Raw genomic sequence first — 129,834 nt, 5'->3', positions numbered from 1 at the left:
ATTTGCTTGTCAATTTTTACACTCATGTCTTTAAGTCTGTGGGGATTTTTCTTGGGATTGAATTGAATCTATGGATAAAATTGGGAGAGTTAACGCTTTAAAATATTCTTTCAATCCATGAACACAGTATATAACTCCTCTTTTTTCCTTCACTCTTTAATCTCTCCTAATAATATTTTATAGTTTTCTTGTACATCTTTTGTTATGTTTTATTCCTAGACAATGCTTTTTGGTATTACTGTTACTGGCACTGTTTTTTTGAAATTTTACTTTCAAATTGTTTGTCGTAGTATAAAGAAATACATTTGACTTTTGTATGCTGACCAGTGATATTGACCTGTATCTTAACTATTTTGGTCTTTCCCACTCACAGTTCATTGGCCACAACTCAGTCATATGGCCACACCTAAGTGCAAGGGAGGCTGGGAAATTGAGTTTATCTAAGTGCTCCGGAAGAAAGGGAAAGGAGTTTTAGGTAACATGGCAGATTATTCCATACGCTGCATTGAGATTTAACATCCACGTCACACTTCTGTCACTTCATTATGCTGCAAAGAATTCTAAAGCTTTCTAAATCTTAAGAGAGTATTTAGCTAATTTATTACTTGAGGAGTCTTTCAGAATGCTCTAGTTGGAAAAAGATTGCATTAATAGTTATACTCAATTACTGTGGATAATCACAAGACCCCAGATTGATCATAAACCACATGCAAAATATCTCCTTGAAATCACACGGCAGGATCCTGCTCCACCGTGGACATACAGGTCACCCAACCATGCTCATGTTTCCATGGCTTTAGGTGAGCACAGATATGAAGCACACACCACAGACCTCTGAATGAATTTACAGACCATAGTCCCCACCCCACCCCTCATTTGTATAACTGCCCGAGACTGAAGTCTCACATAAAGTTTCTTTACCTTTTGATGGACCTGATTCAAAGTTTTTGCTCTTATAATGTTGTGATCTCATGTTTGATTGCTGTTACCAGACACAAATGATTTACTATCTCAATTCATCAAATTTCCTTTTAAAATGGCACAACAATTAAGTCACTGAACTCTGATGGCTGGTGTTGGGTATTGTTGAGTCCTGATTGGTTGAATTTGAGGGTTTAGTCTGTCAATAATGAACAAAGATACAGTTAACTGCTTTTGTAGTGATCCAGTGCAGTTTTGTTTTATATTTTATACAGAGCGTAATTTTATTAGGTCAATGGATTCCAAAGTTAGGATGCTGCGAAACACAATGTGTCCCCCAGACGACACCTGGAAACGCATGCACATTTCCACTGCATATTTTGCACAGATTGTGCTTCTGCGAACAAAGGAGAAACGTGAATGCGAATAGAGCTTTGCCCCATTCTCACACAGGCCAGGATGGGGTTTGATGAAGTCCGCCAAGGTCTGAGGCTCAGGTTCAATCCTGCAAGGCTTTGAACCTCCGAGGAGCAGTCATAGGCCCATGAGTTCCCCTACAAAGGAGCCACATCTGGTTGTGCTCCATACCCCCAGCCCAAGTCAAGCACAGAGTGGGTGGGAGAGTAGGAAGGCTTTGTGGAAGGAGGGCCACAAAGGGGCACTTTTTCACCTCTAGAAACTTTAGTCTTACTTCTCTTCCCTGGTCTTCTCTCCCATTTTCTTAACAGGTGTCTAACTAAGAGTTTCCGAACAGAAGCTCTTCGCACCTCTCATGGCCCCTTTCCCACTCCTCACCCCGACCCACAGTCTCAGGGCTTTTTCCCCTAGATGGCGTTTCTATTTCATATTTTGTTTGCTTTGGTTCAATATATTTCTAAGTCCACCTCTGCCCCCATGTGCTGCTGAATCACATTGAGCTTTAAGTAGTGACTTAAATTAAAATTCTAAGGCCAGAAATAGGAGATGGAAGTGCAAAAGGCAGAGCAGCGTCCAAGGACCCCAGAAGAAATTCTTTGTGGCTTTCCTTCTCCTCCTCCACTGTGTTGACTGTAGTTCTTCTGGGCACGTTCTGGTCAGAGTGGCACGTTCCTAGTGTGTGTGTGTGTGTTGGGGAGTGTTTCGTTTTGTTTTTTCAGGAAAACCAGGTTGGAATAACAGAGAGAGTAGGTCTGGGACAATGGTCCCCTGATCTAGGTTTCACTGAGGCCACAAAGAACAAAGTTTATCTAAAATATATTACCTGACAAAAGTATTGGGTTAATAAGTTACTACTTCTCTAGAGTTCATAGAATTTTAGAACCAAATTAAGAATAGTACCTACTATGTGCCAGGTTTTTATTTTTTATTATTATTTATTTATTTTTTATCCTCACCTGAGGACAATTTTTTCATTGCTTTTAGAGAGAGAAAGGGAGGGAGAGAGGTAAGGATAGAGAGAGAAACATCAGTGTGACAGAGAAACATCAATTGGTTGCCTCATGTACACACCTGGTTCAGGGAATGTATGTGCCCACAGTGGGGCATTGAACCCACAGCCTAGCTATATGCCCTGACCAGGAACTGAATCCACAACCTTTTGGTTTCGGGACAACGCTCCAACCAACTGAGCCACACCAGCCAGGGCTGTGCCAGGTTTTTAAATCCTTGTAACAAAACTATGGGATAGATAGCTATCAAATTGAAGCTCGCCCATGTGCCAGAGCTGGTAAGGGTAAAGCTAGGAAAAAGGATAACTTTTCTAATCTAATCCAATGCTATTTGGTCATGGAGGTAATAGATCTGTAGGGCAAATTAGATCATTTCAGGAAGCAAGTATGGAATTTTAATTTAATACAGTTCTCTTAAAGGTTAAAAAAAAGGTCTAAGTTATTTTCTCTATATTCTGGCCAGTTGAGTAATTCCTCCCCAGAACCACTGGAAAAGCCAGCTTCCAGGGCTGAGGTGCGGACTTTAGGGCACAGGGAGAGTTTGGGACAGGGTTTGCCAGACAGGGTCTACTAACATTCCCAAAAGGCCCAGCAGGTGGCAGTGTTTCCCACACCAGCAGAGTCCACCAGGGTGTGTGCACAGAGGGCCCTGGAAGAGACCTGAAGACAAATTTGTGGGTGCAGAAAGATCATACCATTTACCTTTGTTGTACTTCAAAATCAAAAAAATGTGCCTTTTCCTACATTTTCTTTTTGAAACATTTTTACTAAAAACAAGGAGGGTAGGCTGTTGTAAAAATGGTACAAGGAAAAGGAGGTACCTCCCTTCTCCTCTGGTCACCAGCTGCCCCCTGCTACTCACACCCTCCTCTCTGTGATGCTCCCATGGACCCGTCCTTCCAAAAACACGCAGGGAAGATTCTTTCCAGTCCTCACCTTCACCCACTCTCCTAGCATCCCATCACTTACCTGCCTGTTCGCTGCCAGCTACGGTGCACCATAGCTGGTAGCACCAGCTCCAGCCATCCAGTTGTCGTTTCCAGCTGTGACTGTCCTAGAAGAACCAAGCACATTTCCTGGAGGAGACTGTGAGGGAGGCTGGCTGGCTGAGAAAACCCTGGTACCCAAAGGAGTCACTGAAGGTGACGGCTGTTTGCTCTGAGGAAGACTGTCAGGACTGGCAGAGCCTTTGCCAGGTCTGCCTGCACACCCAACAGGCAGCAACTGCAAGTTCAACTACAAGCTACAGTGAGAAATGTCTTCCCTCTCACTCACAGACTTCATATAAATATTTCTTCCCACCATCTGTCATGCAGCTTGAAGTCTCAGTATTGCAGATACACTTCTGATTTTTTAAATGGTCAAGTTTTCAAGAGCGTCCTACTAAAACTGTACCCGTAGTGGGAGGGACACTAAACTGGGGCGTTGATGTTTACACTGCGGGCGTGGAGAGGGGCTGCTTCAGGGACATGGGCGATGTGACAGTACCAGTAAACATGGTAAGAAACGTTTTGATCATTTTCCCAATGACAGTGTTAAACACTTTTATATGAACAAACTAAATTAATTTTTAAATTAATTAGAAAGCTAAACAGCCCCAGAAATTTTGTTTTAAAGTAACAGGCCACTTTAATGCCTCAGTTTTGATTGAAAGGACAGGCATCAGGCCAGCAGGAGATGCTAGGGAATTGGGGGAAATTTTTTAATTAAGTCTAGCCTTTCCCTGTATCAGCTAACTTTTATCAGGATTGTTAAATTCTTACTGTGTGCCATGTTGTGTGCTAGACACTTTGTATACATCATTTGAAGCTTCACAAAGTTAACTTGCCCAATGTCACTAAACTTAGAGGCAGTAGCCAGGATACAAACCAGAATTCAAGCCAGATTCAAGAACTTCCTGCCTTCTAACTGATCACACTGCGGTTCTGCCAGAGTAAAGCAACATCTCAAACCGTGAGGAAGTGACCGGAAGTGACCGTGAATCTCCGCGAGTCCCCGTAACATTTGCCCAGGTCGGTATTGAAAAGCAAGACAGCACTCCTATTATCTGTTTCCATGACTTCCTGGGTTCTCAAATGTGCCCATGTGAGAAATGCTAGACTCAGAAGGAGTTTCTGTTTCTGTCCCTATGATCAGGACTGGCATTCTGACTTGGGGACTTCCTCGCAATTTGATACACTGTTCAAAAGAAGGATTGGGCCAGCCTGTGGGACACAGAGTCATCACAGCTGAGCCCTGAGTCAGATTCCACATCCTTTTTTATTCCCAGCACATAGAACTGAGTATTTCTCACCTTGGTCCAAATCCACCTCCTCACAGCTCCCACCCCAACATGTATACACAGGTTTGGTGCCCACATTCTTCTCTTGCTGACAGGCACCCTAGCTGTCCTGTAGCCCCAGGGAGGGTAGGAGACAACATTAACCCTTCGGTCTTCAAGTGATGACAAAGGGAAGGTTGTGTGCTACAGAGAAGCAGCTTGTTTTTGCTCGCAGGCCTTGGAGATCAGGGCCAGCCCATGGCACAATTCCCAAATACCTTGAATGTATATTAAACTGGTGTGTCTTTCTTTCCGCTTAAATAATGATGGTCTGCAGCTCTCCACCCATCCAACAGTTTTCCATGCTTCGGGGAAAGGAAGAATCCAGTGAGAGCAACCAGGTCATTGTTCAGCTTTGGCTGCCAAACCATTGTGTTTTGGTTTTGGTTTTTTTTTTTTAATCCTTACCTGAGGATATTTCTTCTTGCTTTGAGAGAAAGAGAGAGAGAGAGATGTGAGAAACATCAACTTGGTTGCCTTCTCCTATGTGCCCCAACTGAGGGTCAAACCTGCAACCTAGGTATGTGCCCTGACTGGGAATTGATCCCACAGATTTTGGTCTATGGGACAATGCTCCAGCCAAGCCACACTGGCCAGGGCCCTTGTTCTTTTAATCTCTTTCAAGACAACAATAGTGAACAGTGGCCTCCAAAGTGAGGTATGACCAAGACAACATCCCAGAGTACAAGAAAAAATATGAACACTTCTATTTTCATTCTTATCTCATCTTTTAAATGTCTATTTTTGTATGTATGTTTTATAAATCATGTACTACATTAGTACAGTATTAAATGCATATAATTCTAAGACCTACATATACTATATGATGTATTGTACATGTATATCAAGTACATATGTACACATTTTTTTTTTACTGCTAGGAATGAATGATCCAAAATTTGAGACCATATATTTTGAAAGCCATACTTTATTTTAGGAGAGACTTGTCCCCCTAAATTTCAAAAGCTCCCTTTAACTATCAAAAGTATTGCTTACAACAATAAAATAAAATAAAATAAAATAAAATAAAATAAAATAAAATAAAATAAAAATACTGCTTTCAGTTCTCTATGTTGATTTTTACTACAAGTTGCAGGGAGAGAGAACAAGTACCCACTTGTCTAGAGAAACAGTAGACCACACTTCCAATGTAGAAAAGTGGGGGAGAGAAAAGGAAGAGAGGCAAATAGCTGGGGGAAGGGAATCCTGTTCCACTCCCCACTTGAGCTTGAAAGCCTGTTGGGTAAGTCTAGGAGACTCCCAGAGCAGTGAGGCTCTTCCTACCTTCCTCGGGCCCCTTAGGGAAGGTCCACATCCAACATGGGCCACCCAGGCTGAAGACAGAGTCCAGATGGGTGGGCTACAAGGCGGACTCACAGTCCCAGGAGGGCAGCCGTGGGAGGGCAGCCGCCAAGGGTCCCAGTCCTCCAAGGGGCTTGAGTAAGTACTAAGAACCAGGAGATTACACTGAGTTGAGGGAGAACGAGAGGACATAAAATGTGAGAACCAAATGACCAGAGACACTACCAATGCAGGAGCCAAAAGAGCCAGGTGAGACTAGCATCACCTGGGCGAGCACGTGGCAGGCACTGGACGTTCAGAAACCAGACCAAACCAGCACTCCCAGCGAAGACCGAGGAGCACGACTCTCAGACTCCCCACCCCCATGAAGACGTGTGCTCCCACCACTGCATACTATTTACTGTGGGCTGGATTGTGTCCTCCCAGAATTCATGTTGAATTCTTACCCCCTTATAAGATTTCTGCCCCCAATTTCAATGTGAGGAGAGAGGTTTTTCACACACCACCAAGCAGTTCTATGACAGCAGCTGGGTATCCTACATTTTAACTCAGTTCTGACACTGTCTACCCAGAGATAGTGTCAGATTCTCCAGGTTAGGGGCTCAGTCCTACAAAACTGCTCCCCTCCGCTTCAGATGCCACCTGCAAACCCGGGCTATCACCTGTGCTTCTGACCTGCCTGCTGTAGACCCGCAGGCCCAACACCTCCTTCTCAGGTTCCATTAATTTGCTAGAGCATCTCACAGAATCCAGAGAAACATTTTATTCACTAGATCACCCATTGATTATAAAAAGATATAACTCAGAACAACTTCCAACAGATGGAAGAGATGCACAGGCCGAGGTACGGGGAAAGGGCACAGAGCTCCCATGCCTCTCTGAGAGTGCCACTGTCCCTGAAAGCCACCAACCAGGAAGCTGCCTGAACCTGGTCTTTTGGGTTTTCATGGAAGCTTCATTACATAGGTGTGATTGACCAGATCATTGACCATTGGCGATTGATTCAACCTCTGGCTCCTCTCTCCTCCCCAGGGTTGGGGGATTAGAGGGATGGACAGAAAGTTCCAACCTTCTTATCACATGATTGGCTCTACTGGCAACTAGCCCCTATCCTTAGGTGGGGTCCAAAAGTCACCTCACTAACATAACATAAAACAACCTTCATAGCTGTTATCACTAGGGAAATTCCAAGGGTTTTAGGAGCTTTGCGCCAGAAATAAGACAAAGACCAAATATATTATTTTTTATTATCAAACACAATATTACATCCACATTACCTCAGAATGTGACCCTATTTGGAAATAGATTGCTGGGGATATAGTTAGTTAAAATGAGGTCATACTTAATAGGGTGAGCCCCTAGTCCATGTGACGTGTATCCTAATAAAAAGGGGAAATTTGGAGACAGAAGCACACAGGGAGAATGCCGTGTGAAGAGACACAGGGAGAAGATGACCTTCTACTAGCCAAGGAGCAAGGCTGGAACAGACCGTTCCCTCTCAGTCCCCGGAAGGAACAAACCCTGTTGACACCTTGACCTTGGACTACCAGCCTCCAGAACAGAGACAATAAATATCTGTTGTTTAAGCAACTCAGCTTGTGGTACTTTGTCACGGCAGCTCCAGCAAACTAATATGCCATCTCTGCTAAAGACTCAAGGTGCGTGGGGAGAAATCTGAAAGACTAGATCTTTATTCAAGAGGGGCTGGGGGAACCTGAAAGACACTGTTCCAAATCAAAGAAGGCGTTCTCTGGAGTTACTTTTCATAGACAAGTAGAAGTCCTCTGCCCCAACCAGAGGAAAAAGAGGCCTTAGAGGAAGATTAAAAAAAATAAAATACAAAGAACGTGGCCCTATTTTGCACATCTGAGTATAAAGAGTAAAGTTTCAGCCCAGCTCTACTTGGATCTCCCAGAGCGCGGCCCAGCCTGGCCTGCTCTCCCAGTGCGACCAGAGCCCACCCTCCTGGATATTTTTTACTATTTTGCTGATGTTGTAATGTTATAATAGATCCCAACTTCCTCACTCCTTGTTTTAGTCAAGGTAGCAGGACCTGTAGCCTCATAGAAATTTCATTTCTTTAATATGACCTTTTCTCCTTTCTTTCATTTCGGTTCAAACCGGCCTCATCCAGCACCCTGCTGCACCTGTCTCCTTCTCTCTTGCAGGACCCCTCTCTTAATCACCAAGCTCTCAGGTCAGTGAGGTTCTGAGCAGCATCAAATAATCTTAGAAGCAAAGCCTCTGGTCTGTGACCCCAGAGCAGAGTTTTGGTCAAACTAGACATAACATCTAGGCCGCAGCTGTGTTTCAGCTCCAGGCTCAGAAAAGCGGTGAAATGAGACAACGTGACGGAGCGGCACCATGGATGACAGTGGGACCAGATGCACTGATCAGCTAGTTACCCCTGCCCCAGCCCTGGCCAATGAGGGGAGAACATGACCCTGACCATGACCCTAACTCCCGTAGTCACCATGATTAATGATTTTTTCCTCTAGATAACCCATCCCCCGGAAGCCATCAGGGAGCCAGGTCTTTCAGTGCTAGCTAACCCGTTTCTGGGCATGGGCCACGTCCTAAAAATAAACCCTTACTTTCTTGCTGCAAGCTCCTGTTCCTGTCTCGTTGGGCTTTGATGCACGCAGGCAAACGGACCCCCTTAGTCTGCTAACATTCCTAAGTTGTGCGAGGGGCAGTGGTATGTATGCTCGAGCTGATTTTTATATGTTCACAAGAGCTGGCTGTTGAAATTTCAGGGATTTTGCAAACCAGTTCTTAAACACAGCTATCATTAAAAATTAAATGGTAAAAAAATTAAATGGTAAAAACTTACAATCCAATCAATTAAATATTTTTAAAAGTAATAAATACTCAAAAATCATCACTTCCTAATTATTTTAGCATTGTCTGTGCTTTTGAGGTTATTTATATATATTGCGACTGTACAGTGGAAATACTTTATAACTAATTGCTTCTCTTCCCAGTTCCATGCTTGGTGACGTCAGCTGGTAGCTGACTCCAGTAGAAATATTTACTGCATGGAAACTGGCAAAAGCTACACATCGGCACCCCCACCCCCGCCCCAAGGAGAACCAGTTGTTAGGCATTTACTGACACACCGTTTTGTGCTGACATGAGCCTTGGGCTGTTTATTCTGACAGAGTATTAGATCACCTGACAGGCTTGAGAAATAACTATTACCAGGTGTGCCCGTGTCTGATTTGGAATTTAAACCATCAAGGAAAAAGGAGGACAAATTCAGTCTTCCGCAGTTCCACAGAAGAGGGAGACACCCAATAAGAGTGACACCAGGAAGGCCACCACGTGTTCCCAGACCTGGGGCGGGACCCTAAACACGTAGCTACTGACCTCAATGTGTCTGCTCTCATTTGCCAACATTGAATAACAGTGCTGAACGGGAGCCTCTCGGCTGGCTTCACAATCCCTGTGGTTATCACGCGTCCTGAACTAGCTCTTATAGTCCTGCTTCCCTGCAGGAGACAATGAGGAAACTCGAAAGGGCCCCGGACCCCCAGGACCGGTCTCAGCACTACAATATACTCTGAAAACACTCCTCCTCCACCAGCTAATATGGTATTTCATCAGTCACAGAGCCGAGTCCTTGGACAGAATGCTCTCTTTGCACAGTAACAGGTGTAAAAATAGCAGGTGACCCCACTTCAGTGACAGGTGCCAGACAAAAGTGTTTCCAGGACCACAGCCCTGATAGCCAGCACTGATAGCCGGGCTTGGGGGCTGACCCCAGCCTGCACCCAGCTCCACCCCTCACCATCTCTCCATGTGGTCTTGGGCAGGCGAGGATCTTTCCAAGCCTCCATTTTCTCATCTGTAAAGAAGAAAAATGAGACGTGGTCAAAAGTTGAATGAGCAAAACATAAGAGACTTATGTATATATTTTTCAACATGACAATGTTAACCAGTGCAACAGAGGGAAAAACAGTAGTTTAATTGTAAAGAAATGGGAGGGGGCGTTGCAGGCGTGGTGATGTAATCTAAATCCTTGCAGGGACAGCAAAACAACACAAGTCAGGCCCCTTATTTAGAGATGAGGTAGCCCCCAGGGCAGCAACAGCAACAGCTAACGTATTTTCTTTTCTTTTTCAATTTTATTTATTTATTTTTAGAGAGAGGGGAAGGGAGGGAGGAAGAGAGGGAAAGAAACATCGATGTGAGAAACATGGATCAGGTGCCTCTCACACACCCCCAACTGGGAGCTTGGCTGGAAACCCAGGCATGTGCCCTGACTGGGAATTGAACTGGCGACCTTTTGGTTTTGGGGAAAATGCCCAGCCCACTGAGCACATCAGTCAGGACAATGTACTTTCCTTTAGAGTCTGGGACTCAAGGTGGGGAGAGATGTACCATATTTTTCAGACTATAAGATGCACCTAGGTTTTAGAGGAGGAAAACAGGGGAAAAAATTTTGAATAAAAAATTGTTGTCCTGCTCCTGCCTCCTGTGACCCTGCTCCACAGATAAGTTACATTTGGACTATAAGATGCACCCCCATTTCCTCCCAAATTTGGGGGGGAAAAGTGCATCTTACAGTCTGAAAAATACAGTAGCTGTTACCATATTTTGCCGTGTATAGGTGCACTTTTTGCCCAAATTTTTTAGGGAAAAATGAGGGCATGCATTATACATGGGTATAATGAGTACATACCATGGGTATAATAATGGGCATAATAATCCCATGTTTAAGGCACACAAAAACAGGGGTGCATTATACATGGTGAAATATGGTACTTCTCATTGCTGGATTTTCCAAATTTTTTTACTTTTTAATCCTGTTCATGTTACCTTGGTTCAATTTTTAAAGAAGAAAACAGCTGCGCATTATATTAGCTAGATCTGTAACCTCTTGAAAAAGTGAGTTGATTTCATTTATTCTCCTCTCTGAAGTTGAGTTTACATGCCTTGTGTGGGAACATTGGAAATTATTTATTTTTATAGTTCCTGGGTCTCTGTAAGTTTCTGTAGCCTTTTAAGTCTGTTGTATATATCTCTTGATTTATAATACGTTGGCAAATCATTCCAAGTAAAGCCTTCTTTTCTTGCAAAATTATGTAAAGAAACAGCAAGGGATGATTCAGAGTTTGAAGGAGTGCTTTCATGCTGAAGCTCTCCGCTGGGCGCCCTGAGCTGCTCTCGCCCTGGCTCGGCTGAGCCTGTTTCTGACTCAGAACTTGCCTGCTGCCAGCAAACCCACCTCCTGCCCCTGCCCTACCTCCAGGCCAAAGTGGAAATCGCAGACCATTAACTTCAGGTTCACAGACCTGTAATGGGTCTATGGATAGGCTTCAGAGGACCCACAAATTCCCAGAATTACTTTTGCAACCATGTGTTTTTCTGGGAAGTGTCCAGTCTTCAGATTTTCCATCTCCAGGACCCTGGAAGTGAAAAGGTTCAGCTGTTTGTAGGTCTCCAATGTTCCCAACAAAGCAAACTTAACTGGTGTTTATACCTACACATACTGCAGGGACTGTGATTGTCTACCCCTCGTTATGCTTCTAACACAGAGTGGTGCCTACGAGCTCCAACTCTGCACCAGCCCTGCCTCCCTCACTTCCCAGCCATTTGATATCAGGCGAACTACTTAACTTCTCTGTGCCCGTTTTTCCAATTATAAAATGGGGCAAATGAAGCACCTACTCCATTGGCTTGTTGTGAGGGTGAAACCAGTTAATACAGGTAGTGTGCTTAGAACAGAGCCTGGCACCAGGGCAGCTGGTGGTCTTAGGCCCTTCCTTCATGTAGACTTATAAGCGGTCACCTCCAACTGAATTGTGAGGGTATCTTCTGAGGTCTTGGGGATGCAGCTGAAGCACGTCCTGGGGGTCAGTGCAGTACCGTGGAGGGCCCTAAATGCATACACCACACACAGGTGGCAAACACAAGGCCTGTGGGCCGAATCTGGCCCTCCACCTTGTTTTATCCGGTGGTGGTGCCGAGCTCTCGCTTAACTGTTGAGGAGTAGTTACATGTATACAGTCCTAAAATTACATCAGCCCTTTGAAGGCAACCGTGAGGCTGATGTGGCCCCCAGCGGAAATGAGTGTGACACCTCTGCCATAGACGATACTGAAGGGATTCCATGGAGAAGAGCAGGACCTTCCAGGGGTTGAGTGTGGTGAGCTGCAGTGTGTGGTCACAGCAGCCCCTGCATTAAGCGCTCTCTCAGTGTCCTCCTGAGGCCCCTTTATCGGCCGGACCTAGAAGGACGTGCGTCATTCTCATCATTACTCCATCTAACCCAGTCCTCCTCTCCACTCACTTGGCCAACACGCACTCATCCTGGGAGACAGCCTGAGCCCCTCCTTCCATGTGAGACTATTGCCCTTCCTTTGGGACCCCTGTGCTCTGTGACCACACGCCCTGTGCTGAGCGAAACTTGTGCTTTGGCTCATTTCATCCTCGCAACAACTCTATAATGAATAGAAACAATTATCATCCCCCAGTGACAGATACGGGAACATAAACTGAGGAAAATGTTAAGACACTCTCTCTCTGACACCAGCACCCACACTTTCATCCCCTTCCAGAGACTTCCTCTCTGATTCTGTGCAGCTGGAGCGGTGCGTTTGGGGCCTTTAATTTGTTAAGTCTCCTGTGACCCTCTTGAAGACAGAGATCGTATTTTGTTCATTTCTGTATGTCAAACATCCATCACTGTGCCTGGCATAGAGTAGGTGCTCAATAAGTGGATGGAAGGATCGTGAATGCCGGCTCTGCAAAATTTTTGCCCTGGCTTTCCCCAGATTGCAACTTTTATAAAAGCTTCTAGCTTTGATCAGGTAATTTAAAAAAATAAAATACTCATTTTATTTCAAAAATGTTAAGTTTATAGATGCCTGGGAAAGTTTCACAGAGGTGTAGGATTATGGGCCATAGTTTCCTTCTTTGTACTTGTTTAGTATTTTTCCAAATATTTGACAAAAAATATATATATATTACTATTAAAATAACCTTAAAATACACACATAAAATACAGGAGCTAAGACTCAGTAGTTTGAAAAATCACTCAGAAACGTCTCATGTACAGCGCCAAACATCCATTAACCTTTCCAGGGAGCATGGGCCTTGCACTTCAGTGCCTGTGAGCTCCTCCCATTCTTTCCTTTCTCCACCCCCAGTTTCAGCAAACTGAGGTTCGACTGAAAGGTGTGGCCCCGGAGAGGCAGAAGTGTCCTTCCCTTTGTCTTGACTCAGAACCCTCCTCCCCTGAATTGATCCCTCAAGGCCAAATCCCAAAGCTGAAGGATGTAAATTCTGCTCTAACCTCATCATTGGGATCGAAGTGAGTGACTGCCTGGTGTGCCTGAAGCCGTTCCTTCCCATCTTCCACCAAGAAATGCGGGGTGATAAGCTAATTTTTACATGATTAATTAATTCCCTCAATAAACAAATCGATTTAGTGCCTACTGTGTGGCAAGCACGGAGAATATAGCAGTGAGCAGTACAGTGGAACCTCCTGCCCTCTGGAGCCTGTGTTCTCCTTCCACTGACAAAACCTTCGTGGGCCTCCTCCCAGCAGTGCCATTCCCACGCCTCTTGCTAGGAAGATAGTGGTGAAGAGCAAAGACACGCTCTTAGATTTATAGTCCCTATGAATGGGTATCCATAAAAAGCTCCTTTCACACTGGCACCCAAATACTCCCAGCTCCCAGGAAGGTGGGCAGCCCCAGGGCCCCAATCTCAGGCACAGTTCCCTCCTGGCAGCCTGCCACATGCTCACTGTTCCAGCATGCTAAGCTGCCTCCTCCTCCTCCCCCTCTGCCTCGTCCCTGGTTCTGACCAGGGGAAGAGCCTGGGCAGGCCTAGGACACTCCTGCCTTGCCTGGGCTGTTGTTAGCACAGGGATCAAGGAGAGTGAGTACTCCACGGGGGTGCAGCGTGCAGAAGCCAGGATTTGAGACAAGAGCTGTCTCCAGTTTGGCAGTGACTAGAACACCCCGGGTCAAGTGCAGGGAGATCCTGCAGAGGCTCTGAGATCAACCAGGAGCCAGAGGTCACAGAGCTCACCCTGTGAGTCCTTCCTGGTATTTTCCCTCCTCGAACAGATTTTGAAGAGAAAATCCATAGTAGCTGTAGAAAGGAGGGGAGATGGTAGAGTCTGTTACCTCAACTAAAATCTTGTAATTGGGTGATGAGGACTCCACACAGAATCCAGAGCGTAGGGCAAGTCAGCCCTTGGCTCTTTCCTTCCGGTTGTCTTTCTCCCCACATCGGCAAGACAAACAGCTGTCTGGCTGCCCGACCTTCTCACTCGACACAAGAGTCTGGACACTGACCTTCAGCCTCCTTCACTTGCTTTTTCTGGGGTCTCCCCACCCTCTCACCTTCCACCTCCACCAGCCTTGGGCACCCTGTAATGTTTCCCTCCTTTTTACCCCCTCCCCCTTCAGCTTCTGTAATTAGTAATCTTTACTTCAGTGACTATATATATTTGTGTATTAGGTGACTTGGGCATGAGGGAGCTGGGATTTAGGGGCTTCACCTTCAGGGGTCCTGATCATCTCTTGATTTAGGGGTAGGCCTGCAGCCTAACAGGATTCTCTTACTTGGTCAAAGCAGTTGAAGGAAAAAGTCTGGAAGAAGTTCAGAGGAAAAGGGGGACCACAGCATGGGTCCCTGCAAGTGCTGGGTTCCCTCTTATTTTTACACAGTATAGAGTACCTTTATCTTCTTCACTCCCCTTCCACCTAAATATCTCTACCTTGATTTTAAAGATTCAGTTCAAATAGCTCCTTTTCTAGGTCACTTTCCCCAAGCCCTCTAGTCCAAAGCGGCCTCCAGCTGCCCTTAGTTAGTAGAATAGTCACTGTATGAGCAACAGATTCAATCGTGTGTTGCCCTTGCATCTTCTCCTGGGTTGAGAGCCAGAGCTGTTCATTGCTGGCCACATGGGTCTGTGTGGAGAATACGTGTGAGTGCACAGTCCACAAGGCAAGCTCCCTGCGGGCGGAGAGCATACCCTGCCTCTGGGAACCTCCCTCACCCCCGGTGTCTGGACAGGTGTGGTTTGTGGTGAGTTTGTACTTCCTTGCTGACTGATGGCTGATTAAAGACAGAAAGTTGCTCCCTCATTTGATTTCACTCCTGATAAGGCAGGGAGGTAGCTGGAACTTTGGGGAGGGGCCCATATCCTGCCTATTCTTTGCCGCATGTGCTGTTTCAGCAAAAACTGAGGCTGAACACAAAGGGGTGGAAATTACAGGGAGCTCGGTGCTTTTCTAGGCCTGTGTTCCAAAGCAGTGATAAAACATCCAAGTACACTTCCATTCGTAGCTCAGAAACCACAATAGATGGAAGCAAGTGTGGGCAGAATTAGAGGCCAAGGTGAGAGAACAGTCATCCATCAGCCCCTGGAAAACCTCATCAAAGAAATCAGAACAGAGAATAAAGGCTCCCTAGGTTTGTTTTGGCTGAAAGGATGGGGGCTTATGTCCTGGCTCCTACAAGTACAAGAGACTTGGCGCTGGCTTGGACCATCCCAATAGCAGTGAACCCAGTAATTATGTGCTGTGGGCAGGGCCAGCCTGGTTTCTCCGTGCCACATCCATTTCCTGCGGCGGGTGGCAGGTCTATAGGCACAGTGGTGCCAAGTTTTTTCAGCTCTCTTCTTAGTGTGGGGAAGTTAGATTAAGGCCAAAGAGCATGGTTTGAAAACACAAAATGAGCCTCTGTGAAGATCATTTGAGCAAGATGGACAAGGTTTCAGCCAGAACGGCTAGTTCTTTATGCACAGAAGCCAAGCCATGGGACAGGCTCTGGTAGCAGAACCGGTCTAGGAGAAAACGGATCTCCTGGATGCATAGGCACCAGAGGCAAGAAGAGGGTGAGGAGGCACATGCTCCAATCTGGGCCAGCGAGTGGTTTCGCCAGTTAAGCTATCTTTCCCAAGGACTTCAATTATGCTATCTTTCCCAAGGCATCCAAGGATTTCTGAGCACTGTGAGAGGTTTGGGGTCCTGGTCCCTGCCCTCTCTCTTGGTGCTGGCATCAAGACATGGTCCCTTTCCCTTTGCTCCACCAAGTCAAATAGTCATTGGGTGGCTTCACGTATCAGGAGGCACCCAGGAGGAAATGATGGTCCCCCTCATTTTGGATCTCAGGGTTGGAGATGGCAGCTTTGGTAGTGTCCTCCAAAACAAGGGTCCTTCCCGGTGTTTTACACCCCATGGAGCAACAGTGCAGGGTGTATGGGGCCCTGACCCTCTGCAGAAGAGGCTGAATATACAAGACTAGGAAGCGAAAACAATCTTCTTCTTTCAGGTCCCCTTGTCCCCTCTGCTAAATGTGTGTGTGTGTGTGTGTGTGTGTGTGAGGGAGAGAGAGAGAGAGAGAGAGATTCTATATAACATTCTGATGGAATCCTCCCGTTTCTGAACTTTGGGAAAGAAATGTGTGGTTAGACACACCCTCTCTGGATCCAAGGAGGAACTTCCTAAATGCTAGGTGTGTGCTAAAAACAAAGAGACGCTCTGAGCTGAACTGTGGGACAGGCCCCGACAGGCAAGTGTCTCCAACTCCCAGGCTGGTGAACACCTGGGGAAGACACAGGGTAGAAACCACCATTCTCAAGGGGGTAAAGAAGGAAAGAGATAAACTTGGTTTCTGTGTTCATCTGGAGGTTATAGTTCCAGGAGTGTAAACTCAAGTAATTACTTCCTGGGCGGACTCGAGAAGCAGTACTTAGGAAACGTGTGCCAGCACGGCCTTGGCCCTGTCTATGTGCCAGGCTCTGCATTAGGTGCTTTATGTGCATTATCCCTAACATTTAATTACTTACAGTGACTCCATGAGGTTGTTAGTATTATTACCCCACTTTTTTAGACAAGGAGATAGAGGCTCAGAGAGGTTAAGTAACTTGCTTAATGTCACACAGCTCATCTGTGTGACTGAGCCTCCCTGACCGGATCTATAACATATGGACCCACAGAGCCCGGTAACTCCCTCCTCTTCCCTCTCCCTGCTACCATGCAGCTCTTGGAGCCGTGCCCCAGTAATACTACCTCTGCTCTTCATTATATCCTTACCTGCATCCACAGCTGGTCATACTGGTGCTTCGGAAAGTGTAAACACCAGAACACAAAAAATGTGAGGGATTTTCTCGAGGCACCAGGTGAGGAGGCAGCACTGTGTGGAGCAAAGGGCACTGGCCTGGGGGTTAGAAGGTCTGAGCCCTAGGTTAAGATCTTTCATCAACAGCCTAAACCATGAGTAAGTCATTTAACCTCTCCGGGTCTATTAGTTCCTCTGTCCAGGCACTGGCACGCCTCCAGCAACCACTTCCCCGTTTGGTTATAAGGCCTCCCTCAGGGGTCCTTGTGGGGACTAGTTGGGACCATGTACTTCAACATGAAGCCTTTAGACTCAACAGCATTCAGTTGCCAGAGTAGACAGCCTGGATGGAATCCCAGCTCTGCCACTTGCTGGTTGTGGGACCCTGAATAATTTACTTGTATTTAACTTGCTATGCCTCAGTCTCTTCTCTGCAGAATGGACCTACCTCATGGGGTTGCTGTAAGGTTTAAAGAGTTAATGCCTGGGGCAGAATAAGCAGTATATAAGTGTTGTGATTACTAGTAATAATATGTGATCTATACATCCCCATACCTTGGCTTGGATTTTCCTCTTTTCTAAGGCCCATTCCAGCTGTCTCACCCATGAGGATGGGATGAATTTCACATAGTCCTCTGGCTTTCTTCAGAGATTTGTGACAGAGCACGCACATGGTTGGTGCTCTTATTTGAAGGTGTTTAAGCCCAGAGCCGGTAAGACAGCTGACTCCTGCTCATTGAAGGGAGAGCCTCCCAGCTCTTGTTTCACTGCTATCAACATGACCCAAATCTGTAGAGAACTTTTATAAAAATGTATTTGAGCCAAAGAGAGGATATGCCTGGAAGCACAAGTCTGATCTCAACGGACTGAGAAAAATGCTTCCTAGAATGGTAGTTTGCAGCTTTTCTGCCTTTGGAATTCAAGAGGGAATGTGGGGTGGTTACACAAGGGTGGAAGAGAGCAATCCAGGGACTGGATTACAGGATAGTTAGCAAGATTACATGCTCCCAGCCTGGCTGGTGTTGGCTCAGTGGATTGAGTGCTGGCCTGTGAACTGAAATGTCGCTGGTTTGAGCTTTGATTCCCATGGGGCCGGAACCCTAGTTGAGCATGTGTGAGAGGCATTTCCCTCCCTTCCCCTCTCTCTGAAAATAAATAAATGAAATCTTAAAAAAAAAAAAAAAGATTGCATGCTCTCTTGAGAGTGGTTTCCGTGGAGAGGTCTGTAAAGAGGTGTTTCAAAATGTGTTAAGCTAGATGCACAGAAACAACGGGCAGAGCTTGCTTAAGGCAAAGACAGGCCTTTTACTAAAGAAGTTCTAGGCCTGGCGTGTGATTACCCACCAGGAACTGCCAGTTAGGAATTTGTGATCAAATTACCCAGTGAGGTTACTTTCTGTAGGATCCCGTTTTCATCCCCATGGCACAGTGACTGCATCACAGGCTAGGTGCTCCCCCAGGAACACTCAACCCCAGTATGGTGTCTGGAGTAAAACCCCACTTGAGCAGGTATTCACTTCGTGATTCGGAACCCTGGGCGGAGCCAGGACTTCAGGGAGAAGAGAGAATCAGAGGAAGATGCTCCCCAGATATTACCCTTCTGCTCTTCAATTTAGAGACTGATAAGAGCACAGTGTTCTTGCTCCTTTGTTTTATTTTATTTTATTTTTATTTTTTTTACATTTTATTTATTTATTTTTAGAGAGAGGGAACAGAAGAGAGAAAGAGAGGGAGAGAAACACGGATCAGTTGCCTCTCACACACACCCCAACCAGGGACCAGGCCCACAACCCAGGCACAGGCCCCACCTGGGCATTGAACTGGTCACCCTTTGCCCTGCAGAACGACACCAAACCAGCTGAGCCACACCAGTCAGGGCGCTCAAGTATTTTAATAAAATTGCCCCAATGGCACATTGCCTTATAGCCTGCAAACAAACCTCACAAATTCAGACCAATGTGACTTTGTAAAACATCAGCATTTTAGACTATTTCAGTTAATTCAAAATATTTTCTAATTTCCCTTGTGATCTCTACTTTGATCCATGTGCTGTTTTTAAAATTTTTTATTCATTGATTTAAAAACTATTTTATTTATTTATTTTTAGAGAGCGTGGAAGGGAGGGAGAAGGAGAGGGGGAGAAACATCGATGTGAGAGAGAAACATCGATGAGTTGCCTCTCACACTCACCCGCACTGGGGGTGAGCCTGCGACCCAGGCAGGTGCCCTGACCAGGAATCGAGCCAGCAACTTTTCAGTTTATGGGATGACACCAAACCTTCTGAGCCACAGCAGCCAGGGCTCCATCCTTTTACTTTCAATCTATCTGTGTTTTTATATTTAAAGTTTTTTTTAATAGGCAGTATATATTTGGGTTTAGCTTTCTTTTTCAATCTGATAATCTCTGCCTTTTACTAGGAGCAGTTCAGAGTTTTTAAATTTAATGTAAGCATCGGTGCGTTGGATTTAAACCTACCATCTTGTTTGTTGTTTCCATTTGTCACACCTTTGTTCCTTTTTTCTCTTTTCCTGTCTTCTTTTGAATTAATTTAGTATTTTTTTATTATTCCATTTTACCTCCACTTAATTTTTTTTTATCCTCATGGGAAGGCATGCTCATTGATTTTAGAGAGAGGGGAAGGAAGGGAGAGAGGGAGGGAGAAAAACAGCTAAGTGAGACAGGAACATTACATGCACCCCAACCAGGGACCAAACCCACAACCTAGACGTGTGCCCTGACTAGGAGGAATTGAACCCGTGACCTTTCAGTTTACAGGATGATACTCCAACTAACTGAGCCACACTGGCCAGGGCAAACTTTTTAAATTAAAAGTTCTCATACCTTCCGAAACCTTTTAATGTATGGATTCTTTTAATGTGTTGTCAACTAGAGGTCTTTTCTACTTTAATTTAAAGACCATGGTCTTTGCAGTCAACCAAACCTGCATTTGAAACCAGGCTCTGCTGCTAACCAGCTATGTGACTTTTGTCAACTTAATCTCTTCAGGATTCAATTTTCCCATTTGTAAAATTGGGATGACTGTTAATAGTTTTCAGAGTACAGTGAGAATCAAACAGAAAAAGTCTAGAACAGAATAACTATTTATTTAATTTTTTTTCATTTTATTTGTTTGCTTTCTACATAGCTCTGTTTCTAAAAGAGATTTGAGCACCATGAAGGAGGTAAATACCGGGCCTATCACTACCACTCTGCATCTTCCTTTCTGAGCCTAGACCAGGCATTGCTAATCAATCAGTGCTATTTAAATTAACTTAAATGCTTTCTTTTCCTTCCTTCTTCCCTCCCTTCCTCCCTCCCTTCCTTCCTTTTTTTTTAAATTTAAATGCATAATCTTTCTCAGTTGGAGATGGGCCAAAATAAAATCTATCTACCATGAGGGGCTAACACATCAACCTTACTTAAAGGTTTTTTTTTTTTTTTGATACTGTTATTCAAATTGGGTTAAATTCCAACCCTCCACCCCTTCCTCTAACAACTTCTGACCTGGTTCATTTATTTATCAAACCCTTCTCTGAAGGTATTGCAAAGAAAAACCAGCTTGTCCTGCTCTGACGATCCCAAATGCTGAATTAATGAGATTTTTATTTGGCATCTGTGAAACCAGGCACCAAAGAAGAGAAGGGGGTGAAAGTAGAGTTGTTGGCCAGAGGTCAGGGGCAGGGCCGCAGGACCAGCTCATCAGGTCTCCTTTTAGAGACTGACACAAGCATGTGATGAGGGTGCGGTGTCTCGTGATGGGCACCAACTATTTCTCCTGGGGCCTCGGGTGTCACTGAGCTAGAATGGACAAAGGATGATCTGTTGGTTGCTTTGAAAAAAGCATTGACCTTGTACCATAGGAAAGCACTGAACACTCCCCATTCAGCTGCCTCTCCCCAGCTCTGCCCTGAAATAAAGACTTTCCCATTACTGGTGCTCGGGCCAATTGCAATGTCTAGCGCTGGTGTCCAGGAAAATACATGCAACTTTGTCCCCTCGGGATCCTGAGCCTGCTGGGCAGGGAGTGGCTTGGTCAGTGGCTGCCTTCCTTGTAACCCGAGGATGGGCTGATTTATAACCGAATTCCACTAGTTATTTAGGAAAACATCAGCGAGAGAACAGTCACGCTGCCTAAAGAAAGATTAAAAACGATTCCTTAACCTCCGCTTGGCCCGAATCTGCGGGGATACCTGTGTCCTCCTCCCTGGCCTCCCTTCTTCTCTCTTCTTACTGCTTCCCTGACTGTTCCTGTCGTGAAAAACGTCATAGCAATGCTTGGGCGGCGGGGGGAAATTCTTGAACTTTCCCACATTACCGGTAGAGGGTTTTATACTTCCACAATTTTGGGACATAGAAATAAGCTGGGATGAGTGTCTGCTTCCCACATACTTCTGTGCTTTGGGCGGATATTGCCAGGGTCCCTAGAAACAGGGTTTAAGGAAAGAGCTCCTTCTGCTCCATTTGTCACAGACAGGACATCTTGCCCTGATGTTTACTGTTTTACTATTTAGAAAATGTTTAAGAATGGTTAAAAATAGATAGATGAATATACACACACAGCCCTGGATTCTTAATGAGTTAGTTGTCAGTGGCGATTTTGGAGTCTTTTGTTAAGGCAGTTTAAACCTGCAGCCTCTGAGTTCTTGTTGCCTCAAATACTGAGTCATAGTTCTATGCTAACATAGAACTATGAACTTTTAGTCCTAAGTTCAAAATTGCTCTATTATTTTCTTAGGCAAAATAATAATGGTAACAATAACAAAAATCCCTCAAACATCATTGGAGCAACTACTTGAAGCGAGCTGCTTTCATATGCAATCTCTCATTTCATCCTTACCAGGGTCCTCCGAACAGGCCATATTAAGCCATTGGCCAGAAAACTTGAGTGCCAATGAGCAGCCTCCCCAGAGTAATGTAGCTAATAAGTGGCAGAGCTGGAATTGGAACCCAGGCCTAGAACCTGACTCTAAACCTAGTGTTTGCTCAACCCTTCCTGATACACAAGGAGGAGGTGCATTACTTCCCTAAGACCACAATTATAAAATGTGGGGGTTTTTCTTTTCACTATGGGGAAGATGGAGTCCCTGTAACTTATATCACTATCTTCCTGGCACAGAGGGCAGGAGAGGAGCTTGGAGAGACCACCTAGTCCATTCCCATGATTGTTTACAATGGACACCAAGGTGTGACAGGGCTCTAGCAGAGCCAGGGAGTGTCACTCAATGCTATCAGCTTCCGGAATCAATAGCCCCTGTCCCAAATGTGCCTTCTCTTCCCCACACCACCATGCTCCCCACTCCGCCATACTGAGTGCCAGTCCCTGGACCCAGCAGAAGCTGTCACTCCCGACTCTCAGCTTCTGCTCAAGAAATGCTTTGCCTTCTCCACTTTCTTCAAGGGTGATTTAAGCATAGGGGCTTCTGTGAGCCTTTGGTGATTCCCAAGCAAAAACCATCAATCAGACTCTGTGCTTTCATGACAGTTTGCACCTGAAATGTGCCATCTACCATGTGGTAGTAAAATGAACCATTTTTGTTTCTTCTTTTTCTTATTAGACCTCAAGGTCTCTAAAGGGAACAGGAGTTATTTATCTTTCTAAGGGCCTCTCACAGATGCTCAATAACCGTAAGTTGAACTGAATGGAATTTATTTGAATTCAGTGAAACTGGCTCACTAACACAAAATTCAGGAATGAACTATTCCATGGTATGTTATGAAAATTACTTGATAATATCTCTGTACTATCAAAAGGCCAATGAGCAAATATTCTCATGAGCCACACCCAGGCTCACAGTTCACGTGACCACACATACGTACCGTGTGCAGGGCAGCCACAGCCGGGTGCACGAGTTGTAAGTTTATGAATAAGAGTGTGAAAGGATGGGGCAATTTTGAACTTAGGACTAAAATATTGTGTGAGGTGTTTAGCATAGACATCATGTGTTGTTGACAGAGTTGACTTGTGTTAGAACTACAAATTTAACCATAAGTTTGAGAGTCTTTTAAATGTCTAGGAATAGACTCAAGGATCCCCTCCAAGAGCCCATTCTAGAAGTTTCACCATCTTTAGAGATCAGCCAATAATCACACTTTTCTTGGGGCCTTCCACATGTCATCTCATACTATCCTCCCCATGACCTCATGAGACGGACACTACTGACCTCTCACTCCTTATATGGGGGAAATGGAATCAGCTTGAAGGCAAAGAACACACGCAGGGCCTCCCAAGGTAAGTGGTGGAGCTGGGGTCCAAACGGCGGCAATCTGGCTCCAGGGAGCACGTTCTCTACTCCAGGCCCTACACACTAAGGTGCCCAGTGCACTGGTCTGCCTCAGGCAAACGCACCCTTAGATCTCGCTTAATCTAACTTATTACCTACGTACCTCTTGATTTCCAGTTGTGTCCTCTGTGCAAGAGAGAAAAAAGATGTTCAGCACTCTTTATAATCACACCATGAATATTTGAAGACAGTTTTTAAGTTGTTTCAGAGGTTTCTTTATGCAGTTTAAATACTTCCAGTTAGTTAAAAATTTCTCCCAGACACCCCCCACTCCATCTTGTAAGTCACCCACATTTTTCAGAGCACACTTTATTTTTTCAGATGGAGTTCCCAAATTACGAAGGCCCAAACTGGTCAGGAGTGCTCTCCACTGAAGGCCGACCCAGGCCAGAGGTGGTGAAAGCATTCAGGAATGGGCTTATCTTTTCCTCATTAATACTCCAGCATCGTGTTCTTTTGTTTGCCCAGTCATTTCTCTATGGCTCACTAGTTTTGGGCTGTGACAGAGCTGCTCACTCTGAACCTCATACCATTTTTTGCACTATAGCTCTCGTGAGTCATTTCTCATCTTGTGTTTATGGTATGGGTCATGTTTTAAAAATTTGCCAAGGCCAATCTAAAAGGGTCACATTGAGTTCAGTTCTCACTGTTTGGGCTCTTAGCAACTCCACCTAATTTGGTATCATCCTCCAAACATAAGATGCTTATTCTCAACTCTATCATGTGGGTCACTGGGGAGAGTATTTATATAAATCTCTTTACCTGTAAATATAGCTTTCTGGCTTCCTGATAGGCTGGAAGTGGTGAACTGAGTTCTTATTTTAATCCTTTCCAAGAACTGTGGAGGATTATCTGAGTTTCATGAGGACTTACAAAGAAACAATCAAGATTCATTTCCATTTCTGGCCAGTGGCGCAGTTGGTTGGAGTGTCGTCTGTAAACTGAAAGGTCGTGGGTTCAATCCCAGTAGGGCATGTTCCTGGGCTGCAGGTTCGGTCCCCAGTCAGGATGCGTACAAGAGGCAACTGATTGATGTTTCTCTCTCACATCCACGTTTCTCTTCCTCTCTCTCTCCCTTCCTTCCCCTCTGTCTAAAATTAATAAGCATGTCCTTGGGTGAGGATTTAAAAACAAGATTCATTTCCAAATCTAAAGAAATACTGATGTTTGGCCACTGCTCAGTTCCTGGAGGACAACCAAAATTGAATTTATTCTAAATATAGGAGAAACAGCAATGTTCTTTGGAAGCAAAAACTTGGCCTGGATATCTGGAACTCACTGAGAGGGCTCAGCCGCTCATCTTGCTTCTAAACTCGCATTCCTTTTAGTTATTGCTAAACAGAGAAAACTTTCAATCTGGTAGCAAGCCAGGGCAACTACAAACATGAAGTATTGGAAGTTCTCAAACACAGATTCTTATGTTGTTTATTTTATATCTGGTGTCTTAGAGGGGAGAAGACAAGCCTTTTTGGAAAACAGAAGTTTCATGGCCTTTTCTTTGCTCTTGTATTTGCAGGATGAGCCGACGCATTGCTTACACCAATAAATTCAAGACCTGGCCGACAATCAGAACCACCTGGAGAGTTTGGAAAATTCACATGGCCAACCTTTCCCTAGACTTCCTGAGTCTTCATCCTGTAGGTGGTGTTGAGACACAGGGGCAGGGCATCTCTATTTTTTAAAACCTCCCTGAATTGGTGCCATTGTTCATGGTTAAACCCATGTAATGGAACACCAAGCAGCCATTGGAGAGGGGAAGTAAATCTACATGTCCTAAAACGGGAAGATCTCACATTAGTCATAAAGAACATGTAGTAAATTCCCATTTGCAAAGAAGTTGTCATAAATATATATAGATATTTATATATACTTACCTCCACTTATACATATACATATACATAACTGTAAATGTTCAGGTGCATCACCAGAGGTACCTGTCAATCAGAAAGAATGTACCTTTCGTATGACAGCATCTGTGCCTAACCCTGCAAGGTGATAGACTGTAGCGGGATGGGTCAGAGGGGAGGGGACAAGGAGGCAGGGTCTCAGGGGCTAGGGACAGTATCTATGTACCAACTGACATGAAGTATTTCAAGTATTTCAACATTTTCATAACCAAGTGAGGCTTAGCCCTGCATTTACATGCATCAAACAATTCTAGAATATTTCCTAAGAACCTGACGCTGGAGGCCTATTAATAAACACTGATTAAAGCAGAAAGAGAATTTACTGAGAGTATATGGGGTAGAATCACCAGGAAGGCTAAGGAAATAGATAAGAATAAAGAAGAAATGGACAACTAGCCTTAACCACAGGCAAGGCCACGCTACTGACCCAGTCCAGTGAGACCCCTGTTGCCACCACTCCTGGTCACTGGAGGCTGCTGCTGACACCACTGCCGGGAGCAGACTTTGGGATAGCATGAATTGCATTGTCTCACGACTCTTGAGACAGGAATGACATTTTACTAATCTCCCAATTTACAGCCCCCCATCCCAGTCCCTGGCATCGAGTGAGCAGAACGCTGAATGAAATAAACAAGCACGTAAAATGTAATTGTTAGATTTTACACCACTACGGGCAGAGAGACTGAGAGCTGTACTTACCTGTATGTGTCACTTTAGAACCTCAGAAATGAACAGTTGTGCACTTTCCCTTCCTCCATGCCTCCATTGACAGTTTGATGTTGCTTCAACAAGAACATATGGCTTCAGTTCATGGTGGACTCATCCTATCTCCTTCTCTGAATGGAGCACTCTCTTTAGCAGAGGTTTATATAAAAACATGTTGGCATGAAGTGATTGTCTGAATTTTAAAAGTTACAACCCGAACATTTAACATGAAATGGGTCCAGAAGTCTACTGTGCTTCCCCATCTCTAGTAGGACTTCTGTTTTAATTGCCTGCACACACCCAAGAAAGAATGCCCAACCACATCGCTGAGCCTTTCCTGAGTAAGCAACTTGAAACTAAACATGGTTCACACAGACCAGGATTCTGGAGGGAAGAAACAAATATAAACTATACTCTAAGAATTGTAGTGGTTTTCATAAGAGCCACATAAAAGCAAAGGAGTTGAGAACATATATCAGAATTCAGGCTCCTCCGGCCCTGCAAACAAACGGTGTGACTCTTCCAAGTTTCGTCTGCCCTTTTCCCAGGCCATGAGGGGAGCTGGAGACTGGTAAGCTGTGAAGATGAAGGATTATAGCACGCTTGTAATAATCATGATACAAAGAAAGTAGACGGTCTTTATTTAGGGATTATATAAACCATCGGCTCACAGAAAAAGACCTAATACAATTCACTATAAAAGATATAAGCTCGGAAAAATGAAAACTTATGTTCACACAAAAACCTGTACGTGAATGTTTGTAGCAGCTTATTTGTAATAGCCCCAAAGCTGGAAACAACCCAGATAGCCTTCAAAGGATGAATTAAACCAACTGTCTTCCATGCACGTAGTGGATGCTCCTCAGCCATTGAAGGGAACAAGTTACCAACTCATGCAACAATCTGGATGAATTTCCAGAAAATGATTTTGACTGAAAAAAGCCAATCCTGAAAAGTTGCATACTCTGTAATTCCAACATTCTTGAAGTGATAAAATTATATGAATGAAGAACAGATTTGCGGTTGCCAGGGACTAAGGAGGCGGTGGGACAGGAGGGAAGTATGTGGCTATAGAAGAGCAGCATGAGGGATTCTGGTAGCAATGGAATGTCCTACATGTCGACTGGATAGACACTGATGTCCTGGCTGTGAAATTGTGCTGTGATGTCACCACTGGGAGAAAGTGGGTAAAGGGTTCGCGGGATCCCTCCATGTTCGCCATTACCACTGCATGGGAATCTGCAGTTATTTCAAATAAAAAGTTTAATCAAAAAAGAAACAAACAAAAGGGAAAGTATAAAAAACACAAAGCTGTAAAAACAGAAAACAAAAATCTGAGAGACCAAAGCTCCAAGTTCTTATGATGGAGCATTAAGTGTATTTCTGTGCTTCCTTGCAGCAAAAGAAAAAGAAGAAACCATGATAGGTTATATATTCTTGCTCTGTGATTGAAGTCATTGTAGTAAGTTCTTAGGAGAGACGGTATTTCCTGTAGCAGTTGATTCTAAAAGAGACGTAAACTTCACCTTAAAATGTAGCCCACAGGGCACAGAATAAGTTCTACAGAGGTGAAGCAGCTCAGAGATCTGGTGCTATTTGTTTTAATGCTTGATGACCCATGACTTCGTTGAAGGATCCTAGGGAAAAAAAACAATACAACTTTCATGGCTGGACTTCTACATAAGTGGAGCAGATAGCCACCCAAGAAAATGCGGCTTCAGGGAAACTAGAGACACTTCCCAGCACAACTATGTCCTTCCTGTGTGGGGTCTGAAAGCCCACCACTAGGAACGGACTTGTTTGGGCTAACACTTTTTGCCATGTGGAATTCTTCTGTTGAAAATCAGAGACTTGGCCTGGCTCAAGTGATGCACAGGGTATGTAAGAGACTCAAGAATATCAAAGAGAACATAAAAAAAACTATGGTATTCAGGAGAGAGAGTGTCAGCATCATACCCTCTGTTTTCCCTCCTACAATTGCAGATGCCTTTTCCCATTAAGGGCAACCCCTAACCTGGGCTTCTGGTCCTACTCACTTCACCCCCATTCACTCACTACCAGATGCCTGTCCTACCAGATCATCTGTATCAGCATACAAACTCTATTCTGTTATCTCCTGTCTCTAAATAGCCCAAAAGGAAACAAGCCAACAATCAACTCCATCTCCTTGACCCTACATCACCTCCTAGGTGCGCCATTTCTGCCCCCCTTTCGAGGCAAATTTCACATTGCCCATAATCCTGGTATTCACTTTCTCACCTGTCTTTCTCCGCTCAGCCTATTTGAAGGGGGCGCCACACCTCCGAGTATGCACAGTTGACCTCCATGTTCCCAAATCCAATGGTCACCTCCCTTGTTGTCACCTCGCTAGTTCTCTCCTCAGCATTTCTACGCAGCTGCCCACTCCCTACTTCACGTCACACTTCTCTCTCTTGTCTTCCATGGCATCTCACTCTCTTGGCTTTCCCTTACCTCACTAGCCGGTGGCACACGCTGAAGGTGGGTTGCATTGTTGGAGCACATAAGAGATTTCCTGCGTGTTGCTTGCTCTTCCTCTGCCCCTTCTAACATGTAGAGTGCCCTATAGCTAGTCCTTTTTCTTCTTGAACTTCACTCTATCCTTAGGTAATCTTATCCAGTTCCACAGCCAGTTACCTCCACATCTGTTATTTCCACCTCTGGTCTCGCCTAGGAACCCCAAATCTACACAGGGTGGGGCAAAAGTGGGCTTATAATTGTGAATATGCAAAACACAGAATTTATTCTTGTATTATTATTTATTAATTATTGCATTGTTTTCTGTATGAACAACTATAAGCCTACTGTTGTATATCCAAGGGCTGACAAATCCGTACTTGGATGACTAACTGGCATCTCAAACTTAATAGTCCAAAACAGAACTCAAGATTTGCTCCCTCAGCCTGTTCCTCATCCACTCTTCCTGTGGAAACACTGAACACCCGGTTGCTTAGGCCAACAATTTTAGATTTATCCTTGTATTCCCTTTTCTCACCCCCAACATCCAATCCATCAGCAAACCCTGTCAACTCTAACCTTATCCAGAATCCATCTCTAGTCCAGCTCACCATCTTCCCTCTCCAGGGCCACCTCTGTCGCCTCTAACTGATCTTCCAGACTCCATTCTCCATCCCCCGCCCCCACCCTCTGCCCATTTTCCACAGAATAGCCAGAGTAATCCTTCCAAACATACATTAGACCATGTCAGCTTAAAACCCTCCATCTGAGTCCCATCACAATGAGATAAAATCTCAACATTTTGCCACAACCTACAAAGCACAAACCGTCTGGTCCCTCTTAATTCCCTCTCATCCCTCCGTCTGCCAGGAGGGACTCCAGCCACACGGAAGAGCACTCTCCCCGGTCACTCTGTTATGGGGGTGCTCTCAGAACTCAATGCAGCAGGTGCACCGTGAATATTCGTTTGTGAATCAATAAACCAATAATTAAGACAGAGAGACAATTCTACACTGGCAACAACAGCTCTATACCTCAGGGTCCTGACTTGAAGGGTCAGCAACTATAACCACCCCTCTTCCTGGTTTGCTGTGAGAGCTAATGGGAAATTTCTTTTTTCTACTTCTGGAAATCCACCCAATTGTTCTTCAATGGGTACATGTTACAGTGTGAGTCTTGTGATGACCTTTAGGGCTCCTCATCGCTTCATCCTCTGTGTGCAGTGACACAGACTCTCGAGTCCTCAAGCAAATGCTTGTTCTGTGCCTTGTCGGTCTGTGTCAGTGTATGGTAATTAGCACAGGGTAAAGGACCTGTGTGAAGGGAAAAGGGCCCATGAGGGGAGAGAAGATCATTGTTCCCAAATTAAGCAGCCGTTTTTGGGTAGGAGCCAGCACTTCATCCACAGTCGGTGGGCTCTGAGAAGCCACGCGAAAGAACACACTCCCCCGAAGGAGGAGTTGGGCTGCAAAGTAACTGCCAGACGCGCCCGAGGCCTGACTGCCCTGCTGCTGGCGCAGGCTGAAGTTCATTGCAGTCGTCTGAGCGTGTAGCGGGTCTACTGCATTTCGTGACTGTTTTCTTTCTCCGCAGGTATGTCTCAGTGGTTCAACATTCTCATGCATGCTTGGCTCTGTGCTTGTTGCAAAGTAAAAGGATTAGAGAAGATGGTGTAATACTCAGCAGTCAACTTGCAACCATGCCTGGTTTATGGAGAGTGGATACCTACTCATTTTTTCTCATCTTCCTTTCCATTGCCTGCCTTTTCCCCCATTTTGTAAATATCTAAGTTCGTGCCTCTAAAGGGGTGTGGGTACAAAACAATAACATTATTATACCTAAAAAATTTACCAATAATGCCTTGGTAATAAATGTTCCTGATATTATATACATATACGTGTATATATGAGGTCTGTCTGGAAAAAGTACAGCCATTGTTAATACAAGAATGGCTTGTGCAACATCGATATAACCTGGCAGCCAAGGAGAGTGAACTGGGATGAGCTGCATGAACAATGACAACTCACTGAACTAGTCAGTGGGGGCGGTAGATGCTGTTGAGTGAGCATGTGTACTGTGTGGCCGTCACATTCAAAATGACTGAGTGAGTAGAGCCACAAACCTGCATCAACTTTTGCGTTAAGCTTGAACATTCCTCCACGGAAATTATTCAGATGATTCAGAAGGCTGCAGCTATGGGCAACTGGTGATTGGCAGCTTCATCATGACAACACACCTGCTCATGCATCACATCTTCTGCAGAGTTTTTGGCGATACATCAAATCACCCAGGTGACTCAGCCCCGCTACAGCACAGATTTGGTGCCCTGGGACTTCTGGCTTTTACCAAAACTAAAATCACCTTTGAAAGGGAAGAGATTTCAGACAGTTGAAGAGATTCAGGAAAATATGACAGGGCAGCTGATGGTGATTGGGAGAACTCAATCGCCATCCCAAAGTGTCCACTTTGAAGGGGACGGAGGCATCATTGTCCCATGTACAATGTTTCTTGTATCTTGTATATTCTTCAATAAATGAATGTCTCTATTTTTCATAGTATGTGGGTGGATACCTTCTGGACAGACCTCGTATATCTAGGAGTGGAATTGCTAGGTCATATGGTAATTCTACGCTTAACTTTTTGAGGAACTGACAGTTTTCCAAAGTGGTTGCATCATTTTACATTCCCACCAGCAACGTTTTGAAGGTTCTGATTTCTCCACATCTTTATCAACGCTGTCCTTGTTTTTTTGCTCATAGCCATCCTAGTGGGTGTGAAGTGGTATTTCGTTGTGGTTTTCATTTGCATTTCTCTAATTATTAATGATGTTTTCATGTGCTTATTGGACATTTGTCTATCTTCTTCAGAGTAATATCTATTCAAACCCTTTGCCCATTTTAAAATTGGCTTATTTATTTTTTATTGTGGAGATTTAAGAGCTCATTATAGCATTCATTCTGAATACTAGATCCTTTCCACATATATGATTTACAAATATGACTTGCAAATTGTTTTCACTTCTTTATAACAGCCTTATTGATATATAATACACATGCCATACAATTCACCATTAAAGCATATAATTCAATTTATTTTAGTATATTCACAAAGTTGTACAACCATCATCCTCATTTTTTTGATAAATGTCCTTTGAAGCACAAAAATTATGAATTTTCATGAAATCCCATTTATCAATTTTTGCTTGTGTTTTTGGTGTCATTCATAATTAAAGAACCATTGCCTAACCCAAGATTGCAAAGATTTACTCCTACATTTTCTTCTAAGAGTTTTCTAGTCATAGCTCTTACATGTAGGTCTCTGATCCATTTTGAGTTAAATTTTATGGATGGTATAAGGTAGGAATCCAACTTCATTTTTTGCATGGAAATATCCAGTTGCTGCAGCACCATTTGTTGAAAATGCTGTTCTTTCCTTCATTGCATGTCCTGGTTTATTTCTGAACTACTGATTCTATTTTGTTCACATAAATGTCTATTCTTTTTTCTTTTAATATTTTATTTATTTATTTTAGAGAGAGGGGAAGGGAGGGAGAAAGATAGGGAGAGAAACATCAATGTGTGGCTGCCTCTCATGCACCCCCTACTGGGGATCTGGCCCACAACCCAGGCATGTGCCCTGACTGGGAATCGAACCAGTGACCATTTGGTTCACAGGCCGGCACTCAATCCACTGAGCCACACCAGCCAGGGCCATAAACGTCTATTCTTATACCAGTACCACACAGTCTTGAATCCTGAAGCTTGGTTGTAAGTTTTGAAGTCAGAATTTGTTAGCCTCCCAGCTTTGTTCTTCTTTTCCAAGATCATTTTGGCTATCTGGGTCCATTAGATTTTCATATTAATTTTAAGAAAAAGTAAGAAACATAAATTAAGAAATTTCCAATCTGCCTTCTAAGGTGGCTGCATCATTTTGATTTCCACCAGTAATGAATAAGACTTCCTGTTGCTCACCAGAGTTTGGTATTGTCAGATTCGTTTTTTTTTTAAAGCCATTCTAATGAGTATTAGTGGTATCTCATGCTTTTAAAATTTGCATTCCCTAATTACAAATAATGTCAAGCATCTCTTCATATGCTTATTTGTTATGTGTGTATCTTCTTTGGTAAGGTGTCTTCATATCTTTTGACTATTTTTTCACTGGATTGTTTTCTTGTTGTTGAGTTTTAAGAGTTTTTTCTATATTTTGCATACAATCTCTCTATCAGATATGTTATGCAGATATTTTCTCCAGCCTCTAGCTTGTCTTTTCATTATTTCAATTACTGAATATTTTAAATTAAAAAAACACTCCTGGTAAGCTTTAATGATGCAGCTGCTTAAAAACCATCAAAGGGTACCTATGTGAGGCTGCTGATTTGTGAATGACAAATAGGGACTTCCTCTGGAAAGACCTAGAACCACCAAGATATGTATTTGGACTTCACCCCCATCCATGCCCTTGGCTGATGCCTTTGTGCAAGGCACGAACTGCATAATCAAATTGCAACAAGCCACATGGATCTTAAGTGTATCCTTATTACATTTATAGAACCTTCTGTGATAGGGATCTTGCCTATTCTCCAGCCACATCTCATCCTTCTATCCTTCCTCTCTATACCCACAGAAGCCTTATCTCAGCAACTTGAAAGACTTCTGCTTCCAGCCTCAAGATTTTCACATGTTTCCTCTGCCAGTGTGGCAGGCTGACTTTTAAGAAGACCCCAATGACCCTCTTGACTTCTTGGTATTCTCAGCCTTGTGTCATCCCCTTCCCTGGAGATATACTAGACATTGTGACTTGCTTCTAATGAATAGATAGAGCAAAAGTGATGACATCAGTTCTAATATTAGGCTGTAAATGATTGTAAGTTCTGTGTTGCTTGCACACTCTCTTCCTCTCTTATTCCTTCGCTCTAATGAAGCCAACTGACATGTTCTAAACTTCTTATGAAGAGGCTCATATGGCAAGGAACTGGGGGGTCCTTAGGTCAATAGCTTACGAGGAGCTGAGGCCTCAGTCCAACAGCCTGCAAAGAACTCAATCCTGCCAACAATGACTGGAGTCATGTTGGAAGCAGATCAACCCCACTTGAGCCTTCAGACGACTTCAGCCCTAGTGGACATTTTGAAACCTTCTGAGAGATGGTGAGTCAGTGGATTCAGCCAAGCTGCACCCAGATGCCTGATCCCCAGAAACTGTGAGATAATAAATGTTACTGTTTCAAGCCGCTATGTTTTGGAGTAATTTATTATGCAGCAATAGATAGCTAATAAAGCCATGAATATTTCCCCACTCACTTCCCACCTCTTCTAATTGCTATGTGTCTTTGAGTCTCAGATATCAATGTCACTTCCTCAGGGGTGACCTTCCCTTCCCCTGACAATCCCCCATGTATGAGCAAGTCTTTGCTTATCCACTCTCACAGCATTCTCTTCTCTTTTGTTACACTCATCACAATGGCAATTAGTTCATTATCTGAGTAATGTCAGTTCCAGGTCAGAGCTGGCTGTATTTTTCCACACTGAATTCCCAGCACCAAACATGGTACATAGCACAGAGTGGGGATATAGTGACTGTAGAATGAAAAAAAAATGGATAAACAAATGAAGGAATTAGCAAATGAAGTACACCAAAGCCCCACAGTTCAGAAAGGAGTCAGAGACAGCCCTGCCCTAGCAAAGAGAGTTATGAAAGTCTTACAATTCCTAGGCTATATTTTTAAAATATCAAAAACCAAAAAAAAAGAAACCATATCAACACATTGTAGATAAAAATTTGTTATGACAGAGTTTATTATAATCAAATTCTCTACATATATAAAAAGTCCAGCAAGTGTTAGCTTTTAATCCAGGATTTTGATTAAAAAAAAAAACCTTGTGGTTTTAACACTAATAACAGGAACTAACCTGAATAACAAAGGATGAGAGAGTGAAGACAGAGTTGGTTTAACAGAAGCTGCCCCACATTACCAATAGGCTGGAGCTGGTGTTCCTCTGCTTTTCATATTAAATCTGGGAACGTTTTATTTTCTATGGAATGAATGAGTTTTTAGCTAAATTCTAAAAGAAGGATTTTGAAGTTTGAGGATACCTGATGGCCACAGAAAGGTGAATTTAGTACAGTTATTTTAGTTGGCTAAACTCCTACAGGTCTTTTTAAATCACAAGTGGCAGACCTGCGGGCTGAATCCGGCCCTCCACCTTGTTTTGTCCAGCCCCGCACCTTGTCTCTGCCCAGCAGCAGCACCGAGCTCCTTGCCCCTAGTTAAGGAGTAGTTACATTTATACAGTCCTAAAATTACATTCAGCCTTTTGAAGGCAACCGCAAGGCTGATATGGCCCCTGGTAAAAATGAGTTTGACACCCCTGTTTTAAATGATAATATCATATAGTCAACCACTCTATGTTCTGCCCAGTGATCTGGTTTCATTAGTGATTCCTAACCTCACTGCCTACAAGTCACATCCCACTCACTCCCTAGCTGGACATTGAGCTGAACCTGCCAGCCTGTTCTTTGACTGCACCCCTCAGTCACAGGACACACTTTCCCATCTCTTCCTTTTCACGTGTCCTTCCTCTGACTGGAAGTGTCCCTTTAGTGCCACCCAGTCCTTACAATAGCAAATTCAAATCAGAAGACTGCTGCTCCCTCCAGAAGTGATTGTTCTTCTGCTCTGTCTTCTCAGGGCACTCAGTGTTAATCTCTTGTATGGCCTTTATCATATTCAATATTGTTTTGTGAGCAGATACGTATCTCACTTATCTCTTCTACTCCCTAGACCTGGGGGGTTATGGTCTCCATCTTGATGATCTTTTTTCCCCTACATAACCACAAACAAGGCTTTGGATGGAGCAGGGCCTTAGTGCATATTTGTTGTTAAATGAATAAATAAAAGTCAATTAAAAAGCTCAAAGGCTCTTAAATGGGTCAGATATACTTTATATCTTAATGCCAATAAGAGATGCCAAAGAGATTTAATGTTAAAAATATTTCATTTGCCTTTGTATGAAATTTTGTTTTCAAACATACCAAAGACAGTTTCTCACAAAGCAAAAAAGGAACTGAGAAATGAATACACAGAACGTTTCTTCACTGGTCCGCTAGAACACTGGCTAAATGTCCTGATGTGCTACTCTAAATAGTCACATGGAAGCCAAGGAGGCAAACAAATGACAAAGCAACTATTAAATATAGGAAAATGAACTTTTCAAGAGCTTTCTGGATTTCTTTAATAGCCTGCTGTTGAACTTTTAACAAAATAATTTCAACAATTAAAAAAATTAATACTAACAAATATTAGTCTGATTGGAAATGATTACACCCAAGTAATTTAATTACAGGGATTTAATTACAGAAATGGAAGTACCAGATTATTCAGGCAATGTTGTTTGGGAGGAGGACCGTGTTCTCATTTCTAAGCCCAACGTGTCCTGAATCCTCATGTGATTTCTTTCCATCAGAAAAGACTGTCGCACAGACGATTTCATGTTTTCTTCTGGCTCAAGGGGGAGAAGAGTATAGGGGTTGAACAGACACCGAGGCTCCCCCAAGATGCCAACTCTGTAAAAAGAATTATTGGTATAACTGAAGCAGTGAAGGCAAAGACTAAGGCGTATGGCTGTGGTTGGGGGGGGGTGTGTACACACAGCTTTTATTTTTCTTTTTTTAACATTCCCTGTTTCCCTGAACAACTACTGTGGTCTTAAATATGAGTCAAAAAATGCCACCCAAAGCCAGGTTTTGTACGGGCCCCTCCCACATTTCCCGAAGATGATTCTTCTATTGGGAAAACCTCAGCCTTTCAAAGTCTGCTACTCACTCATCCAAATTAGAACTCTTTGAATTCCAGCTTAACATTTAGCGATCTTTTCTAGTCTAGATGGGAGTACCAACTGCTGCTCTGGAAAGGAAGCAGGTGGAAAGGAGGAGGGGGCGTTTAGAAAGACGCTGCTTTCAGCTTTGTTCAGCTTTCTGGGAGAGGAATGGTGTCTGAGCCCCTGTCCCTCCCGGCAAAACCTAGGAAATGACACTCGGGGCTCTCTTTTCTCTCTCCTCGGGCCACTTACATTGGCATGGGCACAGAGTCCAGATTTTCCATATGCTCTTGCATCTCGGCTGGGAATTGGGTGCCTACTTGATGATACTTTTTCTCAAGGATATTCTGAGCTTTTTCTCTGAGAGATGGCAGCAGAGTAGACATGACTGGAGAGCGCATGTGAATGGCTGTTTTAATTGCTGGGCGTTTTGCCATCATTCTCCTACGAGGGGAAAGGTGACATTTAGGTCACATCATCTTGTTTTCTAGAAATGTCCTTGAGCTTAGGAAAGTCAAAAGGTCATACCGGAATTGTACAAAAGTCATGCGTTTCTTTTCCCTTCCTGATTCTTCATCCTCACGCTTCCTTCGAGGAATATTGAACATATTGGTACGAAAGAGCCTCCCTATTTCTTCCTCAATCTCTGTGAAGTGTTGACGTCGGAAGACAATCCAAGCCACATGTGTACAGAAAGTATAAAAGGACTACAATGGAAAACAGCCAAGAATCACACCCACAGCTGCGATATGAAAAGCTCCCACCTGTCTATATAACACTGCTAAGTAGATATAAACCCAGATGATCCAATTTCTCAACATTCCTAAAAGTGGTGGAGAATGATACATGTACTCACCTTTGCAGGGGGAAAATCAGAGCAAAAATTTAAGGTGTCGTATATAGTGCATCAGCATCCTTATTGAGAAAAGACATTAGCTACAGATAAGTACCTGACAAAAGGTTATTAGTTACTGCTATACTTCATGTCTTATATCACAGAGAAAAGCCCCAAAACAGAAGTGACTCACCTCAAAGAATTTCCAGTCTTTTTGTGTATCTGATATTTTCTCCCTGCAATGTAACAAATCACAACTACAGGTTAAGAGGGAAGTTCAGCCTTTCAGTGATCTAGGCAAAACCCTTATCTTCAAAAGGTCACTTTGCAGGATCATTACCTGTGGCCCCCAAAACTATTTAGGCACATAAATGCTACCAAAATTCAGTGATAAGGAGTTCCAATATCTTTTTCTCCAACTTCTTAGCTTACCCAGATTAAAACCCCTAGAGTGTTCCATCAAATGTTAACCAATATAAATTCAGGATAAACCAGCCAGCCAAGAAATGTATTCTTTCAAATGCTACTGGTGATGTGCGTGTTGGGGAGGTGGGGAGAGGGGAAAGATGAAGAGGCAATCCAAGGTGTTAGTAGAGATGGAAATAAAGCAACTAGAGGGTAAGTTTAAAATGAAGAAAAAGAAAAAATCTTAATGGTTGTGGCTACTGATACAGAAAGAAACAGAGATATGTCGTCACACCACGCAGATATAAGCTATGACGTGCCGTGAATAGACTGAGGGGAGTGGTGTGCTCTTCCTTCTTCATAAGGTATGCAAACTGAGCCTTATCTCGTAAAGGCAGGCATCTGTCCATGAGTCCTTGCAACACAAATTTAACGTTAAGGATAATGTACCGGTGTGGGCACACTTAATGAACTTGGCCTGATTCTGATTCCCAGCCTTAGGAAAGCAGGCACAGCCTGGGGAGGACTTGAGAAAAGAGGGCTGTGACTTGCAGTCATGTGATTAGGCATGGGGGCCGCCGACATGCTCCAGGGTTGATTCTGGGTTTGCTTTTGCTTTTGCTTGGGCCGTCTTTGGAGTAACTGACCCAGGACTGGCCCTAGTGGCAGGCTCTCCAGCACCACCGTGAATTCCCGTGGTCTGGCGAAGATGACCCAAACCCCTCGGGACCTTCAGCCTTCTCGCAGGGACTTCATGATCTGTGTGAGCCCGGATTAGATCTCCATTTTGGGGAACCACTGAAGAGATGGTTGAGTTTTTGCTGAGGTGGGTCCCTCCCTTCCTACAGACTCTTCATTTGCACACTGGTTTCCTCATATGCAAGTCTTCAATAAAGAATTAAGACAACAGATAATTATAGTGAACATTTACTAAGTGTGAACTATGTGCTAAGCACTATGCTAAGCCCTTTACATATATTAAAATACTGAGTTCTCATACTATCTCTGCGACATAAGCAGCCTGTAGTTGAGGACACTAAAGTTGAGACTCAAGTCCAAAGACACATATTTAACTAGGGGTAGAGTCTGTACTAAAACTCAGGCCCAGCAGAAGGTCCACATTTGTCCTCACAACCAGAATGCAAGGGAAACAAGCTTTTTCTTTAGAATATTTTTCAGAGTAGTTAAAATATATTAAATAACAGAGCAGAAACTTTTAGGGACAAGCTTCACCATCCTTCCATGCCACCTGAAGGCTCCATCTGACAGGAGTGCTTAAGTGGTATTTCCATCCTTCCACGGACTCTGCCAGATGAAACCAGAGACCATGAAGACCTGCCAAGCTGAAGCAGAAACCAGCCAAGCTTTGTTTTTGGAATATGGAGTCAGTTTGTGTTCTAGGCGGGGAGAGCAGTATTATGTTGGCACAACCCAAAACAGCACTATCTCACCAAAGTTTTGAAATGACAGACTAATTGCCCAGGAAACACACACTTTCTTCCTTTATTTTTCTTTCCTGAACCTCCTCCCCTTCTCCTCAAGTCGACATAAAACTGGGATTTCTTTCTCTCTGAAAGACCAAAGACAATTGATATAGCCCACAGCACAGTAATTAAGTACAGAATGTAGTAATGATTGTATCTAAACCACTAAAATATTATCAGTTATTCCTGAAGGCATGCAAAGCCTATGGCCACGCCCATTATTCTGGACTGGAAAGAAAAAAATGTGTTCTACTAGCTAGCTCCCTGCTGCTTTAGGTGAAATCAGGTTGAAATGAATGGCAAGGCCTGCTTTTTATTAGGGAAGAGAAATTTCAAAGGAATATGCTTGGGGAAAAGAGAAAAAGGCTTTGGTGCCTGTAACTGGGGTGAGGGTGGGAGAATGGGTATTAAGGATAATTTATACACCTGAGCTTTAAGGGGCCTTTTCTCCCTGTCCTCACTCACACCTCCAGCCTCTTTGGTCGCCCATCAGGTGCCGGCTGCATCAAGGGCACAGGAGTAGGGTGTAAATCCTAACACAGAGGTGGGAGTGGAGCCAGAATGGGCAATAACCAAAGAACAGATCTAATTCCACAGCATGTGCAACGAAGGGGTTTTCTTATCTATCCTGGAAAATATGGAGAGCTTGCACTGAATGTGTGCATTAAAATTTTTCCAAAGCTTTTGTGATATCAGTATTTCACAGATATATTTAGAAGAGAAAGGCATGTCCTCCTACTTCTCAAGAAACATGAAAGCACTGAATTAACAGCCCCCAAATTGCTGGTTCTACTGGAATCTTTAACTCCAGAGATAAATAGCACAAGGTGTTCTAGTCCAATATTAAGTGTGTACAGTTAAGAAAGGAAAAGTCAGAAAATACTCATAAAAATGTTCTCACGAGAATTATCAGCTTATTCACATTGGGAGGAAGTGAAATGAAGATATGTTAAAATCAGTTAAAGTCAGAAAATATTCATGAAAATGTTCTCACAAGAATATCAGCTTATTCACATTGGGAAGAAGTTAATATCAGTTAATCAGTGAAATAAAGATTTGTTAAAATCAGCAAAAAACCATTGTCCTCATTTTGCAGATAAAAACAACCAAAAAACCAATATAAACTCCATGAAAGGACATAACACCATGGCCAATTAACAACTTCTACTGGCAAAAACATGCTATAATATGTTTTCCGCAATATCCTTTGTTCAGCTTCTGACCAGTAGGAAGTTGCTTGTGTGAATGGTGGGTAGTGAGCTCTCTGCTGATTCTTCTCCAACCGCCATCCAACAGCAGGAGAAAAGCAGGTGATGGTGCATACAGTGAGACAAAAAAGACCAGAATCTCCTGCAAATGAGCTGGCACTACACTGAGACAATCACTTACAAACAAAAGCAGTTCCTTTAAAAGTTTGAATGAAAATTACTCTGTAATACAAATGTACTGTCAAAAGTACAATAACTTATGTGGAGGTTCTATAGCCAGGGAATGAAAAGATATGATAAAATATCTAATTATAACTATACTTTTATTCCCAAATTAGTTTGTAATGCATATGTTATTTTAAAGATTAAACATTAAATATAGGCAATTAAATTATTTTTTTGAGATAGAGCCTGTTCGTGGAGACCAGAGTCCATGAATTCTCCACCCTGGCTGCCTGCACTGCCCTGAGCCCCTTCGAACTGCCAAAATTCTAATCCAGCCCCACTGCTTGGTCGGATGACCCTGGGGAGATTGCTCCCCTGAGTCCGTTTCATCATCTGCTGTAAGAAGATTCTTAGGGTTTTCTTATCCATCCCCTAGAGAATCAACTTTCTATCCTTTGAAAACACTAAGACTAAAGTCCCTGCATCGATTTTTACTAGAGCCAATCCCCTGTTGATCCTGGTACAGGGATGGTACTCAGATTGCCCTTAGCCCCAGTAATCACAAAGTCCACACCTGTAAGAACGGGAGCCAGTGGGTGAAAGCACATGAACTCGAGGAGTACAATGGACACATCACAGGTGTCGACTGGGCTCCCAAAAGTGACCACATCCTCACTTGCCGGGCAGACCGCAATGCCTGTGTCTGGAGTCAGAAAGATGGTGCCTGGAAGTCAACGCTGGTGATCCTGAGAATTAATCGTGCAGCCACTTTTGTCAAGTGGTGCCAACCAGAGAACAAATTTGCTGTGGGAAGTGGAGCACAACTCATTTCTGTTTGTTACTTCGAGTCTGAAAATGACTGGTGGGGAAGCAAGCTCGTAAAAAGCCAGTTAGCTCCACGATCCTCAGCTTGGACTGGCATCGCAACAGTGTTTTGCAATGAGGTCATGTGATTTCAAATGCAGAGTGTTTTCTGCACACATGAAAGAATGGATGAAAAAGCCAGCCAGGATACGCTGGGACGGCAAGATGCCTTTTGGTCAGTTGATGTCAGAGTTTGGTGGCCGTGGCACTGGTGACTCAGTGCATGGTGTCAGCTTCTCTGCCAGTGGGAGCCATCTATCCTGGGTCAGCCAGACAGCACCGTGTCCATTGGTCATGCCTCAAAAAGTGTGCAGGTGTCAACTCTGAAGACCGTTCCTGCCCCTCGTGAGCATGTCATTTGTCTCTGAGAAGAGCTTTGTAGTTGCTCCAAGGACTTGGAAAAGCTTATATTGTGACCACAGGAATATTTTTTGATGCTGACATCTCAATCCCCAATTTTAAATAACTCTCTATTGCATTCACTACTAGTCCCCACTGTTAGACGTATTAAATGAAATTATTCCATAATTTTACCCATGTTCCTGTCCTTCGCAGCAAAGCCACACCCAGCCTACTTAACTCCCCATTCACATCTGAAGTGGCTGAAAATTCTCCACAGTTGCTTGTGGTTTCTAGGTTTGCATTAACAGACTATTAGATATTAGATTTCCCCATTCTCCACTTTTTACCTAAAATAAAGGGGAAATACAATAATATATTCAAATGGCCCTACAAATTAATACAGTTGCCTAAATAGAACTATTAGCTAACAGGTGATTTCACTATGTAACGGCTTGAAAAGCTTGATAAAACATAAAAATGTGGTATAGAAAGGATACTTTAAGGCAGTGGTTTCCAAACTTTTTTTTTTACTGTCACCTGTAGCAAGAAATGTATTTAATGTTGAGACCCAAGTACACACACACACACACTAAAAACAAACCTGAAACAATACCTACCCATTTTATATAATGTGTCCTGATTTTTAAATTCTTCTCTTCACGACTTACTAAGTTGATCTCAAGATCCACTAATGTGTTGCGACCTGTAGTTTGGAAAACACTGATCTAGAAGCATCATTGTAAGAAACAAGCTGGAGAATGCTGAATGCACAAAGAGTGAGGACTGACATTAGTTTTAAAAGACACGCAATGAAATAGTGATGGCAAGGTAGGGCGTGTGAGCTCAGGTCCTCTGAGAAGCAAATGCCAAGACAGGATGAGACATACAAGAGAGCTATCAGAGAAAAAACTGTGACAGGAACTGAGGAGAGTCACGAAAGCAAGGCGAGCCGTCGGGCTGGGATGCAGGTCGGAGTTCTGTCATGGAGAGTGGAAAGGCAGGAAACTGAATAGGGAGAGTCTCACACTGCAGCACAGCTCTATGAAAGTTCTGACCAGGCCAAAGGGAAGTCTTCAAGCCAAAGTCATCCATCTGAGAAGCCCCGTGTCTGGGAGGAATGGGCCTGCTTTAGTGTCCCTACCTCATGCAGACATTGGCTGGAGACAGTCAGTCCATGGGAAGTGTGGCCTCAGCACAAACCTGGTGGTGGGTTCAGAGTGCAGCCGCTGGGACCACTGGTGGACTGTGCTCCCCACAGTAACAGATCTGAGTGGCGTGTTTGCATGGCTACCACACTGGAAGATAGAGCTGAATTTGCCTACTCCATAAAATAACTGAACATAGCAGCAAAAACTCTGAAGAACGGAACTGACGCAGTACAATAAAGAATGAATGTTGCTGGAGATGCATTAAGAGGGCATTCCCAATCACAGTAAATGACACAAAGTGATTCACAGAGAAGGTGGACGTGGGAGGCAAATCTAGTATATTCACCACCATGGACAAGAGGAGTGCAAAGAAGAGAAATGGCCAAGAACGCCAAAATACATAGTCCCCCTTATCCAAGTGAGACATGTTCCAAGACCCGCAGTAGATGCCTGAAATAAAGGATAGTACCGAACCCTGTATATACTAGGTGTTTTCTTATACATACATACCTATGATGAAGCTTAATGTATAAATTAGGCACAGTAAGAGATTAACAACCATTACTACTAATAAACTAGAACAATTATAACAATGTACTGTAAAAAAGTTCTATGAATGTGGTCTCTTTCAAAATATTGTACTGTACTCACTCTTCTTGTAATGACGTGAGATGATGAAAGGCCTTATTAAGTCGAGAACTTCCACCTTTGCGCTTAAAGGAAGCACTTTACAGCTTCACTTTGGTGTATCAGAAAGCACCAGCATCACCACTCTTGCACTTTGGGGCCATTATTAAGTAAAATAAGCATTACTGAACACCAATACCTCAACAGTCCACGTGATAACCGAGAGGGCTACTAGCAACTAATAGGCAGAGAGCATATACAGCATGCAAACAATGGATAAAGGGATGATTCATATCCCAGGTGGGACGGAGCAGGATGGCGTGAGGTTCGCCACAATGCAAAGAACAGCATGCAGTTTAAAACAAATGAATTGTTTATTTCTCGAATTTTCCATTTAATATTTTCGGATTATGGTTGACCGCAGGTAACTGAATCCTTGGAAAGTAACACTGCAGACAAAAGGAAACTATTGTATAACCAAAAACAAAGAAAATGAGCCTGAACTGAAAATATATCAATATAAGCATCAATAAACATCAAGTTCCATATGAGAGAAACCTCATCTGCACTTTTGTTTTTAATCTTTATAGACCAATGTAGGTCCTTATAAGCAGGTAAGAAGAAATAAGAAAATATGCATGCCCCTTAGACCTTGGGGAAGCTTGGAGGAAATCTACTTCAACTAAAGAGTGAAGTTAATGTTCTACTATAGTCTCCGTCCAATCTGACTTCTCTTTTTGTAGGTATTTCTACAGATTTACCATGTCCTTTTCCTGTATTATTTTACCTGATGATTAACTTTATAAACAGAAAGAACAAAACTATATTTGAACATTGAGGGAATCACTGAGTTGTTTTCTTCACATGGTAAATAGTTCACTTAGACTAAGGGTCAAGACCTGACTGGTGTGGCCCAGTGGGATGGGCATCATGCCGTAAGCGGAAAGGTGGCCGGTTCCATTCCGGTCAGGGCACATGCCTGCATTGCAGGTTTGGTACCCAGTTGGGGGCATGCGAGAGGTAACCAATTGATGTTTCCCTGGCACATCAATGTTTCTGTCCCTCTCTCTCTCCTTCCCTCCCTTTCTCTCTCTAAAAATCAATAAATAAAACCTTTAAAAAAGACAAACTAAGGGTCAACACAACTAATAAATAGTAAGTGCTAGTTTAGTCTCTTAAAAGAGAAAAAAGATAAGGTTGACTTTAGTCATTTCTTTAACAGAATTAAACACAAGATATGCTATTGTTTATGGCTAATTTAAAAATTTAAAATACAGTTCTGGGAAAAAAATGAAATCTAAAAGCTCCCTTTTACAGACAATATGATTATGTACCTAGATAATCCGAAGAAATAATTTAAAATTTTATATAGGTAAGAAATGTGTTTAACATATGTCATAGGTTATAACATAAATTGATAAAAAACCAAATTCATTCTTATATATTTTATTACCAAAAATGTATTACCAAACATGCATCCACAGGGGGGTGAATAATCAGTTAATTATAATAAATTCATAATATGCATGATCCTGGATAGTCAAGAACGACTTTCTGTAAAAGAATACAGTAGATCTGTGTGTACTGATATTCAAAGATATGCAAGGCTTGTAAGTGAAAACACCCCACTTCAGAATGACACGTATGGCATTATCCTGTGTATATTAACAGCAACAAGCTAAGTGCACGTGTAGACAATCGCACGGAAAGCTAGGAGGACACACACCAAACCAGAGGCGGTAGTATTTATTTCTGGGGAGTGGAATGAGATCGGAGGAGGGTAGAGTGAGCAGGAGACTTTTATTTTGAGCTCTACATACGAACTATAACTCTATATATGTAAAAAACTATTCTTTGAAGTTTTTGCCCTCAGGATATGTCCATGAAGTACTTGTATAATTAAAAAAATAAATAAATAAACAAAAACTTCACATTGGTATAAAAAATTAAATACATGAATGCCAATCTAACTTAGGATGCATATATTTCTTTAAAGATTGTTATGAACTTTAGTGGGAGAAATAAAAAATGATATAAATAAATGGGAAATACATCTTACAGCTCTTTACGAGGATGCAATATAGTAAAGATGTCACTATTTCCTAAGCCAGCAGTTTTTAATTGATGTGCCGTAACGCACCAGGGAGCTGCAAAAATTTTTAGATGTGTGATACCTGACTAATTAGTCAGGGGCACTGACTTCTGTTCCCCTAGATTGTCAAATGAAAAAATGACAACAGCCAACAAACCAAGAGCCCTCCAGTGTGAACGCCCTGTCTCGAACCATAAATACATAGATCATATAATACAGATGCATCTTATTGGTCATGTCGAATAATAAAATTATTTGGTGTCTGGTTAATTCTTGGTACTAGAAGTCCTTATATACAAGTATAGGCACCTAATTTTTTAAAAAGTCACTTTGGAGCAAGAAGCATAGGCAATTACTATTACTTTTTTGTGTGTGTGTACTTTTTTTTGTCAGGTCAGCAAAAAAAAATTTTTTTTTGGTGTGTTGCAGAATTTTAGCAATTAGTTTCTGTGTGCCATGAGATGAAAAATGTTGAAAATCACTGTCCTAAGCTAATGTATAGGTTTTAATATAATATACAATGAAAGGTTCTTGGTAGATATCTTAGAACTTGATTAATAGTGAAATTTATCTCAAACAAGCAACACTGCCAAACAAGGTTTCTGAAGGCAACAGGAGTGAGCTCTTGTTTTCAGCTGTTAGGTCACCCCCTTCCCGGTCTGGCTCACTGCCTGAGGTCCAGCCCTCCTCGCTTCTGCTTTGGGTGCCCAGTCTCTGTCTATACCTGTATTGCACCCATTCCCAGTTGCTGGTTTTCTTACCTGATGATTCCTCCGTTAGACTGTATACTCTTTGATGGCAGAGACTATTTTCTTTGTACCCTACCTAGCCCTTAGCGCCAAAACTACCACAGAGCAGGCGCTCAGCAATGTTTGTTGAATAAAGCAAAGCAAATAGAAGCTATATAGTTCTGTGTTTAAAACAGAAAAACTGATCGATACAATTACACAGGAACTTCCCCAAATGGGTCAAAATATTACAAAAATTCAACATTCAATAAATAAGAAAGTTGCAGTGGGAAGAAAATCACTAATAAATAGTATTGGAAAGTTGGATACTAGTAAAGAAAAAGATATCTTAGATTCATAGCTCATCTGATCTTACAAGCTGTAATAAATTTCAAATGAATTAAGGACTTTAACATTTTCTTTAAAACCTATTTTTAAAAACTAAGAAAGAAAGGTGAGGATTGTAACCCAGGAATGAACAGTGAACCTAGGAATGCAAGAAGTTGTATGCCTACCAAACAGCATCAGAAACAAGGTGGAAATGTTCAAATAAATAAAAAATGTATAACATTTCATTATGTGTAAAAACAAAAATATCAAAAGGAACTAGAAAACAAATGACCAATCCTTGCCATATAAAACATATATTATACAAATTCCCAGTTTCCACTTGATACATGGTTAAAACTCGATGTGAAACAGGCGATGCATTACATTACACAGGAAAAAAAGCACAGACTCCACACTCTAAAAGATATTCAAAGTCAAGTAAAACACCTTTAAGCTTAAAAAAAAAAAGATTTTATTTATTTATTTTTAGAGAGAGGGGAAGGGAGGGAAAAAGACAGGGAGAAAAACATCAATGTGTGACTGCCTCCCATGCACCCCCCACCGGGGATCTGGCCCACAACCCAGGTATGTGCCCTGACTGGGAGCTGAACTGGCGGTTTGCAGGCCCGCACTCAATCCACTGAGCTACACCAGCCAGAGCACCTTTAAGCTTTTTATACACCTTTGAGCTATCAAAAATATTAAACTAATAAAACCAGGTATGCTTATTGCTGATGGCGATATGAAATGTTTTAACCTTTTTGGAGAACAATCTGGCAACGTGTAACAAGAGCTATAAAATTTTTCATGCCTTTTAAGTAAATATTCTGGGTAATGAGCTATAAGAAAATAGCTCAAATGAACAAAGTAATTTATATAAACATATTCAATGCAGAAAAATGAAAACCACACACATGTATACAAAAGGAATGTTTGAGCAAACTGGTATAATACACAATGAAATAACTACAGTGGCTATTCAAAGTGGTAGGTAAAATAATGTAAGCAGAGTAATAGGAAAAGGTACATAGAAAATGTAGAACGTAAGAAAGTATATGCATACAAACATCTGTATTTTGAAAACATGGAGACAGAGAAATCATGTATTAGGTTCTTTTCCTATAAAGTTAAAAAAAAAACAAAACAAAAACTCAGTTCTGGCCACGCCCAGTGTGTGGATCTTGAGCCTGTGGTGAAACTGCCCAGAGAAGGAGATTCTGGGTTAAGGATGTGACTCCAAACTTCCCTGTGATGCGGTGCTTTCACATTTTAAATACCGTAGTGTATAAACTGTCATCTTAGGTAGAAATTACCTTCCCACAGGTAGGGTCATCTTATAACCCCCACTTCACTAGTTTGTACTGACAGCTACTGCTGCTGGAAGACAAGCAGCGAAAGGGCAAGGGACACACCCAATACACACGTCAACACTGACCCATCAACTTGGCCTCCCTCACAAGGCAGCCAAATGGCCCTTGTCTGGCAGCGGAAGCCTTCCTGGTTGAGAGCAAGATTCCATTAAGCTGATACATGCTGAGAGAAAAAGACATTTAATCCCAAGCAGTAGAGGGTTGTTAAAATATCAGCTGAGATTCTGGGATTCTTCCCATGCTCACTTGGCTCTGTCAAAAGAGACATCTCGTGTGTTTGGGACAGAGCCTACGCTGGGCCCAATTATTCTGTGCAACCCTTTCTCAAGGGCACCAAAAGTCCAATTTAACAGTCTTAAGGATGTGGATGTACAAGCAAGTGAAGATGGAGTGAAATTCTAAGTGTGCACTTACTTTCCACAGCACATGTGATGCTTGTCGGGCATTCCCACGCCCAGGACAAGGACACAGTACTTATGCGCCAAGTATTTCTGCGCCGCTTCTAACTTACTTAAAACCAGTTCCATCTCTTTTTTCTCTACAAGGCCCCTGAAAAGAAAGACAATAATTAGATTTATTTTGGCAAATACATACAGTAATTAATGAAAAGTTAGAAGTATAAACTGTTGTGAAAGAAATACAACACATCTGACTTATCCTTTCATTTATTTTATTCAAGCTGTGGCAAAGGTCTTCAAACTCCTTTGATATTTATCATCGCCATCAGCATCTCAAGTTTAAGGTGAATGCTCACTTTTTTATAGATCCTTTATACTTTATGCCATGTATCCTTAATTTTATATACAGAAAGTCCTAATTTATTACCTATCTTGATTTCTGCAGCAGCTAGCAGCCCACTTCCCTGCTGTTTTGCTAAAACAGCCATGGAGACTCCCACCTCAGCTTCCCCTGGGTTCCTGATGTCCCTGCCAAGGGCAGGGGCTCAGTGTTTGCCTGTGTTTGCTAAGCAGGCCTCTGAGGACTACTGCTCTGGAATTTGACATCCATTACAATAACCTCTTGGTGAGAAGACACCCAGGGCCAACTGAATTGCAAATGAACTTTAAAAGACAGCCTGTTCTTAGGTTACATGTCTGAAGCCTAATTTTAGAAGTTTCTGCAGTATAGAAGGAAACAGTATTACCCAGGAATTCTAATGACTGCTATTGAAAAGGTACGGGTCACTAGCTTTTTTCCTTGACTTAATTTTCAGGAAGATTTAAACCAAATGAAATGCACTCTAAACAACAGGGACGGATTATTGCCCCTTCTGCCCTTAGGCAGTAGATTGACCACACGAGGATAGGCTGGGAGGTGGGGTGGGAGGAGAATAATATAGACAGTTCAAAGCACAAAGCATTATCACACAGGATGAGAAGGCTTGTGAGTGGCTGAAATAAAGAGTTTCTGGAGGAGATAAATTGGGTTCCAAATTTAAATACCCAAATTTCATATAACCCAAACACACATCCCCACAAGCCCCCCCAAAGGCCATCCCTGTGCCTGCCTCCCTGTTTTCTTCAGTAGGCCCCTCCCTCACCGTTCACCCCTACTTTGCCACTGCTGCCAGTAGTTAATATCCTTCTTTTGTTGTACACAAAACAAACCAAACGACAACAATTCAATCAACACCTTGAGACTTTTAGGCCAATAGTTCTCAAGTTTTAAAATATGTAAGAATCGCCTGGGGTTACTTGCAGCAAGTGCAGATTCCCAATGCCACTTCCTCTCAAAGATTCTGGTTCAGATTGGGGTAGAACATTTTAAAGCAAGCCCAGGTATGCTCTTCTGGGAAAAAGCTGGTAATAATTTTAAGTATCATGCAATTGATCATAAACTTTAATCCAATAATGTCTCCTGGAAATATATTCTTTTTAAAAATCATCCAAAAATTAAGGGAACATCTAATGCATGAAGATATTCAATACAATCATTAATCTTTGTTTCCCATGCCGGCACTCAATCCACTGAGCCACGGCAGGCAGGACTCATTAGTCTTCAGTCTATCAGAAAAAACTAGAAACTCCCCAAATATATAAAAACAGAGGGATGAAACGAGTAGTAATATAGGCTGTAGTAACATAGCCAGGTATTGTTTAACCTAATATATGACTCCCTGTGACACTTAAGCCAGGTAACAAAGTCTATATACCCTTAAGCACTATACATACTGTTTTTTAATAGGTAAGTCAGTAAGTCAGTAACATACATGAGCTTGATGGAATGTTATGTCACCACTGAAAATTATAATTATGAAGACTGTAATAACAAAAATACTTATCACAAAATGTTTAAAACTACATACATTTAAAAAAACTGCATACATAATTGTGCCTTTGTTTAAAAACTGTATGTCTGAAGGTGGAGGGAAGGTACAGCGACCATTGAACCATAGGGGTATCTTAAGACTGAAAAATGATGTGGGGGTAGGGGGAGGGGGATATAAGGAGGATAAATGGTCATGGACAAAATGCAATAAAAAAAAGGGAAAAAAGACTGAAAACCAAACCAGGCAAGTCCATTAATTATAACAGAATTTATTATAGGGTAAGTTACTTACAAGGGGTAAGCCTGGAGGGGACAGGCACCACAGTGGCATAAGTCTGCATAGCTAACCTCTGCTGCCACACAGTTATCGCAGCAAGTATCTTACAGTACAGCTGAACGACTAATGACTGACAAGACCAAGAGGAGAGAACGCAGTACAAACCAGGAACCATATCTCTTGGTGGTCTTTGACGGATACTTGCTTAGAATTGATGACAACACCTACTTCGACATTCATCTCAGTTGCTATGCCATTGTGACAGTTTACTGACAGGAATATTTATAAGCGCATTGTGTAAGTTTACAGGACACAGCTAATCATTAACTGGGGCTTTGGTGCTGGCTGGCACTAGTTAGGTCAGAGTTCTCATCATGGAAACTTAAAAAGCAACAAAAGCAGGGATACAGGGATGGACGCAGTTTTGTTCACAGCAACATCTACACGCTGTAACTCCTCACTATGAATGGTTGAACTGTGGAAGAGGAGCGCAGTTGATGGGTCAGGTGGTGGGCCCAGTGCACAGTGGTTCAGGCACAGGCTTTCGAGTTAGACAGACCTGGGGTTTAATGTCAGCTCCATCAATTACAGGTATGTCATCGCCAGCCCATTATTTAACTTCTTGAGCCTTAGCTTCGTCATCTGTAAAATGAGGATAGGGCTTCTTTCTTCTTCTGCAGTTAAGGGTTTTAATCATCTAAAACGCTCGCACTGTACTTTGCTGTCCTCCTATATCCCTTTCTGCTCCTCTCTCACAGTTTATAGACTTTCCTCCCAAGTGCCAAGCGCTGGGTTAAGATAATATGCATTATTACTCTGCGAAGTAGGTACTATTGTTATCCCTATGTTATAGCTCCCTAGTTTGACTAAAATCAATTTTTTCCTTAAAGTTATTTATGTCCACATATCTCAATGCAATCTATATTTATTTCTATTATAATAAATAAACCCACAGACTACGAGAAGCCTGAAAATAAAGTTACCATAACTTTTTAGAATCACACCATAGAATCAATATTTTAAGTCTTGTGTCTTGTTGTTGTTTTATTTTGAAAGGGCTTTTATTAAAGCTGGGGACAATGAAACAAAGGAAGAGCTTAAAATAGAAGAGCCAAGATCCTAGCAACAGGAGTGAGTCTAGGCAGAGCTGCCTTGGCCCTTTGGAAATGTGAGGAAGAGTCGAGCCTAGGCGAGGTTGCCTTGGCCCTCAAGAAACAAAGTCACAGAGGCAGAAGAAGTGAGTCAGCTGGGCTGCGTGGACTCAGGAAACAAGTTACAGAGGCAAAAGAAGGGCCCTCGGAGACAGATTCAGAGGATTAGCCTGGGACAAGCTGCCCCTGCATGCTGTAACCAGGGGGTTGCAAGCCCGTGGGAACCCTTGGAGCTTAGGAGAAAGCAAAAATACACACCTGAGGACAGAAGGTGTGGGGAAGGCACAGGTGTGCTCAGGAGAGAGCAGGCTTGTTCTTTTACTTATCATTCTAGGACTGATTCCTTCTGTGAAAGCCTACCTTATACCACTGTGTTCTAACAAGATTTTGTGAGTTTTAAAAATAACTAACAAACCTTTCTTCTGTAGAAATGAAGCAAATCTCTCTGCTATATTAACAATAATCTTCAGGACTAGGAGAGAAAACACCTACAAAATATAAGCCAACATGTCAGCCAAGTCTAAGAAGTTCCTTTTTGGGAACAGGAAGACTCCTCAGGCCTCCTGAGCCCATAGTTGGCTTGAGCCCTCCGCTTGCTCTCACAGAAACAGTTTACGATCTCTGGATGCCCTGCTGTGAAACGTAGCCCTGAAATAACACGGATGATGCATATCATGGTGGTGTTACTGGAGCAGCAGAGTTTGAATTATTTATTTGGTTCTCTACAAAACTGCTGCCCAAATACATTTATCTGTCCATAAAATCAAGCCGCTTGGCTGTATACAAGGAATGTTTTAGAGAATGAAAACATTCTGCAGCAACAGATTAATGACTCCACCAGCATTCCTAACAGCTAAATCATTGGGTTGGTTCCACATGTGCCGGAGAGGGCAGCCTGGGCACTTGGAAAGTTCCATGGCCTTTGAAAGGTCACTGAGCCTGAGAGGCATTGTTCCACTCTGGACTCAGTTCCAGATCTGCACCCTGGGTGTATAGCTCTGAGCCACCTCTGTCCAAAGCAGTTAAATTCTTCACATGCAGCCTAAGAAATGCTGGGGGGGTTTCCTGTGATATGGAATATTATTTTGGTTAAATCTATTAATTTTTTTAACTCTTGGGGTTTTTTTAAAAGAGATTTTATTTATTTATTTTTAGAGACAGGGGAAGGGAGGGAGAAAGAGAGGGAGAGAAACATCAGTGTGTGGTTGCCTCTCATGTGCCCCACCACTGGGGACCTGGCCCAGTGGCTTGCAACCCAGGAATGTGCCCTGACTGGGAATTGAACCAGTGACCCTTTGGTTCACAGGCTGGTGCTCAGTCCACTGAGCCACACCAGCCAGGGCTAATTCTTAGGTTTTTAAAAACATTTTAAATCCTCAATTGAGGATATGTTTTGATTTTAGAAAGAAAGAAAGGAAGAGAGAGAGAGAGAGAAACATCGATGTGAAAGAGAAACATCCATCGGTTACCTCCTGTACATGCCCTGACCAAGGATCAAACCTGCAACCTTTTGGTGTATGGGACAATATTCCAACAGAGCCACCTGACCAGGACTAATTCTTAGTTTTTCAATTAGATGCCCACAAACCCATTAGCAAGAAAAAGCATACAAATAATATCTATGTCTGCACTGTTCACTATGGTAGCCATGAGCTTCACGTGGCTACTGAACACTCACCGCGGCTAGTCTAAATTGAGATACGTTCTAAGTATAAGATAGGCACCAAATTTCAAAGACTCACTACAAAAAAGTAGTGAAGTATTTCATCAATAACTACCTACTGTTCACTGCATATTGTAATGACAACATTTTGGGGTCATTCGGTTAAATAAAATATCTTAAAATTAATTTCACTTGTATTTGTTTACCTTTTAAAAATAAGGTTACTAGAAATTTTTTAATTACATATGTGGCTCTCATTATATTTCTATTAGGCAGTGCTTGTCTATATTATTTGGAATATTTTGTTACCAAAATATCCACCTGCATTATTCAGTGGGCTTTAAAAACTGGTGAACTCCTCCCAAGTAAAATGGTTTAGTTTACTACAAATACTTAAAGTTTTCCAACACCTCTTCACCCTAGACAAAAGTTAGTTTTCATACTGGTAGTGATGAAACTCTAAAGCACATTACAAAATCCTACTTACACCATACAGCTTTTGGGCTTCTTTTCCAGTGAGATTTTTTCCAAGTAATGAGATAAATAGTACAATAAAGCCATGAGGAAATTATCGAGGTTCTTATTCCTATAGGGAGATGAAAAAAAAAAGGGAAATTAACACATATCTCAAACATAAGTTTCTCATAAAAATATATAAGAACACACAGCATAATAAGTAGAAACACATGGTATCATGCCTGTCATACAACTAATTTCCCATTTAAAATTCTATTAATATACTGTTTAAGATGTAAGAAATCTGATTTTTGTAAACAAAACTTTCTGGAAGGTCAGGCATTAAATTACCATTTCGATAATTGATAACTGAATTTGATAAGTTTGGCTTATCGGTTAGTTTTAAATTTTAAAAAGTTTTAGCCCTGGCCCATGTGCCTCAGTTGGTTGGAGCATCGCCCTGTGAACTGAAAGGTCTCAGGTTTGATTCCCAGTCAGGGCACATACCTAGGCGGTGGGTTCCATCCCCAGTTGGGGCGCAATTGCGTGATGTCCCTCTGTCTCTGCCTCTCTTTCTCTCTCTCCCTCTCTCTCTCTCCCAAATCAATAAGCATTTCCTCAAGAGAGGATAAAAAATGTTTTTATTTTACAAGTGATATTTTTCCATTGTTTAAAAAATGTACACAAATGTAGCAAGTAAAAAAGTTTTCTCCTCTCACCCCTGTGTCACCATCATAGTCCCTGGTGGTAACCACGGTTACCAGTTTATCCTGAATCCTTCTTAAACTTTCTAAAGCATAAACAATCACAAACATACAAGGTACCCCCCACACACACCAACACACATACATACCCAGGAATACACCTTAATTTTGGTAACAAACAGGGTAAGGCTGTATATACCAATCTTTACAATTAGTTTTTGTCTCTGACATCTGTGTAGCAAGGACCTCTTTTCAAAATACTATGGATAGATTTTCCTCACTCTTTGAAACAGCTGAAATATTTTATACCTCATAACTTGTGTGACTATTCTTCTACTGATGGATATTCAGATCTTTTAAAAACACTATAGACATTGCTGCAGTAATTATTATTATAAGCATATTTCTGAGTAACTTCCTACATGAAATAGCTAGGACATAGTACATATGCATAGTAAAGTTTCGTTAAGTCTTACTTTCCAAAAAAAACTGCACTGATTTACAATCCTTTCTCATTTGTTCTTATACTAGAAGTCATTGTTTTCTTTCTACTTATTCTTACAAGACTTTTGCTGCTTCCTTTCTAAACCTAAATAGAAACTCTTAGTCTGGCATGCTTTCCTTAACTGTACCTTGAGGGTAGGAAAAAGGTGAGCACTGCAGATATTTTCAGGATATTAAAAACCACCTGTCTTAGGTTGAGTTTTCCCAGAAACTGACCCTGAGACAAAGATCTGAAAGTAAGTAGTATATTTGGAAAGAGACCTCGGGAAACATCAGTAGATGATTGGGGAAGTGAGATAGAAAAGAGAAGGAAGCCAACAAAGAGGTTAGTTAACAAGTTCATTATCACTGTGGACAAATGGAGTCCATTCCTGTAGGGGACTCTGGGAGACAAGGCACAAAGCCTCTCAAAGTCATCCTGACAGATGGAGGCTGGGATATTCATCTACCAGCTCACTCTCTGGCACATCACAGACTAAAGGCTACTTCTGGGGCACTGATCCCCTAGAGCAGGAATCCTCAACCCCTGGGCCATGGACCAGTACCTGGTACTGGTCAGTGGCCTGTTAGGAACCCAGTCACACCACAGCAGAAGGTGAGCGGCAGGAGAGTGAAGCTTCATCTATATTTACAGCTACTCCTTGTAACTCACATTACAGCCTGAGTTCTGCCTCCTGTCAGATCAGCTGTGGCACTTGATTCTTGTAGGAGAGCCAACCCAACAGTGACCTGAGCATACGAGGGATCTAGGTTGCGTGCTCCTTAATCTAATGCCTGATGATCCAAGGTGGAGCTGAGGTAGTGATGCTAGTGCTGGGTAGTGGCTGCAAGCACAGATTATCATTAGCAGACAGGTGTTACTGCACAGAGACCATACTAAACCAATTGCTTGTAGACTCATATTAAAACCCTATCGATGAATGGCAAGTGATGATTAATCTGGTGGCAGGCTATATGAAGCCATTTCCCACCCCACCCTGTGGTCCATGGAAAAATTGCCTTCCACCAAACTGGTCCCTGGTGCCAAAAACGTTGAGGACCACTGCCCCAGAGCTCCTTGCTTGCCCTGGAGTCAGGCTGAGTGTGCTCCTGCCATGGAGTAGAACTTCAGACAGAGAATCTCAGGTGTTTGCCAAAGCACGCTTCATTGGATGTTGAGGGAATTGGGGAGGGCTGCCAAGAGCCTTGGAGACCCAACTGCCATCGAGCACTCACAAGTGCAGGTGCCTTGTGAAACGACTCCCATTAACAGCCACGAGACACCATTACTTCCGATTTTGTGTCTGAGGAACCGAGAAGCTCACCCAGAGTCACACACCTAGTACTTTTGGGGCTGCCAAATACAGCTAATGGAGACAACTGACCTTTAGTAAATGAGTATACCTTTTAACTATTACATAAATAGAGTTCAGCCTTTATGAAACTCCGACAATATGCTCTCCACACTTCTTGTCCTGGGATTTTACTGTGGCCTCCTGTGACTTCTGGCTTCCTCTCTTTTGGCCTGGGTCACTGAGAGGATAGCTTGCACAGAACCAGGCCCATGGCCTTTCTCCAACAATCAGATTTGCCATCATTTATCAGACAGAATTACTTCAAAATAGAGAATAAAAGATCTAAACTGTCTCACAAGCATTACATACTTCATAAACGTTGTAAACGAACAGATCCGCTGCATCTCAGTCTCTTGTAGCAAAAGCAAAGCAACAACTGGAAAAGAAGATGGACAATTGAACGAGGAACAAAGAGCTCCCTAGAGATTCACAGCAGATAAGATACAGGACGAGGAAGCAGCTACTCACATTTAGCATCCTGCAGTGTAACGCTGCCCTGCTGACCTCGTTTCTCTAAGGCTTGAAGTGACTTAGCATCTCTTGAGGCAAGTCTCTTCTCTGTCAACCTGTTTTAGAATGGAACAGTCTCTAGCAGTGCTTGAAAGGTTTTAGTTGTATTTAATCTATCCTGATGTGGATGAGGGTTTTACTATAAAGTAATAAGAGCCTAAGTCTCAATGGTGGGTTTTGTTTAAGGTAGGATCATTTCAGAATATGTTTTATTAAACATTATATATGTACCGTACTATGGGTACGAGGGATGTACACCACCTGACATAAAGTGTGAAAACCAATTTCATCCAAAATAGATCATTTAAATCATCTATTTACAGTATAGATACTGTTTTCAGGTAAAAAAAGTATAAAAAGCTAAAAATTTGCTAATAGGGAAATTATAACAGGGATACATTCCTAGGGACAATTGTGACTCCCACCATAATTATGAAATAATGTGTGTTCTTTACCTGGTGGGTATTTGCACTTCAACTTAGGAGAATGGGAATGATATCTTCTTCGAGAAGGGCTTCACCCCCTCTGCCGAGGGGTGCTAACAGGGCTGGAAAGTTAAGATACCTGTCTGCAGCTGCACCGTCGATTTCAGCAAAGTGAACTGCTTTGCCTTTCCTTGCTTTTTCCTTGAGTTCTATTGCAGGTACAAAACTGTAATTGAAATGAGAAAGTTAAGAACTTAACCTTTTCCCAGGGAAAACAAATCATATCATGACCATAGCTTATGTAATCTTCGGACTAGGACACATTATGAGAGGAGCTTGAAGAGAATTGGAGGCAAAGCATTACTCAACTTATGCATTTACATATGGAACAATCATCTGGAAAAGGACTAAAATTTCAGCTTTTATATTCAGCTTCTCCATATCAACAGCCTCCAGAATACCATCATACACAAAACATTTTCATCTGAAAACATTGTAGTAACTTCAGAAGAAACAGAGCTCATAAATTTGGAAGAATTTTTTGATTTATTGAGTACTCTCCTCTCAGTCCCATCCCTATAATTCAAACTTCCTTGCCTTGTTAGTTTGCTTGAGATAATTCGAGGCTAGAGTATCCTAAAATAAGAAATTTGAAAGAATTTATTTGGGACTATCATGTAGATCCGGTCTATGAACCAAGTCAAATGAACTTAGAATTATAAAATCAAAACTTTGGGGTTAGAGGACATCTAAAAGATCACCTAGTGCGTGGTTGTCACTTTACTGATGGAGAACAAAGGCTTAGAGAAGTTGACCCATGTCTCATGGTTCGAAATCCGTGGCAGGCAGTGCCTGCCCTTAGCCTATAGTCTGGCATTTATTGCTAAACCTCTAGTTCTTATTCGCTACCCTCTGGACATGCCTTTCCTATTTCACACTTGTCTGAGTGGCTTTTCACTTGACCGAAGTCATTCTTCAACCCTCTGGTGAGATGGGGTTTTTGTGTGAGTGCCCTGCCGTAGCTCTGGAGGCAGCCTACACTCTCAGCGCGCTTGGTTGGAGTCACTAAAAACATCACTAGTAATCGTTGAAAACTGTCCTTTGAACTGCACTTCTGACTGGCTCCCAACCACAGTCTGAGCTAGTTCTGTAACCTCCTACAGCCTCCACAACCTGCCCCTCAATCTGACAACCCATTTAGAATCTGGTCCTTCTACAGACTGCATTTGGTTAATGTGTTTTCTTAATATTACAACATAATCATGCTGTGTCCCTTTGCCCTGAAATAAATGAGCAAAAAATCACATTTTCCCTGAGAATCCACCACTAAAATGTAGACCACTCATGGCTTCCACACAAGTTAGAGCTCTTCAGTGGTTGGTTAGTAGTCTTCTCTTAGGCTGTAATGAGAAGCAAGAGAAGTTCAGGGCTTTTGGAGGTGTAGTTTCCTGTGTATGTCCTCAGGGAAGTCAATGACCTTGGCAAAGATTCATACAGGCTGCTGGGAGTAGGGGCACTTGAAATAAGAAGGAATAGGACTGCTTGACACTGTGTCAGAGAGAAGCATGCCTCATGGGCCAACCTAGATGTGGCCTGTGAATAAAAAGGTATTCCCTCTTTAACAAATATGAAATGGGCATGCATGCTGATAAATTATGCAATACTGTCATTTATTACTCATGAGGCATTATTATGTCATTTTATAGGTGAGAGAGCTGATATTAGCAAGACTAACTTGACAAGTTATAACCACCTAGTCAGCAGGAAAGCTAGGATCTGAACCCAGATCGCAAACCACTCTTTACTGTATCTTCCTTCTTAACTGCCTATTAAGAAATAAAGACCAGAAAACTAAAAATGGAACTGCCTTTTGACCCAGAAATTGCACTGCTGGGATTATACCCTAAGAGCCCTGAAACACCAATCCAAAAAAACCTATGCACCAATGAACCAAGTTCATAGCACCACAATTTACAATAGCCAAGTCCTGGAAGCAACCTAAGTGCCCATCAGCAAATGAGTGGATCAAAAAACTATGGTACATTTATACAATGGAATACTATGCAGCAGAGAGAAAGAAAGAGCTTATACCCTTTGCAACAGCATGGATGGAACTGGAGAGCATTATGCTAAGTGAAATAAGCCAGGCGGTGAGGGACAAATACCATATGATCTCACCTTTAACTGGAACAGAATCAACAGGAGAAAAAAGCAAACAAAATATAACCAGAGACACTGAAGTTAAGAACAATCTAACAATAGCCAGAGGAGAGGGGGGAAGGGACAGTGGGGAGAATGGTTTTCAGAAACTACTATAAAGGACACATGGACAAAACCAAGGGGGAGGGTGGAAGCAGGGGAGGGAGGGAGGTTTGGCTGGGGTGGGGTAGAGGGGTGGGGAGAAAATGCAGACAACTGTAGTTGAATAACAGTAAAATAAAAAAAAAATTTAAAGAAAGAAAGAAAGACCATTTTTCCCTGTCCGTTACTGTGTGCCCCTTTCTTGCATGGAGGTTATGGGTATCCTGGTGTATCCCGATAGGTATCTCCCTCAGGGTATACTCTGAAAAGGTAAGGCAAGATCTGTCTGTCAATAGGGTGCTACGTCTTCTCTGAAAGGTAAGATTTCCAGAGTCATTCATCTAGGAAAGATGCCAGGAAATGCAAGGTGGGAGAGAGGAAAGGGATCTTCTCTTGATTTCAACTTGAGAATACCTAGAAGTCTGCAAACTCCTGTTGGCTGGCAGGTGTAAAAGGTGGCCTACCCCATGTGGAAGGAGACTAAAATCAAGGCAGAGATTTCCAGACAGAATGTGAATGTCCCTGAAATCAAGCTGTTACTTTGCAAAGCAATTATCTGGATTCATGGCACTCCAAATTTTTCTCCCTGTTGCCGGCTGCTCTTTCTTAGTCTCCTAAAGCCCGTCTTCCCAATTACATTCCCTAAAAGAGGGCCTATATCTCAAGGTTCCATGTAGTTACTCTCTTCGATTCCTCTGAGTATTTTCATCTACTCAACTGATACCAACTTAAGGTTTAGATTTTTCTGTAGATACATAAACTCATACATCTGCCTGTTGGACACCTTTGCTCGCCCACTCTACAGACACCTCAAACTCAGTATGTCCAAAACTGAACTTATTCCCTGTACTTGTATTCACTATTCCTATGTCCCCCATCTCAGCAAAGAGATGCCACCACCCACCCAGGTGTCCAAGGCGGGAAATGTGTCATCCTTGATTTCTCTATCACTCTTCAGCCCTCACAGTCCACTAATCACTCATGTACTCCCTTCTCTTCCCTCTGCCACCACCTTAATTTTAGCCACCATCATCTATCAACTAAATTTCTGCGATTGTTTCTTAATTAATCTCCCTGCCTCCAGTCTTGTTTCCCACCAAACTATTTTCTATGCTGCAGGCACAGTCATTTTCCTAAGATGTGATTCTAATCACAGGTCACTTCCTTGCTTAAAAGCTTTTGATGGCTCCCCTGAACCCTCTGAATAAATTTCAACTTCCTCTGCATTGAATGTCAGACTTTTCATTATCCTGCCCTGGTCTACTTCGTCTCTAAACACTTGGAACTCTATACCCAGCCTGCTGGACTACCTGTAGTCCTAAACATGTCCCATGCCCTCTAAAGAATGGGCTTTTGCACACGCTGTTCCTTCTGAGAATGCACTCCCCTCCTTCCCAACCAAATGTCTCTTTGCCTTGTCAACTCCTCCTCCTCCTCCTCAGGTCTTGGCTTGGCTATCACCTCCCCTGGGAAGCCGTCCCTGTCTTCTGGACTTCAGGCAACGGTCCCATTTGGGTACGGGGTCCGGGTGCTTGGGTGGATGTGGTTTTCCTCTGCCCTAGCCCAGCCCACTGTGGCAGTGGTAGCAGTTACTGGTGCATGAGTCCCAAGGGGAGCAGCAATCTCAGGAGAAAAGTTAGGGTCAGCAATGGTGCTACCTAAGATTCTCCTTCCTATTGTTTATTTTCAGCAAGGAGAGAAGCATAGACATCCCTCTCTGCGCTTTCAAACTCCTACGCTGTCCCGTCTGTATTACCTCCGTCCCATCACACACAGTGGAAGAACTGCTTCTATCTTTTCCAAGCTAACCTGTGACATTGGTTCTATTCCTACCTTCCTTCTTTTCTCTTCCATCTCTTCTTTCTCCCAAAACAAATAGTTTTCCTAATACAAAACCACCAAAAATATCCTTTCCTTAGTACTGGACCACCTAAAGACTACCATCTCTTTCTTTCCTTTTTCACTGGTAAATTTATTTACAGGAGTACTCTCTATTTTGCTAGTTTCTCAGATTTTCTCCTCATCCAATTTCTCCCCTTATCTAATTTCCGCCCTACTGCATCCCTGCAACTGTTGCTCACCTAGGTCCTTAGCAATTCCTAACTTGTTAATCCAAAGAAAGGCCTCTTTTTAGTATGTGCCCCACCCTGAGCTCTCTTTGGCATCTAACCATGCTGACCACTCTCCATTCCAATCCCTCTTCTTAGGAAATTTTCTTTCGCCTTTGAAGGCTTGTGTGTCTCAGGGTTTTTCCTTTGACCCTTCTAATCATTCTTTCTCTTTGGCTAGCTCTAGAAGGAGTCTTTGACTCTCTCTTCTCCTGCAAGTCATCTCCCCCTTGGTTTGCTGCATAATTGTCTTGCTTCCCTAGCTCTAATCTCACCCCTCCTCGCCCACATGGGGGAGGGCTTTCTAGAGCGCAGAGGCAGTGTCGTTGGTATGCCTAGTAAAGGCTTGTGAAGCGGTACCAAGCAGAACTAGGCCTGAGAGCAGTGACCACACTGGCCTTCTCCCTCTGCAGCACCCACCCTTACCACTGTTACCTCTCAACCTCCTCTGCCTCTGCCCTGTCTCATCACTATAGATTGAGGTGACATAAGTCTCTGCAGCATTGTCTCTGAAAAAAAGAGCATGTTCCAGCTCATGAATCCTCTCTAGCTTCAAACCTACTTTTTAATTTGTGATGGGATATGCTTAGGCTTTAAGAGAGAATCAGTACCTATATTTCCATCAAATCCAAACACTAACTCTGACCTAACACACACAAAGTTCTGCTTTCCTCTTCCTCGGTACTGTCCCTAGCAGCTGGACTCCCCAGGTAGTCCTGACACTCAGAGGCTTACCGTGCAGAGTAGCGTCACCACAAAGCAGCCCGACCACAAAGGAACTGCACCCCCATCTATTCCTCATGGCATTCCTTTCTCCATCACTCCTACCTGCCTCCAATTTGTATATTCCACAGAGTCTGGAGGTGGGCTTATTCGGATTTTTAATTTTAAAATTGAAGTATAACTTAGGTGTAGTGAAGCACATAACTCTTAAGTAGACAGCTTGATGAATTTTATACTGTGTATATGTGCCCATCGTAACTGCCACCCAGGTAACAATATAGCCCATTTCCAGCACCTCAGAAGATTCTCTGGGGCCTTCCCCCAGCCCTTGCCAGCTGACCATAATTCTGGCCTTTATCATCAAAGTTCTTTTCTGTTATTTTAAATTCATATATAAATAGATCATACAGTACTTACATTTTTGTGTCTGGCCCTTTTTGTTCAACATTACGCCATATACTTTACCTTTTAAATCAATCATCCCATGTATATTCTCCAAAATTAGTGGAAAGCAAAGTATTTTCAAAGAATAATTTGGTAGTAAACCAAATTATTAGTTTATGAATATGAATGTTTTATGAATAAGAAAATCAGAGTAAAATTGATAGCTGTGAATTTATTAGTAGGCTTATATAGGAAATAGTGCCACTCGTGGTGGGTTAGTATTAGATTAGTATAGAAAAGTAGTTTGAAAAATTCTACAAATTAAGTAAATTTACAAAGAAGATCATTAAGTAAAAAGTATGGTCCAATTTTCATCATAGAAGAGAGGGTTGAGATGGCCTTTAAATAAACGTGAAGGTTAAAAAAATGTTGGCCCTTAGAAGTTTATCTCCATATGTTCTTGTGCTTGAAAATGCATTTTGTCTGTCTAATCCCAAAGCTATCTTTCTGTCTTTCCTTCTCGCTGTCTGTCTCACACTCACTGAGTGTGATGTTTCAGGAGCTACTCAATAGAATTTTCTGTGACATATCCGAGAACAAAAACTGAACAATTACTCCTTTGGAAATGACAGATTACTAAAATCCTGAAATAAATACTCTATGAAATATAAATTTTTGATTATGACTCTAATGTACTGTTTAGCCTTTAAATTATTGATATTTAATTGACAGTAAATACAATGTAACTGTAAATTACATCTGCTTAGCCAATTCCTTTCCTGGCCTCTGGCCCCATTTGTCCAACCATCTAAAAGGTATATCCATGTGGACATGGCATAGCGCCCTTAAACACATCACCGGTCTTGCCTTCTTTATTCTGTATATGGGTGAAGGGCAATCCCAGCCACCCAAGCCACATACATACCTGGGGGTCAATCTAACACCTACTTCACACCCAGGCACCACATTCTATCAATTGTATCCAAACATCCTGTCAATTCAATCTTTTAAATATCTTTTAGTCCTGCAGCCTTCTCTCTATTGCTACCAACACAGACTTACTTGGTCCTGTTTTGTGTTTTTTAACCTGTATAACTATTTGTAATCCTCCTCCAACTAACCTTCTAACTGGTCCCTGCCTCTAGTCTGTCTCTGCTTGAAATCTAGTTGGTTTACCGAACCATAAACATTTGGTGAATGTCTATTTATGAAGTTCGTCAGATGGCTCTAGGGTCAGGAAGATGAGTAAAGTAGTTCCTGTCATTGAGGGGCTTGCATTCGTGGGGGTTTCAGTGGATATTTATTTTATTCTCTACACCCGTTGTATTGCTTGATTTTTTTTTTTTACTAAAAGCACATGCATTTTTTAAATGCTATAATAAAGTTTTATTAAAATTTACCTTTTGAATTCAAGAGTTTTGGTTTCATCTTTCCAGTACCACATGCCTAATCGTAATCCCAACTGCTGTAAAATAAAATGATTGCAGCAAAAATAATTAAAAGTTCAATTTACAATCCACAAGTCATAATAAACATTTAACAGTAATTCACACTAGTTGCTCTTTATTCCATAAAGATGTAGACTCTTAAAGGGTGTTCTTTTTTTAATTTGAAGCCGGGATGTTCTCCTTTTTGCTGCTTTTTAGGTGTAGTTTCAGTAGAAAGGAAGAAAGGGAGATTACAAAATGTAGCCTGCACTATCTCAAATCCCATCGTAACAAGTGACCGATTAATTGGGGCTCAAACACAGTAAACGATGCCCCGGACAGCCTCGACCTAATAGTAGAGACACTCACAATAGACGCCTGCTCTAACACTGACCGCCCTTCCGAGGAAGTTAGCAAACAACAGTTTCCAAAGGGTACCCGCACCTCCCCCGTTCTTTGCTACCGACCCGCCGGCCTTTCCTCTCCGGGATCGGTCCCGGAGCCGGCCTGCTTCCCACGCAGGAGAGCTCTTTATATCGGGGCTGGTGAGATGGGACTTCCATAAATACCTAAGTATCTGCGCAGGGAGCCAGAATCCTTTCTGGCCTTTGCCGAACACAACTGAGCCCGCGGCTCAGCAGGGCAGGAGCGCACAGGGGAACCCGGCGCCGCGGCGCCGCGGGCCGGGCCGGGGCAGCAGGGCGGCCTCCCACCCGCCGCCTGGCTCAGGGCGACCCCGGCTGCACTTACATCCTGCCAGGTAGCCCCCTGAGCTGCCAAACGCCTCCTCCTCAGATAATCCTCCCGCACCTGATACATGGTCTCACACAAATCGGCCTCACGGCATCACCTAGGCAACCAGCGGGTCGCGCCCTGAAACTGCGCCCGGGGCGAGCGGAGGCCCGGCTGGCAAGCGAGTGGGCAGCGGACGCAGATCCCGGGGCCGCTGGGCATCGGCATTCTAACGGCCACCTAGCGACAGCCTTTGCTGTGGTGGCTAATTGGCGTATCCATAGCAAAGCTGCCCAGGCGTGGGGTGGGGGTGCGGGTGGAAGTAGGGGGTGTATTCCATGAATTGACTTCTTCATCGTAGTGTTTTGTGTTTAATTGAATTAGCTTCACTTCCACAGGGAAGTTCTCTTTGTTCCAGGTGGGACTAGTTGATTGGGCCGGGGAAGAGTAGGCGAGGAAACTTGGAAATAGGGTTCTCAAATCTTTGTTCTGCATAACTAGAAGATACCCAAATCAGGGGTTAAGAGGATTTTTAAGGAGTGATGTGTGTAAACCACCACCCTTTATAAGGACTCTAAAGTAGTGTTGCTTAAAGCAAAGAAACTGCTTCGTGTTAATGGGTATTCAATTGATATTTTTACTTTTACCCTTCTCACTTTTCAAATCATATTGTAATTTCTTATTGCAACTGCATTGATGTAGAGATTGTAGTTCTTTCCTTCCAATGCTGATGTAAGCATGCTAGGTGACACATGACTGAGAATGTCTCATATATTCTTGTTTTATCCCCACAGCTTACTTAGCATAAGAGATGCTTAGTAAATAGTTGATTATGTACTCCCATAAACTTTAATACTATAGCAATAAACATTCCCACTATCTCCACTCTCTCTGTCTCACTACTTGATAAGACAATCACTGGTTACAATGATATAAAATTGTAATCACTTAGATTTAGGTTCCATTCACTTTTGTTCATTGCTGGTAGCTGTTCCCTTAGCTCAGGATAAAAACCTGCCTACCCATATACTGGCAATGCTGATTTGAGGCTATGGCCTCAAGGCTGGCTTATTACAAGATGACTCATTTGAAAAGGAGTAAGATGATTCCATTCACCAAGAGTTTTTCACTGAACAGTGTATATAACCTGGGGTGGGGTGGACAGGGAGAATTAAGCTGAAGCTCCAGAAAAGCCTGAAAAATATGCTAAAGCTCCAGAAAAACCTGGAATCTATTCACCTGACAACCATTATTAAGAAAACCACACTTCAGCCAACCACCAAGTTATCCCAACGAGTGAACAACAACTAAGATCTTTTACACTTCACCATAGTCTAACTTCAGGCTATCTAATGTATAGATAAGAGTTGAGAACCCCAAATAATGACTTACATAAACGTTACATGACAAGTTATTTCGCAGGTGCTAGAGGGAATAGTATTTAAAGGAACCCTTCTAATTCAGAATAACCATCTTACACGTCCATATTACCAAATCCTAACAAAAGAAGGGAGATTATTTTTATTGCTCTAAATTATTATTATAAAACTGATCCACTCATTTCTTAGGTTACATTTTGCACCGAATAGGTGTTTTTTATAACATTAGAAATTCACAACCTAAAATGGAAATAACTTTCCTTTTAGAAAAAAAATCATGACATTATAAAGTGGGGCTAAAGGTACTATATCTAAATATTTAATAATTCCAAGTGTCCTGTGAGGGAAGGGGTTTGTTGGGTGTTGTTTTTTCTTCCTAATTAAAAGAAACATTTCGAGGTCATATAACTAAGAGATAGAACTGCATGGCTGGTCTCAGATTTTAGGCGTAAGACATTAACTGAATTACAATGCACGCTTATACTGTTACTGGTCAGGGGACCTGGCCGAGCAGGTCTGCCTAGGGCTAGCCAATAGTGTGTGGGTTCTTGACTTCATGCAGGAGAGATTGCACAGCAGGAGTCCAGGTGATTGAGAGCAGGTTTATTAAAGTTGAGGTCAGTGAAACAAGAAAGTGCTTCATATAGAACAAGCAACAGGAGAGACCTAGGCTGACTCCTTCGGCTCTCTAAAAATGTTACAGGGAATAAATGAGCCCAGGTGGGGCTGCTTTAGCTCACTGGGAAGTCAGAGAAAAGGAAGCACTGGAGACAGGTTCAGGAGGTTAGCTTGGGACAGGACCAGCTGCCATCGCCCATTGCAAGTCTCATGGAGATCCTTAGAGTTTGGGAGATGCCTGCCCCCTGGGGAAGAGGAAGGGTAAAGGAAAGGTGTAGGCATGCTCCCCAGAGGGAGAGAACAGGCTGGGTCCTTTGTCTTGGGGGTTTTCTCTCACTCCTGCTGGGAAGAATTTTAGAGGAGGTTTCGGGGGAGGGTTTCAGCAGAATATTCATCAGTAGAATATTCATTAGTTTTCCAGGTGTGCCCTTTCAGGGTCACGGTTTCTACTGATCCATCAGTGCCAAGGCAGGGGTCATTAATCATTGCAGCTGGTTCTGGTGTCACCCACCTGGTTTTGTCTCTTTTCTGGGCCTGGAGCTGAAATACAACTGAGGCCTAGATGTTATCTCCAGGGAGCTGACTTCTGCGTCTGGCTTAAGTTGTTTGGCCAGTTTGTTCAACTATCTGTCTCAGTTTCTCCATTCTATTTGCCAAGGAATTTTCCTAGCTTCTTACCACCCTGCCTCAATATTATGAAAAAATCATAATGGACAGGTTTTCATAGCGTTATAATTTTACCTTTAAAAAATGAACATGCAAGGACATGGCAATGATGGTATTTGAATTAGCAACTCCATTTTTGGTTGCTTATTTCCCTAATGTTGAATTCACAAACAACCTAATAATCCATTCTGAAAGTGGTGGAGAAAAGAGCCTATGGCTTCTTGATTTGTTCTGTTGATAAAAGAAAGACATTTCTACAATAAATATCACCCTATTGTTTCAGAAATGCATATATCCATTCCAAGAGCTATATCAAAAATAAATGCTGGTCTCTTTTCCCAAAGATCCTTACTTTTTCTTCAAGGAATGAAATTCTGTATCTGATTTTAATGCTAAAGATAGTCCTTCAAAACAGTTTTCTGATACTTATTTATAAAGTAAATATACAGAAGCAATTGAATATTCCTGTTCCTTAACATATATTTTATGAAATATGTAAAATTCTTTCTGTAAAATATATATTTAATATGCATATAAAATATATTTTTATAATATTTATTTTAGTAATTGTCTTGTAATATATGGATTTGAGATTCTTTAAAACTTTAATTACAGTGTTCAAGGAAGAGGAAAATGTCTCACAACACAACTTTTATAAACTACATTCCATTTAAAGTAGGTGAAGGCCTTATCATGGACCTAGTATTTGAACTTCATAAAAAGAAATCTTTTGATTTTATCTAAATAACCAGCTTGTATTCCTACTTAAGATTATATATAGGATAAAGAAATTCTCATTTAGTCTCGCTGACATATTGATTAGATGATTCACTAAATATCCTATTATATATGTTGTTTAAATATGTAACATTATATCTCCTAATATGTAAGTTTTAATGCATTTACATTAGACATATCAAATTAATACTATAAAAAATTTGAAGTGAGCTTGTTTTGAAACACCATACGTCTCAAATACCGTAAATAACTTATTGTGTGTTATTTTAACAGGTACCTAGTTTATTGCCTCAAAACAGGGACAACTATGTTAATTAGACATTCAGGTAAGAAGAATTTAAGTGCCTATTCTGAGAAATGTATTTTTTATTCTACATGTATTACATTTGCTTTAGTCATAAATGACCACTAGTCTCTAATATCACTCACTACTTTAAAGTTCAAGTGATGCTTAATTAATTCTTAAACTGTAATTTAGCCTTGTCCTAATATCAAATACTTTTTCCATTGTCATTTGACTATAGCTGATCTAACATTTGCTAAGGAGTTCCCAGGGGTTATTAGGTTACTAGTTTCAACTGACCCCTGGAAACACTGAATGGCTGCTTTGGTAGCTTTATCTTAATAATATTCAGATCTAGATAAATTTGAGAAGACAGAGTTAAATAAAAAACACTCAGTAAGGCTAGAAGTTTTACAAATTACTTTTCAAAATAATAGAAAATAAGTGTCTACATAATTGAAAGTGGTGTTATAGCCAGTTACCAGAGGCCTGGTCCCAGGATCAAAGACACTACCTCTGGTCATTTTTCTGATACTTTAGAAGCTAATATCTTTTAAAGTGAGATCTAAAATGAGTCATACTAATACCAAATTGCACTTACAGAAAGACTTCATTATATTCTGAAGTTAGAGGAAGGGATAAACACTTTCAACAAATAAAGATCTAATAGAAGCTTAATAGCATGGGTATTATCTTGGTAAAAATTAATGCTCAAAGTCACTCTAAGGCTATTAATGACCTGTTTTCTTAATAACAAGGTAGTTTGTCAAATATTTATGTGATATTATCTATAGTCAATGAAACACCATTATACCTCCTTGCTGAAAATTTTCTACCAGCGTGACACCAGCACTGAAAACCCCAAGTTATCTTCAGCTTTTCAGTGTAATTTTTAAAAGTTTATTTTGAAACAATTTCACAATTGCTTTTTATCTTCATGCCTCACCCAAAGGAAACCTGCTGGGGTGGGGGGGGAGGAAATTTATATGTACGTAAGAGTCATCTCTTGTGTGAGGGTCATTGCCAAAGCCCAATTTTAGGCTAATTTGTTCCCTACTTTTTATTTTCTCTGCATAATAAAGAAGGGTCCACTACTAAATTAAAAATATAGTTTCTATAGTTCACTGTTATGAACAACATGAAGCAAATCCACATTATTTGGAAAGAGATATCAAAATGTATATATGTGGTGAAAACATTAGGTTAACTATGCATTTTTCAATCAGCTTTACAGAATGTCTCCCAAGTTCCCCTTAAAGAGAATAAATCAGAACAAAGCAGAAGTGTAATTGCACTAAAAAATAAACATGAACTGTCCTTCTCTCAAGGATATGGATTTTAAAGCCCAGCATAGTGGACTTTATCCTTTAAAGTCCTTTATTCCAAAGGGTTGCAATATTCCTATCTGTAACAATCTCAAATCAGATATATAGGAAAATGGACAAGTTGTATATTAACAAAATACAAAACTATGTTGCAGGTTGCCTTTAAAAAAGAAATCTATTCTAGTGATTTAAGGCAGGTATTGCAAAATCATTGCGATTCTTAAATCAGGGGGAAAAATATCTACAAACCTTCTACATCCCTAGAAATTGTACCTGCTGGAAACACATCCTTGTGGAATAAGCTCAGAAGTTGAGCTGTTTTACTAGAAAGTTAAAACAAGTTTGACTAAATTTGGACTCAATATTAAGTGGCTTTAAAGTTTACCTACTGGTTCTTGTTTCAGGCACCCGTATGTCACAGAAAGCAATTTGTTTCATACTACTTTGGGCTATTATCAGAAGACAACTCCTGCTCCAGCTTTTTTTAGTTTAAAGAATCATTTTACATTTAACCCCAAAACACAGCTTGTATTTTAATGGAATATTCAGGTGGACACTTGAACACTTAAGCCAAGCCTTAGGAGTTTGGGTACACTGGAAGATCCCAGTCTGGTTTCTGTGTTTAAAGAGGGGGGGAAGTTTACCCACATCTTCTCCAATTAAGCTGTTGGTAATTCAAAGCAGGAACCTCATCTGAGAATTAGACAAGATTGAGTTAGATAAATTTCACCTCATACTAATATCCTAGTTAAAGACCAACATGAGTAAAACAGTACAGAGGGAAAATTGAAAACTCCAAGACAGCAATTTTGAAATCAATTCCAGCTTTACTTCAAATTTGTATTTATGCAATTGTGTGCAAAAAGAATGCCTATTCTTGACTTTACTGCAATGTTGACTTTCCTCCTTAGCACATAAAACTAAACAATTCAAGCTTCTATATATTGTTATCAAGCTTCCATAGAACATGTGCACAAACTTAAGGTTTCCCATCTAAAACTAAGCTAACCAAAATTGCTCAAGTCAGCAAACATGCAAAATGCATTTAAAAGAAACCTCAAATAATGTTTTTAAAAATCAAACTTTAGAACTAACCTTTTATAATTAAACTAAGTTTTTGCTCCTTTCCTTTCATATGTATACACCGGGCTAAAGACTTCCAAAAATAGATCTCTACTTGGCACAAGGACATTTCAAAGAAACAAAAACAAAAGAAAAAAATAAAGAGGGGGCTTAAGGGGGATATATGGTAATGGGGGAAAATACAATGAAGATTAAGTTTTAAAAAAATAAAGAAAGGAAAAGAGGTTTTACGCTGACTGGAGTGCAAGCTTAGTCCACTTCCTCGATGGTGGGTCCCCCGGAGGCTCCGGAGCCGCTGCCGCCGCCGCCAGGGCCGCCTTGGTAAAGTTTGCTGATGATGGGGTTGCACACTCTTTCCAGCTCTTTCTGCTTGTGTTCAAACTCATCTTTCTCTGCCATCTGGTTTCGGTCGAGCCAGTTGATCACCTCCTGACACTTGTCGAGGATCTTGTTTTTGTCCTGTTCGCTAATCTTGCCCCGCAGCTTCTCGTCTTCCACCGTCTGCTTGATGTTGTAGGTATAGGACTCCACGGCGTTTTTGGCGGCGACACGGTCGCGATTGGCTTCATCTTCCGATTTGTACCTCTCCGCTTCCTGCACCATCCGGTCAATGTCGTCCTTGCTCAGACGACCCTTGTCGTTGGTGATGGTGATTTTGTTTTCTTTACCGGTGCTCTTGTCTGCGGCGGTGACGTTGAGGATGCCATTGGCGTCGATGTCGAAGGTGACCTCAATCTGGGGGACCCCGCGGGGCGCCGGGGGAATCCCGGTCAGGTCGAACTTGCCCAGCAGGTTATTGTCCTTGGTCATGGCCCGTTCGCCCTCGTACACCTGGACCAGCACGCTGCTCTGGTTGTCTGAGTAGGTGGTGAAGGTCTGCGTCTGCTTGGTGGGGATCGTGGTGTTCCTCTTGATGAGTGGGGTCATAACGCCGCCAGCCGTCTCGATGCCCAGCGACAGCGGGGTCACGTCGAGTAGCAGCAGGTCCTGCACGTTCTCTGACTTGTCTCCGATGAGGATGGCCGCCTGCACCGCCGCTCCGTAGGCCACCGCCTCATCGGGGTTGATGCTTTTGTTGAGCTCTTTGCCGTTGAAGAAATCCTGCAGCAGCTTCTGGATCTTGGGGATGCGGGTAGAGCCACCAACCAGCACTATCTCCTGGATCTGGCCCTTGTCCAGCTTGGCGTCGCGCAGCGCCTTCTCCACCGGCTCCAGGGTCCCGCGGAACAGGTCAGCGTTGAGCTCCTCGAAGCGGGCGCGGGTGATTGACGTGTAGAAGTCCACACCTTCGTAGAGCGAGTCGATCTCGATGCTAGCCTGCGTGGAGGAGCTCAGGGTGCGCTTGGCGCGCTCGCAGGCCGTGCGAAGCCGCCGCACCGCGCGCTTGTTGGGCGCTATGTCCTTCTTGTGCTTGCGTTTGAACTCCTCAGCCAGGTGACTCACCATGCGGTTATCGAAGTCCTCGCCGCCCAGGTGCGTGTCGCCGGCCGTGGACTTCACCTCGAAGATGCCATCCTCGATGGTCAGGATGGACACGTCGAAGGTGCCGCCGCCGAGGTCAAATATGAGCACGTTCTTCTCGCCGCCCGCGCTACCCTTCTTGTCCAGGCCGTAGGCAATGGCCGCCGCCGTGGGCTCGTTGATGATGCGGAGCACGTTGAGGCCCGTGATGGTGCCCGCGTCCTTGGTGGCCTGGCGCTGCGAGTCGTTGAAATAGGCCGGGACGGTGATGACTGCGCTCTGCACCTTGCCCCCCAGGTAGGCTTCGGCGATCTCCTTCATCTTAGTGAGGACCATGGAGGAGATCTCCTCTGGGAAGAAGGTCTTGATCTCTCCCTTGTACTCCACCTGCACTTTGGGCTTCCCTCCCTCGCTCACCACCCGGAACGGCCAGTGTTTCATGTCCGACTGCACTGTGGCGTCCTCGAACTTCCGTCCGATCAGCCTCTTGGCGTCGAAGATGGTGTTGGTGGGGTTCATAGCCACCTGGTTCTTGGCGGCATCGCCAATGAGGCGCTCGGTGTCGGTGAAGGCCACGTAGCTGGGGGTGGTGCGGTTGCCCTGGTCGTTGGCGATGATCTCCACTTTGCCATGTTGGAAGACCCCCACGCACGAGTAAGTGGTGCCCAAGTCGATGCCAATAGCCGGGCCGCGGGCAGACATCCTGACTGAAAGATAGGCAAGCGACGTTAGGCAAGAACACCAGGGACAGGAAAATCCACGGAGTCAACTAACGGTTGCCTTGCACCTGATACCACGAGCGCAAACTGTGTCTCCCGCTCCCCTAGGCTTGGCGCCTCGCTCTTATAGCCACCTCCCTGCCGCCCTGTGGAAACTCCCAGAGCCAATCCGCTCTCAGGACCGCCCGCTAAGGCTTGCTTTTTGTCAGAGTGACCCGCCCGCGGCCCAATAGGTTTTTAAATTGAGTGAGGGGCGGGACCCCGGCCCGCGTGAGGAGGCAGGGGGCAGCCGTTATGTAAATATCCCCTCCCACGTCTCCTAGCGGCGCGGTCCGCCGCTCCTCACTACACGCCCGCAGCTTGGGGGCGTTAGGCTCGCGCGTTCCCCGACGCCCACCAGGTGTACGCGCTGTCCTTTGATCTTCGCCTTCCACAAGGCTGGATTCGCCGGCATCCATTGGATTGGCAGGGCACGCGGCCAATGAGCAGCGCGGACTCCCAAGTGGGTGGGGAAGGAAAGGCTAGGGCGTGGCGGGGGCGGAGGCACGGCGCTGAAGGCTAGTCCGGAAAAAGGACTTCCTTTTTAGTTCCTGGGCCTTGAGTGTGCAGTACATTTCCAAGGTTACCTACTGACCTAGCACGCGGGGGCAGGCCAATGCGTTGAGTCGGTTGCACCGAGGAAATAGGGCCAGAACCTGCTTTATTAACTTTGGCATAATATCGGCGTGAGGGCGGCTCCCCTCAGGCCTCGGACAAAAATAAAATGACACTGAAGTTCCAGGTTCCGGCTGTCAGCCTCACGGAATATTACTTTGCGCACTTCGCAGCGTCTCAGTGGGTGTGAGCGCTCGATTTAAACTGCCTGGCGGGCGGTGGGGGGAGGGGGCCGGGGGCCGGGGGTCGGGGGCCGGGGGCCGGGCAGGGAGCCGGGGAGAAAGCCCGGAGCCGCCGACTTGTTTTCGGCGCCGCTCGCGGGAGGCCTGCGCAGTGGGAGACTGGGGAGTGGCTGCAACTGGTATTCCCAACGTTTAAACTTTCTGTACCTCACTTTCCATTTTTCCTGCTTGTTCTACCACTTGAAGCTTTCTGATTTCGTCTCCCTGTTCTCTCCACTGCTTTCCTTATTTGAGGTTTCAAGGGCTTTATCCGCCGCTTTGTGTTATTCACAGGAAAATCTATAATCAAACCCTCGTGTTGAAGCACCATAAAATACCCGCGTCGCCCTCCCAGCCCGATTTTCTCATCCCCAGCATACGCACACGCGACCTGGTTTATGACCCGAGTCATGATTATGAGTGAGCACAACAGAATGAGATTTTCTCTAGCTTTGCTGAAGCTTCATTACAGGCATAGACCTTCAGAGAAGGTAGGTGAAAAAGAGAACAATTCATTTTATAAGAGGAATGTGAAAATCGGTTTGGAATTACCGTTTGGCACCAGGTGATGAGGTTAGAAGCAGACTCCTATACATGGGCTCCTGAAGGAAAACTGTTACAAAATCGCTGGGCTAACATTTCACATTGGCGGGCGGGCGGGGGTGGGGGTGGGGGTGGTTAAGCTGTAGACATTAATTCAGTAGGCTTGGATGGGTACCTGCAATGTGAAAGTAGGAAAACAAATGAGATAATCTGTCTCTAGGAGGTCGAAAGTCTAATAAAGAGATAAACATAATTCGAGAGAAGCGCTATGGGAACACAAAGAGGCGGCACATCCAGACAGGGAAAAGTGTGTTGGTGAGGGCTTCATGGAAGAGGTGACATGCCTGAGCCAGGCGCTGAAGTTGCCAGCAAAGAGGGGTGGAGAGCGACCTTTGTGTGCGTCGTTGTAGCTCGGGCTAGGAGGACAGCAGTGTCCTGGGGCAACTACAGGGTCTTGCACACATTAATGTCAGCACAAGGGCAGCGGTACAAACAAGAAACAGTGTCATCAGGTGGACACGATACATTTAAGAGTTTTATGTGCCATGATTTTTCCACATTTGGGACTATGGGAGGGGGGAACCACCCTTTGAAAGAAGGTAGTAATGGATAGCCCATATCAAATTTGTGTGAGACAGTGCACTGGGCAAAGTTTTTGTCTGAGAAACACGTAAATAATGCGACCAAGAGGTAATGTTGCTAGAACCCTATAAAGTCTGTCAATGAACACATTTCTTTTATCTAGTTGTGTATATAATTTCCAATCTTTAAAAACACATATGCTATTGTTAATCTTATTAGTTAAATAGTACTGGTTTTAACCACAATTCCCATTTCCTTTTCCATGAAAGAAATTAAAGAAAAAAATTGACCTAGGAAACCTTTTAAAGAAAATATTGGGAAAACAAAGATAAAACCAAAAATTTTCTATTGATGCTGCCTTAAATTGTAAGTACATATGTCTTGATTTTATTCTAGCAAATCGATGTCTTTTATGTAGTTTTTTTTTTTTTTTAAAAAAGGCATGGGGGAGGAGGAATTAGAGGGCTGGAGAGCAATCCAAATTCTTTGTAGAATTGATAATATGATGTGACTTAGACAAAGGGTCCCAGCGACAACTGAAAGCAGAACTGTAAGAAACACAAACTCTTCAGATCTCTTGTATTGAGACAGCCCTTACACATTTACCTCAAGCAAAGCAAGATTGCAAAAACCAAACATGCCAGTTCTTATACACAGACACTAAAATTGGAACTTCAGAAGGGAGAGGTTCTTAGTAACTTATGTATTGTCTCTACCTACAGTTACTCAATTATTACAAGCTTCTCTTGCAATCTAACCACCACATTAATCTTTAACACAGCTTTGAAACCACAGTAGCCATTTATCTGCATTTTATTTTACATATATATATATATAATTTTTTCTGCTCTAACTTGTCACCTAGTAAATTGATGTTTCATACTTTAGATGGCATCCTGAGCTTTTCCCAAAAAAGACACCATATTTTCACTTTGATTTCATATGAAATAAACTTTTGCAGTCCTAGAACATTATCGTATACTGAGCATTCTTGGAATTTTTACATTATTCCTTATCTATATTGATTTTTTTAATCTTATTTTTTGATGATTGTGGCTCCGAGTTAATAAAAAATATAGCCCATTAAATGATCAAATTAGCAAATTTATAGTCAAATAATATTCATCAATGCCAGTAAAGGTGCAGCTAAACAGGCAAACTCTACTAGTGGAAATGTAAATTAGTACAATCTTTGTGGAAGATAATATGACAATATTTTTTCTTTACCTTAAATATGTCCATATCTTTCATTTAGCATTACCCTGTGGGATTCATCCCAAGGAAATAATAGAACGTGCACGTAGTATTATTTGTGATAATAACAACATGAAAAAGGAAATGACAGATATCTGACAATAAGGAAATGATTACATCAATTATAGTACATCCATATGAATTATTGTTTACAAAACAAAAATTGCTTACAAAAATTTTAATGACAGAACCATGCTATTGATATAATTAATTGGAAAATAAGATACAAGACTTGTAACCATTTTATATGTAGGATAATCTTATATATATGAGAAATACATCAAAATTGGTTATTTGTATATGGACTAAGTACAGTTGAATTCATATGAATTTCTAAATGTTCTTATTTTATATATATAACTTTACAATTGATTTTAAAAATTTGACCATTAATCTTCACTTGAAACAAGGTTCACTAATCCTACTTATATAGAAATCACTATTAATTTTCAACGCAAGAAAATCTGTTTGGCAGATTATAAATACTAGGTGTTTCAAAATATTTTTAAGGACTGAGGTCCCACACAGTCTGGAAAAACCAAGAGCTCTAACATATGTCAAACCCTCTCTAATTAATCCCCGACACCCAGAAGAGTACCTGGAACACAGTAGTGATTCACTAGTTCAATGTTTGTTAAAGGTGACCTGAGGCACATTATTTAACCAAAAATACTTAACAACTTAATTTTTTTCCTATAGAAGAGTAAGATTCCCTGCCTCTCATATTTCTGTACTAAAGCTGCAGATATCAAAAATTGAAACAAATTCACATCTGAAAATACTGGTACTAGAGATACTCTGATGAATGAAATGAGGTCTAAAACTATATGCATGGATAGTCAAACTTGCCCTAAGGAGACTGACTGAGCAAGAATCAATTTTTCCCAAATTACTAGGGGAAAAAATTATGTATTTTCTGGAATCCTCTCAATCCCTACCTAAGTGCAGCCTTCATAAAATTTCATGGATTGTTTTCAGGAGGTATTGTTGGCCAGAAGAGGTGGGGTAAATAGCAGCCTATAATTTGAGGACCTATGAGCAAACTGGAGTCAAACTAATTATTATATTTAAGACCTCTGTAAATACTGCCATTTTATAATTCTTTGGAAGTACCCTGTCCCAAAATATTTATCCAATCACCTGTCAATATGGGAAAAATGTCACAATTTGATTTTTTGAGCCTTGGAAAACTGCCTTTAAAATTTACAATTAAACTACATATATACAGTACCCTGGGGGACTCTACGCTGCCTGGCCTGGAAGGTTCTCAGAACCCAAACCTGGAAGAGAGGTTTTTCCAGAAGAAAAGCAAACAAATTGTACCTACTCAGTTTTGGAGAGTGCTAACCTGGAGGATACACTCCTGTGTAATAGTCTAAAATAATCTGAAAGTAGTAAGGCTGTTTGTCTTGCATACAGGAAGAGTCAGACTCAGTATGCCATTATTGTGAACACTTATTAAGTGAAATTAAATTAAGTGAAATTATGACAATCACATTTTGGAACCAATCTGAAATGAAGGGAATACTCATTGTCGATCACTTAAAACAAAATTATTAGGCTCTTTAACTGAAAATAAAATGAATTATACTGGTTAGGAAGTTATTTCTATGAATAAATTGTTATTTTGAGAAATGAACCAACCAACCCTTTGAAAGAGCTAAATACTGTGTCAGTGGATTTTTATAAAGTTTCTTTTTATATTATAAAGAAACCTAATTAATTTGTTGCCATCTGTGTTTGCCATGAAATAAGTTTTCCAGTACTTGTATATTAAAAGAAAACAGGATTTGGCAATAATTCTCTTTCAGTTAATTCTCTTTGTGTACTTCTGAAGCTGCTCAGGATACAGCTCATAATTAGCTGTATCAGATACTTTATTATTTTGGTATCAGAGAATGTAAGGAATTGATAACTTTTCAGACATAATTTTTTTTAAAGATCCAGGTTGAAAAATAAAGTGTAAGTAAAAGTAATATACAGACAGTTTAACTTCTGAATATAGAGGAGGAAATTTTATTAGGTAAAAGCAATGTATTAAAAATGTAACAAAAGTTCTCTATGTGACCCAATAAACTCCATTTTATATTAATGTACAGAAAACAATCACATTATAGAAGGCATTTATATCACTCATTCTTCATTACATTTGTATTTTAGTACAGTCAAAATTTAATCTCTTTTGTGAATCTAATTCTACCAGTCAATTAAAATTATTGAGTCTTTACTGTTTTGATCTGGCACCTTTAATTACTGATAATATTCTTATATGTTTCTTATTTGTTAGAAATCTATATTTCTTTAGATTTCCTCATGCTCCCAAGAGATTAATTCTAGTTTTGAATTTTTTTAGGAACTAACACTTTAGTTTTCTAAACTTGTTTTATTTTAAAACAGTTGAATTCATATGAATTTGAAATCTTTAGTGGATTTCTTTTCCCTTCTCTCCCACTATCATTGTAATTAACTTACTCTGATTTTAAAAAATTGTTTATTTTTAGAGAGAGTAGAAGGGAGGGAGAGAAATATGTATGTGTGAGAGAAACATGAATCCGTTGCCTCTAGCACACACCCAACAGGGGTTCTGGCCTGCAACTCAGGCATGTGCCCTGACAGGGAATCAAACAAGTGACCTTTCAATTTGCAGGATGATGCCCAACCCACAGAGCCACACCAGTCAGGGCAACTTTCTCTGACTTTTGTTAATCAAATTATTAGAAAGGATATTCAAGTTATTACATTTTATAGCTAGAGATTTTAAATTACTCAATTTCTGCATATGCTATTATGTATAGTCTAAGAGCTCTTTGTGCAACACACTAAAATATTTGAATAGGGCATAAAAACATAAACAGTTCTGAAAATACAACATCTTGATATTGCACAATAAACAAAAATAATAACAATAATAACAATGAATTGGGTACACAGTTAAAAGTAAAACTACAAGTATACTCACAATAAGGAAATAATATGGCTACAAGAATTCATATAGTTAAGAAATGTGTTATGAGCATATATATCAACTTATTTGTAGCCAGATTAAATTTTCACCAAACATTTCATTCCCCCATGAAAGGGCTTTAAAAATGTTAACCATTGTTTTATTCAATACTTAGTAGAATTTTATCTTGAAATTTGAAAACTGAGAAACATTAATCTTGAGAATAAATGTTTAACAGAAACCCATTCTGTCCTGATAGGTTATATCGCTAAGTTCAAAAGAAAATAATGTGTCTTAAAAATATCTTCTTTTTGATTGTCTGTGATTTGTGAACGTCTACCACTATTGACAAAGTAATACTGCTTCTGTTTTTCCTTCACGTTAACAGACTTAAAAAGAAACTTCATTAATAATCAAGTTTGTAACATATATAAAGAGCATTATATGTTACATTACAGTAATAACTAGATTATCTTGTTAAAATATTGGTCTTTTTGTCTCTGTACCATTTTTTAATTTATGCTCTACACAGATTTTGTTGTATAATTTTTTTAATTGACTATATTTCATAATATATAAATGCTGATTTAGATTGTTTAAAATTGTTAACACATTTATATGATTATCTCTATTTATAGTAGCCTAGGCAAGCCTTTTCGAAGGGACTCTTGAAGGTAATTAGCATATAGTTTCATTTTAGTGTAGCTTTACCCACTGATGTCTTATGAATATTCTACTTTTCTTTAGCAGATTTTCCACAAATACTAGGAGAGTCACCATGAATCAATTTTGTCACAACAAATTGATTTCAAAGTGATGTTTACTGAATTTTCTTGGATGCTTGCAACTGGAACTTTTGGGTCTGATGAGGTTTGTCAGGAAGACAGAAAAGATGGTGTCACTTCAGATCTGATATTCCTGGGTCTGGACTTAAAGATTATCTGTTGAAGATTGATTCTTCCCCATGTCCTCTCCAAATTCAGATCTCACTTCTCCAGAGGTTTAGAAGGCCCTATATCACCACTGCCACACAGAAAAAGACAAAACTCAAGAAAAATAATATTACAAATTAACTGCTCTACAAGATACAACATAAGTCTTAGGTCAGAATTTCATGGCTTTTGGCATCAGGCCAGCACACTATTAATGGAACAAGAATGGAACAGAAGCATAGTTCCTAGAACTTCCATGTACTTACTTTCTTCCCCAATGTGTAACTCATTATATCCTTTAAATATAAGATGTTCTTATTACTCAAATAATTCTTCCACTATAGGGGCACTTTTTCCCCCCCTTGCATGATTTAAGCTAGAATGGGTAGGGCATATATATATGCAACATAAAAAAAAACAGGTCAGCCAGGCAGACAAAAGTAGGGAGAGAAGAAGCACTTAAGTGTTTTCATTCAAAGAAAACAATTTTACAATGTACTTTATTAATGGCAACTCTGGTTCAAAGATGTTATATATCCAAAAAATTTAAAAGTCAAATACCAAGTGGTTTTCTTCAAATGATAACTACTGTATACACTCTGCAAATGAAAATAAAATACACACACACCGAGTTTTCCTTCAAATTCCTAAATTCATGCTCCCCTAACCTGCCCCTGTGATTCTGGGTGGAATTTTTTTGCATCAATGCTTTGCCTTAATTTTTTAAAGAGAGTGTCTCTTAAAATACCACCCCCCACCTCCCCCACAATCAGGGAACACATAAGCATTTGAAAGAAGAAATAACTTCCATAATCTGTATGCTTAGAATTATTTCTCTCATCTAAAAATAAGCTCTGCTGACTCTAATTGTTAGAAGCAATTGCTTTAAGTAGACTAAAAAACAACATAGTCACTTTCAAAAATTTAACTGGGGAATTCACAGGCTGTCTAGGTAACTCTATTCCTTTCTCAAATAGGTAAGGACAGAGGATAAAATAAATTTTCTCACATAAAACTAATATTCCTGACTCAAATAAAATCATGTCCTTTGCTTTTGGGTGGGTCATCCTTTGATCCTAGTTTCCTGTAATGTCTTATTATAATGGCAATTAGTACATTGATACATTAAATTCAGAACCAAGTACTGAGTTACAATCTTTATAACCATCTTCGTTTGTCAGCAAGATAATGAGAAATTATAATGGCGTCCTGCCCCCTAGTGATCTATGGTGGCTTTTGATAGAAAGGTGGAAGTTATCTTGAATGAATCTCAATGATTTGGTTATCCTGAATATAATAAAGGAACAACTTAAGATTTAAACTTCTTAATACTAAAGTCAAGTAAGCATGTACATATAAATATGTAGGTGGTATTAAATTGGTTTAAAATTAGCATGAATTTACAAGCTGCTATTGTCATTTATATTTATCAACTTTCTAAATCTTTGCATTTTTTACCTCTTGCCAGCATAATTTTATAAGTAGCTAAATTTCATCTGGCTTTAGTATGAGATTCTCCCCATGTACCAAGTAATGTGTCCTTGAGTTTGATAGGCCATGAAAAGGGGCCACTTAAATGATTATATAATTACCCATTCTTCTAAATTAATAAAATCTGGCAGATGACAGAGATCATTAAAACAGATTTAACATAGTAAAACCGATTGTATAGGCTGTAGAAATCAGACAATACATGCATGAAGTTAAAATTAGATTCAGCTGGGAGGAAGCCTTCACTTAAACCATTAAATGTTCATTTGTTTAAAGTTCCCTGGTAGGAAAAGTTTTAGGGTGGATATACAGCTATTGTATAGGGAAATTATCTTCCATTTCTTTTCCAAGTAAGACTCTTTGAAGATTTTTTTTCTTTTTTAAAGATTTTATTTATTTACTTTTAGAGAGAGGGAAAGAGGGAGAGAGAGGAAGAGAAACATTAATGTGTGAGAGATCTATGCATCGCCTCTCGCTCAACCCGGACTGTGGACCTGGCACACAACCCAGGTCAAACTGGTGACCCTTCAGTGTGTGGGACAATACCTAACCCACTGAGGCAGCACTCCAGTCAGGGCAGGAGTAAGACTTTTTAAGCTTATACTAGAAAGCCATAGGTGGTTTTGTTGTTTTTGTAAATTGAATTACAAATGGCTCGAAAAACGAACTTTTGTTTTTAGACAAATTTTGACTGCTCTATAAACTTTAATCAAATCAATCACAATTAGGGATTTCATTTCATTTTTTACAAAGAAGTGAAAAATTCCTTATCCACATTGTCTGTGAAGGCAAAAAGAGGAAACTGGTTATTCTAAGGTTCTGATTTTTCTTGGGAACATTTTCAAATGATTTGAGTTATTCGTCAGCCTGAAAACCAGTAAAAGGAAATGAGGACTGGTGGGAGAGAGTAAAACATAAAGGTCAGGAATAAGGAAAAGAGAGGGAGAGATGTTCACAGATGTAGAAATATGTAAGTTGAATTCAAATTAATTTTTTAGAAACTACCATGGGCCCCAAAATTGCTGACAATATTACTAAATGTTTTAAGTTTAAATAAAGGAAAATGAAAACATGTCAGTATTCAGTCTTTATTTCCAAAACATGATTCTGAATGACCCATTCAAATAAACAGTTTTGTTTTCAACTGATATATTTTCCCCACTATTACCAGCTACCTTACCAGGCACTGCAGATGACAGGTGATGAACAAGAAGCACAGTCTCCTAGAAGCTTTATCACATGCGTCCTAGGCTGAAAGGGCCCTTCTTTTATTTTTTGGTAGGTGGAGTATGTAGCTTAGTGGTTAAATACAGGAATGTAGAAATCAGATAGGTCTAGGTTCAAATTCCAATTCTAGTATTAAGTTTCTGTGTGGTTTCGGGAAAAAATAGTCTCTCTGAACCTCAGTCCCCATCTGGAAAATTGGAATGATACTTACCTCGTAAGGCTGTGAGGATTAATTAAAATTGCATATGTAAATCATATAGCAGAGTAGAAAGAGTGCTAACTAAATGGATGCAAGGATTGCTAGTGAGAGTCCTAGGATGGATGGATGGATCATGGGTTTCCAAATCTGGTCTGCAGCTTCAACTTAATACCAAATATAACTCTACTTGCTTCAGCTCCTTGGCATTCATCCTGTCACCCCTCCACTTACTGCACCTCAGATATTAAGGAGATGGGAGACACACCATTAGCATATGTTCCCAGAGCTTTTCAGGACCCTGGAATCCTAGGCCTTGGTAATGCTAGGGTGCCTGCAGAGCAATAGAATTCATTCCCATTGTGAAGCACTTGTTACACAGGAGGTGGGGGTGGTGAGGAAAGTTGAGGATCTGATCAAAGTAAATTAATGAAAAAAAAAGAATTTTAACTCATAAAACTCATTTTAAATGAATAAAAAAGATCAAATTTCTTTATTCTCAACTGTGTGTCACATACAGATTTGAGTTATTTTTCTTTTGGTTGGTACTGATTAAGCTTTTAACAACGATCACAAGTTTTATTCAATATAACCATTACACTGGTTCTTTGGAGGATTTTCTGGAGATCTGTTAAATTTGGAAGTTCCTTAACAAGCAATTCAGAGAAACAAGTATTGTTTTAACTGAGGAAAAGGTTGCAAACCACCACCAGCCTCTCTTCCCACTTTTTTAGAATATAAAAGTTGGTATATTATGTCAAATATTTGGGTATATCCTTGGTATGTTCATAGTAATTGTTTCATTAAACATTCTATAGCTCTAATTGAATTACTTTAATCAAAGTATTTTAACCTATCAAATTACTTCTTTACTCATCTCAGAAAATTTCAAGTTTTTTTATTCAGCTTTTATATCTTGTTCATATTTTTGCTCTCAACTACATAAATGATTTTTCAGGTCAGTCTATTAATTTCCTTTTTAATTGGTACTGAGTGCCCTAGAAACTCCTTATTTTAATTCTTTCATTTTTATAAGTAGCCCCTGTAATCCTCCTCCTAATTTTTGGCTGTACTCAAACTTTACACATTAAACATTAACCATGTACCATTTTACTGATGTGATAAGGCATTTCTCCAAATATATGAAAGAGACTAAGTCCTTGTCTACTGCTACTTGACTGTCCTTTATTAATCTCTGAGATTCTTAGTCCTGTTTACTAAAGAATTATAAACATGAGTTGCACTGTAATTCATGGCAAGCTTGTGAGGCACTGACTCCACTTCCTCCAGAATTTCTTGCTAGAGAACAAAAGTCCTTTTAAGCAAGACAGTTTCAAGACAGAAACAGGAACAAGACTACATATATCTATCTAGATTTTCCTTTCATTTTTAAATTTGGAGACTGATCACTCAAACTATAAAGGCAGGAGGAGCACACAGCTTCCATAACTGATTCACAGTCTCCACAGCACTGGAAGGCGCAAAGCAATACAATAGGAAACTACAGAGCTGTAATTCCAGCCCAGGAGAGGGAAAAATAAATGAGGAAGCTGGGCTGGACAGAGGTGTTGGATATTTTTCATTCTTCCTGGTTTTAAAAGGCAAGTAGCCTTTAAATGAACTCTGTCTTAACATGGAAAACTGCATATTATATTTAAAGAAGCCGATGCTGGCCTGCAGCTAGTTCCAGAACAAAAGGTGTGTGTCCTATGTAACATGAGACTGGAAGAAAACAAGATCATTGAGGTGTGGCTTTGTGAAGCTATAAACATCTCAGTTATGTAAAATTAGAGATTATATTTAATATTTATATATTTGCTTGCTAATGGTTGGCTATTAGTACATGTTAAAACACTAAGTTAAGTCCCCTTTCCTAATGGAATAGAGATAATCCACTAGGAAATGGATTGGTAGTAGTGGCAGTATTTAGAAAGAACCCTGTTCTTTAATGGTGGGAAAGCCATTGAAATATATTTTGATGAGGGTCATGTAAAACATAGCCCCAAAGAAAATTGTTTACTACAATACTATGTAATTTGGAAATTTGGTTTATCTTATCTCTCTTAATGGTCTATGGGTTTGTTACAGAACTTTTATCAGGTTCCCATCAGTAATTATATCGCATATTTCATTATAAGTTGAATTTCAGATTTAATTACTTGCTAAACTACTGTAGCTAAGACTAAGATGAATCACTTTCTGTGTGGCTTTAAAAAAAATCATTTATTTTTTGTGTGTATTTCCCCCATCTCTACTTCCCATTATTTTAATACTGCACAGCTCCTGTACTATTCCTGTTCTTAACACATCAAGGTCTCCCCACAAATCTCTGAGCTCACACTGTGCTCTAATACTTCTTTGTCAACTAAATCTGTGCTAGTCAGTAGATCTCTCAATTCTCTCGGCAACTTGTTCTTTTTACTCAAGTTGTATACAAAAAATATAACTTGCATATCTTAAAAATCTGATGTAAAAAAGAGCAATGCTGTTCATAATCACAAAATTATACTTTTAAATATAGGAGTTATTTAAAATCCCTTTTGTTATGAAAAGGGTATTACAATGCAAGTAATTCACATTGAAAGGCATTCTATTCAATAGTTGTATTTATTGGCCGGTCAGCTTGCCAGTGTTTCGATTCACATGTAATTCATGTAGACCCTGTGTCAGCAACAACTAACAGCAATACTACTTTAACTAAAAAATGATAAACTATTTCCATTTATATGTTCTGTGATTATATTATAGTCCTCAAATTTTGTAGTCCTTTACAGAAAAAATAATAAAGCATGGTGATAAACTCCAATTTGCCACAACACATTTTCTTCAAATCTTAAATAGTATAAAACACAAGACATTTTTTTGCACACTCTACTTTTATAGAACAACCAGATTTGTAATTGGTTTCTTTATTTTATTAGCTTTATCAATATACATGGCAGCTTTCTCAAATCTCAAAGTTCCAAAAGTATGTAATTTTAAAGGTGAAAAATCATTTTCCTTTAGATGCCATATTCCTAGAGAACTATTAAAATCTATTTATATAAACAAAAATAATTGATAAACTAACACACCTTAGAAATCAGAATATTTTAAATTATTTTAAATGAATACAAGATATGTCTTTTTAATTAACTATCATAGTTAAATTTAATATCACAAAACAAAATGACTTGTCCCCACGAATTTCTCAAATGGGGTAAAGTCATTGGGTTTTACACTTAATATAAGTTTTAAATGTGATTATTAAATGATAATATTTTATCAATTATAGGAAAATACTCATTTATAGGAATTTCCTTAGGTCCATCCATCTTTTTAGGCCAAGTTTGAGCCCATGTCAACTTTCAAGGTTAGATTCGGTGCACCTAACCTGCCTAATAAGAATATGAATTTCACTGATAAGGAGGAATAAACAGTGGCTAAATCACTGTTTAACTTGCCAAAAGGAAAAAAAAAAAAAAAAACTAAAAGTGAATGGGATAGCTTCAAATAACTAATTCGTTTGGTTTTTTTTTTAATTTTAATTTAAACAGGAATGGCCAATAATATTGGGTTTAAAATTTCACAGAATAACCTTGAAAAAAAAATAGAAATAGTGAAGTCATCACCTTATTGATAAGAAACTAAAGTTTAATAGTCATTAAAGGGGTAACAACCACTTGTAGTCTACATTTAAAAGTAATTTTAATCATAGCTAAAACAAACTAAAAACAAAGAATTCTATTAAGAAAAAACAAAAGTGATAAACATTTAATAACACCTAAAATATAGATACTTAAGATCCTAGACAAAAATATTTAAAGTAAAAAGGCCTTGAATTTTTCCAACAATTCACCTTAGAAAATCAGTTTCTAAATAGCTCATATCCTTTGCTTTGGTGTTTTGCCTGCTATCAACTAAGCATTAGTACAGTAGAAAATGACTTATGTTCTTTTCAAATGCTTGGCATTATAATGTGATCTCATATCTTTCCTCAAATTAAATTTTGCTCCACATATTCCACATGTATACAGATGAACATCCATGTGCTGTTCCAACTGTTCATTATTTGGGAATATCTGAAAGCAGACCTGGCATATAGTCTCACCAGCAGATAAATGAGAAATCATATGCCGTACATGGTCATGTTTTCTGAAGTTTCCTTGATCACAAATGGAACAGACATACCTGGCCATGCCTTTGTGCATATCATTGTGCAGTCGCAACTGACGTTCTCTTAAAAACTGCTTTCCACATGTCTGGCACACAAACTGTTTTTCCTTCGTATGAACAGTATAGTGTTCTCTTAGGTGACATCGCTGATAAAACCCTTTTCCACAGAGATTACAAAAATGCTTTCGTCTGTGATCTCTTTCATTTTCTTCCATGATAGCATTCTTAAACATTTCTTGGTCTAGGCAGCTAGACATATGTTCAACCACTAGATTTTCAGTTTCAAAACGCTGGCCACAATTAGGACACCGAAAAGGACAAGCAGAATGTTTAAATAACTGCTTTTTTTGGATACTGTTTATCTGAAAATGATTGTCCCTAAAATCATCCAACATTTCAACAAACATATCTCTTATTTCAGACTGCTCATCAGGATTCTCTTCCATGTCCATTTTCTCCTCAGTATTTCCTAACCCATTCATTGTCAGATCTTGGGGTTCTCCACATCTCTGAGCATGTTCCTGAAGCTGTCTACCCTTCACAAGTATTTGTCCACATTTACCACATGCACAGATATTTTCAATGTGTTTGGCTAAGTAATGAGATGACAGGTCCTCCTCGGTTATTGTGAGTCCACACAGCTCACAAGATGCATTTTCAGTATCCTCTTGTACAGGACTACTGTTGTTAGGAGGCCTCATGTTTTCTAAACCAACTCTTTCATCAGCATTTAGCGACATCCGAGGTTTTAGAGTTTTCCTACCACTTTTTTTAATACTCACATCTTCTTCAACATAATATCTATAAAATGGCTCTTCAGGCTCATCTTCTAATTCATCATTGTCAGTGGATTCATTACAGTCTTTATCAGTAACTTTAATAATGTTAAAGTCTTTCAGTTCATCTGTAGGAATGTCTTCTGGCTCCATCTTGATGATGATTCTTTTCCTCTCAGCAGCTCTGCTTTTTTCTTCACTGGCTAGTTCAGACTCCACTGTGCTACTCTTTCTGCTTCCAGTGGTCGAAGTCGAATCATCAGCAGCCTGGCTTGTGTCTCCTCTGTATTTTTCCGTCTGTGGAGAGAATGTCTTAGAAGAATCCTTTTCACCAAATTCAGCCTTGATACCACCATCTTTTCCGTCTCTAACATCTACTATTCTGTGGTAGGATCTCGTGTTTTGGTATGAATGTCTGTTAGTACAGGTTAGCACATGCTCATCTAATAATTTTTCACAGCTAAAGCCAAATCCACAACTATCACAGGTAAAACTTCGTCCAAAGCGTCGTGACACACGTTCTTTTGGAGTAGATAATTTGGACACAGAGCTTTTTTTACATACATCAAACAGTGGTTCAGGAAAATTACCCAATTGTAAAGACTCTTCATCAGGCTCTCTGTTATGTGGTGTATTTACTGTTGAACTTGGCTCTGCACACCACCTGTTGGATTCATTGCCATTTCTAGCCACAGTATCTTCATACATTCTTACCCCAAATATCATTTTGCTGTTCTGTTTGCTAGAAGCAGAAGATGAACATTTTGAACTAGAACAATCTGCGTCCTGTATGTCTTCTAAGCAGTCGGGAACGTTGTACAGCTGTAGGTAATTCATTGCCACTTTAAATTGCTCAAAACTGGAGGGAGCTGTCATAATTTTCCCTAAATACATAAATTGCAAAATGAGATCAAAACACTCAGCACTAATTTTCATGTTGCTGAGGTTCAGTTGTGCAGTACTATGCTGATGGTTCATGAAAAACATTCTAAAATAGGAGCTACAAGCAGCTAGCACAGCTTTGTGCGCTTGAAAGTAAATGTCATCAATTGCAATACAACAGTCACAGAGAAAGCCCCATTCCCTTTGGTTGTTTAGCTGCTGAAGGACGTAGCTGCTGTGGCTGGGCTTTGCCATCTTCTATTGATCAGAGACCTATGTAAAACAAAAATATTACAGTCAGACAAGATATCAGAAGAGCACTTCAACAAAAGAATAATTCTGATCATGATCTGTGACTTTGCTATTGCAATCAAGGTATGAATAGTCTTCTTCCATTCCCATGTAGAAAAAGTCAGTAATATATACCTGAATCATTTTTCAGGTATATATTATTACATTTACCAGCCATTTATTCAAACTACTCATTTTGATTTTAAGAAACACAAGCAAAGGTATCACAAGCCAAAAAATCATCATTTTGGTTCCATTACAACTCTATGTGGAAAAATGTGTATTAAATTTGAAAGGAAAAAAGATGCAAACTTAGCAGTACTTAAAGTATATAAACAATGAAAGTAAATAAAATAGCAACTTAAATTGAATATTAAAAACTTCTTAGATGATGAATAAAAGGAATTATTGCTCATTTTAATTTTTTTAAAGATTTTATTCATTTATTTTTAGAGAGAGGGGAAGGAGAAAGAGAGGGAGAGAAACATCAATGTATGGTTGCCTCTCACATGTTCCCTACTGGGGACCTGGCCCACAACCCAGGCATGTGCCCTGACTGGGAACCAAACCGGCAACCCTTTGGTTCGCAGCCTGCGCTCCATCCACTGAGCTATACCAGCCAGGACAGGAATTACTGCTCATTTTTAAATGTGAAAAGGATATTTCCATTTTGTTAAAAAAAAGTCCTGATTTTTTAGATATATGTACTGATATGTTTACAGATCAAATGATATATCTATAATGTGCTTGAAAATAATACAGTGGTTTGGGTGTGGGGCTATAGATGATACAAGATTGGTCGTGTGCTGATAACTACTGAAGCTAGGAGATAAGTATAATTCTATTTTTGTATGTTTGAAAATTTCCTTAGAAAATTTTGTTTTTTTAATTATTTAAAAAAATTTTATTTTAAAATTTATTTTTATTAAATTAAATGGAAATAGCACCAAGCAAATAGGTTTGATTACTGCTTTTTCCTTATATGTGAGAATAATTCTGTAGAGTCAGAATATAGCTGTCTTTTATTGCTCGGTATATACTTTAGTGTATAAAGAAGTGGATCTATTTGGGAAGAAGGTGTTTATCCATAGATTATAAATTCTTCTTAATTTTTGGATTGTTTTTAAAAAATACACAAAAGTAACACATGCTCACTGCAAAAAATTCAAACATAAAAATATATAGAATAAAAACACACCTTAGGCTGCATAGCTCTTCAAATACTCTGGATTATATATCTTCAGATCAGTTTCTATGGATACATACAAAGTCAACAAATATTGAGTACCTACTATGTGCCAGGCACATAGTTTTGCTTTTGCTGTGTATTTGTTTTTTAAACCTAAATGGTATCATAACACATTACTTTCTGCAACTAGTTTTTTTTTCTTCACTTAACAACATATGGTAGACATTATAAGTATTTTTATTTTTTTTAATTTTATTTATTCATTTTAGAGAGGGGAAGGGAGAGAGAAAGGGAGGGAGAGAAACATCAATGTGTGGCTGCCTCTTGCGTGCCCCCTACTGGGGACCTGGCCCACAAACCAGGCATCTTTCCTAGACTGGGAATCAAACCAGCAACCCTCTGGTTCACAGGCCAGCATTCAATCCACTGAGCCACACCAGCCAAGGCCACTATAAATATTTTTAATGTAGGGAGTTGACTTTGGATAAAAACAACAGGAAAGGGAAATATTAGAAGCACTAGATGTGCTTATCTATCATATTACACAGCTAAAATAAGATCCAATTTCAGGATCAATTTTTAATGTGTATACATAAAACTTCAGAATGTTTTCTACCAAAAAACAAGTTCCTACGCAATTTGAACATAAAAAGAACATTTAACAAGCTGTTCAGAGAAATAAAATGTTCACTCTTCAGTTTCCAAACCCTTCAATCCTTTTAATAATTAAGACATCTCTAAGTTTACTAGCTTCACTTGCTTTTTAATCTGTTTGTCACAAATCACCTGGATTACATACTCCTTCCCTTTTCCCTACTACCTAAAGAGTCATCCTGCCTCCTTTTTCCTACCTACAGATAAAGAGTGGCACAGCCAGGGATGCACACGAAACTATTGTTGAAGTGCACTGGTGAAATGAAGGTGGTTTATAATGAGTACTGCCTTCTTGTAATTGCAACTACTGTGCCTTTTCTATAAGCTAGATCAGGTATTTCAAGTAGGTACAATATTTCAACCTTTTGTGACTCAGATATTTATGCCAGAACTATGAGGGATCATGTTCAGTAAGTACCTAAATGTAAAAAGCAATTTGTGTACGCAGATTTTCATCAATGTGTTATTTATCATTTGAAATGCCTGGTTATAAGGGAATTGTTAGTGAACCAAGATGAATCTACACCCTAAAATTCACTGTCATGCAATCTTTAAAAACTATATTCATGAATGAAAACTGTAGAAGAAAATGAGAAAAGTTTGACCCCAAGTCGATTTTATATACAATGAGATTTCTAGGTCTCCAGGCATTTTTGTAGGATTCAGAGAGACTTTTAATAAATAATAAATCAAAGAGAAAGAGGCAGAGAGATGGCTATTATCTCAAAAAAATTTTTATAGTAATAAGAGTTGCTTAGAAATGAAACAAAACTCATCCAAAGGATAATGAATGCACTGTGTGGAAACAAGGACAAATGTTGTTGAGAATAGTACAGTACAGTGAAAAGAGCACAGGCTTTGGATGAGACAGATCTGAGTTGCAATCTCGAATTTGCTGCCTTGGGTAACTTGTTTATTCTCATTGACCCTAAGTTTCCTAAACAGTCAAGGTGGGGTTAGTAATAACTCAAATAATATATCAAACATGAGGATTCATAGAAGCAATGTATACAATGTACAGTGCTTGGCATGTAATAATTAATGGAAGTTACTGTGTCAACTGTGTGGTTGTGATGCTTACCTTAACTATCAGGAGTGAAGTTTCACTAGATAGGCTTAGTTTCCTTTGAAACAGAAGTCCAACAGCACAAAGTCAGCAGTTAATCTGTAAAAACGTTCGGGTTTTAAATATCCCGTGCTTGAAATAATGACAGGAAGCGCTTAAAGGTCCCAAGGGCCCTTCAAATTTAAATGAAAAGCGGTTTTATGGTCAGCAACCAAAATTAATGCAACTACATAGAAAACCAAGAGTAACAGGCACATCTGTAGCCACAGTTGCAATCAATTAAATTAGTGAAAATGCATACATTCTGTGTTAACACAAACAAAACACTAAAACAAATAAGAGCATCAACTGCACTTTAATGTATGCATATTAATTCAACAAATATTTATAGAATATTTTGGTGTCCCAGACACTGTATAAAGCACTGAGAGTCAGCAATAGCACAGGTATTCTGTAATCTAAAGGATACATAATGCATGAGAATTTTGACTTTTTCTACATCAGTGACTTCATTCAACATGTTCTCTCAGTAAAGTGCCTACTCTGTGGAAGAAGGCATCGTGCTGTGGTGAAAAGAACAAGGGGTCTGGGTCAGACAGGCCTGGATATGACTCTCACTGCCTCCGTATGTCTATTTCAACCTCCCTCTCTCACAGAGCCGGAAGCTGAACAAGTACTGTGTCTAAAATCAATGCTAATACTATGGCTTTGAGGCTGACCTAGAACTGTAATTTCATCAATGTCATTATGCAAATGTCCAAGTTCTGAGTAGAAATAATTTTAGGTAGACTGACTTTTAATAGCGATCATTCACATATTAGTACCAGCAACTCTGTTCATGTTACACCTCATTCAGAAAAGCTTTAAGTAACGCTTAACACCAAAAAGGAAGGGGACCTGGAAGGAGTTCAGGATGAGGGATCTAAATTGCTGTGAGACTTTTAGCTTGTTATCTCTTAAGAATGATTTTTGCTTTAAAATTTTATTAAACAATAAATTTCACTCAAATTCCCAAAGAAGTTTGCTCTTTTCAAGATTTTGATATCCTTAATAATGCTACCAAAAAAACTTAATAAACTTTGTTACAGTAAAGCTTGTAAATAGTTTTGAATAAAAGGATTATTATATTTCAGTTGTTCTTGTTTTTATAACTGAAATTGGTGGTTGCTTTTGTTTGTGTCCCTAGCTTCATCACTGGTAGAACAAATTTATTACAGCTGGAAGCCAAGGGTATGGGACTAAGAGCAGAACCTTCAAATGAAATCTAAAGCCAAAGAGATCGCCTAAGGATAGGACACCCAGTGTGCATGCCGTTGTCCAGGAAGGATAAGGAGTTAGATGATGCAAAAATTTTATACTGGATTTTTAAAAAATTTAGTTTGAGCCCTGGCTGGCGTGGGTCAGTGAATTGAGTGCAGGCCTGCAAACTAAAGTGCTGCCGGTTCAATTCCCAGTCAGGGCACATGCCTGGGTTGCAAGCCAGGTCTTTGGTAGAGGGCGTGTGAGAGGCAACCACACACTGATGTTTCTCTCCCTCTCTTTCTCCCTCTGTTCCCCTCTGTCTAAAAATAAATAAATAAAGTCTTTAAAAAAAAATTTAGTTTGAGAAAGTTTACCAGCTCATCTTAAATTTAAAAACAGCCACCAAGCACATTACGCAATTTAGATATTCACAGACTTTCACAACATAAAGAGATCTAATCTAGTCCAAATTCTTATTTCATAGAAAGGCAAAGATCTATGGCTGCTGAATAATGTATCAAGGGTATCGTTAAGTGGGTAAAGTAGGTACTAGGACTCCTGACCACCCAGATGGAAACGAGCCACTGTAGAGTAATTACTACACATTACTTTGTACTAGGCAGCGTGCCCTTCTCAAAGAATACAAGGATGGTGCATGAGTCCTTAACACAGGGCTTACTGGCCAGGTGCTCTTGTACTTGTGACTATCTCCATCTGAACTCTATCTGTAATATGATTTTATCCATATATTTGCACCTAGTCTTATCCAGGAGACAAGTTCCCTAAATTATATTGTGTAAGCTATTTCAGTAAATTCTCACTGACATAGTAAGTTTTCAGAAATACTTTTCCTTCATTGCTAAATCTCTTAAATTGGAAAAAAAGTTTTGCTGGATGTCCTTTTGACCTACCCTTAATCAAATGATAACTTAAGGGTCTATAAATAAGCATATAAAGTGGGTGAATTGCCCGGCTGGTGTGGCTCAGTGAATTGAGTGCCAGCCTGTGAACTAAGGGGTTGCTGGTTCAATTCCCAGTCAGAACACATGCCTGGGTTGCAGGCTGTGTCCCCAGTAGGGGGTTCGAGAGAGGCAATCACACACTGATGTTTTCTCTCCCTCTCTTTCTCCCTCCCTTCACTTCTCTCTAGGGATGAATAAATAAAATCTTAAAAAAAAATAAAGTGGATGAAGAAATAAACTATTTGCCTGTCTATAAGGCAAATAATCACTCCCTTATTTGTGTCAGACTCGCATTACAGAGGCCCCTGAGGACCATTTGCACAGCCTCAGTGAGTCTACGGCAGAGCGCAGCATCGCACTCAATGAGCATGCTGGTCTCTGGACTACTAAAAATTACCTTTGGACCTTTAAATATGTGTGTGTGTGTCTTCATTTCCTTGTATGTATTTCTTATTGAATGTATGTACATGGATTTGAGAGCTATAGATTAGTTTTTTAAGAAACCTGAAATGTAATGAAAGGATTCTCTCATGTTTATAATTCAGAGTATCAGAATGTATTGAACAGCTACATTATTACTTATGCTGCATAGAACACTGAAGTAGAGGGTGAAGAAGGATGGTATACAATAGAGCTAATTATATATAAGGAATTAAATTTTAAACCAAGAAACAATCTGAGAATAATTAAGTACTAAACTATATTGAATAAAGTTCAGTAAGAGTTTTGAAAAACAAAGGCATGAATTATACTAGAAAGTTTTAGTAGTAGGTTTTAGGAAGGATGTAGGATTTCAGTGAAGGCTTGATGAATGAGTAGAATAAAGAAAAGGAGAAAGAGAGGTGCAGGGTGGAGGGGGATAAAGGGAAGAAAAAAGGGACAACTGTAATATCATAATCAATAAAATATATTTTGAAAAAAGGGAAAGGCATTTCAGCAATCTGTATGTGTCTATGTGAATAATTGGGGAGAAGTACACAGCAGCACAAACAAAGCTTGAAAATGTACTGGGAGGGAAGGTAGATTTGTTTTACTGGCCTTAGTATTGATGTTCCAGGCTCTAGTCTAAGGAAATGTGTATGCATATCATATATGTATTATATACAGTATGCATGCACGTAAATATGTATAGAATTGTATCATTTAATCCTTATAACAAACCCTTCAAAGGAGGTGATGTTTTAAGACCCATTTTTCAAATAAGAAAACAGAGGTACACAATGTTATATAACCTTCCTAAGGCTACAGAGGACTTTTTAAGATTAGAACACACACAATATGACTCTTCAGCCTGAGATAATGGCCTTAAGAATTTTGCCACCTATAAAAATAAAGTCACCTCAGTAAAATTCTTTCCTAGAAAACCACTTTCCAGGGTACACAATCCAATTTCTAAATTTTAATTTAATTAAATTCTTTTAGGTTTTCCCCTAGAAATTTCCAGGAAGAACCAGTTGTAGAGGCTCCCAAAGATAAAAGGTTTTACTTCAAAGCACTTAAATGACAGGCATGGTCAAGTTTAGAAAAATTTATGCACTTTTTAGAGCAAGCATTTTGATTGGTTATTGGACTGTACATACAGGAAATTCCATTAGTAAAAAAATTTTATTGATTGATTTTAGAGGAAGGGAGAGAGAGAGAAAAACATTGATTTGTTGTTCCACTCATTTATGCATTCATTGGTTGATTCTTGTATATGCCCTGACCAGGATTCAACCTGTAACCTTGGTGTATTGGGAGGATGCTCTAACCAACTGAGATACCCAGCCCAGGCAATACAGGAAGTTCTGAAATTATAATTGAGTTATGTTTTAAAACTTTAAGTTAGTTATTTGGATCTTGAAACACATAATTTCCATAGAAACAATGCTATAAATGGTGGTTGAGTTCTATGCTCACATGCTAAAATCTTTAAAAACCCTAATGTGCTATCGTATTATTTATATCACTAGCACTAACAGAGGTCCTGTACAGCAGTGCCTAACTGAACTCTCAAGGACAGGGACAAACGAGGCTTGATGGATGGCCTTTGTGTTTGTTCCCTGTGCCTAGCACACTCTTCCCACATGGCTGGCTCTTAATGCATGCTTGTTTGGTGAAAGTATTAACTAAGAGCCCAGGAAGCAGACACCAATGGATACGAATACCAGCTCTTCCACTAAATATCTTTCCCTTCTAAGCCTACTTTTCTCATCTATAAAATACGGATGGATAATCATACTTCTCATAGGACTCTTGTATAAATTAGATGACAAAATTTTTTTTCTTTTCAATCCAAACATAATACAATTTTCTTAAATATTAATGTCATCATTGTGAACATAGTTCATAGAATTTTATGAAGAGATCAAAAGTTCAACTTTCTGCTTTATGGATGAGAAAACAAACAGGTGCTAAGAGGTTAAGTGGTATGTTTAAAGTCACGTCTAGTTTTGGTGGCTGGCAGGATAGGACTCCTTGGACTCCTTAATCCTGGCCTAGTGCTCTTCGTACTATTCTAACTGCAGCTCCCAAGTACAGCACACTTGGCTTTCTCCTCTGCATCAATTATGTTTTATTGAAATATAGGAAGTACTCAAATTTTCAAGGGTTGTTTGCAACTACATAATGGCCTGAGACTATTAAGCTTTTGGAGATTTTGGTTTGTCGGGTCAGTATTTTTCTGTCTCTGTGTGAGTCAAGCCACAGCTGTCACTTCTAAGAGGTGTGCTAAACTCTTGCTGCCACCATTTCAATCTGTTAATGGGTTATAAAATTATTAAGACAAAAACTCATTGAAACTGAATCTACATAAATAACTTTCTGTGAGGACACAGGAAAGTGTTCTATGAGTAAGATAAAGTTTTAATTCCTGCACTTTGTTTCATCTATTTTAAATACAGATAAGCAACAAATTGCCTTAGTCTTTTGCTTCAGTCCAGGGCACTTGTGAGATCTTTCTGTAGTTCAGCTGCATTATGGGTCTAGAAAATTAATTAATCCACACAGAAAGCAAAGGAAACCTAGAGGCTTCTGGAATATCCCCCTCTCTCCCTCCAGGCGTGTAGGAAGAAAAGTATTTAATCCAAGTTTTTATAGGATTAAAACAGATAGTTTTGATCTGTTCATTCTAAAGAAACAACATGGCATCTTCTGACCACCAGAGGGCACATTGTGAACAGTAAGCTTCTCAGCAAAAAGCAGCTTCACTGAAAGTCCCTTTTTGCATGTGGCATTTGTATTCTTAAAGTTCACTTTGTGGAACTATCTATTCCAAAGTACTCACTCTGTGACTTTGGGACCCACCTAAAACTGCTGCTCCACCAGTACTCTCTATCTTAGCTGGCACCACTATGCACTAATCACCCAGGCTACTTGGAAGTCACCTGGGACTTCTTCCTCATAATTAAGTCTTGCCAATTTTTCTCATTAAATACTTCTCAGAGCTGTCTCTATTCCATCCCTACCCTCCCTGAACTCCTACGGCCTCTATCATCACTTCTGAGTTATTACAACAGGCTCCTTAACTGGTCCCTCGTGCTCAGAGGACTCAAGAAGAAAACCAGGCCCCATCATTCTTTTGCTTAAACCCTCTATAGTTCCCTTCACATACTCTCACATACAAACTCCTTAGCAAGGCATACCAAGCCCTCTGTGCCCACCCATCTAGTCTTGTTTGGCTAGTTCCTGTTTCAAATTTCATGTTCAAGCATAAAAGACAAACATAAAACTGCTTCTCTCCCGATCCCCCACCCCATTTCTTCATATATTTTTTACCTCCATTTTTAGTCATGCTGATTAGTTCTGTATGAATCTCCAATATGTCATTTAATGCTCAGTTTATCACTTCCTCCACAAAGCCTTCTGTAACACCTCCTTCTCCCACTCTTTTAGGTTTTGGTATTACTCTGTATTATCTCATTTTATACTTATTACACTTTAATCATCAGAGCAGCAATGTAAAGTGGGTGTCAAAGCCTGGGTTCAAATTCTGGCTCTACCACTTGTTAGGTGTGACCCGAAGCAGATTGCTTCACCAACTTGTGCCTCAATTCTCATCTGAGAATGGGGATGGTAATCTTTAGACTTACTGTAAGGCAGTGTCTTTCACAGAGTTAAAAGTGCTAAATAAGAATCAGCTACCACCATTTTCTATGTGTTGGTCTCGCCTCTAGATTATGAGCAACTTGAAGGCAAGGACTTGGCTTTATTTCTCGGCAACATAACATGTTTCAGTAAAAGATGCTGAATGAATAACTGGTGAGGAAGCTCAATGATGGTGGTAAGTCCTACCCATTTCCTTCTTTCAGCAGATATGTACATATTTTTAAATTGTATTGTTTCCACTTGTATAGCTCTGATTTTTAAAATGTTTAATTGTAACCAAAACCCTGAAAACTTCACATTTTTGTCTAATTGTCAATGAAATGAAACCAAAAAAGTGTATCACAAAAAGTATGCTCATTCTAAGAAGTTTAACTACACTTTAAAGCCTTAAATCTATTTAAGAATTAAGATTGCCCTGACTGGTGTAGTGCAGTGGGTTGGGCACTGTCCTGCAAACTTAAAGTTCACTGGTTCAATTCCCGGTCAGGGCACATGCCTGGGTTGCAGGCCAGGTCCTCCGTTGAGGGCATGAGGGGCAACTAACTGATCAATGTTCTCTCCCACATCGATGTTTCTCTCCCCCTCTTCCTGCCTCCCTTCCCCTCTCTCTAAAAATAAATAAATAGAATCTTTAAAAAAAAAAAAAGAATTAAGATTCCCCCTAATCCTAAAGCACCCAACACCACAAAGTCTTCCTGATTTCATACATACTATTCCCTTTGCTTAGAACTTTTTCCACTTCCAGTTCATTCTCTTCAGGAAGTTTTTTCTGATCCCCGGGTGAGGCAGATGCCCCTCTTCTGTGCTTCTACAACAGCCTGTACCTAGCACTACAGAGTGACAAATAATGTATCATCCAATGTGGGATGCTATATCTATCACCACACTTCATGGCAAGGGATTATAATTATGTGGCTTCCCTGCTTTGCTGTAAGCTCCTTGAGATCAGAGCACTGTCTTAGTCATCACTGTATCCCTGAACCTCTTTAACAGTTGGCTGATATTTGATGGGTTGATCAGTTTTTGAATAAATAAATGTTGAAGTAGATAAGTTTTATTTTGCTTTTTTTTTTTTTGGCACTATTTCAATCATGGCAACTTTTATATAAAGGGTGGGGGGAAAGTAGGTTTATAATTGTATGTGAAACAGGAGTTTATTCTTGTTTTATACTATCTTTTTTTAAAAGATTTTATTATTTTTACAGAGAGGAAGGGAGGGAGAAAGAGAGGGAAAGATCAATGTGTGGTTGCCTCTCAGGCACGCCCCCTACTGGGGGACCTGGCCAGCAACCCAGGCATGTGCCCTGACTGGGAACTGAACTGTTGACCCTTTGGTTCACAGGCTGGTGCTCAATCCACCGAGCCACACCAGCCAGGGTTTTTGTTGTTTTTTTTTTTTAATTTGAGAGAGAGAGAGACAAAAATTGATTTGTTGTTCCACTTACTTATGCATTCATTGGTTGGTCGCTTCTTTTGTGTGCCCTGACCAGGGATCAAACCCACAACCATGGCACATTGGGATGACGCTATAGCCAACTGATCTACTGGGCTAGGGCTTATATTATTACTTATTAATTATTGTACTATTTTCCCCTACAAACAACTGCAAAGCTACTTTTGCCCTACCCTGTAGTGGTCAAAAACTTATGAAACAATTTCCCATACAGTATACAACTGATTCCTATAACCACACTGAGGTTAAAATTATTAACCTCATTTTTTATTTATTTTTAATTTTTAAAGGTTTTATTTATTTATTTTTGGAGAGAGGGAAAGGGAGGGAGAAAGAGAGGGAGATAAATATCAATGTGTGGTTGCCTCTCACGTGACCCCCATTAGGGACCGGGCCCGCAACCTAGGCATGTGCCCTAACTGGGAATCGAACCAGCAAACCTTTGGTTCACAGCCTGTGCTCAATCCACTGAGCTACACCAGCCAGGGCTTAACCTCATTTTTAAATGAGGAAGCAGGTCCAGTAGTTGATATTAAATGCTCATACTGTAATTAGAAGATGAGACTCAAAGTCTCTTTTGATTCAGAGCCCTAAGCTTGTTTTTATAAACTAGACAACACTCTACCAATGACAATTAACTGAGGTGTACCTTTGGAATGAACATTCTAGGCCTCCCAGAGTCACTCCATTCTCATACTGCCCCATATGGCAAGCAGAATGCCTGCTCCTTCCCCACCTCCTCTTCTATCTGGGGACTCCCACTGCCCTTGAGGGCAAGCCCCTCCCTAGTGTTAAAAATTTAACGGAGGATAGAGCTCTTCCCTGTCCTCTAAAAAGGATTACATACATCTCAGAAAACCAACTGGTTGGTGAGTTAATTCTTTAATCTATCTTAAATATGTACTATCTCCTTCCACGGCACATCTGAAAACCAAAGGCATTAATCCCTCTAATTTCCTCTAATTTCCTCTCCTTGATGTTTGGCATGCTACCTCTGGATAGAGGAACCCCTCATCCCACATCAACACAGGGATATCTTGACAGTGGTCTTCATGGCAAGTATACCCACTTCTTCCCAACTATAAATTACAATACCCTCTACCATTTGAGGGTTTTATTTGCTTTCAATGAGTTTGGCTGGTATAAATCAACCCATGAGAGGCTGGACATCAACATTAAAATAGTGTGAGAAAATAGCCCACCAAGGTACAGTACTTCATTAGGACAGACCTAAAATAGCAGCCCTGTCATATTAATCTCATGCCTGTTACTTAATCCCAGAATTCCAAATTGGTCCAATGCAAAACATTTCCCTTTCCTCTACCTGGTCAATACTCACCAACCTGAGTGGTGAACAGAGAACATGAGCCCATGAATCATCTGACAGGCCATCCCCAGGCAGAGCGAGGCATACACAACAGCACGCTTACGATCAAATCTTGCCTTCTCTCATTTTACACAAGGAATTGACTGCTACCAGTGATTATCTCTGGGGAGTGGGAGTCAGAGTGACTTTCATTTTTATATTTTATGTAGGTTGAATTTTTACAAAGAGCATGGATTTTATAATAAAGTATTCCCACTTTGAGAAAAAAGGGGCATGAATCACTTTTAATTTGGTTCACATAAGAATATAAGAATTGCCCTGGCTGGTATGGCTAAGTGGATTGAGCTCCGCCTGAGAACAGAAAGGTCACTCACTCACTGGTTTGACTCCCAGTCAGGGCACATGCTTGGGATGCAGGCCCTCTAGGTACCCAGTTGGGGGCAGGCGAGAGGCAACCAGTCGATGTTTCTTTAACACATAACAAGTTTTTCTCCATCCCCTTTCTCTAAAAAATAAATAAAATCTTTAAAAAAAACCAGACTATAACAATAAACAAAGTAATTTCAATATTTCATGGTAAGAGATATTAGCACAAGAAGAAAATATTAGCACAGGAGAAAACATCCTATAGAGACCAGAGTGACCTCTCAAGCAATTGTTTTTCAAATATACCTAGATTTGGGGGGAAGACAACAGATTGTAGCTTAAAAACAAAAATCCATGGAAAATGTTATGTACTTTATCCCAAATGGTTTACTTCCATTTAGGACAGAAGGTTAATAGCAAGAGCTTAGCGCTTTTTCCTGGATGGAGGAGGAGAGGCCTGAAAGCAGGAGCTTCTTTTCTCCTGCACATTAGAATGAGAAATGGTGCTAAAGTACAAAAATTTAGGTGTTAAAGCAAAATCAAAACACAAGGTCAAGAGCAAGAGGCTGAGACTGTGTTCAGGCTCTTCTAAGGTCCTGGTTACACATGGTTTCTCTTTTCCCTTACAAGCTCCCCCACACTTCCACCCCAAAAGAGGCTACTATGATTAGAGTGGGAATAATAGAAAGGCTTCAAGAAAGACGGCTCAACCTGAGTTTTTCTATAAGATGAAAATTTGGTCGTAATAGAGAAAACTGCTTTTAAAATGAGTATAAGATGTTATTTGCAGGCACTACTGCGGATTGCCTTTATTAATCTTTGGAAAAACACTTCACTTCCACCAGTTCAATTTTCTCTGTTTAACATGATGAAGTCACCATCTAGCTCCCAAAGCCATTTCAGCTGAGACTTCATCAGCTATACAGCAAGTGATTCAAAAGGAAAGTTTTGAGGTTCTGATGGCCAGTCCTCACTCGTTTCATCTTTTTTTGGTATCCCAATTCTCCTCATTATATCCATTGCACTGACAAAGTTTCATAGATCTAATTTCACTGTTTCAAAGGAGAAGGCAGTGACTGCTTTGAAATTATCTTAAGAAATGCATCCTTCACCAACTGCGCTCCAGAATGGCTTGAACTTCAGCTCAAGAAAGTGATTCTAAGCCTCCTCAAAAAGCCTGGGACCTCTTTGGGTTCGAGGGTCAGAGAGAAAATTCTTCCTGAAATAATTTTCCTGCCGTGATACTGTATGGAAATACACTTAGGCCAATGGAGAATCTGCGCGTGCCTAACCACGCTGATTTCGAAGTATTATTACACACATACCAGTGCCCTACTGTCTCCAGAAACCATCAAGGACTTTCACCAACATCTCCCCGACGCTCCTAGTCTGGAAAATGTCATGTCAGCCCTTCAAATCATGTAGACGCGTTGGTTAGACAGAACGGGTGAGTGGGAAGGAGACTGAGCTCAGACCCAAGCCTACATATTTCAGTGGTAACGACTCCCGATCTACATCCAACACTTTTACCGAACACTAACACAACTTCTAGTAAGCGCCCACCACTGGAAGCGAAAACACTTTTTCCCAGGAAATCTATCTTTTCCACAGAAAATTCCCAAACCCGAGACCTAGCACTTTCTACCGAACAAAAAGCTTGTGTGCCGACAAGAGGGGGTGGGAAAGAGCGTGGCAAGAATTTGCACGGCTCTTACGCCTCCTCCCTCGGAGCGCGCCCAAGTCTGCGGCCTCGGGCTCCGGGACACTTCCCCCTCCCACCCGCCGAGGAGCCGCAGCTGTAAGTTGAGAGAAGCGGGCTCTGGGCACGTCAATCAACCGGGTCCTCCCGCCTTCCGTCTACACCTCCCCTCCCAGCCCCCCCCTTCAAAAAAAATAATAAAGGTAGAGAAAGAAAGGAAAAAGAAGGTAAATGATGTGGGAACTACTCTCCGCGGGCGCTTCTCCTCCGACCCAGAGAGGCCGCACGTCGCGGACCGGACGCGCCGGCGGGCGGCGGGATCAAGCAGGCGGCCCGGCAGCCGCCAGTCGCCGGGTCCCCGCAGCGTGTCCGCTGCGCTCCGGCTCCCCGCACGGGTCGGCGCCGTTCCGACCCCGCGCTGCGCCAGGCCCCGCGGCCCGCCGCCCTCAGGCGCGGGCCAAAGTTGCGCAAATAGTCCCACAACTGGCAAATACTCACCGGCCGCAGCGGGAACCGAGGTTGCGGAGATTTTAGGGAGTTTAAGGCAAATCAGCCTCGGGAAAGGCAGGCGGAGGCGAAGGGGCTGCGGGCTGCAGTGGCGGCGGAGCGCGGCGCTCGGGCTGGGCTGCGCGGAGAGGTTCTGGCTCTGCCAGGGACTGTGCTGCAACAAAGGACTTCCGCTGCCGCACAGCCGCGCCTGCCGCACCGCACTGAGCCGGCCCCGCTTACGCGGCGACTCCGGGTCTGCCCACCAGTTCGCTGCGGCGTCCGCCAGCCTTCCCCTCCCTCTCGCCCGCCCACCCACTCTGCCGCTGGCTGCTAGGGGCACCCGCGGTCGCCTGTTTGTTACAAGTTTCTGCGTCGGGCTCTGAGGAGCCTGGCGCAGCCCGCACCGCGGGGGCCCGGCACGGCGGCGGCTTGACCACCCTCTTGCCCCTCTCTCAAGGGTAGGCTTGGGACCTCCTCCCCTCGTTTGCACAGCGGGATGGGACTGGGCTCCTTCCCACTCCCCAAGGGCTAGATGCTGCTTTCCCACACAGTCCAGATGTCAGACCCCTGCCGGGAGGACCCAGCAGCTGGGCCCGCCTTCGCGGTGCGCCCCGGGCGTTCTGGAGGCACCGGCAACCTCGTCCAACCCTGGACGTGGCCAGTAAGTTCAGGGTCGCCCATTCCTCACGCTCCCCCCACCCTGCCTTCCATGGGCCCGTCGGCTGCTGGCCTTGAGTCATTTCCCCCGCCATGCCCCACCCCGCCAGCCTCCCCTAGGCTCCCGTGGCTTAGTTTCCCTGGCCCCGCGCCCTCATCACTCTCCCTTTGAACACCCGGGCGCATCCTTCCCCACCCCCCATTCCCGAACTGAAGGGGTGCCCATGCTTTGCACATTCAGGGGAAAGTCCCCAGGTCACGCGGTTGTGTGTGGGGAGCATGTAACGCCCAGGCTCATCTCCACGCTTCCGCCTACAAAGTCACGACTGGGGACTGTGGCGGAGGCGGCCGAGAGCGAGCCAACCCCTCCTGGCCACTGGAGAGGGTGGGCGGGCTCGCACGTCAGCACGCACGCACACCCTGGCCTCTGCGCCCCTCTTTCCCGGCTACCGGGTGCGCGGTCACGTGGGCCCACCACGGGGCGGCCGGCGCGGGAAGCCGCGCGAGAATGGACCGCGAGGTGCGTGAGCTGGCGCCGCCGCGTGACGCTTGCGGCGCGGGAGCCGCCCCTCCCGCATGGAGGAGCGGGCTGGCCGCCGCGGCGGCGTCTGGGTAAGCGACGCAGCCAGGCCCTTGTGGGCTGCTCCAGGCTCAGTCCCTCCCGCCGGGAGCCGCCTGGGGTGGCGGCGGCCTGCAGCTGCGCCGGTCGTGGAACAGATGCAAGTAGCAGGGGAGAGGGGTATTTTTGGTCTGTTTGACATGTCAATCAGGGCAAGGAGGAAAATGGCCACCGCGAGTGAACGCAGGGCCGAGGATGCCCGTAACCGCCCTTAGCTGTCCGCACAAGGCACTTGTCGGGGCCTGAAGCAGGCTAGCACCGCGCGCGAGGACGCCTGCTGCAGGCCGGGCTGCGACTCCGCGCGGGCAGCCCCGACTAGCGTGCGGCGTTCGGCAGACAGCCGAGCCGACCCTTTAGCGAGTGGGTGGGTTTCCAGGTGCAGACCACAGAGGCCAATGTCTTCCCTCTCCCTTCCCACCGTCATTTGTGATTACCTTGTTTCTAGAGCAGGCAGTACCCCTCTGGTCCCATAATTCATTTCTTTTTTCAGAATATATGAATCTCATTCTAAGCATATCCAGTTTTCTCTTTTTGTAATTTTACTTTTTTTGTTTTAGAAAGAGGGAGAGAGAGAAAAACATCAGTTTGTTGTCATTTATTTATGCATTCATTGGTTGCTTCTTGCAGTGCCCTGACTCAGGATGGAACCTGAAACCTCCGGAAGATGCTCCAACCACCTGAGCTACCCAGCCAGGGCCAGTTTTTCTTTTTAAAGCTTGCCCCATCCATCACTTCCTTCCCTAGCTAGCACTCCTGTGGAGAAAACAAGCTGTTCTTGAGCTGCATAGGCAGCCTCTGAACTTGACAGCAGCTAACATGTTTCATAAAGAAATGCCTGGTTTCCCTCACGGGATTAAATCTGACATTCATTCCCTTGACAATCAAGTCTTTTTGGTAAAGCTGTGCACAGGATTTTGTCAAGTGTGTAAAGTACACTTTGTAGTCACAGACTTTAAAGCTGAAAGGGGCCTTACAGAAAAGCCAGTTTATCCCTCTTAATTTACAGATGAGGACACCCGACCTAAAGAGCAAGTGTGTAGCTTGATTGAGTCCTGCACCTCTGGAGTAATTGGACTCATCAGCTCCAGGCACCTTGGGCGTTGTGCTCTCTACCGCACCAGGAGTGCAGCGGTGCCAGTTGAACCCATGCACTGTAGAGGCTGTCTGCCAGAGGTGATTATGCTTGCCTTGATCCAGATTATTTAGAAATCAGGCTTGGCCAGCGTGTGATGGCTTTGGTATTTTAAGAAATGGGGTTGGCACTATTTCTAGGTGAAATAGAATGGCTGTGATGTACTTTGGAGCTCAAAGCTGCCCTCCTGGGCACCCCCACCCCCACCCCCTTAAGCCCTGTTCTCTGCAAGAATAACCAACGTTTGCAGCATTGATTCCTTAAAGTTAAGGCATCAAAGTCCTTTTTAGTAATGTGGACACGTTTTAATTACGAATAAACTGTTAATCCATTATCAGACATCAGCTCTTTGATAGGGAGCAAAACAATGATGGGATAGGACATGGATTACATTAGTACTGATGGAGGGGAGGTTATCAGGAAGCAGTGAAATATCACCTCAATGGTCAGCCGGGAAGGAGGGAGGGACTTCACACGACTTGCTACATGTTTTTGCCCAGACCGACCCTGAATATCTCACCAGTATTTGGAGGTAATGGAGATGGATTCAGCTCAGGTTTGGTTGCTGTTTATTAAGTACCTTCAGTGGCTAGCTGTTTTCATAGACGAATTTCAAATACTTACCAAAAGGAGGTAGTATTGTCTCCGTATTACAAACAGTTGAGGAAACAGGCTTAGAGAGATTTACATGGCTTCAATGATGCAGCCATTTGCAGTAAAATTCAAGCCTAGATCACTTATCTCCCAAGGCTAGTCTGTGCTCTTTTGCACTGTATCTCACTACCACTTAAAGCCGGGAAGGAGGATGAGAGAAATTGCCTGTGGCTGATTTATTGGCGCCTGTGGTTGCAGAGAGAGACTGAGCAGGACTTTCAGCTGCCCTCTGTGCCTTAGAAAGTGGAGCTGTGTGCTTCCACCCTATCTCCTGAGGGGAATATGAAGGAGCCAGGCTGTCTAGCTGGGGAGGAGGGGCCTAAGTGTCTTGGCGGTAAAATATCCTGGTGAGTGCTGTGCTGGGAAGTGTTGCGTAATGCCCTCCCCACCACTGAACCAAAGTGATTTATGTACTGTGGTCTGTAGGTGCTGCTTGACCATCTTGTTAAAGAAAAACTTGGCCATTTTAGTAATAACGAGGCCAGAAAAGAGTTGGGGGTTTTATATTATTGCAGGGTTCTTTTTCTGGTCTTAAAAAAGCAGTGCAGGTGCTCTTATCTTGATAAAGTATAAAGTACTTCTGCACCACTTCCTGTGCTCCCTTTCTGCATATTCATTCCAAATTGCATGTGAACTTCAGTCTTTTGATAAAAGCATGCTAAGAAAAATACCACTTCAGTTTGTAGTTAACAAGCGCAGGCTACAGAGTCAGACCTAACTTTTGATCCCCACTTAATACCGTTTGCTGGTTTGTGTGTCCTGAGCCTAGGTTTCTCTTCATCTGTAAAATGGGAAGAAAAGAACACATAGTCATGGTGAGGGTTAAAAGAGATAATGTGCATAGAGCACTTAGTGCAAGGCTTTGCATATACTATTTACTCATTGTAATAGCTATTGATAACAGTATTCTCTCTAGTATAGAGAAGCTATTATTGCTACTTGAATTTGCTTAGCAAGAGTGAAGGAAGAGGAAATAAAGTGTTTGAGTCAAACATCAATTTCAGGATCATTGATTGAATTTATTAATACTTCCGCTTACCCTTTGCTAGCAGCAATTTTTTTTAATCTTTAGAAAAAAAGTTTGTGGTGTTACTAGTTATTTTTGGAGTTTTTCTAATTCATTTCTTCCCTGGTTACAAATCAAGATACAATGACTTGTTCTTTCTGAAAAAACTCTAGACACATTAAGCAAAGGGTTTCATTAGTCCATATGGATAACGTGTTTGTGGAACATTCTGTGGCAGAGGAAGTATGGTTTACCTATATGCAGAAGTTATAATCATTCTTGCTTGTACTGACTGTATTCTAGATCTGTACTAGCACTGTCCTTTTCCAACTTTCTCCTGTCCTTTTAGTACCTTTATTTTTTCTTTCAGAAATGAAGTCTTTTTTTAAAAATTATTTTTATTACTAATATTATTTTTAGTAGACTAAGAAGAATCTTTCCTTCACAGGTTCTGATTTTTTTTAAGGTCCAGTAGCAATTTGCACTGAGAGGTGTTAGCGTTTTTTGTTTGCCTGTGGCTTTATCAGACGTCCCACATGTTGGTTAGGTGGGGGTTAGAGATGTAGGGTAGGCCGGCTGTGTCTGCCTACAGGCAGGAGGCCTCAAACTAACGTTTCCCTGTTCCGTTAAAGGTTTCTAGAGCGTAACTGCTCTTCCTGTATCATTTACCACGTCTGCTTCTTACCCTCTTCGGTAATATTCTCAGTGATTTTTATAAGCAGGTGCCCAGAATTACTGCAGATTTTACCTTGACCAATATTTTCAGATTTGGAATTTACACATCATTTTCAGATATTATGAAAATAGGTGTAATGTTAAAAAGAGAGTAAATATCTCTTTTTCATAAATACTTTTTAAAAAGAAGCCTGACAATAATGTGTTCCTCTTCTGTCCCCAGTGCCTATCCTACTAGTTTGGGTGTACTTTTGTTTCTTAATCTGGCTAATTTTTTAGTTTAAAGTTACAATTAGCATTATAATTGTTGATTTCTGTTTACTTCCTGCAATTGGTATAATCCCCACATTTTGAGCACTTGTGAAGTTACTCCTTTTTCTCTATAATTTTAGAGTGTGAAGTATTTTCTAGAGTTTTTTTGTTCCCACTTACAACGCAGTGGCTCTTAACTGAGGTATCTTATTAGAATCACATGCGGAGCTTTTTAAGCAAGGATCTCTGTCTGGCCCCAGCAGTTGCGTTTGGGTTAATCTGGAGGACTCGGACTTCAGTCCAGCTCTACATGGAAAATGTTATCATACCGTCAGCTAACTAGGAGCTACTCTTGCAGGATAAAATTATTTCTGCAAACAATCTTTATCTAGGTTACACCCTCACAATCATGTGAAAGTACCATTAAGAAGTTAAACTCATCGTATAAAATCTTTTATCATGTAGCAATTTGAATATATTGGCTTTTACCTTTGTATTTATATCCATGAGTGAGTATCTCAGAAAAGCTGTACACATTCCTATGCCAACTTTCCTGTCTCCTTGTCTTAATAATAATAAAGTCACAGTGGTAGGAACCATAGAGAAAATATCTAAGACTATTTGTTTTCCACAGAAACGGATGTCTTACTCCTTTTGATCTTTTCTTTATTAAAGATTCTTACAGCCTGAGAGAATGAAAAGCTGTTTATTCCAGGACATTGTTCTGGCTACTATGGGTCTGAGAGTCCAGTCTAACTAATACAATAGATTTAAAAAAAAATAAAACCCAAAGATGTTGAATATCAAGCTAACTTTGAATTAAACAAACATAAATCTGGTATAAAGCTGTTCTAGTTTACTTATTTTGAGCTAATCCAGAGTTACTGCAATCTCATCAATAAAAAAGTTTTTTGCAGTGTCTCTTAAATATCAGTGCTAACTCTATTGTATTATAAATACCGCTCGGATAACAGATAAAAGCATGTTAAGATTTAGCACTCTTACATTTTTGGCTCCAGTATTTGTAAGTATAATAAAATGATAAATTATTTTTTCTGCAACCTCTCTCACATCTTAAAATTTACACCAAAATTCTCAAATGTAACTTCTAACATCTTTCTGTATGCATAAGAAACTGGCTGTTCCACATAGTAGAGAAAATAAAACTAATGATCAAAGAAATGATGAGCAAAAGCTACACAAACAGCCTAGCTAATAATTTGCAAAGTCGGTTGTGTTGGAGAATGTTCTCAGTAGCTCTGATGGACTGGCTCTATTGACCTGAAGTAAAATCTGGTTGTGTTACCTGCACACGGCAAAAGTCTATTATTATGCAAACAAGTTTGAATGAACCTGTTGTGTATATAAGTTGCTTTTATTTTAAAAAATAATCCGAATTTGTTTCATTTCAGAAACTTGGAAAATTTCATTCAAGCCCCCCCTTATTTCATTCAATATATTTGTAAAATCTGCCATCAATACATATGTTGAAAGTTCTAGTTGGGATTTTGAAGAAATGGCATTGAGTTTATAGTCAGACTTGAAGTACTACCAGTGTCATCCAATAGCTAGTTGTCTAACTTGGGGTACCTTTCCTGCCTTCTCTGAGCCCATGTTTCCTCAACCATTAAATGGGAATAATTTAGTACCTGCTTTGTTAGCTCATAGCGTAAAAAAAATATAGGACAGATTTCTCAAAGTGTGGTTCAGGGACCCCTCCTGAACCCTTTCTGCGTGCGTACAAGGATCTCTCTTTTGCAAGGCCAAGTTCTCTTGGTGTACATGAACCAAAACACGTGGCAACAGATTGAATGCAGAAGCATGGGGGAAAAAACCCAGCTGTATTTTTTAAAGCCAGGTATTAAAGAGGATTGCAAAATGTAAAACAATGCTACCCTTATCACTTTAAAAAATGCACATTGTGCTCTGGCTGGATAGGTAGTCCAGCTGGTTAGAGCGTCGTCCAGAAACACCGACGTTGTGGGTTCGAGCCCCAATGAGGGCACGTATAAGAATCAAATAATGAATGAATAAATAAGTGGAACAACAAATTGATCTGTCTCTCTTTACTCTCTCTTTTTCTAAGATATAAGTTATTTTTTAATTTAAAAAATACATATTTAGAAAAAATGTATAATGGGCTTATTTTAAATAAATTAAAAAAATTTTCTCACTTTTAATTTCTCACATGGTAACTGTTGACAGACATAACCCACATAAACAACAGCCCTTCCCAGTCAGTAATACTTTGACACTGTAAATGGATTTTGAGACCGGAACTTTTTAGAACTGATAAAGGGTAATGACTGAATAGTTTCTAGTAAGTTGAGATTTATAAAATAAAAATTTATAGTTGTATTGAGATAAAAACTATAAACTTGGGGAAGAAAGTTTTCAAAACGACCAGATGTCATTCACGAGTGACAAAATGCTGGCAGAAACTGGAATGCAGTCTGCTCTTGGGAGAAGGGACCAGCAGTGGATAAGTTTCCACTTCTATGGCTGTTATCCTGAGAGAAAGTCCCAGTTGGTGACATGAGGGGACAACTAAAGCTGAGATAATAACCTATAATCTTACTTGCCTGAAGAAAAGAGGACAGTTAAGAGTGACCACACAAGCTGCAAAGTAAGCAGGAAAATCCTAGAAAGGATGAGTGAAAGGGCTAACGACTGCATATAAAACTCAGCTCAAACCTCTTGCCAACCCCTGTACTTATTTTTATACATGTGTTGAATAGCCTTTAAACAGCACACCTAACACTGAAAAATCTGAACCACACATAGGGAGGCAGAACTTGGGGTTTAAGTCCAGCCTAGGTAATTGTCTGCAAAAACATCAGTACTCCTTGGAAAAATATTACAGAATCTAAAATCTTTACTATAGTAATCACAAAGTCTAGGATATTATCCAAAATGACTACACATACGAAAAAACAGGAAATTACCACCCTAGTTAATGGAGATCGACACCAAAATAACCCAGAGGTTGGATTTGGCAGAGAAGATTTAAAGCAGCTATTACAACTGTGCCCATGGATGTAAAGCAAAATAAAGTGGTAATGTGTGAACAAGTAGAAAACCTCAGCAGAGAAATAGAAAGTTAACAAAGAATAAGATGAAAAATTTGACCTGAAAATACAGTACCTGCAATTAAGAAGTTCACCGAGTGGGTTTAATAGATCAGAAAGGATGAAGTCCGTGAACTTGAAGATAGATTAATAGAAATTATCTAAAGCAGAAAGAAGTATATGTGAAAGTTCTCTATATAGACTTCAATGTTCTATGTTAGCATCAGGGATTATTGCTCTAGGTTTCTTTCAAGGCCTAAACTCACCTCTTCCCTCTGCATGTGGACTGACTTCTAATTTGTAAATCAATGCCATCTGAAAGAATTACTTTTGAATTCTCTCTCCTTGAGTCATCCATTTCCTTTCCACTGTCAGAAAAAGAAATCTCTCTTCTCCCTGGCTAGCTGCTATACTTGTATTTCTGATTGCATTCCTTCTGGCTTCTAGAGGTTACACCCCTCTTTGGCCTGAAAGTTGTGCTTAATCTGCAGCATCTTCACTGCCCTGTCCTATTTGTACCTACCCCTTTTGGCTGCTTTCTAACATCCCCCTTGCAGTTGGATACATTGTTCCTGCTGTTTTCCCAAATTGTTTTTAGAGGTCACCAGAAATCTCTTGGTCACGCACTTGGGGGTGTTGTAGTAGGCCTCATCCATGTGTTTCTCTGCAGCATTTTCCACCATTGACACCTCTTGCCAAGGTTCTCACCTTTCCTTCACCTCCCTTATCTTCACTCAATAGCAGCATATTTTCCTACTTCTCCTATCCCTTTTACTGCATCTTTTTTTGTGTGTCGTTCAAGGATTTATTCTTTGTTTTTCTTCCATTATTTTACTCAATGGTCCCATTCACTCCTGGTGGTAACAGCCTTACCATTTCAGAGGACCTCCTCTTCCTTTCCAGCCCTGCTCTCTCTAGAGCCCCAGATTAGCATATTTTCCCTTCGTTGATCACTAAACACTGAAACTCAGATGTCCTAGAGTAAACACCTTGAACTCAATGTGTCCAAAGTGAAACTTACCTCTTGTCAATCAAGTTCCCATGTCTCTGGCATTCTGAGACCCTGCCGTTTTAAAAATATCAACACCCAACACATGGCACTTATTGTGCAAATATGACCTGAAGGAATGAACAAATGCTTCCAATTGCCCAAGCTGGAATACTGAGACTCACCTTTGAGTTAGTCTCTGTGGCTGACCACATCTAGTCTGCCTGCTAGGTCATGTTAGTTCTTCATCTGGTATATCTTACATTCCTTCATTTGTACCATTACTTGGATATTGTAGTGGGCTCCTTGCTGGCCTTTATTTCTCCATGCCTTTCCCTTGCTGATCTTTGTTTATATATTGCTACTAGACTGACCATTTGACTCCGAAGCCTAATGATGGCGATGATGACGACTGCTATTTATTGAACATTTACTATGTGCCCACTATTTCTAAGCGCTTATATGCATCATCTTACCAAACCTATATAACAACCTGTGAGGTAGATACTTAAATCACCCATATTTTATAAGTGAAACAGAAGCCCAGGGTGTTGTGTCTTGTGAAGACCACACAGCTAAGTGGCAGGACTGGAATTTTAACCCAAGGTGTCTGATTCCAGAGGTTGAGCTTTACTACATTGTTCTCCCTCACAACATCTTCATGTAGTTCTGCATTTCAGACATCACTGGAGTACCTTTTAGTGTTACATTCAGCACCCTCTGTGAGCTAACCCCATCTCTTGGTACTCACTTTTGTTTTTTCTGTACCAAACTGAATTCTTCTGTTATCTATATATTTATAGCACTCCCTGTTCTTTTACTCATTCTGTTTTTTCTCCCTGCAATGCTCTGTTCACCTGCCTATTCATCTAAATCCAGTTCAAATGGCTTATTTTCCACTGGGTCACCTGTTATTTACCTCCCCCTCACATAACACGTTCCACACTGCTCTGTGGTACTTGTCACTTCATGTTGTAATTACCGTTCTATCTCCCCTATTAGCCTATAATCTTGATTACAGCATCTATGTAATTTTTTCTGTCCTCATGTGTTGTGTAATACGTGCTGTCAAATATTTTTTTTTATTTACTCTGTTCAGTAAGTAGTTTTTCAATAAGTGAGTTTAACTGTTACTCATAGACCATTAACCACAAGATTTTTTAAATATGTGGTTAGCTTTTTAGTGTACCATTTTCATTTCCATATGGTCAGTAGTTCATTGTATTAATGTGCTACACACACACACATATAAAGAACAAGTGAAAATGTATATGATCTGAGGGGATTTTTTGGAGACAATCTGTAAGGCTAGTTTAAAGCACTTATATTTGATCCATTTTTATCGATTCTAAGACACGTTTTTCACATACTGAAATCTCCAATATAGAGAAATGTAGTCAATATAGTAAGTAATCACTTTGGGTTTAATGGCCTTTTAGAATAATATCCACAGTTGGATCTTGTAAATTCTTAGTGGTAGGCTCTAGTGTCTGTAGGTTTTGTTATCTTGTTATTTCTCATTTCATTGCTACTTAAAGGCTTTTAAAATGAGAATATACAGGATAAGAGTTTTGTTTTTGTTTTTTTAATTGGGGGAAAATTATTTTTGAGTAAGTAGGATTTTTAAAAGTAATGAATGTAGAATTAAGCAAGTTGTGAGATTCCTAAAGTATAATACTGTTTATATAAAATTTTAAAACATGCAAAACAGTACCATACCTTCTTAAGGGATATATACATATGCTGTAATATCGTGACAATATATAGGAGAGCCATAAACACCAAATTCAAGATGACTGTTAGCTTTGGAGGCAAGGCAGTTGGAGGCACAGAATGAGGGGGAGATGCCAGGGGTCTCTACCTTGTTTATAATGTTTACTTTCCATGCTCAGGGGTGGGTAGGTGTTTGTTACATTGTTCCCTGTACCTTTCAGAAATACAATTTTTAAAAATGCAGGGGAAGGCAATACATGTAGGTATGTATTTATAAAATAAAACTTTCGTAGGAGGGTTTTTTCAAGTTCAAACAGTACAGCTCCCCTCATCCTTAACTCCCTGCTCCCTAGGTTGCCTCTTGGAAGCAAACATTTTCCTCCAGATATTCCTGAGGGTTCCTGGAGCGCCTTGATGTGCAATCCAGACTGTTCCCTGGCTGCTTCAGTCTGCCTGTCGTGTTCCCTGGGAGGCAGAGGGAGAGGACAGGACATTTGAGTACTGGAATCCAGTGCCTGAGTCTGAATCCCTGCTCTGCCACTTGCTAGCAGGGTGACCTTGGGTAAATTAACTTTCTGTGCTGATGCAGTTTCTTCGTTTGTAAGATTCACTGAGTATTCCCTTTCTCATAGAGTTGTACTGCAAGTTAAATGAGTGAAAATTGCTTGACAATAGGAAGCTCTATACAGTGTTAGCCATTGTTTTTATCAATCACTGAGCTGTCTGCTGCCAAAGCTACTGCCAATGTCCAGCCTGCTAACCCCACACTCTAATCACTGACTTCCTTACCCCTTGGTCTCTCTGGAAAATAAGGAAACTTCATTCTATTGTCAGGATCTGCTTTTTAAGAGGAGATTCTCCCACCCCACAGTGATATCCTCTGTGCCAAAACACCAGGGCTCTCTGCAGTCTGCACAGTTAGGATGGAGAAGGTGGTGAAGCACAGCCTCCCCGCTCTCGGAACCACAGCACTCTGAATGTCTTTGTACTCACACTAGACTCCTCTGCCAGAATTCTTTTGCATGTTCTTCCTCATGTGATTTTCCCCCCTGAGGCCAGTGTACCCGTCCTGCATTCCACTTCCTTCAAGACCCTCCAAACTTGTTATGTGTCTGAATCCAGTTTAGATCAGGGTTTAGGTTCTTTCCCATGTGGCTCCCAGGCCCCATGTAAATCAGGGGATGTGGTTTGATCTCTGTTTTAGGGGCTCCTGACCCTACTGTGACTGGCAAATTTCCCAAACATTGTATAATAGGAGGCCAGTGTCCCCTAAGCACACAGGATCACTAATGAGCAGAGTGACATCTCTAGCCCAGCCAGGACACACTGTTATGTTACTAACATTTACAGCTAACATTTGAGTATCCATTTCAATTACAATGTGCTTTTTGCCCTGGCTGGTGTAGCTCTGTGGATTGAGTGCAAGCTGCAAACCGAATGGTCGCCGGTTCAATTTCCAGTCAGGGCGCACGCCTGGGTTGCAGGCCAGGTCCCCAGTGTGGGGCACACAAGAGGCAACCACATATTGATATTTCTCTCCCTTTCTCCTTCCCTTCCCCTCTCTCTAAATATAAATAAATAAAATCTTTAAAAAATATTTAAAAAAAATTTATAAGGCACTTTTCACCTAACTTATTTAGTTCTGAGGCAAGGATCAACATCTCATTCCCATTTCTGCAGTGAAGAAACTGAGGACTAAAAACACTGTAGTTGCATGGATTAAAAAAAAAAGGACAGGCCTTCCTTTTGCTCCTGTGTCACTCATACTAAGCTATGTTCTTACCAGATGGAAAAAAAGCCATAAATATTTATGGTTTCAGCAGAGTTGATCTCTGTTGTCATATTAGGTGGAAATAAGGTTAGCTAGGTTTAGGGTAAAATTAATAGTATTGAAAATTGTTGATCACTATGTTGTACACCTGAAACTAATACAAAGTAATACTGAATATAAAATGTAATTGAAAATTAAATTTTTAAATAAAATTGTTGAATAATTCCATTTAAATTTAGGTCTTTTTGTACTCTGAAGGTTTGTGTGAACTGTAGCCAATTTTGTAAAAAGAAAAAATCTTTATATTTCCTTTTATTCAGAGCCACCATGGACACAGCAAGCCATAGCCTCGTTCTTCTGCAGCAGCTGAACATGCAGCGAGAATTTGGTTTTCTGTGTGACTGCACAGTTGCTATTGGAGATGTTTACTTCAAAGCCCACAGAGCAGTGCTTGCTGCTTTTTCTAACTACTTTAAGATGATATTTATTCATCAAACAAGGTAAGGATGTGCTTTTGTAAATCAGAAGAGTTTTAATATTATGGTATATTTAAACCTTATTATAACATCATTTGGAAGAATTCTTTGTTATGGAATCACCTTAAGAAAAAATCCGTAATGTGTATATTTAAATACTAGTAATTAAATGCATTGTGAGGGATCCATAAGCATAAAACAATAATAGTTCAAATTTATTGAAGGCTTATCTCATACTTGAGCACTAAGTATTTACCTGATGTAAATTCTACTATTGTCCATGCTATTTTAGAGAAAAGGAAGTTGAGACTCATTACATCACTTGCCTACCCAGGATTATACAGTTAATAAGTTAGACTCAAATGTAGATCTAAGCTCTTAAAGTTCTGTGCTCTTAATCACTAAATTATTGATTTCTATTCCATAACACTTTCATAGCAAGGTTTCAGTGTCATAATTCTACCCACCTTACATTTCATATTACAGTTGAAAGGTCATTTGTTTCAAATATTTTTCAAAAAGTTGTTGAATGTATGTTACCCCAGCATGGTAGGAATGTTGGGGGAGGGCTGGGAAGTGGTATTCAGATTCTGAGCTCTTGGTAAAGAATAGCTTTGATCCATCCTAGGTTGAAAGTGATAGAACACTATGTTTTTTTAAAGCACCTTACATGAAATACTTAGGATTCCAGCCTTAATTATACATTTTTTAAATTGTTCATTCATTCAACTTTTTTTTAAAATTTTATTTATTTATTTTTAGAGGGAGTGTAAGGAGGGAGAAAGAGATGGAGAGAAACAATGTGCGGTTGCCTCTCGCTCACCTGCACTGGGGACCTGGCCTGCAACCCAGGCATGTGCCGTGATGGGGAGTTGAACTGGCAATCCTTGTGTTCGTAAGGCCAGCACTCATTCACTGAGTCACAGCCAGGGCTCAACTATTGATTGAACACTTACATATCAGTCACTGTACTAGACCCCAGTAACAGATAAGTTATACTCCCTGCCCTTGAGAAATGTGTAGTCTAATAGAGAAATGATGCACGTAAAAAAAATAATTGCAGTGTAATTGATCTCTCTGTGCCCTAGTTTCCTTCTCTGTAAACATTAGAATAGTATACCCACCCATGATATTTAGCAAATTAAATGGATTAATAATATTCAAATGCTTAGAACAGGAGCTTTGTGTCATTATCTGCTGTTATTAATAATTAGTGTGATAAGCCTTGGCTGGTGTGGCTCAGTGGATTGAGTGCAGGCTGAGAACCAAAAGGTTGCCGGTTCGATTCCCAGTCAGGGCACATGCCTGGGTTGTGAGCCAGGTCCCCGGCAGGGGACACATGAGGAGCAACCACACATTGATATTTCTCTCCCTCTCTTTCTCCTTCCCTTCCCCTCTCTCTAAAAATAAATAAATAAAATCTTTAAAAAATAATAATAATTAGTGTGATAAGTATTGCACAAGGTAAAGTGAGGTGTTAGCAGCTGTATTTTGAGAAGGTTGGAACAGGTATTACAGAGGTCCTGGATCTTGAAGGATCAGGAGTTGTTTTTCAGATGTTGAAGCGTAAGGCAAGAAAGTTCACTGAAGATAGAGGAAAACATGCATGAAAACATGCAGATATGAACCAGCCTAGATCAGAATGGTTGGAATGTATGGCACAAAGTAGAGAGGATAGAATGGGGGACAGGTAATGGGTAGCCTTTTCTGCCATGTCAGGGAGTTTCCTCTCTGACCTGTGTCAATGTAGAAGCTAGATTGGAAACACTACCTTCATATCAGTCTTGTCTGAGAGCTATGAGTTGGTTCAGTGCCTGTTGTGGACTGGGCACCATGCTAATGTAAATCCAGGAAATAAAAGGTGGCAACCTGCCATGTGGTTATCTGTTGAGCAACTGAAAATCCTTAGTTAACAGAGCTCTGTGCTGATATAAAAAACACCTGCCACAGACCGTGGAAGTAGGTGGGTTAGAGCTAAAAGGGAAGCCCAGGAGAGAATCCCAAGATAACAGGACTCAAAAAGTGGGTTGTCCGCATACTGACCCTCAGTTCTTTCTGATGCATTCACACAGACTTCTGCTGCAGGGACGTCTGCTGACTGATGGCATTGTTCCCTGACATCCAGTGCTTCCTTCAGATTGTCTTTATCCTAAGTTTTCAGGGTGTTTCCTGATTTCTTGTTACACAGTTGTTTCCATCTATTATCTGATTTCTAGATTCATACGTAAAAAATGGGCTTGGGACTTATTTTAAAGCTTTTCAACATTATCCCCATATTCATTTGTGATTTGAACAGTAGATATGTTAATATACTTTGGAAGGCAAAATAAGGTTAATGTAATTTAAATTCTAAATATTACCAATTTCAATACACTCTTAAATTTTTAATATGTTTATTGTGATAAAATATATGTAATATAAAATTTGTCGTTTTAACCTTTTAATTGTACAATTAATTGGCATTGATTACATTCACCATGTTGTACAACCATCGCCACTATTTATTTCTAAAACTTTTCATCACCCCAGAACCCGTACCTATTAAGTAATAACTCCTCACCCCCACCACCACCACCACCATCACCACCACTCCAACAAGCTCCCGGTAACCTCTAAACGACTTTCTAGCTCTATGAATTTGTCCATTCTAGATATTTCTTTTTTCTAAATCATTTAAATTAATATTCGAATACAGTTGTTTCCATTTTCCCACCACCACTTTTCCCTGGCCCACCCACCCTCAACTCCCACCCTGGATCCTACCCCCATTTGGCTTTGTCCATGGGTCCTTTATACACATTCTTTGATGACCCTTCCCCTTCTTTCCTCACCCCTCCACCCTTCCCTCTGGTTACTGTCAGTTTGTTCTTTATCTCCATTTCCATTTCTCTGGTTCTATCTTGCTCGCTTGTTTGTTTTATTAGATATTTCTTGTAAGTGGCATACAAAACTGGTCCTCTTGTGTTTGGCTTACTTCACTTAGCATAATGTTTTCAGGGTTCATCCATGTTGTAGCATGCATCAGAACTTCATTCTGTTTTGTGGCTGAATAACATCCCATTGTATGTACATGCCATGTTGTATTTATCCATCTGTTGAGGGAGACTTGGGTTGTTCCTACCTTTTGGCTAATATGAATAATGCTGTACTGAACATTGGCGTATGGGTATTTGAGTCTCTGGTTTTGGTTCTTTTGGCTATATACTCAGTAGATTGTTAAGTTGCATAAGAGCAGGGTACCTATTTTATTCATAATTTTTCTACTCTCTGGCAGCTAGTATCACTTAGGAGTCACTACATAACTGTTGAACAAATAAGAGTATTTGTTTCCTAATTTGAGGCATAGATTGGATACATGAAGACTTATTGCTGGGCCATAAAACTGGTATACAGTGAAAGTTTAAGCTTTTGTTACTGTGTTTCATCAAGGCAGATTGCTACGTTTAAACTTCTTAGGAAAAAATTGCTTTAGCCTGAGACTGTATACTGTTAACTAAAAGGCCAACTAGGTTGTTTCATTTTGTGTGGGTCTATTTTTTGTTTTTAACAGTGAATGCATAAAAATACAACCAACTGACATCCAACCTGACATATTCAGCTATTTGTTGCACATTATGTACACGGGGAAAGGGCCAAAACAGATTGTGGATCACAGCCGATTGGAGGAAGGGATTCGATTTCTTCACGCCGACTACCTTTCTCACATTGCAACTGAAATGAATCAAGTGTTCTCACCAGAGACTGTGCAGTCCTCAAATTTGTATGGCATTCAAATCTCCACAACCCAAAAAACAGCTGTCAAACCAGGGCTGGAGGTCAAAGAAGCTCCTTCTAATAACAGTGGAAACAGAGCTGCTGTCCAGGGTGAACACCCACAGTTACAGCTTTCTCTTGCTATTGGGCTGGATGATGGCACTGCTGACCAGCAGAGGGCCCATGCTGCTGCCCAGGCCTTGGAGGAACACCAGAAGCCTCCAGTGTCCATCAAGCAGGAGAGATGTGACCCAGAATCTGTGATCCCCCAGAGCCATTCCTCATCCTCATCAGAGGTGACAGGCCCCACTTTCACCGAAAGTAGTATCAAAATTCACTTATGCCATTACTGTGGAGAACGTTTTGATTCCCGTGGTAACCTAAGGCAACATCTCCATACCCATGTGTCTGGATCCCTGCCATTTGGTGTCCCTGCTTCCATTCTGGAAAGTAATGACCTTGGTGAAGTGCATCCACTTAATGAAAATAGCGAGGCTCTTGAATGCCGCAGGCTCAGCTCCTTCATTGTCAAGGAGAATGAGCAACAGCCTGACCACTCAGACCGTGGGACCACAGAGCCTTTGCAGATCAGTCAAGTGTCTTTGATCTCCAAAGACACAGAGCCAGTAGAATTAAACTGTAATTTTTCTTTTTCAAGGAAAAGAAAAATCAGCTGTACCATCTGTGGTCATAAATTTCTCCGAAAGAGCCAATTGCTGGAACACATGTATTCACACAAAGGGAAATCTTTCAGACATAGCCGATGCCAAAGGTTTGGTAATGTGTTAGCCCAGAGATTCCAGCCATGTTGTGATGGCTGGTCGGAGGTGCCCCTCAAAAGTTCCCGCTTGTCGCAGGAGCAGTTAGGCTCATCTTGTGCCTTAGATTCTGAGCTCACACAAGAAAACGTGGACACAATCCTAGTTGAGTAGCAGTTTCTCCTTCAGAATTTTCATACCCATTCTAACAAATTCATATGTGTTTTTTTATTCATAAATTATTTTCCTCCTCAAGTTCTACTGACTTTTTTCCTTTACCATTTATCCATAGTTGTAATGTTGTATTTATTAGGTCTCCTTATTGTGAGGTATTAATTCATGGCTATTGAAATAAATTTCAATTAGGACTGTGAACTTTTCATAAATTAGTTCACAACTTAGAAATCAGAAATCAATGTAATAATATGGAGTTTTAGAGTAAATAGTTATTTATAGAATTTTAAAGTTTTTCCAGGTTGTATAATCAGTAAAATCAAATCAATAGGAAGTAAATGAAATATTTTTTAAAGAATACTTTAGACCATCACTTATGACTAATGTTTCACAGGAATAAGCTTGTATGAGGATTATGTAAACATATTTTCTGCCATATAAGAAATTAATAGTTATTTTAATGCATAACTGTATCACATAAAAATTTGTTTTAAGCACAGCTATACCAAATCATGAGTAGTTTTAAAATTATGTTTTACTTAACTAGCTCTACAACATGTTACATCGCACTTATTTATCTTTTAACATTGTGAGCGTACCTCATTTTAAACGAAACATATTTTAGTTAAAAAGAGAGAAAAGGAGAAGAGTCAGACATAAACAGCCCTGAAGAGAGTAACATTAAGATACGTACACACAGATGAGCACAGAGGGACAGAGATTCAGACAGATCTGCACTGACTTACCCCCCAGTGCTGTTACCTTAATCTAATGTGTTTTCTAAAAGACCTTAAGAACAATTTCATGTTCTTTTTTCTTTTTATGACTGGAGGTTTACATGGGTTTAAAAAGGAAAATGTAAAGATACGTATTATCTTTATACCCTCAGTGTCAGAGGATTTCTAGGCTGCCTCAGTTAGAGGTAATCTTCTAACAATCATGTGTAAAAACAATTTTTCAGTGACAGTTTTCACTTTTTTTTGGTCTATAAAACCAGCAGAGTAGAGAGTCAATGTCCTAGAACTCTGAAATCTATGATAGATTTTTCTCTGTGAATAAACTTTTAACTCCCTTTTATAGTGGTGAAACTTACAAAACTAAAACCCCGGGAAAATTAAAATTGATGTACCCAATGGTAGATTCTCCTGCTTTATGTAGCTGGGAAAGAACTAATCAAACCTCATCATAAAGGATAGGTCTGAACTGTTTCTGAAATGTTTGACTATCTAATACTAGATAGTCAGGAATAACAAAAGAGAGAGGCTTCGAAACAGCCACATCTTTTTTGCATGCCGTCTGTTAAACACTAAGCCTCACAGACATTTTAGTAACTAGGATGAATTTGGTTTGTGCAGCTTGGAAAAATGCTTTCAGCTCCTTCCTGGCTGCACGCTCTGAGGACATTCCCTGCCAACTTCAGAGTTCTCTGACAACGTGAGAGTTTAGTCAGGAGGGAGCTCAAAGAGTAATCAGCTCATTCTAAGGGTGCAGAGGTTTTCTCTGGGTAGACTGAGGTTAGCTGAATTACGAAGTGGTCAGTTTTTCTTGAGGGTTGGATGAGGAAAACTATTGGACATTCATTGTCTAAAGCAGTAGAGTTTCTACCTTAGACAATTGAGTAAAGCCTCCTGGGGTCAAGACCAATACGTGCTGAGAGCAAATTCTAGCTCTGGCTATAGGATTGATTGTGTCGGGAGTGGTTAAAATAAATGTGTTGCTCTTTGGGGTCAGAACTTCGTCTAATCTTAAACTTCAATCATTTAAGCAATTATTCTAACTCATACTGCCCTCAAATATTTCATCTCATAGGATGAGCGCAAACAGTAACATTGATTTTCATGTATTTTAGCCTTTTCAAGATATGTGCCCCAGCCATCTTCAAGTAAAATTTTATTTTTCTCGTTTTTATTATGTCTCTTAATTTTTCTGACTTTTCTCTATTCGTTACTACTTGCTCAGCCATTGGTCCTTGACACAAGAGGTCTGTAGCTAAAGGGTGTGATTGCGGGTGCGCAGGAGTTGTGGGGTAGGGCAAGGATTCAGGGCCGGGTCTGGGTAAATGGTAGGAGTCTGCCTGTGGCTAATTGGCCATGACCCACAACGTTAATGTAAAGCAGACATATATCTACATTTGTTGGGTGTTGATAAAATAGTGGTTAACTGTACTTTTAGTCTTATTTTTAACATTAGGAATTTAAAGCAAATGTTCTTTCCTTAGTCTTCATGACATTCTCTCTGTTTTAGGAAGTGGCAAAATGTTAACTCCATTTTATATCAATATAAAAAATCCCCAAAGCTGGGTTCTGGAGAACCAGTGAATAGTGAGTGGTGTAGGGGCTGACCTATTTTATCTTTTTCCATTCGTTCAGCAGGCATATTTGAAGAATAACTGTTATGGCTAACACTGTGCCCTAAGTATATATTTTTTAAGATACGATTTTTTTACTAAATCTGCTTGTATAAAAAATGTTCTTCCAGCTTAACTCTTTAGTTTTGACTGATCATCTGCTTTTAAAATGGAGCTAATTAATTACCCTAGCCATACAGAATAGTTTGAATAATTATTACCAAACTCTAAAAACTAGAAATGCTATATGCACCTTAACCAGTGTATCAGGCAAATACTACACAGACATTTTCCCCTTGGATTAGCTTGGAACCTTCCCTTCTTTTAGATCCTGCACGTAGTTGTTTCCCGGAGAAAGACAGATGATTTCAGTATTTGTCTTTATTAGCTTATCAGTATCTGATAAGTTCAGTCTGCCTTATAAGAAAACCAAAATGTCCTGATTTGTATTTATCTCTTGAGATTATTATTTCTTGCCCTGATTTTCTGATTTCCCATCTGTAAAGTGGGTATAAGCAATCCCTACCTCACAGGGGTGTTGTGAGGATTTGTATTAAAATTGTGTTAAGTTTTTAGTGTTATTGGTAAAAATCAATCATATAAAGAAAAATACATGTATTCGATACCTAAATCTATTAACTTCAGTATTCCAACCCAGAAACAGCCATATACTATTTAATACTCAATGATTAATTGATAAAATTCTTATATTTTACAGATACTCTAGAAAAAACAGTGTTGACAGAATTCTTATTCTACTATAGTTTAATCATTAGAATTTTTCTTTAGATTTCACCATTAGTTCTTTCACATTTGTGGGAATAAACCTTGCCAATTTTGGCTTTACTGAAAGTTTTTCCAAATGTATTATTTATACCTAGGAAAAGGAAGAAAAGCAATAGTAGAAATATTTTTATTTCTTTGATGTAGGTCATCTAAAAAGTAGATGGGGACAAGAAATGGAGTGCGGATTATAACACAGTAATTCATTATTATGCTCTGTTTAAATAGTAATGGAAAGGCTTCATTTAAAACTGAAGGAAATACATATGAATCATGGAAAAAGAACCTGAAAACATGTGTAATGTTTATTTGCACAGGCATATTCTTGATGTTGTAACTCATATCGTTGATAAATATTGATTTTCTGTAGTAATTGAGGTAAGAGTAGGCCAAATGAGAAGTTTTCATAATGTATCGGTGACTTTGTATGTTTTAAACTACCTGTAGCTCTATGGAATTTTATTATAATTAATTTTTAAATCCCTAGAGTGAAATCTGTAAATGATTATTCTCTGCTGTAATTCTGTGTTTGTATGGTTGGACATTTTGAAAACTGGTGTAATTACACAGTCTCAAACCTGGAGGTCTTAAATACAAGGAATCACACACTGATTTTTGTCTTCAGGACCCTGAAGAATCCATTGTGCTTCTGTATGTATCCTTGCTACACTTGATTACTTAGTAGATGTTGCTCCAGTGCAATGGACATTAACTATCATCAGCTCTTCTCTTTTGTGCCAAATAAAGTCATTTAGTCAGATTAGATTACATATTGGCTTACAATACTTTCAAAGAAACTTGGATTTCAAAAACTTGTGTAATAAAAAAGGCCCACTGAAGAAATCTTCAAACTACAAGTAACACATAGCAAAATATAGGAGACTGAAATCAATAATATATTGTATGGTTAAATTCTTTCACCTAATGTACTGTGAATTTGCTTCAGAAACATTCTTTTAGAAAGTTTTGTATGCAATGAAAATAGTGGATTTCATGTATTTTATCATGGCAAATAAATTAATGCGATTTGACCATAAGCATTTTAGTAGCTCAGCGTATAAAATATGTTCTTACTTTACAGTAGTGTCTGCCAAATGCCTTCCTAGTGTCGAGGTAAGTAATATCTGTGCCAGGTAACGTGTTGGATGTGCGACGTACTAGTGAGCCCAGTTCTTACCAACCACAATCCAACTACTCTCTCTGGAAAGAAAGGTAATATCTAGTCATTTCCCAGAAGTTTCTTACTTTACTTCTTTTTTTCCTCCCCTATTCCCTACTGTTTTTCCTCTGGTAACATAATCCGCAACAGTGGTTCTCAACCATGATGTGCTAGGGTTCTCCAGAGAAACAACCCAACAGGATGTGAGTGAGTGCATGTGTGCGCATGTGTATACTCCATGGTCACGTTAACACAAATCTTAACCATCACAAGGGTGGTCCCCCTCACCATGGGGACATCTGCCAGTGTGGAGATGTTTTTGGTTGTCAGACTGGGTGGGGGTGGGGGGAAGGTTGCTACTGGCATCTTGTGGGTAGAGGCCAAGTTTGCTGATAAACATCTCACAATGCAGCCGATAACCCCCCACAACAAAGAATTGCCCGGCCCAAAATGTCAGTAGTGCTGCGGCTGACTAATCCTGGTCTAAAAGCTTAAAATAAGTTTTGTGATGGTTGCCAAGAGAAATTCTGGGATTTCTGTCTCAGTCATCTTTGATGTTAATATGGTTCTTACTGCGTATGAGATGTATTAAATCAGAATTAAATTCTGTTTGTAAATAGTATCCTTTATCCCAGCCTTCAAAATATGTTTTTAAAGTGTGACTATTAAAGATCAAGGATGTGTTAAGAAACAAGACAGTTTTAAAAAATACGTTTATTGATTTTAGAGAGAGAAACAGCGATTGGTTGCCTCCCATACGTGCCCCAACTGGGGATTGAATCGGCTACCTAGCTGTGTGCTGTGACTAAGAATCAAACCCCCAATCTTTTGGTGTACAGGATGATACTCCAGCCAACTGAGCCACACGGGCCAGGGCAAGGCAGTTTTAAATATATTCATGTAATGTTTGAATTAAACAGCTGTGTCTCTAACAAGGTCTGTGAAATTGAAATATGATGGTAGGTTGTAATTTGTGTACATTTTTAATCTGGCCAAAAGGTGGCACTAATGTACTTTTTAAGAATTATTTACCTTATGTTGAAATATGGCATCACTATTTTGCTCACTTTTTATTTAGTATTCCGCTACGCCGGGATCTTGCTTTAGTTTGTAGAGTCAGTCTAATGAGGGTTTTCCTAGAATTCCATGATATCTTAGATGCTGCAATATCTTGACACCCCTCTTTGATTGAGATGCAGCAGATACCTTTTTTAAAATACCACATTTATTGTGACTGTTATATTGAGCATTTCTGAGGATTCTTGTGAGCCCTTAACAGTTAGACCTTGGAATTCTAGTCCCAATCACATTTGCTTTTCTAATCAGGCATCAAACTCAGGGGTTAGTGCTGTGCCTGATCAAGAGAGAATTCCAGGGACATTCAAGGAAATACTCCCTTGTTTCTTGGCTTGCTTGCTTGCTTTCTTTTCTTTTCTTTCTGTCATCCTCTTCCTTCTGCTCTTCTTCCTTTTCCTTCTCTTCCTCTTCTTCTTCCTCTCCTTCCTCTTCCTACTTCCTTCTCCTTCCTTCTTCATCCTCCTTTCTTCTTCCTCCCTTCTTCCTCTTTCAACTTCTTCCTCCCTTCTCCTTCTTCCTTCTTTCTCCTTCTTTTTCCTTCCTCCTCCTCCTCCTTCCAGTAGAGAGATCTTTTTTAATTTTTAAGTTTTTACACTTGTCACACCATGAACTCACAGGGAATGGGCTCCAGCAGCCCAGGCTCCTTTCCGTTGCTTCCCACAGTGTGCTTTTCCGGTGGAGCAGGCCGGTGCTTCACTTGAACCCAGGTAGGTACCTTTTTCTTTGGCTTCCTTCTTTTTCTGATCATTTTATTTTACTTGTTTCAGGAAGCTCTCTCGGCTCCTAGTATCCTTAATATGCTCAGTATGTACATTAATTCTCTTATCAAGAATCTTGCCCTTAACTTGTCTGTTTAGAGCAATGCCCACCGCATGCTGGGTGATGTTGTAGACTCTTGGAGTTCAGCCCTGGTAACATTCGTGGGCGTTCCTTTTTGAACAGCGCCCATTCCCTGGATGCCTGCAGTATCATCTTGCTTGTAGATTCTCACATATGAGGCCAAAGGAACCATGTATTCTAAAAGGGCTGAAGAACATATAGCAGGTGCCTCTCTTTCCTTTTGTGTTAGTCTTTTTGGTGAATTAATGGAAGATGGTGGATCTGTGAGTTATTTTAATAACCTGTATATTATTTTATGGAATTTACTTTTTCAACTACAGTTCAACAACTGATTTTCTACACAGGTTTTCTTTATTCCTTTCTTCCCTCACTTCCTTTCAATCAGTTCCAATCTCTGAGTAAGGTTCTTTAATAGAGTTCTTTTGCCTCCAATTCTCCTGGCCTTCCAATTCTGGGTGAATATATTCTGCTCTCTTTTGTCCACGTCATTTTTACCCACAATATTATTATCATCCTAGGACTTTGTACCTAATCACCGAATACTTCTCTTAAATTTAGTTTACAGCTGACTAGCCAACTTGGAGAATGAACCCACTTCCTCTCAGATAAATTCTCTTCCAGCATTTAAACAATGTTGAAACTTTTTTAATGAAACAACTTGGTGATATTGTATCGAAATAATGGAAATAAAGTACCTTCCCTTAAGCTATTAAAAATGATTGTGTCCCTTCATGTCAGAAATCTGAAGGAATAGCAGTGCTTGGGGAGGTGTTCTCTGCACAACTGAACTGGACCCTGCTCTCCTGGGATGGGGGGAGTGGCTTCTGCAGGAAGGGAGCTTTTGAAGGAGGCCTCCTTCGCCTGCTATAGCTGTCAGCCCTAGTCTGGTGACGTTACTGAGCTTCGGGAAGGTCCCTGTAAGATCTGTGTAGACCAAGCAGACCTCTGAGAAACAAGATCTTGTGAATTTAGCTCTGCCACATTTTTCTGTAGTGAAAGTTATATGGTGCTTAGTCCAAACCATATCTAGGGAAAGTATTAATAATTTTTGTTTGGGTAATGGGTATTAAATGCCTTGTAGGGAGGAAAATTTAAAGAATATATGATAGTTCTCTAGAAAAAGGATATAAAACTTGCAAAGGTAAGGGGAAAGGTTTCAAAATGCAGGCCAAAGGTTCCAGTGGAGTGAGTCCCAACAGTCTTTACTGGACCAATTCTCATCTCTCACGTTGGCCTTTTCTGCATGTGCCAAGTGTGGACCTGTGAGCACAGTTGTTCCTGTCCTCTTTTTAAGAAGATTTTAATTTAATTTAATTTTTAGAGAGGGGAAGGGAGGGAGAAAGATAGGGTGAGAAACATCAATCAGATGCCTCTCCCACACATTCTGGCTGGGGGCCAAACTGCAATCCAGGCATGTGTCCTGACCAGGAATCAGTGACCTTTCCCTTTGCAGGGTGACATCCAACCAGCTAAGCCATAGCAGTCAGGGCTCCTGTCCTCTCTTTTTATCACAATATATTTTTTAAAGATTTTGTTTTTTAGAGGAGAAGGGAGAGAAACATGGATCATTTGCCTTCCACATGCCCCCAACTGGGGACCTGACCTGCAACCCAGACGTGTGCCCTGATGGGGAATTGAACTGTCAACCCTTCAGTTTGCAGGCAGGTGCTCAACCTACTGAGCCACACCAGCCAGGGCTATCACAATATTTTAAAGCGTGGGAGGAAACTTTTTTTTTTTTTTAAAACATCTCCTGTGTCAGTGTTAACACTACAGTCTTTGCAGATCTCTCAGAATTGATGGCTGTGTTCAGAGCTACCACGTATGGCCAAGCCTGTTATGCACAGTAAACGCTAGGGGGCACCACTATGAAACGAATGCCTCTCCTGGAGTTGGGTGGTGCAGAATTTGCAGAGCTGTGCACAGCATCCCTGCCTTTCCTTATCCTGTTGGGGTTTTTTTCCCCCCTTATCCTGGTTTAAGTGTTGGGTTTAAGAAGCTCTTATTTTGAATTTCTGCAGGAAGTAGCAGTTTCCACTGATGCATCCAGGAAATTACATTAAGCCAAAATGCACAGGTGTATAAAGAACAATGAAATCAGAATAAGAAATACTCCCTAGGTGACAGAACTGTATATATAGTATTTGTCAAAATTTAGGCCTCTGCACTAAAAAGG

General features: G+C 41.0%; 4 protein-coding genes, 1 long non-coding RNA gene, 1 other non-coding gene and 1 pseudogene across 17 annotated transcripts; 4 read left to right on the top strand and 3 right to left on the bottom strand.

The window, feature by feature from the left end:
- Positions 1 to 34,212: 34,212 nt before the first annotated feature.
- Positions 34,213 to 65,016, bottom strand: PPP1R36 (protein phosphatase 1 regulatory subunit 36). 4 transcript variants are annotated; one of them, XM_024568448.3, is made up of 11 exons: positions 64,822 to 65,016; positions 64,045 to 64,109; positions 57,268 to 57,354; positions 56,662 to 56,759; positions 56,503 to 56,569; positions 53,683 to 53,781; positions 48,251 to 48,385; positions 37,267 to 37,309; positions 36,767 to 36,945; positions 36,491 to 36,682; positions 34,213 to 35,984 (listed from the first exon to the last, which is right to left on the bottom strand). In XM_024568448.3, exons 1-11 carry the CDS (start codon positions 64,888 to 64,890, stop codon positions 35,795 to 35,797), a joined length of 1,224 nt encoding a protein of 407 aa, XP_024424216.2. In that variant the 5' UTR covers positions 64,891 to 65,016; the 3' UTR covers positions 34,213 to 35,794. The 4 variants fall into 4 exon arrangements, with proteins under 4 accessions (XP_024424216.2, XP_045058065.1, XP_045058068.1 ...); XM_045202130.3 differs by having other exon boundaries at positions 64,882 to 64,996; XM_045202133.3 differs by having other exon boundaries at positions 64,922 to 64,973.
- Positions 38,188 to 41,634, top strand: LOC112311564 (actin-related protein 2/3 complex subunit 1A pseudogene; annotated as a pseudogene).
- A 5,603-nt stretch (positions 65,017 to 70,619) lies between the features above and the next one.
- Positions 70,620 to 73,220, bottom strand: HSPA2 (heat shock protein family A (Hsp70) member 2). The gene has a single exon (XM_024567761.4). It carries the CDS (start codon positions 73,056 to 73,058, stop codon positions 71,145 to 71,147), a length of 1,914 nt encoding a protein of 637 aa, XP_024423529.2. The 5' UTR covers positions 73,059 to 73,220; the 3' UTR covers positions 70,620 to 71,144.
- Positions 73,221 to 73,633: 413 nt separating this feature from the next.
- On the top strand, positions 73,634 to 74,441 carry LOC139441046 (uncharacterized). Its single transcript, XR_011651446.1, has 2 exons — positions 73,634 to 73,915; positions 74,245 to 74,441. It is a non-coding gene; the product is annotated as an uncharacterized lncRNA (long non-coding RNA).
- Positions 74,442 to 75,645: 1,204 nt separating this feature from the next.
- On the bottom strand, positions 75,646 to 103,991 carry ZBTB1 (zinc finger and BTB domain containing 1). 4 transcript variants are annotated; one of them, XM_024567770.4, is made up of 3 exons: positions 103,766 to 103,902; positions 87,290 to 89,205; positions 75,646 to 80,296 (listed from the first exon to the last, which is right to left on the bottom strand). In XM_024567770.4, exons 2-3 carry the CDS (start codon positions 89,185 to 89,187, stop codon positions 80,260 to 80,262), a joined length of 1,935 nt encoding a protein of 644 aa, XP_024423538.2. In that variant the 5' UTR covers positions 89,188 to 89,205; positions 103,766 to 103,902; the 3' UTR covers positions 75,646 to 80,259. The 4 variants fall into 4 exon arrangements, with proteins under 4 accessions (XP_024423538.2, XP_045057228.2, XP_045057227.2 ...); XM_045201293.3 differs by lacking the exon at positions 75,646 to 80,296 and adding an exon at positions 92,148 to 92,305 and having other exon boundaries at positions 82,771 to 89,205; positions 103,766 to 103,991; XM_045201292.3 differs by lacking the exon at positions 75,646 to 80,296 and adding an exon at positions 92,148 to 92,231 and having other exon boundaries at positions 82,771 to 89,205; positions 103,766 to 103,991.
- LOC112312129 (small nucleolar RNA SNORD2) lies at positions 77,805 to 77,873 on the top strand. Its single transcript, XR_002975569.2, has one exon. It is a non-coding gene; the product is annotated as a small nucleolar RNA SNORD2 (small nucleolar RNA).
- A 127-nt stretch (positions 103,992 to 104,118) lies between the features above and the next one.
- On the top strand, positions 104,119 to 125,619 carry ZBTB25 (zinc finger and BTB domain containing 25). 6 transcript variants are annotated; one of them, XM_053928184.2, is made up of 4 exons: positions 104,889 to 105,025; positions 106,039 to 106,205; positions 116,612 to 116,791; positions 120,318 to 125,619. In XM_053928184.2, the coding sequence occupies exons 3-4, from the start codon at positions 116,619 to 116,621 to the stop codon at positions 121,450 to 121,452; spliced, it is 1,308 nt and encodes a 435-aa protein (XP_053784159.1). In that variant the 5' UTR covers positions 104,889 to 105,025; positions 106,039 to 106,205; positions 116,612 to 116,618; the 3' UTR covers positions 121,453 to 125,619. The 6 variants fall into 6 exon arrangements, with proteins under 6 accessions (XP_024423539.1, XP_045057229.1, XP_024423540.2 ...); XM_024567771.4 differs by lacking the exons at positions 104,889 to 105,025; positions 106,039 to 106,205 and adding an exon at positions 104,119 to 104,214; XM_045201294.3 differs by lacking the exons at positions 104,889 to 105,025; positions 106,039 to 106,205 and adding an exon at positions 104,133 to 104,417.
- Positions 125,620 to 129,834: the final 4,215 nt, after the last annotated feature.

This window comes from Desmodus rotundus, chromosome 7, assembly GCF_022682495.2.
Source record: "Desmodus rotundus isolate HL8 chromosome 7, HLdesRot8A.1, whole genome shotgun sequence".
NCBI lineage: Eukaryota > Metazoa > Chordata > Mammalia > Chiroptera > Phyllostomidae > Desmodus > Desmodus rotundus.
The sequence above is the reverse complement of the archived record's forward strand: the minus strand, read 5'-3'. Positions and strand labels throughout refer to the sequence as shown.

Bases quoted from the DNA above. Each gene is read 5' to 3' on its own strand.
- PPP1R36 (XM_024568448.3), bottom strand. From the start codon at position 64,890: ATGTATCAGGTGCGGGAGGATTATCTGAGGAGGAGGCGTTTGGCAGCT. The intron at 48,386-53,682 runs GTAAGTAGGATT...CTTTCTTTTCAG, and splicing joins AAGCCCAAAAGCTGTATGGT to GGGCCTTGTAGAGAAAAAAG. The intron at 36,946-37,266 runs GTGAGTCACTTC...TTTCCATTGTAG, and splicing joins AAGACTGGAAATTCTTTGAG to TCCTTTTATACTTTCTGTAC.
- HSPA2 (XM_024567761.4), bottom strand. From the start codon at position 73,058: ATGTCTGCCCGCGGCCCGGCTATTGGCATCGACTTGGGCACCACTTAC.
- ZBTB1 (XM_045201293.3), bottom strand. From the start codon at position 89,187: ATGGCAAAGCCCAGCCACAGCAGCTACGTCCTTCAGCAGCTAAACAAC.
- ZBTB25 (XM_045201295.3), top strand. From the start codon at position 104,990: ATGGAGGAGCGGGCTGGCCGCCGCGGCGGCGTCTGGGTAAGCGACGCA. The intron at 105,133-116,611 runs GCAAGTAGCAGG...CCTTTTATTCAG, and splicing joins GCGCCGGTCGTGGAACAGAT to AGCCACCATGGACACAGCAA. The intron at 116,792-120,317 runs GTAAGGATGTGC...TGTTTTTAACAG, and splicing joins ATATTTATTCATCAAACAAG to TGAATGCATAAAAATACAAC.